We start from the raw sequence: 142,603 nt of genomic DNA, 5'->3' as shown, positions 1-142,603 counted from the left end.
TTCTGGCCCTTTCCCCAAAGCCCTCCGTGTGTGCAGGTGTGGCACACGTGGGCTGCACACCGAGCCCTGAGCCGGGCTCCTCGCTCTGCTGGTGTGTGCCCCTGCTTTGGTCCCAGCCCAGGCAGCAGCAGGGTGGTGTTGGGCTCCCTGGGAGCTGGGACAGGGTCACGGTGTGCCAGCTGAGAGGGCACCTCACTGGGAAAGGCAAAACACCTCCTCATCCAGCGTACTGCTGTACCCAGCCTGGAGGGACTGCCCCACTGCACAGCAGGTCCAAGGGAGAAAGAAAGGCCATTTCCCACCTCAGTGACTTTAAAGAGGCACTGGGATTTCAGGGCTGAAATGCAGATAAAGTGCAGAGGGAAGGGAAAGCACAGCCCAGCGTCTGCCAGCGGTGCCTGAGCCACACTGGCTCAGAGCAGGGAGGTTACCAGAGCAGAGGAGAACTGCTGGGGACACTTACTTCAGCCTGCTGGGGACACACAGCCTGCTGGGGTGGCTGTAACTGTGTTCAAACCCAGGAAAGGAGACTCCAAGGCTAGCACGGTGCCTCTAATGCAGCCTGGCGGACAAGCAAGGCACCAAGCTGGATGTCACAAAAACCTAAGCAGCAGTGTCAACCTCACCATCCTCTCAGCCTTCAGCGCAAGCTGCTCAGAAGGACCCAGCATCATCCCCAGGCTGCCCAGAGCTGCTTTTCTCCAGCCCAGCAGCACTGCAGCTCCAGCTGATGAGTTGATTTAATCGCACAAAAAACTCTGGCCATTCGCACAGCTAAAACTGTTAAATTCCCTCAGGATACATTCCACTCCAGGTGCCTAAATGAACTCTGGTCATCTCCTGCTGAGGGCTGTGCCTACAAACTCCCTCTTACACAGCATGCTGGCACCAGCCCAGGTGCCTGACCTTCCCCAAACCACTCCAAAATTGCGCCTCTTGAGTGAGCAATACCAGATTTTCGCCCTTGCACCCACCAGGAGCAGCGGTGGTGCTGGGTCTGTGCGTGTGCCTGAGCCCCACTGTGAAATTCCCCTTCAACCTGCCGTGTTACCGAAGGTGGGTGGCTGCAAAATGGTCAAACAGTACCATCTGCAGGGAACGGGAGAGGTTGCAGTAGGTGCTGGTGGTCGGGATCACTCTTAATCCAGCCAAAGTGGGCTCTGGTGGGCTCCAGCTCATACCAGCTGCCTTCACTCACTTCAAAACAGATTAACCGGAAGGACATTTAAAAACAAAACAAAAACAAGGACAAAGCAGTCTTTAGAACTTGGGGAAAGGTTTCAGGGGGAAGCCTAGACACACAGAGCAGGGCAGGGCTGTTGCTGGCTGAGCTCACCCTCAGCCTGGGTCATGTAGATACCCCCAGAATTCTGGGGACACATAGGTGATAAAAGCTGTGCTGGGGGTCAGCAAAAAGGAGCACAGAGCCAGGAGAACTGACTGAACATGGCCACAGGGTCTGGAGCATTGTGCCCTGGATAACTACAGGAAAGGAGATTGTTCAGGAGCCCAAGGTGACACGCAGCTCTGACCAGCTCATCTGGGTTGCATTCATAGAGGACTCCCAGGTTTCCTTTAGCTGTTAATTTGTGGTGCTTTCCCTAAAACCACCACCACAGTGAACCTAAATAGCTGCAGCCACAGCATTTCCTGCACATTATGGCATCTGCAAAAGTGCTGACAGGGACAGCTGACAGCAGCTCCACAGTGTAATTCACACCATAGCATCATCTCCCAGGCACTCGGCCTTCTCATTGAAAAATTATGCCATGCCTTTTGGAAACCCAGTGCCAAATTATTGATAAACAGCCTGAACCAAAAAAATGGGACATCCAGCAATTTTGCTTAACTTTTTAATTTATTTTCTTTACCCTGTAAGGTGTGCTTCAACCCACCATGTGTTGTGGTTTAACTGGGCAAGCAGTGAAACAGCCCAGAGCTGCTCCTCACTCCTCCCATTGGGGTAGGGGAGAGAATCAGAATAAACTTGTGGGTTGAGATAAAGGCAGTTTAATAGGATAAGGAAGAGGGGAAAAATTAGAAGAATATATAAACAGGTGCTTCACAGTGCAATTGCTCAGCACTCCCTGACCGATGCTCAGACAGTCCCTGAGCTGGGGCTGCAGCTCCTCAACCACGTCCCCTCAGTTTACAGACTGAGCCACTCTGGCCAGCTGGGGACACTGCCCAGTTTGTGTCCCCTCCCAGGTTCTTGGTGTCTCCCATCCCTTCCCTGTCAGGGCTGCGTGAAATGCTCAAAAATCCTTGACTTAGTGCAAGGACCACTCAGCAACAGCCAAGCCATCAACATTGTTCTCCTGAATCCAAACCCCAGCACTGCACACAGCACTACAAGACAAATTGACTCTCTCCCACTTGAAACCAGGACACCACATTAAAAGTCAATGAATCCTTCTGTAAGCTGTAAGAAATGTGTTTATTTTATCACTCGCCTCTGTCCCCCCAAGGTGAGTAACTCTTTCTCTGTGTAACATTCCTGTGACTCCAGCCTGCTCTCCTTTGGATTTCTGTCCTGAGCAGTTTTATTTGCTAAACCCTACAACAAGCCACAGCAGCAAAAAATTCAAACACTCAATAAACTCTTTTTAGTTTCTTTCACAACATAAAAAACACACCTAGAGGTCAGACCCAAACCGTGATCTACTTCTTTATTGAATAGATCAACACTAGATATTCCTTACATGAAATATTTCACATTATCTACCCTGCAGCCTCTTTGAGCCAGAGGCCATCCAGCTGTAAAACACAAGTGTAATTCCCAGCTAAAGTTCATCAGCACCACTGATTTCCCAATATCAGGTGCTATATAGGATTTGCCACAGCAAATCAGACTCTGCCTCACTAGATTTAAATCCAATACAGGTGACAAAGAAATTCACAATACACATGAAGTATTCAAAGCCTGGGCTCTGCTACCAAGTAGCCAAGACTGGGTTAGTCCCAGTTGCATCTGGCACCTACAATCAAAGAGGCAGGGTCAGGCTCAGGTGCTATAAAGCCACCAGACATCACAGGACACCAGTGCTGCAGCAGCCAGCTTGTGCAGCTGGAAATCCAGTGCTGGGATTGAAGCTGTAAAGCCATAAATAAGAGTGGTCAAAAAGTTATTAGCCAGCTCCATTAAAAAAGAAGAATAAAAATTAAAAATTATCTGTTGCCTTTGTCACCTGGACATGTTTCTCTATGTTATTTGCATAAGGACAAACCTCTCCAGCTCTGTCACTGCTCAGAGAGTTGCAGTACTGAAAAGGCACCACAATCCTCCCTTTGCTCACTGCCCGGGCTGCAGGCCGAGTTTCAGCATGCCATAGGACACCAGAAACCTTGTGGATGGTTGGAACTTCAGGTTGATGGTTTGCTCCTGCCCTGCTCCTCTGTCCAGGGTTGCATCTCATGTCTATAAAGGATAAGGACACAGAGGCTGCCCACGGCTGGCTGGGGGGAGCAGGAGTGTGGATGTGTTGCCTGGGATGGTTCAAAATGCACCCACGGGCTCTGAAACTCAGACTAAACCACAGAGGTGGGCCAAAAGGAGAAGGAAAAAAGCAGCTTATCCTGGGATTCAGTGCAACCTGCCCAGACACTGACCCACCCTGAGTATTCCATCTGTGTTCCCCAGGAGCCTGAACAGTGGGGTCCTGGTCAGACCCAAACCAGTTCACATTTTCTGCTCCTAAACCCCCCAGGAGCAGCAAAGGGCATCTCCTCAGAGCATCCTGCCAGGCTTTATGGGAGTGCTCCCCTTGCTCTTGTCACGGGGACCGGCTCCTTGTGTCCTCTGGGAAATCATGCACCAGAGCCAGGAAACAAAGAAAAATGGATGTTTAATTCACCCACAAATGAATAGATTTCTCCTCCTTCTGCTGATTGGTACCAAAGTCTACTTCAGTGTCAGATTGGATGTACTTAAGTTTAACTCTTTCTGGTGAATGTACATTTTTAATGTCCATAGGAAGGAGATTATCTTAAAATAAGGTTAGTAGATGTTTAGCTACAACTTCAAGTTTTTCTTGTAAAAGAAGGTTTTGAAAAAACAGATAAGGGCATATTTTAAAGCTAGAGATCAAGCCTGATTGCATTTTTTAGAAGCACCTTAAAAAAAAAGAGAGAATTATCGTGTTTAGTTGAGGCTGACTATACATCTCTATTCCCAATGAAAAAGTCAGCCTCATCCTCCAGCCTCAGTGCTCCCTGCCCCTCCAGCTCAGTGATTAAGGCAATCCCAGACCTTTCTGTGTCCTGGTCAGCTCTGTTTTCAGGATCACCCTGATCCCAGCCGGACAGGTGACCAGCAGTGGGGAGGGGAAGGAGAACCCCCTCACCTGGCTTTTTCCAATTACAGAACTGCTCTTTCAGAAGGTTTTAAAATGCTTGGCAAATCTACCTGTGCTCACTTTACAAAAGCAAAGGTAAAAGCAAACAAAAATCTTGCAAAGAGGATGAAAACCGTGATGCAGAACAAGATGGGGGCTTTAATGTTATAAACACACACAAAACCAGAAGTTTGGGCATTTCCTTTGGATGGAGCCAGAGCAGAACTTGTGCTTTGCAATCCGTCACTGCCAGTGAAACCCTCAGCCAGGCCACCTGGGGCTCCCCCAGCCCTTGATCCAGAGCTGCTGAACTCAAATAATGCTCTGGAAAGTGGGCAAGGACCTTCCCCAAACCCACAACCCACCTAGAGCTGCTCCTGGGAAGGAGCATGTGCTCAGTGCTGACTTCTGTGGGTTTGTCTTCAATCAGTTCACATTATTTTGACACAGTTTGCCTCTTGCTGCTGAAAATGACAGCTCCCTATGTTGACACTGCATAGGATATTTATTCTAGTTTAGCACAGTCTCTGGGCCATGGCATTTAAAGCTGCAGCCAGTGTTCAATCTGCATCAGTTTAACATGCCAGCACCATATGGTTTTCTATAATCAGCTGCAGCATTGTACTTCAAACCCACTGCTGCATTTATAATATTATTGTATGCTGCACAAACACCAATATTTAGAAAGAAAAACGTCCTTTTTATTGGACTCCTGCTGATACCCCAGCTGGTAGCCAAAGCACGCAAAGAGTTTCTCTTCTTTTGCTTGCAGAAAAAAAAAACAGAGCCCAAAGGGTTTTCTAGAAGTCTTACATCTGAAAGGTACATTTTGTCCTGCCCCAGTAGGTCTGTGGGACTGAGTTAAAATGTGGGTTTTTATTAGATGAATTGCATCATTAAATTACATTATAAAAACTAAAAATGCACCATTAATTTTCAAAAACAATAGTAAATACATCTCATTTCTGATACACGATTCTGCATTTAATTTTTGCCCTGGGCCACGTTTTTCTAACAGGCTCACTGTCTTCCATTATGCAGACTACACAAATGGAGCTAAATTGCTGGAGTTGGGGGGAAGGAGATATTGGTCAAATGTCTAATGTGAAAATAAATGAATTTCTAATCAGCTGTTGCAAAAAGAAAAATTACTTTTTGATCTCGGCTCAGCCAAGCAAGAACCTACCTAGCCTGAGTAATAATCCAATGGAATTGTCTCGGGTGCAGAGAGAGACAAAAGGCTGGACAGACAGACAGACAGCCACGGCAGTAAATGAGCTTCGTGCAGTCGGTTCTGTGTGAGCAGCATTTCTTAACTTAATGCACACAGGTTCCCCCAGACTGGAGCCTCATTGCTGCAGGGTCCTCACCAGCAATGCAGCTGCTCTGAGCACCCATGGGTGCCCCGGGGAGGGGAGGGAAGGGGAGGGAAGGGAAGGGGAGGGGAGGGGAGGGGAGGGGAGGGGAGGGGAGGGAAGGGAAGGGAAGGGAAGGGAAGGGAAGGGAAGGGAAGGGAAGGGAAGGGAAGGGAAGGGAAGGGAAGGGAAGGGAAGGGAAGGGAAGGGAAGGGAAGGGAAGGGAAGGGAAGGGAAGGGAAGGGAAGGGAAGGGAAGGGAAGGGAAGGGAAGGGAAGGGAAGGGAAGGGAAGGGAAGGGAAGGGAAGGGAAGGGAAGGGAAGGGAAGGGAAGGGAAGGGAAGGGAAGGGAAGGGAAGGGAAGGGAAGGGAAGGGAAGGGAAGGGAAGGGAAGGGAAGGGAAGGGAAGGGAAGGGAAGGGAAGTCTGTCTGCACGGCCATGGGTGAGCAAGGGTGGGAGCAGTGCAGAAACAACCACCCCAAAACTTTCACCTGAGCCACGACCAGTTAAGCCAAACCTTGCAGAAGGTGCCCCAAGCCTGGCAGAGGCCAAGGATGTGCCTGTGCTCGGTGGCTGCAGTTGGCTCTGATGCCACTTTTCTCCCTGCTGGGAAAACTCCCTGTCAGCCAAGCAGGACAGAGCTCCAAACCAACCCACAGCAGAGGGCTATAAACATCTTCTGGCCAAAAGTGTCCCTTGGAATGGGTCCCATGCCCCAAAATGCACCAAATCTGGCACAAGCTACTCCCAAAGCCAGCTGGATGACCCCATCAGCCTCCTGTTCAGGTGGAACTTCAGGAGGTGCTGTCCCCACCCCAAAGTCTGTGTTTGCCTTGCCAGGGAATGCAGGGCAGGGGAGAGGAGCTGGCACCCACAGCAGCCACAGCTCAAGAGTTTTGCTCCAGATTTATTCCTATGGTCTAAATGCCCCTTAGTGGCTGCAGTCATATGCTTGAGGAACATTCCCCATTTCACTTGGTTTTAGAGGAATTTAGGTCAGACACTCAGAGAGATGAAATCAAACCAAAATCGTAGAATCACAGGATAGTTTGGGTTGGAAGAGACCTTGAAGATCATCTAGTTCCAACCCCTCTAAGTGGAGGTAGCCAAGAGTTTTGCTTCAGAAGTTCCTCCCTGATCCAAAGCACACCCCAAATTTAGGGTCACCCAGAAGGCCCCTGGCTGCCAATATCCCTGAGCAACCAAACACAAAGCAGAGATCACTGAAAGTTAGGGGAGATGGAGAATTTAATTCCTTCAGAAGACAGGCAAGGAAGACTTGAGTCCCGGTTTTGAACAGCCAAGTCCATCAGGAGTGTTTCATGAGTCATATTTCTCTGCCTCCACCTACTACTATTAAAAATTACTGTGTTTTTTATGGTAGGAATGAAACCCACCCAGTAAAATTGATAAAAGCTGTGGTGATCAGGACTACAACTGCAGTATTATGGAGCAATATTATAAGATAGTTATGGCTCAGTATCATTTTACACATAAAGAGGTTGAATCCTGCTTTTTGTAGAAAAGGCACAGAATAACTGCACAGAATTAGAGCACTCTATAGTTAACTATTGTAAATAGTTTATGATTTATTCTATTAATACTTGTTATTAAAGTAATGATGAGGATTCAATGCAGAATGAGAAAAAAAATCTTTTTATGGTCTCAACAGAGAGGCCAGGCTGCACAGAGGAGGGAAGGGAGAACATGGATCAAACACCAATGCAGTCCATGGTGTTTCTAACATTTTGTGTTGTTTTTATGGAGCTGGGATAAATAAGAAACTAAGGGAATCCCAAGAAGAGGAAATGAGAATCAGAAACAGAAAAGGAGATAAGAAAAGGGTGTGTATGGAAAATCTAAAGACATCTGCTGCTGCATTTTTTTTTATCTGAATATTTAGTTTTAATAGAAACACATTGTTGCAGAAGTCAGATGTTACTGGGGGAGCTCTGTCTCCTCCATCAGCCAAATGAGCGATGGTTCCTTCCCCTCTTAAGTTAACAACCACCTCCTGCTCTCCATCCCCCCACCATGCCAGGCAGCAGCACCATGCACCACTTTTATAATCTGCTAATGGATGAAAAATATTTACCACATCACCCTCAGGTAACCTTGTCAAACCACGACAGGAGCCACATTGCCCCCCACATCCCCCTTTGGAAACTTCTGAGCCAAATTAATTAACATGCAACAGTTGTACAGAGGGCGGTGGTGGCAGTGGAACAGCACAGAAATGCACCTGCATGCCCTGTGAAAATGTTCACGGTTAAAGGAAAGAAGCCTTTTCTGCACCTGGGTGAGAAAACTTTAGAAAGAAGAAAAAAGCAGCGTGTTACAGCTTCCCAGTCCCAGCAGGCAGGGAGCAGGGAGAGAAGGAGCTGCTGCTACTCAGTCCAGAGAGCCCTGCCCTGGCTGTCAGCTCTATCACTACTTTAACAAATAAATTCGGGATTGTAAATCACGAGCTACTTACTGTAAACTGCAGAGAGGAGTAGAAAGTGGCTGTTTTACCCCAAAACAGTCAATAGCCTCTGACAGCAGAACTCTGGAACAGCCTGCCCTGAGCATCTGCACCTGCCAGACCTCCTGCCCCACGGAGGCTTCTCTGGGTTAAGGCAGAAGCCTAATTCAAGGCAATCCCATGTCCATGAAACCTTCCAGCTGAAGGTATTCCTCAAATTGATACATTCCTGAAAAAAAAAATAATATATATATATTTAAAAAACCCCACAACAAACCCGTTACAAATTATCAGCATTTTCTTCAAACTAGTTTTGACTAAAGTATTTCAGACTCTCTCTGGGGATGAGGGAGGCTGGCAGGCCACCAGAGGTGGCAGGTAGCAACCCAAGAGCTGGGAAATAAAGCAAGGAATTCTGTAGGGAATGAGGAAAAGAGCAGCCAAGGCCATTTCTGTGGGCTACCAAGGTATATATGGGAATTTATACAGCTGCTGCAACAAATCTCTTTCTGAAAAAGACATTCCAAAGTTTCACTTCTAACTAAACTCCCCCCCCGACAACATGAGCAGTTTAAATATTTTCGATCCTGATATCTCTATTATAGCCTTATCTTATTTTTTATGCTCATCATATCCATTTTCAATACAATTTTTTTTCCATCTTTTTGACTTACAGAGGTTTCCATTCCTGTGGCCTTGCTAGACTTTTGTCAATTTGCTCCCTTTTAATTTTTTTTTTTTATTCATAGATGAATTATTCATTAATATTGCCATTTCCCTTTATCCAAACTGATAATAGGTATAATTGTGGATAGACTCTTACTGAAACAAAAAGCAGCTTTTCTTTTCTTGGAATACACAAACGCTTTCTGGCAGGGACATAAAACTGCTGTACAGTCAAAGAACACAAACCCCACTGGGCCAGTGGCCTCTTGCACAGGGCAGGGCCCCTCACTGCAGCCACTGCTTGTCCATGGAAGAATTTGCAGAATCCAGCCCTTCCACCTCACATTGGAACAGATCCCTTCCCAAATTCCTGTGTCACTGTTGCACTTTAGGATGTTTGTTAATGCAATGCTACCAAACACATACAGCTGATTCCACACCCATTTCCTGAGCAGCAGCCTCTAGATCACTGGAGAGATTTTTTTAAAGCAGACTCTCTGGTTTTAGAGTGCATATTAATTACCCTTAAGCAGGTGCAAAATCAACCTGTTCATTACTGTTTCTTTGAATCCTTAATGGTAGTTGCAAGGAGATAAATCCAGTTAATGCAATAAAAGGATTTATTGTCATCTAAATTTATGCCAACAGTTTAATCATAACACCTTTCCATCTGACACACTTCCTCGAGAACAATTTGACCCACAATTTGTCAGCAAGAAAATGGCCTTGTATAAACGCTGGGAGAAAATAAATGCTAATACGTGGCACAGTCTTTCATTCTTCTAATTGCCCAGGGAGTTTAAGGGAGACAGACTTATTTACTCACTGTAGGAAGTGTGCTGTAATAAATTATCACTATTACGAGCCTGAGTTAGTCCCTGACAGTGACAGAAGCAGGGGTGGAAGGGAAGCTCGGGGAGGTGTCGCATCCAGAAAACATCCGTGCTGGGGAGTGGGGGTGTGGGGGCACAAACATCCACTGTGCATCCACACTGGCAGCTCCAGCACCCCGGGATTAATGATCAGGATCCAGGCAGGAGCCCTGGAGGACATTCCTTGCATTTTAAAGGGGTTCTCACAGGCTGTAGGGTGAGCATCCTCCTCCCTGCTTGCTCCCTTGCTGAAGGATTCCCAACCCTTTCCAACCACTGCACCCATCCTGGCAGCCCCCATATCTGGAGAAGAATCCCACTCATTCCCTGTGGCCCAGCCTGGAGCTCTCAGCTCTCAGGGACAAGGGGAATGCCACCCTGTGCCCAGGGTCACCTGCACCAGTGCCCTGTTTGCATCATTTTCCTCCTTTCCCCCAGGGGGAGGCACTGACCACGGGGCACGTCCTTGATGTCAGAGCCACGGAGCTGAGCCTGGCTCTGGGGAGGAGCAGCCCCTCCACAGGAATCCAGGCCCACAGCAGCTTCTCAGCTCTACTAGTGAGTGCCTTGAGAAGTTCATCTGCCCACAGAGAACTTTCAGATGACACCCAGGCCCCAAAAATATCTACAGGTGCCTCGGCAGGCCAGCAGGGAGGTGAGGGAAGAGCAGAAACAAGCAAAGAGAAGCTCAGTGTTCCCATCCCACACCTCCTCCTGGGGTCCCTAATGAATGCCAAGGACCCCAAGCCTGTCCTTGAAATGAGATTTGCCTATTGCCATAACAACAGGCTGGCATTGCCACAACACAGACAAGCTTTAGGTATTCCCCTCTCTTATTATTATTACTTGATTTTCTCGCCTTTTCTTTTCCTTTTTAGTTTTTTTCCCCCCTTCTTTTCCTTGTGTCCCTCCCTCTACAAAGACTCCCTCATTTCTCTGAAACAAATTGCCTGCAGCTTGCTTTCCCATACATCACAGAGTGGGGACCAGGCCTTATCAACGCTGCTCTGCTTTTCCCATCTATTACCCGGTTTGTTTGCACTTTTATCCCATCGTCCTTGCACAAGGGAGAAAACATCCATCATCCATACATCTGCCAGCTGTCACGGGGCTGTCAGCACGGTGACAGCCAACATGACAAAACTGTTGTAACGCTGCACCAGTGCTGGGGCTGAGTTGAGATTAAACAGGCAGAAAAGAGAAAGAAAAAAAAAAAAAAAGGAGGAAAGAAATTTTAAAAGTAGAAAGTAGATTTAGCTACAGAGAGCAAGAGCAAAAGCAAAAGATTAGGAGCTGGACTTTGTGCAAAGAGAAGAGAGGAGTGAGGAGAAAGCAGCAAAGAGGGAGATGAGTGAGTCAGTGAGTAGCAGAGTGAGGTTTCTTTTAAAAGAGGTTTCAGAGAGCTGGTACAACACAGAGAAGCTGGGATGTGTTTGTTATCTGGCTCAGATGAACATTCCTGAAACACAAATTGAGTGCACAGCACTTCACCTTATGCTGTCAGATCTCCTGCAGGAATGTGGCTCACCTCGGGGGTCACCAGACCCCAGGTGACACAGGAGGGACACAGCAAACCACGGGATTGGGGATCTTTGCTGCTGCTTTGGTTTTTCTCTCAGGCACTTTGAACCGAGCTGTAGGTCCTTTTTTCACGGCCATACCCTTCCTCACCATTCACTTGTAGCTGTGCAGAGCTCTTCCCAAACCTCTGAGCCAAGAGTGGCAGGGCTGTGACCCAAACCCCAAGGAGAACTTTTGTCATTGAAGTGTTCAATGCCTTTAACATGACTTCAGACTCAGTGACATGAAAATGCTTTAGAAAGCTGGGGTTAACTCGTTCTCATCAGAGCACAAGTTACAGCAACATAAAACCTTTGGCTAATGCAGCTGTACCCTGAATTTCATAACTACTGTCCAGCCATGCCCTGCTTTGAACTCCTGGAGGGATCAAGACATGCTGAGCACATCTACTCACTCCTCTCTTGGTTTTACCTTTTCCTCACCACCATTCAAAACAGGACATGCTTCACCTCTGTCACCACTTTGGCCACAACAAGGACAGGAACCAATTATAAATCCTCAGGATGCTCTCGTGCTAAAGTGAAGAGAAGAATCCCCATCCATTTGGCCAGGGGCTGATCCTCAGGTTGTTAAAGAAATCTTCCCCTGGAACACTCAAATGGCAACGAGTCAGAGCCACAGGGCAGCTCTGATGTGTTCTGGACAGAGAGAATGCACAGCACTCCTAACACCAGGAGTGCAGAGTCAAAGCCAGTTGGAGTTCAAACCTGCAGATATTTCTTTTCTGGTGATACAAAAATAGAGCTGGAAATCTTGCTCATGTTTATCTTTAATTGATTTATCCTCAATACGCATTCTGAAGTCTGTGGTCTTGGAATATTAATTTAACAAATCGAGGTTTTTAGCTTGCACTTACATTTCAGAGAGCTTTGTTTTGCAACCAAAGCACCATTCCCTCGAGGATGTGTTTTTACTGGTTTCATTTTTTTCAGGACTTCTGAGTGAAAAGTGTTGAATTGAGCTTTAACCCACTCTTGATGCCAATGCAGAAGAGTTGCAATTCCAGCCTCCCAAATCTGCAGCACGGGAAGCCAAGCCCCTTCTGGGAGCAGCACCATGTTCCCTCAGGAAGGTTTTTTTTGTCCAAAATCAGTGATCAACCTGGGCTTCTCCAGCTGGGAACAGGATGGCCAGACAAGACCAGGGCAGGAAACTTTAAGGCAGGTAAAGGGATGGTGACAGAGCCCAGCTCCCTGCAAAGCACAGAGTGGGGCAGCAGGTGAAGGGAGACAAGACAGGATTCTAAAAGCAGGAAAAAGGAGGATTTTTTTCTCCATCACACCACATGTTCCAGAGGAAGTAATGAATGTACATATGTTCAACTCAATAAATTCACAGAGGGAAAAATCCATCAAGGGCCATTAACAAATGTGTTCCCTTTGGCTCATAAGTTTCCCTATGATATATTGCTGGAAGGATATATTGAGGGAAATACGTGCATATACAGTTATACTGTTCCACTTCCAGCCACAGAGGACCACAGGTCTGAGACAGAACAGCCATTTTTATATCAGTTTTCAAATTTCTTATATGTACTATATTAAAAAAAAAAATCTTAGAAACAAAAATTATTCAATTTGATCTCAAACCAATCTTTCTTCCAATTTACAAATCAAATATACAATCCAAGTCTGTTCAGAGCACTTAAATATACTGAAGTGAATAAAAAGGAAAAGCAGAAAAGGAATAGATCATTCAAGACTGCAAAGTCCAAGTCAGAATTGAAGTGAGAACTCATTTCTTAGGCCCTGTCAGATTTACAGTTAAAAAAGCTCTTGTTCAATGTTTCCATCTAACCAAGACCATCTCATCTTCTTTTACTTTCTTATATTCAGGGATACAAAGAGTGGATCAAACTGGACCAAGAAAATCCACTTTTGTTTTGAGAACAAAAATCTTCTTCATTAAAAAAAGTAAATAATTTCTATCATACTTCAACTCAGCGTTGATTTAAGTCATCTGAAACTTTGTGCCAGCAGCAAAACCCTCTCAAAACACCAGTCCAGGTGGTTTAGCCATGGAAACATTGACAAAGGTTATGGATAAGAAGAGAACCTGGGTGATCCCTTTCCCCATGCCCTGGTGGCTCCACTTCCTCAGAACCAGGAGGGTCAAATTCAGCCAAGCACTGCCAACATTCAGCTGAGAATTCAGGGTTTATTTCAATTTCCCTCTGATCTGGGACTACAACTAACCACAGTTTAGCCTGACACTGCAGCTCTGCAGGAAATAAGGATTGTTATGGCTAAGGAAGCATGGAAAAGCTTGTGTGTTCCTTTCCCCAACTACTTTAGTGTTTCTGCTAAATAAAAATCCATTTTTATTCTTAAGGGAGCTGCGTGGAGAGATGTTGTTTTACGTCCTGCTTTTTGCCAGTGATGATGTATGTCCCTTTTACAAACTTATCTCTGGGTTTTTGCTCAGTTTATAAGCTAGGAGCAATCTTTCTTTCCTAAAGCTTCCTTCTCTCACAGTCTGGAGGAACCTTGAGATTTCCTGCTGGTGATTTAAAGGGCTATAATACACACAGGCTAGATTTGTTTTAGTGTCCATAAAACTCAAAAATTTCATAAAACAATTGGCGAAAATAAAATTACCAAAAAATGATGTACTGCCAGCAGACTGTATAATAGTTACGGGGGAAATGGAGAATATGATTCACTGGGGTATAAAAATGACAATGTATTTATTGCAGCGCAGTGACAAGAAACTAATTTGTCCCTTTTATTTTTCAGACAGGACTTGAATTCCGATTTTTCTCCTTCCCCTCTGCTCTGGCACACTGGCTGGAGGGACAGTGACAGCTGTGGCCACAGTGCCAGTTACTGTGTCATTGCAAGAAGAAATGTCGAGAAGGGTTTGCTCTTTAGAAGCAAATACTCATGGAAACTGCTGCGATGTTAACGAGAAACAAACACCTTTGGCTAAAATAGGTAAATGTTCAAGTGTTAACCCAGAAATTGGTCTATTTTTGTGGTTGAAATAGACTTAATTCTCCCAAATCCATTTTCTCTTCTTCTTTAAGTCAAACCTCTCCTGTGGCCCAGATCTTTTCCTCCTTTGGCTTCTCCAGAAGGAAAAACAAGCAGACTTCAAAACACTTAGAATGAAGACACAAGCAGCAAGTGAGGGATTTGTCTTGAGGAGCCACACCTTTTCCTCACCTCAAATTGTGCAATATTTAGCTCCTTCCCACCCTGCAGCCTTTGGACAGTTTGCCCCTTTTTGATCTGGAATGGGGAGTTGGAAAACCTCATTAATACACGGATTCAGAATTAGATCTGGAAACAGGGAAAGGAGGTTTATTCCCTGAAAAAATAAAATTACACAATTGGAAGCATAAAGCAATTTTAAAAAGCATCTGACATTTCCAAACGAAAGATTCTTGGGGGAATGGACACACAATAAAATTCAAACACTGCTACAGAAAACTCAGCACAAGGAAATGGAGATCCCTGGCACAGTCAAGTGAAATGTGCTGTGAGTGTCATCCTCACTCTCCTCTTTTGGTGGGGTCTCTCTGGTTTCAGCTGTGCTGCCTGGTGTAAACTTTAAAGAAATCAAGTCCTGGAGAGCAGAGAAGTTCCCTCAAACCTTGGGCTGCAGGGAGAGGCTCTCCCCATGCCACAGCAAGAGTTATTTATGTCTAAATATCCCTCTCCTATTGATCACAGAGGTGAACACGATGGTTCTGCTCTACATCCCATTGACACCTCAACTCTACATCATAAAGTGCTTCTGCTGGCAGTCCCTGCTCTGGAAAGCCCCAAAGAGAACAGGATTGATTCCAGGACTGCATAAACTGGGTTTTATGAGGCAAGCAAAGCAGCTGAACACATTGCCCAGGTCATTGTCCTAAAATGCACCATAAAAGTGCTCTAAATTCTCTCTGTTTTGGGGATGGAGTGGAAAGCTCACTTCTTTCCCCCCAGCTTGAACAGGTCTCTGAAGTTAATAAGTTTCTGTGGATTATAAAACCCCAGAATTGGATTTCAGCACAATTGCAATTTGTTGTTTCATTTTGTGCTATTAAATATATTTATTTTTATGAACCCCCTTACTCTCCTCAGTCCCCAGAAATGAAGGGCACGTCCTGCAGTTTGCTCCTGGCTCATAACACCTTAACTTTTCTTGGGTCCCTCCAAATCCTGCCAAGAGCTCCTGAGAGGGGCTCTGGGCCAGCTGAATCAGTGGGCTGATTGCAGGCTGATGGTCTGGGGATAACCCCAAATGTGGGACCATAACCCAGGGAATACAGTGAATTTCCAGCAGCACTGCCTCTGGAAAAGGCCCTGCACACACACTGTGCTTAACAAGCATTGCAGGACTCAGCTTTTCCCCAATTTCCATTTAAATCAGCAAGGACAGAAGGAGGGAATCTCCTGGCATCTCACCAAGCAAAGCCAGAGCACTGCACCCACTCCTTTGTCCCCCAAACGGTGAGATTTGGGCTCATGTTGGCCATTCCAGCATTGCCACGGGCAGCAGAGCATTAGAGCCAGCTCCACTGGGGCCAGAGGGGCAGGGAGAGATGGATCACCCACGGGTTGAGAAAACACATCCTTCTGGGCACAGTTTAGGACTATTCAGACAGACAATCTGGTGTTTGACATTTCAAACCAGCTTGGAGTCACAGAATCATTAAGACTGGAAAGGACCTGTTGAGAGCATCAAGTCCAGCCATTCACCCAGCACTGCCAAGTCCACTTGGAAGTGGATTGGGAAGTGAATCCCAACACTGAGAGGCATCACACCTACCCCTGCCAGAGCTTCTCCCCAGTCATTGAAGGACTGCACACATTCCCTCCTCACATTTTCTCCTTAAACAAGAGGTGCCAGATTTTCCTCTCACCAAACTGCTTTGCAGACACGTTTATTCTGTCGCTGTCCTTGAGATTTTATTCATTTACCTGCTAATTTTGATTCTATTTCCCACCATAGTCCTATGAGATGGAAACTTAATTGAGGCTCCTTCCGCAGCTGTAACCTGATCAGAGAGCAGCTCACTCTTGACATGGGTTGCTTTTGCCAAAAGTGACTTTTAAACTGGGGGGAGGCCCACCGTGTTAGCTTGTGTGTGAATTGCCAGCCACGCTGCTAATTACACTTGGTATAAAAATTAGGGAGGAAAAGACACAGTTTTTGTAATCAATTAATTCAGCTGTGATGCACAGAAGGCAAGAGGCAAAAAGCTGACTATTGCCCACAGAAGATGAGTCCAGGTGAAGCTGAAATCCTCCCAGGTACTCTGCAAACACCCCAGAGCAATTTATAAAAGCATTTACTTTCCCTGCAGTGAACCAAGCTTCTGGCCCTCCCAGACTTTCAATCCTGTCATGACAAAATCCTCACCCAGCTAGCAGGCACAGGGGAGCTACTTTGTGACTATTTCTGAGCAAAGGAGAGATTTAGTCACCCATTGGTTTCCTTTTTTCTGTGATGTTTAGATGGTTTTGATTTTGGATTAAGGATTTTGGTTTTGTCATTTACTAAATTACAGATGAATCCAAATAAAACTCCTTGTACAAGAGCATGAGGTTTTTAAACCATTAACATTTTCCTGAGATAAAGCAGTCTGGAGCACTTCAGAGGTAAATTCACTATTCCTCATGGCTGAAAACAAATCAGTCTGTGCTAGCATGTCTTTTGCTCTCCAGAACAATAAAAATTAAAGCCCAGAACAATAAAAATTTAAGTTTAAAGACATTTTCACAATTCTTAGCAAAGCCAGGAGGGCTGGCTTTACATCCAGAGCCAGCACTGGCCTGTGAGGAGGCCTGGCAGGGCAGCAATGTTGGTTCCCCACTCTTCTCAGTCCACACCTGATTCTCTCCCTTCTCTCACTAAAGAAAATTTCAAAATTACATTTGTTCTTTTTTTTTTTTTTTTTTTTTTTTTTTTTTTTTTTTTTTTTTTTTTTGCTCTGCTGGCCAAGGAGAACACTGGTGCACTGGTGCAGAGCCATCAGCACAGGTTGTAGAAATACACAGTCTCTGTATCTCATGGAGGAGTTGATAATTAGTACTAAAGCAACAAAAAGAGGGTTATTACCAAAAATCACAAGTACTCCATGCCTCAGTGAGGTCCAGAATATCTCTCAGTCTGCCACTGTTTTTCTGGAGGTTTTTAGCATTCCCTTGCATGGACTTCTCAAGAAATATTTTGGGGTTACAGACATGCATCCACAGCCCAAGCACACAGGCAGATAACTCAGTGCAAAGGAAATCATTGCAGGGAAATAGGTGAGGGACAAGAGCTGAGTGTGAGCAGCCCCAGGCAGTCCCTGAGCCCTGTGTGACACCAGCAGCCCCTGAGCCCATCTGACCCAACTGCTGAAGGTGATGAGGGCAGACAAAGCAGGAAACATCCCCACTGCCTCCCTCTCACTGTCTCAAACACTCTCCTCTCTGTGCTGGCTCAAAGGGCTGACCCAGAAAATAACCAGCAGGATGTGGTGGGTGCTCTGCACAGAGGGGTGCAGTGATGAAATAAATCCCCCCAGTGCTCCAACACTTGGCTGCCCTTTCCTGCTCCCTCCTCTCCCCTGCAAGAAGTTTCTTTTCAAATGTTATTGTATTTGCACCATTAATGTCACCATCTGAGCTCCTCAACCTGCACACAGCAGCCCCTGGAGCGTGGATTTATTATCCAAATGCCAAGAGTCTTGTTATCACTAATGAACTTTGGGAAGCAGGAGGACTCGTGCATGATGGTCTGGGTTTATTTACCCAGCTGGCATCTTTTAACTACTGAAAAATGTTACCCCTTTAAATCATGCAGGCCCAGATATATGTGTCTGCTTAAGGCCTGGTGACTCTGCTGACAGAACCCGTGGTGACCCTGCCCAAGTACAGCCCATGGCTTTCAGGTATTAAACAGGATCCATTTTCTTTGTCTGGAATCACTTTCATGGCCACAAATCTGGATTTTGCTAGTCCAAAGAAAGGAAATCTGTGAATTTGCACTGCAGATTAATTTCCTGAAAGACCAGGAATACATGCATGTGGACACTGAGATAAGCAAGCCACCCACCTCACTTTGTTAGGAAAATGAACCGTATATTTTGATCAGCTAATGATTTATCCCATTCAAACAACTTGGTTAATTTAACCTCTTTGCAGCAGCAACTCTTGCTACTCCACAGGTCCCAATTCCACAATACATGAGGCAGCTTTGTGATTGAACAGGACACTGGATGTGTCACGTAATAAACATTGGCTTTGCTCAAAAACTGTGAACTTCATACTTTGGTTCACACATGCAAACTATTAGTTTGGGATATGGAACATTGCTGCACACAACCTTAAACTTTATAGAAGAAGAAACTTTCATACCAGCAGGGTTTTATAGTCCCAATTTTCATGGGAAGTACTTGAGAGAGAGGCGTGAACACAGCTGAAACAAATTCACTTAAGATATTACACACTCCCCTCAGATTGCACATGTGTTTAAGGGTTCTGCTGGGCACTGGACCAAAAATCCAGTCATAGAAATCCTTCTTGTTTGCTCTGAAATTTTGTTTTAGTACTTCTGGCCCATCCACACACAGGCTGAAGTTTCTGAGAGAGGTCTGCAAAAGCAGAGTTAATGTTCACCACAGAATTCTCCCATTTACATGGTAGGGCAAGGCCAGCTGCTAGAGAACAGATAAAAGGTGGTGGGAAATGTCCCATTCCAGAAATACCCCCCAAGTTCAGCCTGTTTCTCTTTAGAAACCAAAAACTTCAGAGATCAAAACTTGTTCTGGAGAGATGGCAGGTACCACAGCTTTCTCACCAAGTGAGAGGGGATAACAACACCTCTGTAAACAGAAAGTTCACAGACATTTCTGTGAACAATTAACGGCACCAATTCTGTTTTCTTCACAAGAATTTCCAGTCCAGTAGGCTACTCTGACACACAGCAAGTCTTCAGCTGCCTCTGACTGTCCATACAAAGTGGAACATGGTTGCCAAAAACAAAAACAACAGAGACAGAAAAATTAATTTATACCATTTTCATACCTGAAAGAAAACAAACAAACCCCAAAATCAGCACTGTTAGGACTTTCTGGACAATAACACTTTTTTTGACCACAATCATCATCCAAGCACCTCTATATTCAAACCACTCAAGGTGTCATCATTTCTTGCTCATCCCTTTAGATCCCAAGGTGCACTTGCTTAATCCCAGTAGCAAAAGTTCCTACAGCCACTTCCAACTGGACATGAATTCACCATGAAAAGTCATTCCCAAGCCCAGCATTCAGCTGCTTTGGCTTGCATTGGATGTGGAGCAAGTGAAGCAGCACAAGAGGAGAGCAGTTTCAAATTTTTTTGTTGGAGTTGATGGTAGCTGCTTGCCAATTCTTTACATTACACACAGTTTTCCAAATGAAAAAGGAAAATAGAACACCTCCATATATATACTGGTGTATGTAGACATGTGTTGTGAGTATATTGTCCGCACTCAAAAAAAAAAAAAAAGTAGCTCAAAAATTGAGTTGTTGTGCTTTTTTTAACTTAGGTTTTTATTTGTTTTCTAGTCCCTGCATCTTTACAATGGAGCCAGATCACCTTTTAAAGCCATTCTCACAAACCACAAGTACTAGAAATGCTTAAAACAAAAGCCAAGATTCTCTTGAAGTCCTTTGCCCCCAGGATCTGGGGTAATAAACACAAGCCCAAATATCCCAAGACTCAGTAAAAGCACAGGACCAAGCAACACTGTCTCCATTTCAGTGCTAAAAAGCATTAAAAGCTCTGGTCACTAAACCAAACACTACAGGATCTGTGACTGGGGATCCTATTACTCGAATGGGTTTGTGCAGATTTAATTTTATAGATAAAACTGGAAAAATTACTATGTCCTGCAGAGTGTTACTGGTAATTCCCCAGGGCCAGGGACCCTCACAGATGGGCAGGGGCAGATCTGCCAGCTGGGTGTGAGCTCCAGAGGCTCAGCTTCCCTTTGGGGTAGATCCAGGCTGGTCCTTTGTTGGACTTCACTGGCCAACTTCTACAACTCTGGTTGGTTTTCTTCCAACTGCTCAACTTCTCTTGAGAAACAAGAAAAAAATAAAAGGAAACAGAGGGAAAGAAATTGAGGGAGGATTTAGAACAAGATGGGTATCTGGGAAGAGTTTAAAAGCCTCAGCTAAATGCAATGGGAGTTGGCACACTCGGGTGTTATCATCAGTTTTACCTTCACATAAAGTTTTAGGGCTGCAGATGACCCAGCCAGCTGCCCTGTGCCTCTTGCCATGGCTGTGCAGGAGGTGACCTGCCCACTCTGCTCCCACAGCTCCTGCCTCCCCACGGGTGAGTGTGGACCTAACCCAGGGCTGGGGTTAAATCCTCGTGTCAGTCCACTGTAAGAGAAGAGCAGGGCAGCAGGGATGAGGATTTCCCCCTCTGGGGTGTGCATTAGGGCTAAACTCTATACCCTGGTGTGACAGACATCAGGCCCTGAGCATCACTTCACAACCAGGGACATGCCAGCACCCGAAGGGACTGTCCCCACTCCTGTCATGTTGTTACTGACTGACCCCTGTGCCCACCTGGCAGAAGTGGAATTGTCTTGGACCAACTGCCTCTAATGATTGACTTCACTAGAGGATCTCCAAGACCTCTGCCACCATGAATGCCTTTTAATTCTCCACCCCACTTTAAAAGGAGCGAACACAAGTTAGGAGGAGGCCAAGGCGGGGAAGGGAAGACAAGAGCTCTGACTCCCAGCTCTGAGCTGCAGGTCAGAGTTTCTGAGGTTCAGCTGCTGGCATTGGAAATGAACATCCAGCCATCCAGCCTGGGTCACCCCCTGAGTATCCTCAAAGTGCTAAAAATAAATCTGAAAAATAAAAGCTCCTGCCAGGCGCACCAAAACACAACAGGCATCAAATTGCATTAGAATGTTTATATTGAGGAAAATTGCATCCTGCAAACTTAAATTATCTCTCTCCTCCCTCTCCCCTCCCACCTGCCACAGCCCATTTCCTATTATATTTTTCTAACAAACCAATAGATGCTTGAAATCATGGAAAGCCATAAAGAATTGGAATCAAATTAAGTCTACATTCTAACTGCATTAGGTGCTGTCAAGCATAGTTTACTCACTCTTCACAGTTCTATCTAGAGGCTAAACAATTTTGTACCCTTTCTCTACTAATCAAAACTGATTACTCTGATAATGGACCCCTGACGCTGAACACTTTATGAAGGTAAATTATGCTATATCGAACAGGAAGGGGAATGGAAAAATCACCCAGAGATAAATAGGCCTAAAGATGCATATATTGATCTCCCCCTCATTGCTGCTCTCTCTCTCAATGTCTCTATGGCTAAAGGTTCAATCAATACTTCCAGTGCTGTAATGCCATCTTTTACAATCCCATCATAATTGGCCGTTACCATCGTGTGCCCTGGGATTGGCTCGAGCTGGGGCCTTTTAGAGCTGAGATCTTTTGTTTCTTTCCTTCCCAGATCAAGTAGCTCAAGGGGCAGGTTAAACCTGGCCCCAGAGGTCACTGAACCAGGACCTGCCTGCACGTCAGGGCAAGGGGAGGGCAGGGATGCTCAGCCACAAGCTGGAATGGCTGGGAAATTCAGCCAACAACCTTCCAACTCACTCACCACGGAATGCTCAAGTACAAGCAGATCTTATGCTTAAGCACGTTGATTTTTGATTGTGAGAGACAATACACCTTCATTCTAACAGAGCTTCAAAACCCTTCCTGTCCCCAGGGGAAAGGTTGGCTTTGCTTTACAAGGTTTAGCAGTTAACAGAACAAGCTGCTCAAGGGAAAGAAATGCTCTTTTGATGCCTACCCACCATGAATTTCAATAATCCTGGACTATTCTGTCAGAGGACAAAGAACAGAACTGCTTCCCAACCCTGCCCAAGCAAATCCCCAGCACAGTGCCTGAGAGGCCCCCCTGGGGTGGATTTGTGGCTCTCAGAGATGAGGGTGGCACAGGGAGCACAGTGCACACCTGCAGAGGGGAGGGAGGCAGGGAAGGGTCTGTGGGGGGTTTGTTGGTTTGTTTTCACAGTGGAAAACCTGTACTGGGTCACACTGGCTTTGGCTGTACTGGTTTCCAAACACCCTCCAAAGCTTCTGCCTGAGATACCACCAGAACAAAGTTGTGTTACCCTGGGGCAGGAACCCCTCTGGTTTTGATCCAAGCCCAGCATCTTCCCTCTCATCCAACTGTTTATTCACTGTAAGAAGCGAATAAACATCTTTATTCTGTGTTTTAATAAACTGCTTTCACAGAAACCAAGTGCATCCCAGAGGGTGGCACCTCAGCTGCTGGTTTCTCTGCTGCCTCCTTGGGGCAGGGTCACAGGAGCTGGACTCTCTTGCAGAGGCCTCACCTCGCTGAACACAGCTCTGATCAACAGTGGAAGCCTCTCTGCCAGAACAGCCCAAGATCCCCCACAGCCACAGAGGGCAATATAAGCATGAAATTCTCCATAATCACAGGTTAGGGCATGATATGAGCTCGTGCAGAGGGCAAGAAAGCTCTTCTTGGGAATCAGGTGGCAAAAATAATAGCTAGAAAAATAAAAACAAAACAGAAAAACTGCATAAAAGCATGTTTTTGTGTTTCACAGAAGAAAAATGAGCCTTGATAAAATTCCTGAATTGCATCTAAAAGTATCCCATGGAATTCCTTCACTGTACTATAAATACTGCATCTGTAACTCACGTGTGAGACAAGAGCCAGGTTATAAGTTTTGGAGCTCTTTTGGTCCAAGTTGTTTAAGTATCACATAAAACAAGGGAAAGATTTGTGGCATCACCTACAAATTCTACTAGAGAAGGCACAAACTGTTCTTTGCTACCTGGATGTGGCCAAAGAATTACACACACACACACACACACACTCCCCTTACTGATTCAGGAATTTAGACTTGTTGCAGTTGTTTAAAGAAATCACAATGAGCTTGATCAAACACAAATAAAACACCTCAATTAACAAAAGTTTAGATGAACTGATACTGGGCTAAATCTCCTCTTTTGACCCATCCAGATTTGTCATTTGTGTGTTTCTCAATGAAGTAGGAATTATTCAGAAAATGTCCTGTCCTCTCCCCACCCTTCTAAATCTCCAGGAGGTCAAAACATTTACATTTCACTAGGACAGGATCCCTGACCCCAAATTACACCACAGGAGAGCACAGGGAGGATCCTCTGGGGGTCAGCAGGACCATTCTGGGAACCTCTGGATCAAGTGGAAAAAAATAAGCAAGCAATGCTCTCAGAAGGCAGGTTACTACACACACACATACAAAATAAAAAAGATGCATCAGGGTTCAATTTCCCACTGTAATTATTCCCAGCCTACACAAGATCATGGAATATCCTAACAAAACCATGGTGCCTCAAGGGCAGGTGTGCTTTACTGCAGCCACCAATGGAAGGGTTGTTACAGAGCTACACCTGCTGCTTGGGTAAAGATTTCTGCCCTGAAAAATCCAGAATTATCTTTGGCTCCAAGAAATGGAAGTTATTGTTTCAAACAGTTTGATTGGTTAAACTAACTCTTGGAGCAATCAGGAGATTTTGCTTATTAAAAATCTCGATCATTGCTCTGGACTTAGGAAATCTGGTTGAAAGAAAATATCTGAAAACATCAAAAGAAGCACAATTGTACCTTTGTGAAGGGACAGAGGTTCAAAGGATTGCAGTAGGGTTATTCTCTTTTTCCCACTACATGTTCAAACCTGTAAAGCTGGAAGACTCAACAGCAAAAGAAAATCCCAAAACAGGATACCAGTTCTATCATGTGAAGGGATGGGGAAATGGGGAGAGGAAGAAATTAATCATTTTCTAAACCTTTGCAAAAGTATTTCATGAACAAAAATTGTTCCATTTTATACCCTGCAAATGTAATCAATTTTTCCCTCCAAAGTTCTTACTTAAGATTTTATTATGAGGCTTAGCAATCACATATTGATTTAATTAAATTAATCTCTCTTTGCTGGCTGACCTGACCTCGGTGTCTATAAAATGGTCAATGTCCCAGTTAAATTTTGGAAGCATTTCCAATGGTAACCCCATCCATTAAAAAAAAAAAAAACAACAACAAAAAAAAAAAAAAAAAACCAAACACAACTAAATAAATAAATAAATAAATAAAAATAAAATAACACTCTTCTGCGTTTAGGGTCTCCAAACAGGAATTTAAGGTGAGGTTGTTTCTACTGTCATAGAAACCTGATGAATCCAGCAATTCCTTTTACCCCTATTCCCTACAGCTGAGCTACATAAATCCCTTCTCCTCTGTCAGCTTCCTGTGTGGACTCTCCTCTTCCCCCAAAACCACCTCTGGGGGACCTGCCAGTTCCTGTGCTGAGGTTCTTACAGCACACGTGCTGTCAGGGCACTACATCATCACCCCAACCTTCAATATTGATTCCATCTTCCTCCCCTGCTTTGCTCCACAAGGGAGAGAGGCAAAAGCCAGAGGAAAGACAGGAGCCAGGGGAAGTTATCTTTCATAAAAAAATACTAACAAAAGGGTGGAGTTTTTCCTTTTCTTTCCCAAGTAGCTTTGTTTTCCCAGAATTCAACCACAATAAAAGCAGGTAAAAGTGCACAAAGATAAAAGTTCATGGAACAGAAAATGGTGCAAATGCTGGGATAACTAAAATAGCTCAATAAAATAACCTAGACAGACCCTCCCTGTTGTTTCTGACTAGTGACACTGCCCTTCCTAGACAAGCTAAGAACTGGAATAAAAGGACATTTCAGCATTGAAGAGGTCAGGCAGAACATTTGGTTCCTAACTCACCTATTTCCTAAAGCGTGTGAAACAGCAAAGATTTTGCTAGAAGATAAAAACAGTAAATAAAAGGGGCTGTTCTAATGTACTGGGTTTTCACTGCACAGATGCACATATCTAAGAATTATTCACTCAAAATCCACACACCTGCAAGGGACTGCTGGGCCTGGGTCAAATCTTTAAATTAGGCATTTCCCAGCAGAGAACAACCACTCAGGAACCTCACCCACTAAAACAGGGGAGGTGAAAAAGCTCTCATGATCCCTTTAATTCCAAGAGGAGAGGGGCGTTCTTCTTGTTTAACATGCAACATCAAGACCCAAAAATAAAGTTATTCCATTCCTCCCTGTAGCCAACCACACAGCCTCATCCATCTCTTCTGGTGCCTTATTCAGGCAACACTTTTAAACAAATTTAAGCACACCTCTTTGCAACTCCTTAGTTCTCTACTTTCACGCTGTCCTCTCACCATAAAAAGTCTTTTTGAAGTGTCTTGGAGTTGAAACATTTGGGCAGTTCCCAACACACAGCAGTGCCCAAACACCCCCTTATCCAGCCCTGGGGCAAGTTTTAGTTCATGAGATGGTCAGGGAGAGCTGCAGGTTGTGCCTACACCCACACAACGAGCTGACCTGAGCTTATTTCAAACAAGAAATGAGAGCATCAAACACTCCAGGCACAATTTTGGGCATTTCAAGGGGGAGGAGGCAGGGAATAAACTTCTGTTAATTTAATTCTTGTTCCTATTTGAAATGCCTGTGTCCTGGCAGAGGCCTGTCCTCGCCTGCCTCCCTCAGTTAGAGAAAACCAAGGAGCACAAATCACCAGATCTTCCCTGTGAGAGCTGAGTCAAGGCTTGTGCTCTGAGGGTGTTGGGGCAGATGTGCACAGGTGTCACCAGGGGTGCACAGGTGTCACCAGACTGACCCCATGTAAGGCTTGGGCCATAACCCAAAGCTCAGGTGGCTTCTGCAGGTGTCCTGGCAGAGCTGCTGTCCCTTCCTGGCATCACAGGCTCCTTTTTTTCCTCTCTGTAAAAAATCCACCCAACTTTCAAATAGCACAGCAAACCTCCTGCCTCTCCTCCGTGCCTCCCAACAAAGCTGCTTTGTCTCCTTTGCACTTAACAAGACAAAGAAGATGGTTAACAAGAACTTTTGCAGATATGTTTTATTTTTATTTTTAAGACCTTCGGAAGCCAACTCATCTGCTCTCATGGGCTTCTTGCTGATACATCTCACTTTATTAGTGACTTTGGCCTTGAGTGTCTCAGCTGTTTGATCAATACTGCAGGGGGTCAGTGATATTTTCTCACTTTTAGTGTCTCACTGCCTTTAACTTTGTCACCTGATGAACAGCACTACCCCTGGAACGCTTATCTCGTATCGATTTTCTCCGGGCTCCTGCTGCATTTCCAGCTGTCCCACCATTTCCCTCCCTGTCACCACATGCCCATTTAATGTTAACTTATCCCCTTTCGCCCAGGCTTTTCATTCTTACAGGGTCTTTTGCCTCCTCTCCCCCCCGCTCTCCCAACAGCAGATTGTCAAAAAAACAATTTCCTTTTTTTCACCTGACTCATTGTTATCCTTCAGCCGTTCATTGTTTGTCAGCGGGTGCCCGTGGCTGGGCTCAGAGAGGGGCTGAGGTGAAGCAGATGTTTGAAATCCTCCTGCCCCCAGCCACAGCACCCAGCTTGGTGATTTACCAGATTTGCCACAGAAAGTTTCTCTCCCTCACCAATAGAACTTCTCCTCTCAGCTCCGTGGCTCAGAAAGCAAAACAAAATTATTTGTGCGTGATGAGGTAGAACAAACAGCACTGTTTAAATACCTTCTAAACTCTATCAATTTAAAGACTAAAGCTGGTTTTGGGAACACTGGAAAGCAGAGCCCTCCTTAGGGCAGGGAGTATTTAATTCCACTGTACCTGGCCACAGGATGAAGAGACCTCTCCAGTCACACCTCTGGAAGCAGGGAACCGTTCTCAAAACTAGCAAGGTGCTGCCTGAAAAAAAAATCAGCTCATTTAGTTCCAAACATCTGAGAAATTTACCCATGAAGAACCATTCCTGCAAACAGGCTCATTTCCAGGACTCTGGGCTTTCTGCCCTGTGCACTTCACATTTAATAAGGGCAGAGTACTGTTCCCATCTTCAGATGAGACCAAGAGAATAATTTCTAGTGAGAGAACCTTAGAAATGTACCCCAATTCAGAAATATCTAAAATCAAACCAAAGTAATTAATCTAGAATTTAAAATAAATAATAAGATCTACACCAGTATTCCTAATTCTACATTCCAACAGAAAAATAAAAAGCAAAATAAGTTTCACCTGATACTTGACATGTAAAAGTTCAGTTTCTGAAGGGAAAAAAAAAAACCAACAATTATTTTCATAGCTTATTTTCAGTCACATGAGTGGGGGTCCGTTGGTTTCAGCAGAGCAGATCTAGCAGGTTTCCATGTTGTTTCCCTGTTACCAGCTCTAATCTTCTGCCTTTCAAAGTCCTGAGCTCAGGGCTGGAGAGATGGTGAAAGGCAATTGCTTGCCTTATTCTACTTTTCATGTATGGAATTGGCTTGAACTGCTTCATTTTTAGGCCAATAGTACAGTAAATCTCAGGGAAAGTATTCCACTACCTGAATAAACATAGGAGCTGTCCTCTGCAGTACTTAGCCCAACATTTTCCTGATTTATACCATTTGAAATGTATGTTTTCAATGAACACACCAGCCTTTAAGAGTTGAGTACCACAGGTTCAAATGCTGCCAAGGAAATCTGGGGCACTAAGTGGGACTGGATCATTCCCACCCCCAAGAACTGACCCGAAGGGAGGATTTATCTGCAGCCTCCCCAGGTGAAGCATCCCTGAGGCAGCTGGGGATCCAGCTGAAGGAGGTGATACCGTGTGGGTGAAGCAGCAGGACTGCCCAGAACGTGCACGAGAGCCAGGGAACAATTTTTTACCAGTGAAGCTTCTTTCGCAGAAGCTTGTTTCCCCGCTGGGACTGTGGGGAAGGAACCACAGGCACAGGGCACGCTGTGCCCAGCAGGACAAGCACAGTCCCAGGGGATGGAAGAAGAGAGCAATGGTGAGCGCTGCTGCCATCCCCTCCCACAGATCCCAACTGCCCTCTGCACCAAAGGAAATCACGGGCAGGCCTCACCCTGCCCTTGTCTCCCGCGGTGGGGGAGAACAGCGCACACCCTCAGCGCTCTGGGGCACTCTGTCCCTGTCCTGCCCATGAGGAGCTTCCAAACCCCTGGTGCCTTCCCCCGAGCCATCCCAGAGCATGGAGCTGCAGCGCTGAGGGGCCACAGGGCTGAGCAGCTTTCCCCCGTGCCACCAGACCCCGAGTTAAGGTCCAGTGCTCTACCATTCACCTGAGGAGCCCATTCCTGTGCCGGGCGCAGGCCCAGGCCGGGGCTCAGCGCCGGGACTGGGGAGAGCATTTACTGCCTCCGGGGGCTGTCCGTGCGGCAGCTCCCGGCCGGGGCAGCGCTCCCGGGGCTGTCCCTGTGCCAGCTCCCGGGGCTGTCCCTGCGGCAGTTCCCGGGGCTGTCCGTGCGGCAGCTCCCGGCCGGGGCAGCGCTCCCGGGGCTGTCCCTGTGCCAGCTCCCGGGGCTGTCCCTGCGGCAGTTCCCGGGGCTGTCCCTGCGGCAGCTCCCGGGGCTGTGCCTGTGGCAGCTCCCGGCCGGGGCAGCGCTCCCGGGGCTGTCCCTGTGGCAGCTCCCGGGGCTGTCCGTGCGGCAGCTCCCGGCCGGGGCAGCGCTCCCGGGGCTGTCCCTGTGGCAGCTCCCGGGGCTGTGTGTGTGGCAGCTCCCGGGGCTGTCCCTGTGGCAGCTCCCGGGGCTGTGTGTGTGGCAGCTCCCGGGGCTGTCCGTGCGGCAGCTCCCGGGGCTGTCCCTGTGGCAGCTCCCCTCCGGCCGGCTCTCTCTCCCGAGCAGGAGGATCCCGCTCACAGCGGGCCTGCATTGCCCTCCCGCGGCCGGCACCCGGCTCCCGGAGCCCGCACATTAATCATAGCAGCGGGAGTGTAAAATTCAATTTTACCTCTCCATTCATTCTGAGATGAGTTGAAGGCCGGCCTTGTACATATAAACCACACTTTACTTCATCAGAGCCCCGGTAACAAATGGAGTGTCTTCTTCGGGGAGTTTAACCATCAAAAAACACCGCGCCGTTTAATTCCACGTGTGCCGAGGGTCAGAGAAGGAGCTCTTGGCATCAGCAAATGCTTCAGCCCTCAGCTGTGCAGTAAACTATGTTTTAGAGATTGTTCCTCAATACGAAATGATCAGTCCATTTATCTGCTAAAGCAGCCTGTCTCTTTGTTCAGTCTCCCAATATTTTTTCCGCTGACCTGATCTGGACAATAAACCAAAGTCATCTTAAGATATTCACTGTTCAATTTGTTACTTGAGCGCCTCCGGGCCCGGCTGGCCCTGCTGTCAGCAGCCCGGGCTCCCCAGCCTTCAGCGTTAACCCCAGGGCCTGCGGCAGGCGCCCCTGGCCCTGGCCTGTCCCAAACCCAGCCAGGTATTCTGCCAGCATCCCTGACACCAAACACACCACAGCATCCCAAACACACCACAGCACTTGCAGAGGGATTTGGGGCCCTCTGTGAAGCTGTTTTTTCACAGTCTTTCCGCAGGGTGCTGTGGTGCTGGTTCCCTTTGAGGAGCTGATCTGAGCTCAGGGGGTGCCCAGGTCCCTCTTTGCACCCTGATCCCTCTCCTGGAGCCGGTGGGTGCCTCCACGTGCTGCTGAGGGCTTGGAAGTCCCACTGCAGTTTGAGTGAAGGCACCTGAGCCAACAGGCAGGGCAGGAATCTCTCAATTATCTCCTCCTATAGCTGGAATTTCAACTGTCTTCCTGCAGTGGGTGCAGGAACTCACCATCCTGACACTTCTTTGCACACTTACTGGCAAAGGCCAATGCAATGGACTGTGTCCCTTTCCCTCAGAAGGGGCTGTAGCTCCTGCACAGGTAAATCGCTGCTGACCATCAGCTCCTCACTGGTGTCTGAGTCCTGGGCTTCCAGTTTTAGGACTGGTTTACCTCTCTACATCACTTTATGGGAGGCTTTTAGGAACTCAGTTCCACCAGAGGTTTCACAGTACCTCAAAGAGCTGAGCTGGCACTGGCACTACCACCTCAAACTCACTTTTCTCTGGCTATCTCAGGTATCTCAGTGAGCAAACTGGGTGCCATGCACCTTATCCTCTGGCATCAGCAGTCCCTTTGCACTGCATGGCAGATCAGACACCCACACAAGGCTGTGGTGCCCACTGCAGGAGCCAGACACCCCAAAGTCAGCCCTCACAGCTCCCTGACTCACGCCCAGAGCCCTTTCATGCCTGTAGCTGTAAATAACTAACACAAGTTTACACTACAGTGATGAGGGATTTAATCCTTAAAGATGTTAAAAGAGCTCCCAAACCACCCAACCATCCTGGCTGCACAGACGGGACACTGCCTGGAAAAGCTGTTCCTCATAATCATTAATTTTGGTTCACTTGCCATTCTTCATGACGTGTTTGCCCCGTGTTGCTCCATGAGGAGCTCCATATCATCTGTTCAGCAAGATTTTAACAGCAGCCTGCTGACTGCAGCTTTCTCAGTGCTTCCCACCTTGGCTGTGCCACACCAACCCTTCAGCCAAACAACATCAGCCTGCAGAAGGAAATGAGAGATGCTGGAAGTCTCTACAAGGACGTTTTCACTTCACTGCAATGGCCCAGCGAGTTGCACTGTTGTGTGTGTGTGTGCAAAGCACAGCTTGGAGACACACCTCAACAGCTGGGCAGTGGCAGACAGTGCCATAATCTTAATTTGTGGGGTTTTTTCACTGAAAACTTTCATTAAAAACATTTTTGAACTTTTTTTCCCAAGGAAGATTCTAACCCCTTTATCCATGTTTTGAAGTTTTACCCTGCTTCTTTCACAGCTTTTTGAACACAAAGGGAAGGGAAACAAGCTTCCTTTGTGTGGCTGCATCTTTCTGCAATGGAAAAGCACAGCGAGGAGAGGGACCTGGCAAAATACTTTCTGCCACTCAGCCAGAGAGAGTGAAGTGAGGAAAAAAGTGCAACCAAAATCAGGCACAGCATTTAAGGATCAGTCAGCACTGAGAAATATCAGATGTCAGCAATCTGCTCCTTCCAGTTTTAGAGAGAAGAGTTTTCTCTCAAACCCTCTCAGCCAGTTTTGGCGACAAAATTCCAAACACGTAAACCCGCTTGCCAAAACCATTTTTGCCTTCCAGAAAGCTTCATGTTTGTGGGTGTCAATAAATCTGACAGACACTGCAGGCTCCTACTGCTCTAGGAGATAAAATTTCACCCGTATTTACACTTCAGTAAAATGAACTACAAGTGGATTTACCCAGAGAGAGACAAAGTCAACAGCAAAATTTGCATGTTCCAGTCCCTTGTTTCCAACCAAAAATCATTCCAGAATAACATCTGGAGGGAGGAGGTGAATATTCAATGTTTATCTACTAAGTTTGGTAAAAATACACCAAGCACCCTGCTCCCAAGTGGTCAATAGTGCCTCTGGAGTCCTTGAAGGTGTTTTTCCCTGGACAACCCACCTTGGAAAAAGCTGTGGAGGTGAGAGGCACTGTGCCTGCCTCCGTGGCTGTGCCCTGGGCAAAGCTCTGTCAGGCTCAGCTGCACTCTCCTCTCACTGCACCTGATGCAGGAATTCTGGCAAAGCCTAAAACTCCTGTCTTGCCAGAAGTTATTGCTCGCTTAGGTACAAGGGCTCCTGGAAAGTTTCCAAACCCTAATGGGAACTTCACTCAAATGACTGAGTAGCGGGTTCCCACATATTTCAGCCTCCTCAGACCCTGAGATTTCCTTCTACAATACATCTTCCGTCTGTATTCCACCCCTAACACTCACAAGACAACACTTAAACAGACTCAAGGGGACGTTGTGACAAAGGGACAAGAGTTAGGAGGTGTCTGTGAAAAGCTTTTGGATGGAGAGCAGCAGGAGGACATTGAGCAGATCCAGAGCAGCAGCTGCTCTTACCAACATGTACCAACCCCTGCTGCCTTCATTCCCTGTTTAATGATGAGTGCTTCCCGCTTGGATCTCCTCACTCATCTTCACAAGCCTTCCTTGTGCTGCAGCACATCCTCAGGGGGCCTCCAAATGGGGCTGAAACTGAAAGGTGCAACAAAAAAATTCACCAAGGGCAGAAATACCCCCAGAGTAACCTGCACAGAGTGGGTGACACACAGCACAAACACCCCCAGAGTAACCTGCAGAGTGGGTCACACACTGCACAAACATTCACAGGATAACCTACACAGAGTGAGTTACACACTGCACGAACACCACCAGAGTAACCTGCACAGAGTGGGTCACACACTGCATAAACACCCCCAGAGTATCCTGCACAGAGTTACACACTGCACAAACACCACCAGAGTAACCTGCACAGAGTTACACACTGCACAAACACCCACAGGATAACCTGCTCAGAGTGGGTCACACACTGCTCAGCTGCTGCAAATCCTGCCCACAAAATGGCCCCAATGGGGACATTCTGAGCAGGGCTTCATGAGGTTTGAATGAGGCCATTTGCATTTATAGAATTCACTTAAAATTATCCTTCTCCATATATATTTTGGGGACAGGATGAGAAACAGAGCATAACCTGATTCTTGACAGCTGCTTGCAAAATCAGTGCCAGGGGATGTGGACACCTTACCAGCATCACCATGTGGGGACCCTTGGCCAGAACAGGGGACAGTGACAGCCTGGTGATCTCAGCACAGCAAGGCAGATGTGCCCTGCTGCCAACAAGAAGCACACACACACCACCAAAACTGCCTCCTTCTGTCCATGGAGAGCCCTCCAAGGCAGATCAGATGTCCAAGCCCTGCACTGACTCCCTGCCATGATGATGCTCACACAGGCAAAGCTCTGAGGGCAGGGTTTGTAACAGAGCCAGGAGTGATCTCTGGAAATGCTCCAGTGCAGCAGGTCCCCTGCACACAGCTGCAGGAGGAATCACCTTCTGCTTCTCTTGCTAAACCAAGAGGCTTGAAGGCTTCTCTCATCCATCCCTCACCACTGTGGCACACTGCTCTCCCACCTGTGTGGTGCCAAGGGTTAAATCAGCAGTAGCTGCAATTTCCAAAAAGACAGATTTTGAATAAGACAAGCCTTTTTCAACACTGCTGCAGTTCTGACACAGCCCCCCTCCATGTGCCAGGCTGCCCAGCATCCCCAGGGAGCTGCAAAGAGCCTTCCTGGTGTCCTGGCTGCTCTGACAGCTCCTAATGGCCATCACTATTTCACAGTGTCCCAGGCTGTATTTACATCCAGAGCTGCCTCTGTGATGGATGCCTCCCTCCAGCACTGCCCCAGCCTGTGCCAGCACAGCAGCAGGGCCAGGCAGATCCTGCTCCCTGGGGCAGAACTGAACACCATCCTGCCTCTTCCAGGTCCCAGCACTTTCCAGAGTGTTCCTTCCCTGCTCTGGCTGCAGCAGGGTCTTTGCACAGCTCATGAAACCCTGGTATGTCCCCAGACACCAAAGGGAGATGCAGCAGGAGTTCCATAAAACCTGGCTCATGGAAGATGTTTCCCTGCCTGATGGGATCCTCTCTCTGCCAACAGGCATCTGCAATAAACAATCGATTTCTTGGCTGAAGGGAACCAAGAAGCTGCTGTGATTTGTTGCTCTCTGTCCTGTTCTCTCCAGTAAGTTTTGACTTTTCCAAGGAGTACAGGATGGAAAGTCTGCCAGGATCTGGTGGGTGATCCCTGCTCAGCTGGGAGGCCTAGAAGGGAGCCTTGTAGGCAGAGGCTGCATGAGCAAAGCAGGACTCACTGCAGGGACACCCACCCACGTCCAGGCATCTGTGGGAGGACGTCAGAAACAGCCCAAGGACAGGAAACATCCTCCTCTGACTGCTTCTACCCAGCTTTTCTCCCCTTCTGCCTCTGCCTGCAGGACCCAGCCTGGGAGGAGAGCACAGGGAGGACCCCTGGACCTGGGAAAGCAAGGAAGCAACAAGGGTGGGATGTGCAGCTGCAGCCATCCCCTGATCCCACACATCACCAGGGATTGCCTTGAGTGGTGCTCCTGATCCTCTGTGCACTCCAGGAACTGTAAGGGAGAGTACAAATAAATTTGAAAGACAAGTTAAATGCATTTAGTTATCTTAAATTCTAACTATTATACTAGAAAGGAGTAAAGAGGGATTTTTTTTTTCCCCCTCATGCAATTTTTGATAGTTTGTAATTGGCAACACAACCCCTGCATCTCACAGCCTTGTACGTCCACAGCCCTGAAAAAGCAATTTTGGAATGGAGCAGGAAGATGTTCCTGCATCCTCTGAGACAAATCACATCTGCCATGCTGCCACAAACAGAACAAGGGGATTCTTTTTTTTGGTTTGGGGGTTTGGTTTTGGGGTTTTTTTGGTGGTGGTTTTTTTGTTTTGTTTTGTTTTTTGGTTTTTTGGGGGTTTTTTGTTTTTTGTTTTTTTGGGTTTTTTTGGTGAGTTGGTTTGGTTTGGGTTGGGTTTTTTTGGGGTTTTTTTTGGGGGGGGGAGGGTTGGTTTTTTTTTTGTTGTTGTTGTTGGGTTTTTTTCTTGAGGTGGGTTTTTTTTGGCTTTTGGGGGTTTTCTTGGGTTTTGTTTGTTTTGCACTAAACTGTTAATTGTGTTTATTACAATAGTGGCTAGAAGCCAACACAGCTTAAAGATTCCTTTGTAGTGAATGTGAAGTGTGGACAAACTGCCATTTTTTCTGACTCAGGGTGTAAGTGAAAGAACCACTACAGAATGTCCTGGTTGGGAATTTGGGGATTTTTTAAGGCATTTTGTTTGTTGGCTTTTAAGCCAGCAGGACATTCAGCCCTCTGTGCTTTTCACTAATCCCCGCAGCTCAAGTACTGCCTTTACCCCACAACCACTGACACTTTTTCCTTTACCCTTTCTCATCCCACTTACCATTAAACTAATTAAATGTTTAAACTGAAGAATAAGGGAAACTTTTGAAGAATTGGGCAGTTTTTCCACAAGATACTTCTTGAAACCGGTGCCTGCCATCTACTGGCACTTTTCTCAAAATGCAGCCAGTTTTACGCCAGAAACTGGATACAAGAAGAGTTTTTCCACAAGCTACTTACGTTCATCTTGTAACTCGTTTATTCCAAGCCTCAGCAGAGTCACTTACTCTAAATGCTGAGTTGTGGTGTCAACTTCCTTTGCCAATTGTTGACTGTATGGTTATTTAATAAACATGATGAAATTAGAGTAATAAACCTGTTTCCAAGCTGCTTTCAGTAAGATTGCCTGAGCCCAGGGATAATTACCAGCGTCCTGGGGTGGACACAGGTATCCATGGCACCGATGCTCCTGAAAGAAGCAATTTTGAAAGGCTCCCTCCTTCCCTTCAACCAAGGCTCCCAGCTTTTAATTACTTGTCTCTTCCTTCAGATTAAACAGAAAGTGACTGCTTTCCCATTAGTTCATCAGAATTACTTTTAATCCACAAGACGGAAAATGTATTTCAATTAATATTTTCTTGGCTGAATCTTTATTCCAGTTTAACTTCATTTTCTCCTAGAGCTGACAATACTGGAGTCCTGAGTAGAAACACTGACAGAACTTTCTGAGGGGCTTGAGGAATGCACCTTTTTTTTTTTATCCCACAGTCATTTGAAGTTAATGGGTAGTAAATTTACTTTTTAAAACATCTGTCTCCTTGCCAGCTGTGGAATGACTTCTATCCCAAGCAGTATTTTGATTCAACAGGCTGCTATTTTAACCTCATTCTCTAAAAGCCAGGTTGAAACCCTTAAATGTTTCCTAAACTCCTGACAACCATCTTCAAATGACTCCAACCTCCCCCACAGCAGCCTGTTAATGCAGCAAAAAGTCACCACCAAGGCAGTGAGCCACCTCCTTACACAGAACTATTTAAAGCAGAATGCTCTCTACTCATCTAGCAGGGTGATGGAGGCCAAAGCTTTACAAAATAAAGAGATTTTCAGGGTTTCTTCAAGTTTTTTGTCTTCCAACACCTTCCAAGGGCCCACACCACTGATGGGAGCAGTGTGTTCTCTCTAAAGGTGACCTTAGTCTGGATCCTAATAACACTTATTCTTAGCCTGCATCTCTCTAGTGTAAGGTCTGCCTGTTCTGGGTGTGGTGATACCTCAATAGTTTCTAAAACTGCTCAAAAGACAAGTCTCTTTTTTTTTGTCTGTTCGTTTTCATTTTTGTTTATAAAGACCTACTGCACTCATTCTTACACAACTATGATGTTACCCACTGCAAACCAAAGCTTGCACATCCCTGGGTTCTGACCTTAGCAGGAATCACAAACATTCCTAGAGGAATTTTTCTCCAGGTCTCCAGAACCACCCAAAATTCTCAGACCTGGCAAATGCAGTGGCCACCCACTGCCAGCCCAGCCCAATACACCCACCCAGCACCGTGGGAAATCACCCAGAAATCATACCCTTAATCACAACTTAAATAAATTCTGCCTTGCTCAGGCCAAAGTGATGCATTCCCAATCTTCCTCAATTCATCAGTTTTATTTTTCTTAAGAATAATTCCAGAGGACAGAGAAACACAGACAATTGACAACTCTTCATATATTCAGTTCTTTCTCCAATCCTTTAAGAGAAAAAAAACCCTGCAAATTGAATCTTTTCAGTGAGTTCCAACACTGCTCTCAGCTCTGGCTAGGAGACAGTCCCTGCCCCGAGGAGCTTCCAGTCTAAGAGAGAAATACAAAGGTCACAGGGACAACGAGGAGGAAGGTGACAGAGTTTTCATGCTGCTGGTGCCATTCCTGGAGACTGGTACAAGTGTTTGTGCTGGCAGTCAGGACACACACACTGAGGAGACCACACAGTGCACGTGGCACAGCGTGCCCTCTCTGCAGGTATTGGGAAGGGACAAGGTACAGAAGCTCTCAAGAAAGTTTTCAAGGCAGTCCTGTGATGAGGAAGGCATTTGTTTTCTATGTAGAAATTTTCACCTATTTACAACCTTTTTTTCTTTTTTTAAGAAGAAAATAAAAGTTAGTATGCCAAAAAACACATTCATCGAATCAGCTAAATTACAAAAATAAAATTTTCAAGTGATGTCTTTCTAAAATAAATATCAATAGGTAAAAATGGAAAATGAAAATAAATAAATACATGTATCCAAGCTAACTTGTTAAAACACAAACAAGTATAATTCCTTACTGAAAAGTAGCCATGGAATCCTAATTAAAGCAGCAACTGTTCAGAGCATCCTTCTCCTCAGTAACAGAGGAAAACGAGTCCCAAGCAGTAAAGAACAGATTTGTAATAAAAGAAATAGAAAGGACTGTGTTCCTTATAGGAAAGTATATTTCCTTCTTTGCTGATCAATAGAGGCTAAAAAACAGAGTTCCATGATATTCCTCAGATGAAATCTACTGGAATTTCCAACCAGTGGAAGGTGAACATTTTTTTATTTTTTCTCTCATAAGATAAAAAAGAAAATAAAAGCTCTGTCTGTGAACTTGATTGATGGTGAACATACATCTTTAGTCCCCTGATGGAGCAGAAAATTAATCCATCTTTAAAAATACTGAGCTGCTCTTTCTCCCCCTCCCCAAACAGCAACTCCCCTGTGCAGAACCCAGAGATTTCAGTAACCAGGGACTGCTCAGCACAGTGAGCTGGGCCAGCTCAGCCTGGGGCAGGACACTTTTACTGCTTGGGAGCACAAGCTGCACCAGTTTGGGATGGTCCAACAGGAAATCAGTGTTTCCATGGCAGCACCTTGCATTTCCAGGGGTAGCTGATTGCCCTGAGCTCCTGCTGGCAGGAGCCAGGCTCAGTTTGGCCGGTGTAAGTCACAGTGCTCTGGGTGACAAGAGGCAGGGTACCCTACTCCCCACGCTCATAAGGCAGTACCTCTCCAGGAAATCTGTTTCTTTCTTGTAGGTTTCAGTTTGTTGGTTTGTTTTTATTTTTGTTTTCTGGTCCTGTATGTCCTCTTACTTTTAAAGTTGTTTTTTCTACCTATTTAAAAGGAGCAACATGCCCAGATTAACAACAGAGGTCAAGTAGGCAAAGATTAAAATGTCCACAATGCAAGCTCTATGTTGACAATGTACTGGTCATGCATAAACCCCTACAGATCCTGGCAGGCATTTAAACATTTAGGTTGATGGAAGATCAAGTTGCTAATGAACTAGACTGCTGGATGGACTGTAGCCAGCTTGAAATCACTGGTAGGTTCTGTTTCTGATGTCACAACAACTCAAGTCATGTCAGTGGTCATCTACTTTAGCCCTTTTTGCTTTCAAGGAAAGATGCTGCAAGAAAAGAACAGAACAAAAAAAAAAAACCTGCTTAGCAGATACAGCAAAATCAGAAAAAAAATCAATTACAATGCTTTCTATCCTTAATCACATTTAAATAAATTCTAACATAAATATCCACACCCATCCAAGCTCTGCTTGTTACTGACACAACTGAAATAAATTAAATAAAAACCCACATGTACCCCAAAGCGATGTTCTGGGTTGTAATAAGCGATGTTCTGGTTGTAGTTCTTCTGCACTAGCTACAAGCATAAGAATAATTTCCCACTAGAAGTGATTTTCCAGGTGTAAAAAAGCACAGAAAGAAGTGCTCCCAACAATACTTTTGCAAAAATACCAGGAGAATGTACGTGAAGGACAAGATTCTAACAACTGTATTCATCCTGAAGTTGCACTGGATCTTTGAAATCTCTGTGTCCTTAAAAACCTACAAATGTGGAATGAAATATGAAAAGAGTTCTGCAAAACTTGGAATGAGAAATAACTGAGCAAGATCAAGCTATAGAAGAACATCTGTTAACACAGAGTCCTATTCAGTGGTAATTTGTTTTCAATTTGACAAAAGAATAAAACTTTTCCTTCCTAGCACCAAGATGTATCCTCCAGTAGAAAAAGGGTGTGAACATCTATAAATTAACATTAAACCTCTGTAATTTCCAGCAGTTCACTTATTCAAGTTTTACACCTATGACTCAAAGTTTTATACAAAATAAATATTTCTAATTTTCAAACTTTATAAGGACACCCAAGACTTTGGGCTGATATGGATAACTGACCAGGCTGAAAGAGAGAATTTTCCTCAAAACCAGCATCATCCTTGAGAGCTACCATTTATTTTAGGATGAAAGCAATGATTAGGTCATACTGCAAACAGATTTCACTTGATCAAATCAAAAGGATGGCAATGGTAAAAATGAGGTTTTGATGTAATTTCATAGAATATCTTCAGCAGTAGTAGCACTACCCTGAAAAACATGTTCCCTGAGTCAGGTAGGCAGCACAATTCAAGACAAGTTCTCTTTGCCACCACCTACCTAAAGAAAACCTCATCCCAAACTTCAGCCCATGGAGAGGTCACAACAGGATTTTGTGTGGGTGTGGGCTGCTAAATGTAAATTATGTGACAACTGTAAATATGTGAGTCAAAGGACTAATTATTGCAGGAACAGATTTGATACAACATTGGCTCAGCTCCTTTGTACACCATGTCTGCAGATCATCTCCCAGCAGCTGAAGGCTCAGGGCTCTGCCTCACAGGGGTCAGCAGTGCCTTTGTCAAATGTCTTACAGGAAAAAGGCAGAAAATATTCAGCTACTTAGTAAGTCCATTTATAGATGGGAATTGTCTAGGTAATTGAGATGAATTATCCAAGATGAGCATAAAAAACTCCTCTCCCAAGTCAATCACATGAACAGACACCAAACTGTTGGGAACTATAACCACAGAAGTGTCCTAAGGTGCTCCATGCAACACAGGATTCTCCACTTTGACCCCAAGGAAGTGAAAGAAAACAAACATCAGCTTCTCCAAGAAGTCACAGAGTGAAGCAGATGTATAAGTTAGAAACAGACCACCTTTTTCATAGGTCTGATATGCAAATGCAGTTTTTCACTCAGATTTTGGAAATATTTCATTAATTTAAAATATAAAGCTCGGCAGATGTTAATGTCACATGGGAAATTCAAATGCAAGAAAATTTGGTAATCTGTACAGTATTTATAGGCTATGTGGTACCAACAGCTCCAGCTGAGCTAACATTTAGATAATATTTGATACCAATTCAGTTCTCAGAGTGACCAGTGAGTAAGTCTGAATTGACAGAATCACATGGGATAGCCAATAAAGTTTGGTGACAACTACTAGAAGATACTTAAAAATAAAAGGTATCTGTATCACACAAAGCAATTTGCAATAAAGGTTTGCACAAACAGCAGCTGTTCTTTGCCTTTTCACATGTGAACACATCAGAACTGATTTTTCTATAATAAACATAATTACCACTCAAAAAACCAAATATTTGCAAAACATGCAAAGGCTCTCCTAAAATTATTATGCAAAGTGTGACCACTGCCTACCTACAGTGCTCAGGGAAGTGCTACCAAGTATTGAAGTGCAGAATGGCTGAAGGCTTTATTTCCCAAAGTGATATGACGGTAAATGTAACTTTACCAGCAAATGGATCTCATTTTGTAACTCTTGAGATCCACTGGCTGGATAACAGGGAAAAACGCTTCATGCATCAACTTATAACCCCCTTCCTTTATATTAAATCCACTATAATGAACAGAGCAAACTTAATTTCTGTCCCATTAGGCCACAGCAAAACAAAAACCCTCAGAAAGTTCAGACACAAGAGCTGCTGGTGCAGCAATGGTACCGTTTGGCCTTTATGCCGATTCCGTACCGTTCCTTGCTGGTAAAAGTGAGGTGCCAGCTCCAGGAGCCAGGAGGATTCAACAGCTGTCACATCTCTCATGTAGTATTTAGCAGTCTGGATGACTTCATTGTACACTACCCTGGGAGAAAGGAGACAAAAATGAATAGTGTTTGCTGTCAGGCAGTGAGGGAGGGCTGATTTACAGCATATTCACACAGTTTAGCATACATGCTGCCAGAGGTGGCACTTACAGAATAACAAGAGAGTCTTTAGGCTGTAATTCAGCCTCTTGCCTCTTTCCCTCTGGCTAGTCAGAGTTCTCCACATTAAGAAAATCTTTAGACTGACATGAAAACAATCTCACATGCTACCAGACCACACGGGTGCAAGGTATATATGAAAGAATGTTTCTTATAATAGAGTCAAGGGGGACTCACAGCTGATGTTTTGGAAGACAGAATATGAATTACTCTGTGATACCATAAGGGAAGATGTCCAAAGCACCAAAACCCTGCACCCACAACAAGGAGGGCAGCAACCCCAGCATGGCCATCCCTGGCGCCAGTCTGCAGACAAGTGAGATAAGCATCAGAGGAAGGACTCAACTTTAACTCCTGCCAGAACATCTCTGGAAAGAGATTTAGGAACATCCAATGATGTGGGCTCATCCCCACTGCCAGCACAGTCAGGTTGCCAGTGTGGGCAGTCTATTTCTGAGATCACCTTCAGTAGGTAAGGTCATTTTCCCAAGGAAGAACAAACCTTTGCACTGAAGGGGAAGCTACCAAATCCTTAAGTCATTATCTGCCTTCGACACACAGCAGAGCTGCAAACACCTGAGGTTTGTGGTTGCTCATTAATTGGTATTTTGCTCTCAAAAGCAAAGAGGAAAGAGTTTGAAATTCTCTTTGCCAAATGTGTCCTGAGACATGGCAACAACTGACACAACTAAAAATATATCAGAGGAAAACAAACCAGAATGAAAACACATTTCCTATACACCTGCAGCAGAGAGAGAACTGAAGCCCTCAATAGAGGACGGTTGCCCAGGCTGCAGTAGCACTGAAATTTAGGTTACTAAGTTTAACTCCTGTGTGACAAGATGCCATGACACCAGGCCAAGCTTATCCTTCTAAGTCTCAGCAGCAGGCAGTGAAGGATGAAAACCCAAATACTTCAGGCTGATCAGGCTGACCTGAGAGTTTGGCACACATTTCTGTTTGTTATTTGAGGGCTTTGACCTGCCAATGGAATGATCATATCCCAACTAATGGGATGTACAGCCAGTTCTTTCCTCAATCTGCAGGACAGCCCTAAGTGTTCACACCATGCAATTTATGTGTAAGCCCTTCCCTTGCAATCTATTTGCCATTTTTGCAGCAGCTGTTTGACAGGATATTTCCTTAACAGGCTTAATAAAAGTAAATTAACCCTAGCTCTATTTAGGTACAGACTCAGAGAACAATCTGCAGTGCAAGCTGTGGTGCCCACTAAACAGGGTCACCTGGCTCTGCTTTCCAACCTCTGCAGTCTCTTTGACAATTAAATGTTTCCCTCATTTATTTGGATGCTCCCTACAAAATGTTGCAAAGGAAATGTCATTGGGATTCTCCCTGTGGGAACTGTGACCTTCTACATCTATTCCTCCACTGATGAAGAGAAGCAATTCAATTTGGATACTGCAAATCCTTTATAAAATCCCCACAGAAGAGGAAGCAGCTCTAACTCACCAGCGTGGAGGTTTCTCTGCATACAGCACTGAGCTGGGGTGGATGTGAAGCTCATGGTCATCACGGATTGTCCTTGAAAGCAAGACACTATTTCAGACTGTGCCTCTCTTTATTGCTTGACATTTGGTTCCTTTCTGCCCCAGTATGAATGTTTAATAACAGCAAGAATGAAAGGGCTGGAGTAAATTAACAACATTTGCATTTAATGAACAGATGAAACCAGGCTTAAATGCTGGCCAAAGGAATAATCAATAATTTGATGTCCTAAAAGAGTTTTATCTCCATTAAATGAAAAAGTAACATTTCAGGCTTTTACTCAGTGCTCTGGGAGTGCTACAACCCTACTGCACTGCAACTGGACTTGCTTAACTTTAAGCAATCTAATGAATATTAGCAGCAGCTTCCCAGTATCAATAATTTTAGTTATATTTGCCAAAGAGAAGAGATAAACACTGAGGCAGTTTGCAAATATAGAACTTTAAATATTTAGTGTATCAACTGCCACATGGTCCTAATTGCAAATTAAGAGAAACATCTGCTTGTTGATTAAACTTAGATTTATTCTAGAGGAGCTTTCCAACCAAGCACCAGTTATAGTGAAACTGCATAAAGTCACCTGTAAGCTCCTGTGGAGTGGAATTTAGCTGCATTAGCAAAGAATCCAGAAACTATGCACCTCAAAACTGGATCTGGATCACCTGGAAAGAAGAATTTTTCTGTAAGATGAGTCAATGGAATGGCAAAAATCCCTAAAATACCACTTAATCATCTCAAATAACTTTTCAGAGTGCATCAGGCTTTGATAGCAAAGGCAGGAGAGCAGATGAACCCTGCAATTCCTTTTGACTTCAATTTCACAGCAAAGCAAAAACTGCTGCCTAAAAAACGAATGTTGCCACCTGTGTCTCCATGGAGAGTTGCAGTCACTAAAGCAGCCCAAGGTGACAGTTGAGCATTGGAGGCTGACTTTTCAGAGCAGGTAGAGACAAGTGCTAAGAACCAGTCCTGGCACCCATGCACACACAGCACAGCTGGAAATCACATCCCAAAGACTGAACAGCACTTTGAACAAAAATGGCCTTTTTGAAAAGACAAAGAGGGAACAGGGTGACCTATTTATGAGCCTTTCGGAAAATCTGTCCATTAAATAGATAATCAGTGGTTGCAACTTTTGCTGGAAATCTCAATTAATGAAGATTGGATTAAAATTTAATTGTACAAATAGGCTAAAGTGCTCTTCTGAAGCCATTTTTAGGAAAAAAAATCTAGTCCAAATTAAAGTTATTTTGAGACCAGGATAAAAATACTCCAAAGGATACAAGAAAAGCCAGGAGCAGACTGACAGTTTGGAAACTACCTTCACTATGTATTGGACAAGAGCTTAAAAAAAACATCACCTTCACTGGACTTCTTTGGCACTTTAAAGCGGACAAGAAGTTTTTTCAGCTGCTCTCTTACAACAGAAGCTCTCACAAGCCCTTTGTAGTTCAGAAAGTGGTCCTGGCACCACTGGGAGCTCTTGCTGTGCTGTACAGGGAGAAGAGGAAAAAAAAACTCAGTGAGATACCATCAGCAAAGCAAACCCAATCTCTTTTGGACAGCTTTGTTCTGTTTTAATTCTGGCCTCCTACAACACATTTATTGTGGTTTTCCCTGAAAATTACCTATTAACAGAGCAACTAACAAGGGTATGTAACACTAATAACTAAAAAACATGTCTCAAACAACTTGTAAATAGCAGCAGATCAAATGCTATGGGGCATTTTCAAACAGATGTGCTTCATTTCTTCATATGTGGCGAAAAAGAGCATCAGTCATTCCATTCAATTCTCTCAGATCTCTCTCAAGATAAACTCATCTGTTTTCAACCTCAAAATGTAAACAACTTTTTCAGTGCTGTTTTCATTGGTCTTCTCTCTGCAAAGAGCTGCTTCTCCAGAAACCAGCACTCCCTCCAAGAGCTTTTGCATCTGACTGTTTCTAAGAGAATTACACAGATACAAAATGTGAAGGGCAACGTTTCAGTTGGTGCCTGCCTGGCTGCTTTGTGGCTGGGATAAAAAAAGTCATCTTTAACACTTGGGTGGTTATACTGCTTCAATTTCGCACTGCTTGCAAGTATTTTACTACAGAAGTACTTTATACCAGTAAAATATCCTTCTCCCAAATAGGTGTAGCAATTTCAAAACTATTAAAAAGACTTCAGCTTACAGAGCAGTACTAAGGTTGGTGTTAGATCTCAGCATAAAAACATAAGGTCAATGAAAAACATGCTATGATCCTCAATGAATGAACACCAGAAAAAAGACTGTCACATTTAAATGCAGAATATCATCAGTAAAACATGAGAAAATATTAATTTCATTAGAAATTTGGGCATTTGCTTTCCCCAAGCCCCAAGACAAAATCCCTGTCTCCTTGAAAACACAGCTGTCTGCCCATTAGATTTCCATGCTGTACCAGCACAAAATTGTCTTTTACTCCCTCTTCAGAGGAACTGTGGAAGACCCGTGGCAAACAGTGACCAGAGAGTCTTTTAATGTAGAATTACCTCTTGATAGGCTTGATAAGTCCTCAGCTTTGAGGACTTTTGTATCCAGAACTTCCAGATTCAGAAGTGAGAACTTCAAGTTCCTCCCATTCCTGCAAATTCACAGCCATTTGAACTGACTTACCTTTACAAAGGCTTCATAAACATTCAGCATGGTCAGATGATCACCTTCCTCCACAGCAAACTTTCTGTGTTGCCTGGCCTGCAGAACAAGAAATATATCATTTTATAGGCAAACTGATTTTTGCTGAAATCATGTCTGACATGCCCAGTTCCCTTCAGCTCTGTATTTCCTGGGGACTGTTAAAATTCTTACCATCTAGGGCAGCTCCTCTGGGCAACAGCAATACTTTACTAGCCCCCCCTATACTCAGGAACACTTCTAAAACTGAAATTAGAAAAATTAACAGATAAACAATCTCCATTCATTAAAATTAGGCTCCTGCTACCCATTAAGAATTTGCTATATCCTTCCTGTTTTGTTCATCTCAAAAGGAAGTGCGAGATTGGTGTGTGGCAAGGTTTGGGGCATTTGCAAACCCTTACACTGACCAATATTGGTTTATAACCTTTCATGTTTCTGGCCCTCAGAAGGAGGTTTTTAGCACTCTAAGGTTCCCCTGTTATTTGGTTTCTTCTTTTACCTGCAAACAAACAGATACAATTCCAGACCTCATTTTATTTTCACACAAAGTTGCAGTCTGTAATAGGAACCAGTAAAATACTTGCCAGAAGTCCAGAAATGTGGAACCAACAAACAGAAAAGGAGACACAACTGAACTTACAGCCTGGTTTTTTTGATTTGGAGGGATCACAAAGATGTTTTGAATCTGCATCATGGCAGCAATTGTCAAAATCTCTTGGGAGCAGCCAAAATTTCCTGAAGAGTAAATGGAGAAATTCAATAAAGGAAATCTTCCATTCAACTCACTGCCACAGAGAATAAAATGAAAAATAAGTAGAATATGTTTTCACAGTACTTAAAACAAAAATACATAAACTCATGGATTTTTTTAGTATAAGAATGAATGTTTTCAGTGGAAAACTTAAGAGGCATGTTAATGTTAGATTTATTAGGCTGTGAAAGTCTTACACTAATTATTTAATAGGCATTTTAACCAATTCTTTCCACTGCAGACCACACCAAGATGAAGTACAGTTTGAGTTTAGCACCTGTCTAGCAATACAATTACATGACTGTGAAGAAACTGTGATCTTTTTTTCCTCTTACCCGACTCCAGAAGCATCTTTGCAAACATAGGATTCAAAGGAAACTCTGCTATTCTCATCCCAAGAGGCTCTGTTAATCGGCAGTGCATATCCAGACCTGCAGCACATTAAGAAATGCAGCTGAGAAACAGGCAAAATAGCAAAGCTGCTTTTAGACTTAAACTGTACTAAAGGGCAGAATTACAAGCTAAAATATAGCAAATGCACTTTAGAGTTGCTAAATGTACATTACACTAAATTTAGAGGTAATCCATGATACCCATTTACTCTCCCCTGGGTCACCAGAATTATTTTTTTTTCCAAAATATTTGAACACACAAGTTTTTTAATTTTGACCAAGTTTCACTGTTACTGCCAGTAATTAAAAAAACCTGTAGTTCAAATCAATGCCACGGCCAGAGGGGATATTAGCTGTTAGACCTCTGATCCCCTGTTTAAATATTTACTAACATCTTTGTTCATGGGGATGGAAAGCAGATGAGAATGAACACGAGGATAAACATGGAACAGGCATTATTGCAGAAACAGGAAGCACTGCTGACAGTAGGGTGTCATTTTTCTAAGCACATATACTTAGGTCATGGAGAAAAAGAATTTATTATTATCTAAACGAGAGATGAACAGCCGAGGAAGGTTTCCTACAGCTTAGTCTGCCTCATGTACCAACCACTCAACTGCCAGTCATGTTCCAGCTGTAGCCTTTTCCCTGGAGATGGCACAGGAGGGAGCCCTGACAGCTTGATCTGTGATGCCCAGTTCTCCCTGAGCAACCTTGCACATTTTAGAGGTTTGGCTCCCTCCAGTCAAAGCCCTGCAGCAAGGGTGAGCCATGCAAAGCACCAAATTACAACACAGAGGTCTAACTCTGAGCTTTACGCTGAGGTTTCAGGGAAATATTTAAATGGAAAAGCCTTTCCTTTGCAAGAGAATGTCAAATTTAAAAAATATAATACACAGGGAACAATAATAAGAAAAAAAAGCTTGCTAAGAAAGGCAGCAAAGAGTAAAAATTGAAAGAGAAAACTTCAAGCTGTATGAGGTATGATGAAGAGGTAAAGCACAAGAGAAAAGCTACACAAGCACGGTGAGTGAGAGCCCAATTACAGGACTTTGGGGCACTGCAGGTTGCAAAACCAACCACAGCAAAGAGACCTGAGGAAACACAACCGTGGCTCCCACATTATCTAAACATGTTACTTGTTCAGAGTGTGTGCTGGTAACAAAGCCACAGCTGCACTGCAGCTCTGTCTCACAGAGAAAAGCAAAACCACAAATCAGGTCAAGGAATGAGATCTCCTGTAAGTCATGTCAGCATATCTGAACCCACAGATCCCTCCAGCCAGTGTTTATTTTATCATCTGATATGCTATCAACTCATGACAATGTAGTAATTCACTCACACACCCCTACACTGTCCAACAAAACCTACCAGGCCTTTCACATAATGTCACAGTGTTTTCCTCAGAAACAGGTACCAAAGGCAGCTGTGGTGCAATGGTGAACTAATAGACTTAAACACAAAGTCACAGCACCTGCAAAAATTAAGTTATGATAGCTTTCATTTGACTAGTGCCATGTGAGAAGTTTAAGTTCTACCACAACTAATAGCTTAGATAGGTTTTCATCTACAGAAAGACAACTGCATTCCTAAGTAGAAAAAAGGAGAAATTTCCATATATTTATGCACCACTTTCTACAGCTGCATCAAGCCAAAACCTTTTGGCATCTGCTGCATCCAACAAATGCCAATACAATTTTGCATGATCTATATATGGGTTGTGCATTTGTAGTAATAAGCTTGAATATAGCCTGCAATGGATACTAGTTTGGAATAGGTGAAGGTTTCCTTTAAATAATCTTGGAACCAACCACTGAATCCACATATATACAGGAAATTAAAGATCTTAGAAAAAGATATTACAAAGATTTCAATTAAACCTGCCCAGGAGAGATTATTCAAGTACCACGGCACTAAAATGTTTCAAGTAACAACCAACAGTGTGTGACAGGCTGAGGGATTAAAACTGTCCTTTTTAAACTTTGGTAGAGTGGTTGTTTCTGATAGGTGACAACTCACAAACAGATCTTCAACAAAGACCTGAAATAATGCTAAAAATAAAGCCACTTTTTGCCTGCTTATTTACCTCTTAAATTATGCTTAAAACAAATAAACTCCAACTGACAACTCAGACTCTCAAAAGGGAATCAAAGGAGAAGGCTGAGGAGAGATACTCCTGATGTAATCAGTTTTGCACCACTGTAAAAATAATCCCTCTACAAACAGTGATGTGTTTATTCAACACAGCTATCTCAGCCTTAGGAGAATCTGGAGTTGGCACCACACTGGCACAACAGGGGCCTGACCCCAAACTGCCTTTTTGCATGTGACTGCAATGCCAGTGATGAAATTCATGTTCCTACTTGCATAAGAGAAATTTAATCCTCACTGCACCCGCAAATGCTTGGGCAGCTTCACCTCTGCACCATATATAAAATCTTCATAATAAACCACCTAAAACTTAACTTCACCCTAAACTTCAGCACAAACTGAAGAGTGAATCCATGTATCACACACATGCACACACATTTCCCTCCATCTGAAACACCAAGATCAGCACTTCTCTGTTCTGCTACAAAGCTGCGCAGCCAAGAGAATAAGAGCTCTTTGAAGCTACACGAGCAGAACACTTCTGCCAAAACATCACCCAGCTAATCAGTGAGTTTACTGAACTTTCCTCTCAATTTCCCTAAGGTGGTTTTGGCTGTGAATTCATCCTTGCAGCACGTTCCTGAGCCACTGTGAAGGTCCTTGTTCCAATCTTGCAGAGGGTGCCAAGAACCAAGTGCCTTAAACAAAACCCTCCTTGCCTTGGCGAGATGGAGCCGAACCAGCACAGGGCAAAATCCTGGCCAAGCAGAGTTACAGCTCCAGGAGAAGAGAAAGAGAGCAGACCGCCACAAGTTACAGCACAGCATCTGTGAGTGGTCTAAAAACAGCCACAAACCTCTGGAAGCTTCCAAAACTTACACAATCTCCTTTATGCTGCCTCGTGTTTACGTTATGGAGCAAACATTGTCAACTCTGAATTAGCTACAAACAAGGAGCTGAAGTCAAACAGAGCTTAGTTTTGACTGCTTGGCCTCACATCAAGTTTCTGTTTTGTTTAGTTTGTTGCATCCAAAAAGATTAAATAGCTGTCAAAAAAACTCAACAATATAACAGCTATTCCTATAAACAAAATTAGGCAGCAGGCATCCCACTCACCACACAAAAAGGAATTGAAAACTGTGTATAAAAACATATTACTACAGTGTGATGTGAGTGTTAAAAGTACCCAACAGCAGCATAATGAAAAAAACCAGAATGAACACACAGAATCAAAGACTATCTCAAGCTGGAAGGGACCAACCCATGAGGCTCAAGTCCAAGTCCCTGTTCCTCACAGAACCACCTAAAACCATATGCCAACAGTGTTGTTCAGACTCCAATGAACTGGAGAACAAACTGATTAGTGACACAGAGAACAGAATTTTAAAAAATATACTCCTTGAAGTAGCTAAACTGTAGAAAAGTACTTTGAGTTACACTCTCAAGATCTGTCAGACTAATCTTTTCTTTTCATTACACACAAGTTTGTGTTATCTGTTGACTTGTCTATAACTGGCAGGTTCAATACTAAAACTAGAGCAGAGTTTTTGCAAGCAGCAAACATTTCAAAGCATGAAAAGCCAGCAAGCTGTGCATTGAATCACACACACTGCCTTGAGAAACTGAGTTCCAGTTAATCCACGAGAAAATGTGCTGGTTTTAGGGATGATATGGGGTTTTTATTAGTGGTTGTATCCTGTAATCACAGCTAATAGAATCAGGAGAGTTTGACTTGCTGTGGGTTTGAACTTTGCCTCAGCTGCAGAACCAACAGCACAAACAAGAAGAGCATTACACTACAGCACGTGTAGCCTTTCAGCCACAGCCCATCCTGCATCCAGAGCAGACAACAAACTGGAACTCATTTTAAAATTTATAATTAAATTAGCTCTTAATAACTTCTGTCAGTCAAACCTTCAAAATCACAGCAAGGAGGCAGTTTGAAAACTATCACACTCTCTGTGGGGTTTCATGCACAGCCTCCAGGGACTGAGCTCTCCCAAATTCAGGCATCACATTTGACTCATAAGGCTTAGGCAGAGTTCCAGCACACACACAGCAGGATCACATAATGACTGCAATGTGTTAACAGGAAAATTTACATAGACACACTATGCACACCATGCTTTTTAAAGCAACAAAGCTGCAATCAGCAACTTATCAGCCTTGATAAATTATGGGTTATTACAGCGAAACCTTTGCTTACAACTTTTTTTGTTTATATCTGCAAGTGTTACATGTTTCCGTTGCTGGCACAGTAACATGAAATAAAACGCCACCACACCAAGTCTTAGATATGTGACAACTTATCTAAGTAGGTGTAGGTAAATTTAGTGTCTAACTCCTCTACTGGTCTAATTAGTGTCCAAACTCCACTTTTATCTTCATACCACTCTGTAAGGATTGAAGGAACACAAAGAAGATCTGCCAGGGAACAAACAACCTCATCAGCTCAGAGCCTGCTCCTAGCAAAGACAAATAGCTGGTTTCCTCCCATGAAATTGCAAGGAAATACATATAAGATAGATATAAAATACTCATTTACCTAATATAAATAGTTAAATTCTAGTTTAAACTCTATTGCTGCTGTTTGCTTGCTTACCTGTCTGAAATAACAAAAGAAAATAAAGTAAATCCAGAAGAGATTGAGGTACACTCTAAAAACCCATCAACAAAAATTTTCCACCAGTCACAGCAGTGTTTCTCCTTCCTTCTCAGAGCACAGTTCTCAAATGCAAATTTTATTACTGTCTATTCAGTCACCAAATACAAATTATCATTTTTTTTTCACGACTCCTGTAACATAGCTACAGATAAAGTAAAGCATTAAAGTCTCACCTCCTAAAGCATACAGCAACTCTAAAGCTTGCACCATTGACTGTGCAGGGGGTGGCTGTGAAGAGAAAATGTGCATTGATTGAAGTTATCAGCATAGAACATGAGTTCATAGATCTTCTTTTGCAAAATCCTTAACTACCTACTCTCTGCTGCAAATAAAGAGCTCTCACACCCTTCCTTCCTCATAAATCCAGTGCAAAGGGACTGCAGTTACAATTCTACAGAACCTCACAGTTTGTCTTTTGAAGACTTTCCTGACTTCTCAACAATTTTAAAATCAAACTCTGGAATATAAATGGTTGTTTCTAAGCAGTCACACACATTATTTGCACTATGGGTTCCCAAGGAACACGCTTTTCTGCCTGAAGGTGACAAAGCTTTCCAGACCAGCAGGGCAGTGGTGAATGATTCTGTGGGCTGCCAACCAAGTGACCTCCTGATCTCTCCTCAGCCCAAGGAAAGGGGAGAGCCTTTGGGACTCACCGAGAGGAAGGGGAACCTGAGCACGTTGTCAATGCCCAGAGCCTTGAGCTGCAGGATGACAGGGGCCAGGTTACTGCGCTGCATCTCCGGCACCGTGGACTTGGGCAGCTTCTCAAAGTCCTCCTCTGTGGGGGGAGAAACAAACAACTGGGGACCGAGCTTCCACTCCCACTCTGTGCAGTCACCACGGCAGAATCACACCCATTTCAAGTTTAAATCATCACATATGGGTGCATAACAGGTGTTAAAAGATGATCTCTAACCCAAAGATTATCTTTTTCCAGTTACTGTATTTTACGTTACTTTTACTTAAAATAGAAATTCAATGGTTTTGGCTACAGTGCTGATTCTGTAGTTCACCCACCCACATTTCAATTTGAAATGTTATAAATTCTTCACAGAAATCTGGAAATGTTTTGTTTCTCTTCTGCTTAACGTTTTTGTCAGAAAATAAAAGGCAGGGTGCAACACTAGGAAAAAAAGCTATTTTAAAGAGACATGGAGAAGTTCCAAAGCAGCTTGCCTTCAGTACAAGAACACTATTTTTGTAACTACTCAAACAAATGGAGGTTTGAAATATATATTTTAAATAAAGATTAAGGATGGAAAAACAATTTATTTAACAATGCCTTTTTAAAATCACATTCACTATAAAGTCCAAGTCTGGAAAAATACTCTAAGTAAGGATAAAATCTTTGTAACCTTCCACTAACCAACTGTTCTGCAGTAAAAAAGAAAAGGCACATTATTTTCACCCAAACTATTTTCATTTCTACAGAACCCTTTTCTATCTCAAACCATCTCTAGGACAGAGACAGTGCTGTTTCTCTGCTCCTGTTCACACTGTGCACTTTTTTTTTTTTTTTTTCCTCCTTTAAAACACTTTTTAAAGCACTCCCTAGACCAGCTCTTGATCACACAAAATATCTTCAGTGTAGTCATGGTTTCTCCAGTAAAACACTCACGAAGCTATGTAAGCTTGGGATATTGTGTAGCACGTATTGTCTCCTGATTCTTATTGGATACACATAAATTCAGACCATAAATCATGGCTTGGTTTAATGTGGCAACTGCTGGCAAGGACATACAAATTTTAAAGGAAAATGCTTCATCTCCAATGTCTCAGAGCTCCAGTAAAACTGGAGAGGACCTGAAGCCCATCAGCAGTGGGAGTGTCCAGCTGCAAAGCCTTTTTCTCATTAAGCAGCTGAGAACAGACACTGATTGCAGCTCTGGACAGGGCGAGGTGGCAAACAGATTTATTTGTAACAGTAATTTCTGTGCACTGCCAGGGTCATTGATTCAAGGGAAGAATTTGGGGTTGGCAGCTATTCCTAGGAAAAAGAGACACAAAGTTTTCTCTGAGTTACCTAAAGGATTTCCAGAGCCTTTTTGTTAAATGCAAGGTCTCTGAAGACTTCAGTCAGAGAAGAGAGTAAGTATTACAATACTGGTAAGTATTAAAACACTGTATTGAAATAATGGTAAGTATTACAAACTGAAACTGCTCAGAAACCAAAATCCTTACAGAACAAACTTCTTAATAAGTTTTAAGAGCTGCATTAATATTTCATGTTTGCAGCTGCTGACTCTGTCCCATTTGTCCTTCTGACTCACAAAGAGACTCCATTTCTAACACTCAGCACATAAGAACGAGGCATTTCTAAACAAGCCTGAGGAACAACAAAAGGGAAATTCTTTCAAGGAAAGAACACAAGCACAACTTTTTCTCCTTAATCTTCTACTGTAGCCCTGGTTCCATGCCTGACGTGTTCTAGTTTTCTGAAATTCTTTTCCCAAGGAATTTTCTGTAAACGGGAGAAATGTTTTTGTAGCTATACCTATGCCATTCCTAGGAGGGACTTCTTCTTGATGTCTGACCAACATGATTGAAGAAGTTTGCCTTTGTTTCCCCAATCAAATTGGTTTGGGTAAAACAGTATAAAAACAAAACACATCCCAAAAATAAAGGAGTCATTTTCAGCCTTCTAAATCTCAGACTCTGTGTTGTTTCTCCAGGCAGCAACTGACAGAACGAGAGGACACAGTCTCAGGCTGCATCAGGGGAAATATAGGCTGGATATCAGGAAGAAGTTTTTCATTGAAGGAGTGATTAAATACTGAAATAGTCTGCCCAGGGAGGAGGTGGTGGAGTCACCATCCCTGGATGTGTTTAAAGCAGACTGGATGTGGCACTCAATGCCACAATCTAGCTGAGGTGTTAGGGCTGGGTTGGACTAGATGATCTTGAAGGTCTCTTCTGACCTACACACTCTGACTGTGTGTGTTTCAGCTGTGGAGCCAAGAGCTCCATCCCAGCCCAGGCACGCGGCAGCGCTCTGACCTGTGTAGAGGCGGTAGCACTTCCCGGAGCGGCTGCGGCCGGCGCGCCCTGCCCGCTGGTTGGCAGAGGCCTTGGACACCGGCACCACCACCAGGCACTCGATGGCTGTTTTGGGGTTGTAGGCCCGCAGCTTCACAAAGCCACAGTCGATGACAAACGAGATGCCGTGCACCGTGATGGAGGTCTCGGCAATGTTGGTGGCAACGATCACCTGCAGCCCGGGCACAGAGAGGATCCCGTGAGCTCCCCGCTCTCACTGACCCCAGCAGCCAAACACCAGCTCTTGGAGTTTGGATTTATATTTCCAAACAAGAGGGTGGGACTGCTGGGAGATGTTCCTCGAGCTTTTACTGCAACATCAGCCTCAGCACAGGGTAAGACCATTGAAAGATGGCAACAGCTCACATCCTGCCAACAGCAGCCAAAGTTCTCTTTGTTACAAGGCCTTTTAAAGTTTTCTAACCAATAGCAACTTGTTAAGAGCATACAGACATCTGCAGAAACCAATCATTAAAACTACATGTATACCTTATATCTAACCTTATATCTAACAATTCCTTGCTATTCAGAAACTTTTTATACTCTATAAACAAAGCACAGAGCTTCATTATTAAACTTTCCTATTATCTTGCTTGACATATTTTTGTGCTTGCTAAGGCCTACCTCTACACAGCACAGAAACAGAGTTTTATTATTGTATGTCCTTGTTCCTGTATCTTTCTATCTCTAGGCCTGCATCTACACAGCTCTGAGGGTGTTCTGCTTTTTCTGGTTCCCACAAGCAGCCAGTGAGACATCTCAGCCATGACAGGCCCAGGACACACTCAGGAGCAAAAAAGATACAGTACAAGCAGCAGAAGGAGCTGTCAGCTTGCAAGAAGCCCGGTTTGCACAGCAGTTCTCACAGCTTCACAATCATTTTCTTATTCAAATTTATTCTCTCTTCATAAAAGAAAAGCTTGGCAGTGTTTGCAGAGAAAAAATCATTGGCAGCATTTGCAGAGAAAAAGATTAACTGACTATAAATCAAGTGTTCTTATGAAGCAAACAAAGAATATTTTCTTTCTGCTTCTCAGTTACACTGAGCTATTCTTTGGACACTGGAAGGAGGTCGGGGATAGGAGAGGAACAGAGTTGATTAAGAGTTCCACATGCAGCATTCCTGCAGAGATTCACTTATCTAAAATATCTAAAAATTTGTTCCAGGACAACAGTGAGAAATCTAATGCTTATTTCCCCTGAAATTAAAAAGTAAATTTTGGAAGTTAACTGACTAATGTAATATCCCAGGGAGAAGTATTTATATGAAATGTTCTTCAATGCCAGATGAACAATTCCGCTTGTCAAGCTCCAGCAGGTACAAGAATTACATGACACCTTGGTGTAGTTTTGTCAGCCTATTTCAGCCCCAACACAGGCTCTGCATAAGCAGAAAGCACTAATCACATCCAATTATATACTTCTGTGACATTAAATGTCCAAACAAGACTTGCAGAAGCCAAAACAAAGCTTTTTTTCCACTAAAATCAAGTAAATTTGAACTTGTTCCTTAGATGAAAATACAGCTCTTACTCACTCTGTCACTAATTTTTCCACCACTGGTGGAAAACAGCCATGGAAATTTAGATCACAAAAAGAAAGGAAAAGGTAAAAGCAGAGGAGTTCAGAGTGTAAGAAGCTGCAACTGGATGAAGACAAAGACAAAGCTGTACGGAGACACTTAAAAATTGCAGAGTTGGTGAGGCAGACAGGAGAGTTGGAACTGACATGTCTAGGAGTGATCAAAGAAGAAAAGGGAAGCCAGGGAATGTGTTCTTGGCTCCCAGTTTAAAAGCAGACAGGCACTGCTGGGAGATGCAGGAAGCCTCCCTCAAAGCAGCATTTGCAATAGTCCCGTGATGTGAACCTGATAAATGCCCCCTGTGTGCTGCAGAAATCCTACTGGGCGGTGGAGATTGAGACAGACAGGAGAGCTCACCTTCCTGACAGTGTGAGGGACTCTCTCAAACACTTTCAGCTGCTCAGGGGAGGGCAGCCCAGCATACATGGGGAGAACACGGAGGTGCTTCTTCATCCCGCTGCGAGCGAGGGCCCGAGCCTGTTCTATGAGCATGGAAACAACAGTCTCCACTTCCTCCTGCAGCCAGAGCAGCACAGGGCACACAGTGAGAGAGCTGCACTTTAACAGCACAGTCCTGTCACCTACACACAAGAACTGCACCAAATAATGTCATTGTAACTGTCCAAGCTCCTGGACTTTGACTAGCTCACTCCATGCTGCAATATTCTTAAGAGAAATTGCTATTAATAATAAAGCTTTATATACATCTTTGTGCTCACTGTTATTTGAGTCAATGTCATACCACAAATACATGAGCAAAATCACAGGGGTAGGACTGAATCAAGCTCGAGAGGAAGCAGGTTAATTTTCCTGTCTATCTCAACTGGTAAGAGTAAAATGGGAGGCCAAAATATTTTGGCAGTGTAGAATGCTGTGGGTCTGCATCAGGAATGGCACAGGAACAGCATTCACATCTCTTGCTCAACTTCATGTTTAATCTCAGCTGCGGCATCTCACTCTTGAAGACAGAAAGCAAAAGGTCCAAACATTGCCTCATGAAATACCAAATTCATTATTCCAAAGTTAAATCAATTAAGGGGAGGAGGAATTGCTTTTGAAAATATGCAAGATGTTATTGAAGCTCCTCAAGGTAGCTCCTCACTGGAGAAATGAGTTGCCTCCCATTTGCTCTTCCCAGCTGCAAAGTGAGCTGACAAGCATAAATAGAGCAGAAGAGACCAGTACATTTTGATCTCAGAGCAATTTGTTTTTCTGTCAAACACTTCGGATGTTCAGCCTAACAAATGGAAATTCCATTTCTCTTAACTATTAATGATGATTCACTGTCAATTTAACAGCCGGGTATGTGTGACTTGCACCGGCAAACCACACAATATTCCACTCATTAACAAGGCTGAGAAAGAACAGCATTAAATGACAAAAACTATCATCCACTACTAGCTTTGATAAATTCAGGCCATATATTGTCTTCACATCTTTGGGAATGGCCTAATTTTGCTCCCATCAATACAGAAATGTTTGTCATCTTTACTGAGAATAAAGTAAGCACAACTATGGAAAATCTCAGGAGACTGAGGCAGCTTTGCAAAGTTCACAATACAGCACTGTAAAGCAAAAAAAAAAACCTGTTTATGTCTATACCTGGCCAGTTAAAAATGCCAGTATATCACCATCATTCTCCATCTGGTGAATCTTCATTGTAGTTTCCACAGTTGATTTTATGTAGTCAGGAACAGGGCTATGGGGAGAGAAAACAGCAGAGACATGAGCAGAAAAATAGGTACAGACTTCTTCCCTCCAGCAGGGACAAACAGAGCAGCTTTGGGACACCAGAGCTCTAACCCAGACAAACTGATAGCACAGTTGCACAGTCTCACTGCTGCCAAAAGCAGACAGGAACATACCTCTGTAGGTAAAAGATGTCCACTGGAAACGTCCTCCCCTCAACAGTAAGGATCACACTGGTGTCTTTGCTGGGGTCACCGGTATCGTTTTGATTAAAGAAATCCCTGAATTTCTACATTAAAATAAAAACAAACACTTTGAGTTTGACATTTCAACGTATGGAGAGAAAAACCTAAAGACACAAAGAAGTTAAATTACCACTTGGATGTCTACTTAATCAATTTGACAGTGCCAATTTAAAAATGTGAAAGTTTGATTTTGTTGCCTTCTGTTCTGTCTGGGGTTCAGGCATGCAGCACAAATAGCATTGCATGTTTATTATTTTGAGAAGTAAAAATTGGAAAGGGAAATAAAATTAATTATATCAGCTGATACATTTGGAAAAAGAAGATAAAGAAACTTTTAACTAAATCTATCACACTAGCAAAGTGAAAGCTAAGAAGAACTTAGAAATAATTGGTGCAAAAAGGTTTGTGTAGGGCCTGCATATTCTCATCCAGTTGTGGATGAGTGAGTAAATTTTACAGCCCTTACTGAACAGCAGGATCTCGCTTTGTAAAAGCAGAGTTAGACATGATGTATGAGAATTTTTGATTTATGCATTGTGAGACATGTTCATAAATTTAGATTTATTGTCATGAAGTATTTTCAATAAATAACAGCCAAAGATGGAACTTAAGAACCCATATAATTAATCTCAACTTTTATGAGCATTGTAGAGATAACCATCAACTCTTTGTATTAAAAAAATGTTTATGTAGTCACACCAATCATTTTGCTCATATAAACTCATTTTAGATTAACTGTCATCTATTTGAAATGTGGTTTCTGGCAGTTAAAATTTTGTACTGTAACATACAGAACATACAGCAGTGCAAACACTACCAAAGCTCAGCACACTACCAACGTTCATGGCATATTTGTCACTAAAGGAAATCTCTGTGTGCCCACATCTCCAGTGCCAGGTGCAAACTCTCACCACCACATCTTATTAAAGACAGAGCAGTTAGGAAAAGGGGAGGAGAGGAATGAACATGATACAGGAGATGGAACAGTTGCCATATGAGGAGAGACTGAAAAGGCTGTCCTAGGGGAGCATAAGGTTGAGAAGACACAGCTCAGGTTTACAGAATCAAAGGTGACAACATAAATGTAAAACTGTTTTTGAGGGTTGTTTTTTTTAAAATACAAATCCCCAGTGCAAGAACTGGGAGAACCCTGATGAAACTAACAGGTTTGAAACAATTAGACTGAATAGTTCATTATATAGCAGGTGGCAAACTCCTGAAAATTACTCATAGTGTTCTGGAGTCTTGCAGATTCAAAAACAAATTACCAAACAGCAGGTCCATAAACACACAATAGAGGGAAACAGCAGGAAGGTGCAGACTAATACCTGTACTACAACTACTGCGGATGCTGAGGCAGCTCAGGCAGAACAGACCCACAGCAGGTGCACAGGCTCACGTGCTCTCCCTAAACAGCATCTCCTGTTGCGGCTGCTACAAGCAGGATATAGGGCTGGGTGAAATATTGCTTGGCTCTAAGAGAGTTCCCTTTCTGTTTCTACTCAAAATTAAATTAATGATGTTTTTATTAAGTTTACATAGGTGTCCACAGGCCATGAGTCAAACAGGAATCTAATAAGATCTCACTGAAATTAAAACTATTTATTTATCACTTGTTTTTACTTGTCTATAGTTGCCTCAGATAATTTCTATCAGCAAAGCGGAGCTAAATCAATGCTTCTTAATAAATTAAGCCAAGAGAACATATTTTCATAAAGAATACAAATAAGGAGAAAAAAGGCATCAATACATAAAAAGCAGATTCATATTTTAAATTCACATCCAAACCAGTTTGCCAATAGAACATGAAAACAAAACAGAGCAACTGAACTACGGCAAATTTTTTCTGCCACCACTCAGGCAGCAGCAATTTCTCCCAAGCAGCACAGAGGATAAGCTACACATAAACAGCAGTGGAGCTGCCAGCTAATGTCACTGCATTCCAGCCCCAGTCTGTGAGCTGTACCTCTGCATCCAAGGTGGCTGAAGCCACGATCAGGCGAAGATCCCCACGCTTCTTCTGAACCTGGCGGAGAGACCAACAGCATCCAGGGTTAAAACTCTTTTCTGAAATACAGGACTAGAACCAAGATTTAGAGAATGCAGATTACCAGAAAGCTCTGTAAAATTACTTTAAACTACAAGACAGATGATAAATGAAGCAGCCATACCACCCTGAGGCTAGGCACCCGATCACTGTTTGGAGTTTTATGGATTTTTTTTTAAGGGCATTCAGTCAGTTATTTTAATCTACTCTTAATTTCTGGTGGGATCAGGTCTTTAGTAGGTTGGAAGTCAGCAACCAGCCCCTATCAGATCGCTTCACATGATCAGCAGCAGCAGAATCAACAGTGTATTTTTGGTACTATCAGCTAAGGAGAGATTTCAGCATCGGGGGGAAGAAACAGAGGATCCTGAATGTCAGATGACCAAAGTAAATAGCTGGGTATGAAGAACAGGCTGCAGGATAAATGAGGAAGCAGCAATCACACTCCCTAAATGAGGAAGCAGCAATCACACTCCCTCAATTACCAGCCATCAGGATCAGAGGTTGAATGAAAAGGATGGAAATTAAAACAGCTACAGAGAACTGTATTAAAATGACCAAATTAAAATCACAGAATTACAGTGAATTAAAAAAGAATTACCTTTTTTAGTAAGCCAATGGCAATGTCTGTATAAAGAGTCCTTTCATGAGCTTCATCTAGCATGAGGACACTGTGAAAAAAGCACAAAGGTAAGGCTTCAGAAGTTACTTGACTTACACTAGAGTCAGTGTCTCCCGGCCTCCTAGAACACCATTATGTGAAATCTGCTGCTGGACTGTTACTGTTCACAGCCACTTACAGAACTGGGGAAGATAAAAAAATTTGCAGCAATGGAGCAGGGAGAAAAATGTATCAGAAATCACATAGGACATACACACTGTTCTCTCTTCAGGCTAGTTTTTGGAATGGGGTAGAAGAAAACAAGTCGACGTTTACTGTATTGCAGAGGTTTTCTGGATATCAGAAAAGCCTGTTTGCTGTTGATTTTTTTATTAGTATAAGGAAGAAAAAATAATTATAAATTAGGAAATGAAACAATTCAGACCTCATACGGCCCTCTTAGCTTTTTTCTCAAAAATACAGCATCAAATCCTGTTGGTTTTGGTGTTGCAATGATCAGCTAACAACAATATATTGTTGCTAAAAACAGTGTTGTTTTTATGACATAAAGAAGTCAGATTTCTACAATAATTTTCATCTTTTTGGTATTTAATTTTTAATAGCCACTAATAATTTATTGAAGCTACTAACCAAATTGCACTTCAGCCAGCACTCATCTCATGTTTTCTTACCTGTATCTTGTTAATAAAGGATCAGCCATCATCTCCCTCACCAGCATACCATCAGTTAGAAACTAGAAGTGAATGAAAAGAAAAAAAAAGTTTTAAAATCCTTACCATATAGTCTCAACTAACTGTGATTTTTGAGATGATTTTCTAGGCTTCTGCCTGAATGTTTCCTTTCATTTAATTTTCTGTCTATCAAATTACACTGTGATTGCAAATGTGGTCTTGAACTAAGCAAGAATTGATGGCAAAAACCTCCATATTTCCAATTTTAAATGAATCATTCTCATGCTTAAAAAAATTAAATTCAGCTCTATTTAATGAACAAACATATCCATTTCTTTCACTGTAAAAGGAACACCAGCCCCTGAAAAAAAAAATCACAAAGCAAATTGTCTCATCCATCATCACTGCTATTCCAGCACAACTAAAGCAAATCCTTTTCTGCAGGAACACGAGCAACACTAACATTGCTCACAGCACTGAAGAACAGCTGCAAAGTTGCTATTTAATCCACCAAATTATCTCTCAGCCTACTCATTTGGATTTTATCTGTGCTTTTAATCAAAATCTATTTTCAGTGGAAGATACTTTAAATCTGTGATTCACTGCAGCCTTTCCCTATGACTTTGAGTGACACCCAGGTCACACCAGTGCTATACCAACAGCTGGCCATACCTTGAAATTGTCCTCTAGGTTTAAAATGGTGCTTGTCAAATTATCAGAATAGAACAGGTATTCATTTTATTAAGGTTTGGATTGCCAAAGCCATTTCAAGCACAATTTCGGGGTACCCACCTGGGAAACTGAAATGTTACCTATTCTCTTGACTGGGCATCACAAGGTTCTCATTAATTTTGCAAAAATACTTGAAGAGTTCCAGCTAATCCCTTCAGAGTAACCAACCACACACTGTTGGTGTTTCACCTTAATTCTTGTAGCCTGTGGGTCTGTGCAGTCGTCAAAGCGGATACAATAGCCAACCTCGTGTCCCAGCACTGCACCTCTTTCGTCAGCAACCCGCCCTGCAACCTGAGAAAAGAGACCCTCATGAGCCACAAATACCTCAGCCCACCTCAGCCCACAAACTGCAAAGCCATCTAAAGACATTATATAACTCCACAATACATAACCTAATCACTGTAGAATTCCAACAAGTCACTGTCAGTCACTTGAGTGACACTCTAACCCATAGCCACAGGCAGTGAATTCATGATTTCAGTTGGAATCTTATCACTCCATCACTTTCAGCCCAAGAATTCAGGAAAATTGGATTCAGAATTTTTGGATAATGCAAGCAGAAGTTCAGAAATTTCTAAACTATGTCTTATATCTTTGCAACTACCTATCTTTATTTCTAACAACTCCCATGGCTCTAGATGGGAGAGCAGATAAGTCAGCCATTAAAATAAAATATCATTTTCAGTTCAAGACAAAGCAATAAATCATCAGTTATATTTCTCATCTCTTGCAACAGCCACAGTCCAGCAGTCTGCAAGAACAGCCTCAAAGAAAAACCCTGCTGTCTCCATGTACTAAGCCTGAATGGAATAATCTTTCTATTTTAGGCTTAAAAATGACGCATTGAGACATGAAAGGGAAAAGAGCAGTGAGTTTGCTGTGAGAAATCATTGCAGCACTCACAACATCTCCTGTAGAACTTGTGCTCTGTCAGCTGGATGCCCTGTGAAGGAGAAAAGGGAGGACACTGCAGGCAGACTGCCCAAAGTACAAGATGCAGAGCACTGCTAGAGACTGTTCCCTTAACCAAACTGGATCTGGTCAGAGGATACTGGATTCTACAGTTTTACCCAGGTAGGTGCTGGTACGTTGTAGAAACATTTACTATATTATAGAGAACAGGAAAAATTAGGGTTATAAAATGGCACCTCAGCTCTCTGTATAAAAAGAATGCTGCAGCAGAAACTTCACCCAAGTCAGTGCCCGGCAGCAGCTGTGAAGACAAAGCAGCACTGGGTGCTTTCTGTGCATGCTGCTACCAGACAGGAGAAGTCGTTGCCCTCAGCATCTCCCTCTCCCCCTCACAGCACTTCTAGATGACATTATGCTCTCCAAGACATCACAGGTATATGCAAAAGTTTCCCACAATAAAACTGTTTCTTCTTCTGCCTGACATCTTTACAAGGGGAAACCAAAATCCCACACCCCATAACAAACACAGAAAAAAAATTAACAACCTAGTTATGAATCACTAGAAAGAGGTACACAACCTCTTGTTTCTTCCACTATAGTTATGGCTGCAGAACTATACACGAAGGTACATCGTTTCACCTTGTGAAAGAAGTTGAAGGTCACACAAGCACAGTTCTAGTCCTGAGTCAATCACAGTTCAGCCCTAACTTCCATACACAGTTCTGCTGACATCAGTCAATTTTACTTCAAAGCTTCTACATCTGCAATGCTGGAACATTTGGTCAGACCCACTAATCAGGTTGAATTCAGTGCGTAACACCAGAAGCTCTTAGAGAAAGATAAGCAGAAGCATCTATTCATTCAGGAGCTCGTGCAGATTCCTGCTGTTCAGCTGATCAGCTGGAGGTTATAATGCCAACAGACTGGGAAGATGGGGACACTCACTGAAACAGCAGCGACCCGACGAGGCTGTGTCACCCCAACGACTCTTCCTTCGGCTGTCCAGCCAGCTTCTGCCAGGTACTGCAAACAACAGTGGGGATAACAGAGACACTGGTCAGGCTGTGCTTACACCAACTGTGAGCCCCTCACACTTTGTGGTTGTACCTCGTTCTGCTCAATATTCCATGTAGAACCCCCTGAGGGATCTACACCTGATTTTACCAACATAACCAGACACTCACTTGTGGAATCTGCGTTGATTTCCCACATCCTGTTTCCCCAATAATCACCAGAGTCTGGTAGTTCTCCACTAGGTAAAGGATGTGATTTCTTAGCTGAAAAAGATGACATTTAGACATAAAAAATAGATTGTACAAAAATAAGAAAGCAATTAAAATTACAATATTTACATATCTGGCAGAAACAGTAACTTCTTGTTACATGGTGTTCACTGCCAAAAGCTAAACAGTCCTTTAAAATGATTAAATGACATGTACAACATGTAGTAAACAACATACATCAACAAAGCCCTTAGAACTGTCAGTTACAGCTGTCAAACAAGATAATAAATTCCAGTAAATAGAGAGCAAAGTCATAAAATCATTATTTATGTTGCAAAGTGATTTTATACTGCTCTTTCAAAAAAAAAAAAAAAAAGAGGGGCAAAGAACCAGACATCATACAACACACTTAATATATCAAAAAGAACTTGTGTACCTTAAAAACAGGCAGCTTTTGCCTTTGCTGCTCAATGGAGAGGGAAGCATAAGGGTTGTAGATGACAGTCACAGCGCTGCTCTCAGCAGGGCTCTGCCTCTCCTCTGAGACACTGACACCAGGACCTTCTGAGCCTACACAACAGCACTGAATTTTAACTGGAACAATGCACTTCTGCACGGTGTATCACCAAAATAAATATGTTTCATACAAGCAGAAATCATGGGTGGCAGCATATTAAAAAAAAAGCAAACAAGCCTCCTGTGATAGCAATTGAAATATTACCTAACAGTAAACACGGGATATGCCCTTCACTTCAGCTCTGAACTTACCTCAGGAACTGAAACTTGATTTATTCCTGCCACAAATTATCCCAAAACTACTGGCAACTGAAACTGTGCAATCATGCAAGTGGACTAGAAACAAAGAATCATCTCAATAACATAATGAAACTAGAAACAAAGAATCATCTCAATAGCAGATTCAACTGGGAAAGTCTGAGAGCAAAGAGGAGGATACTTCTGTTTTGTAGGATTTCCTTGCTTGCACTTCTCCCACTGTTAAAAAGTTAGTCCTTTTCAGAACTGCCAAGCAGTTCTACCACAAATCAACAACTACTGTTACAACTATTGTTTCCACGGTGCTTCTCCACTGAGCTGCTCTCCCTGGTGTTAACCATAGTGACTCCCACCCATGGCCAGAATTTTTCTCCTCCCTGAGAACTCCTTGGGAATCCCCTGTGCACTTCATATCCCCCGGAGACCCCTGCAAAAGGCAACACTCCCACCCCACAAACCACCCGCTCCATCCCTTCCCCTGCCACCCCACACCGGGCAGCACCTAGCTGGAGCCACAAACACCCCCTGTGCCTCGGCAGTGAGGGCACAGCCATCTCCCCACTGTCCTCACTCAATCAGCAAGGTTGGAAAACACCTCTCAAGATCATCCAGTCCAGCCATCGACCCTGCACCACCACTGTAACCCCTAAAGCTCAACACCCAGCACCAGATTCAGATGCCTCTTGAAAACCCTCAAGGATGGGGACTTCACCACCTCCCCGGGCAAATTATTAAAATGCCTGACCACCCGAAGAGTGAAATAAAAAATTATAACAGCTAATCGGAATCTACAGTGTCTCAGTTCAAGGCCATTCCCCCCGGTTCTCCCACGGCAGAACACACCGGCTCCCACTCCTGGCAGGGAGTTGTAGGGAGCGAGGAGGTCACCCCTAAGCCTCCTCTCCTGGAGACTGACAGAGCCAGCTCCCCGCGCCGCTCCTCACAACGCCTGTCCTCGAATCCTTCCAGAGCCTTGTTGCCCTTCACTGTAAATGCTCCAGCGAGCCCAAAGAGCCGAGGGAGGCAGCGCGCCGGCTTTCGCCGCACCCCTCACCACGGCCGGGCAGCTCGGAGCTCTGTCCCCCACACCCCTCACCACGGCCAGCAGGCCTCCCTTCCCCGCAGCCCTGAGCGCGGCCAGCCCGCGGCGGGGCTCCATCCCCCACATCCCGCACCCCCACACGCCTCACCCGGCTTCCAAAACTTCACCGGCCCCACGGGCGCCGCCATCTTGGGGTGAGAGGGCGGCCGGAAGCGGCGCGCGGCGCCCACGTGACGCGGCCGCGTTGCCATGGAGACCGCGCCCCGCGCGGGTTTCCCGCCAGGGCCGGGTCCGCCCCCGTCCCCTCAGGGCGCGGGCTGTGGGCGGGGCACGGCCGGGCTGCGGGCTTCCTCACGAACGGCCGTGCCCGAGGAAAAGTGGGAATGAGGTACAAATTTGGGTCAGGTGAGGTCCTGGCACAGAGAGGCTGTGGCTGCCCCTGGATCCCTGACAGTGTCCAAGCTTGGAGCAGCCTGGGACAGTGGAAGGTGTCCCTGTCCATGGCAGGGGGTGGGATGAGATGGGCTTTATTTAAGGTCTTTTCCAACCCAACCCGTTCTGTGGTCGCCTAGGGGAGCCACATAGCATTTAACGAGGTCAAAGGATCACTGTCCCAAAGTCCCTGCTCGTTAATTAATTAGAGCCGATTCCTTCTCCAGTGAAGGATGCCTCCGCATCACAGCTGCTGCACTTCACACCAGGCAGCTGAAGGGCAAGAAAGAAAATTGTCACACTAATAGTGAATGGCCTGTGCCCCACCACAGGCTACTTACAGCCTGTTTAAACCACAAACAGACCCATGAAAGCCCATGGAAGTTATTATTGAATCAAACTTAATGTAGGCTTTAATTAAGTAGAAGCTAAAGGAAACAAAAAAGAGAAAGCCCAAACTGCTTCTAATAAATTTAGTAATACTCTCATATATTCATGCTTACGGGAAAATAAAAATCTAATCACATCTTATATTCTTATAACTTCCCACGCTAGCAGTGCAGTTATGGTGATTAACACAAACTGCACCTCACAACACTCTGCCTCTATGGTCATTTGTTATGCTGAGTAACCACATGTAAAAGAGGTTTTTAAGTTACAGTTATGATGTTTTTAAACTTCCAAGTATATGCTTCAATATACTTTGATATTAAATCCACACCATCAAAAATAAACACAGCTCGCAGTATTTTATATCATCAATATATTAGTAATTGTTGAGAAAAAAATCCCACGCAGAAAGAGCTACCTATTAAAGTAATGAGATGAATAACAAAGTGGAAAATGCTTGAGAAAATATATACAGATAATTATTATGAAAATAAGATTGCACAAAAGGTATTTTGCATAGAATCCAACACTGTATGGAGTTTGCCTTTATGGAAAATATAGCTAAGAATAAAAATACATATTTCAAGCTTCTTTACATCTGGATGGAAGTTAATAGTGCAAAGCTATAAACTATTGAATATTTACAGATTAGGAGAGCCAGAATGATTACATTTCCATGACTGGAAGTGCAGAAGAAAGAGGGCCCAGATTAGCTGCATACTAATCAGTACATTTTTGCAATGTCCATTCTGTAAGATCCATCTGTCCACTTTAATGTTACCTTGCTGCTGCTCAGCTAAAACCCATGTGAAATTCCCCTGCCAAGTTTTAACCTTCACCTCTGAAGCCCAGAACACACATGACACTCACACAAGCACATTCCCGAGTATTTTGCAGTGGAAGTGCCACAGGAACAATTGAGAAATGGTAAACCTTTGTTTTGACTAATGAGTATCTGCATTGGCAGGCTGCTGGAACTTCAGTACCTCAATGTGCAGCTGTTTGGGAGAATAGCTTACTCATTTGAGGGTGTTTTGGTTTTTCTTCCCTGCAGAAATGAACGGGTTTAAAAAATAATAATAAAAGATTGAGCTTCCAAGAGACCTTAATAATGGTTCTGTGGTGGCTTCTGTGTCATTGCATTTCTGGTGGAATTAGGAATTTTGTGAAGAGGCAGCAGCTTCACAGATTTCAGATCTACTCAGCTTTTCCCACAGGGTCGGACTGCAGCAGCAGCCGCAAAGACAACAAAAAGTCTGTCTGGAAATGCCAAGGAATTGGTCTCATTTGGCTCTCCTACAAACACAATGGGTCCTTTAGAATATTATCACTTGCACACATTTATTGCATGATGTCCAGCAATCCAAACAGTCTAACATAAAGGCCATTGGAAATTCAGCCACTGCTGAAGCCTTGTTTGCTGACACATCAGCTCCTCCTGCCTGCCAGCACAGCTTTGTATGAAGAAAATACAACATTTGAGGAGGAGTAGTGTGGCACTGACCTACTGGTTTCTAGATTAGAGTTACTTCTGTTCTGTACATGAACCAGTGGGTGGAGAATTTGTACAACACAAGACCAAGGCTGATTTCAGAGCCTGCTTTCATCTTGGAACAAACTTTGAAGCAATATTACTTTCAATACCTAGATTTCTTTTTAAAAAAGGGTTGAGCTACTGAGCTATGATGCTGCCAACCCATCAGCTTAAAACATGCATGAACAGGTTGAGAAATGAAAATGTAACAGAATAGTAGAAGTCAATAATGGCTTTATAGTACTCTTCAAACAAAACCACAATTCAGTTTCACTTTCTCTCAGTTTGAGGTTTCTTTCTCAGCTGCCCTCACAAACACACTGCAAGGCAGTGCTGGACAGAGGTGGTTCCTGAGGTTCTGCTTCTTGCTCTGCAGGGACACTCAGTTCATCTCTCTATGATCCAGTGTGGCCTCATAACCAAGGAGCCATTCCTCTTAGTCACTGGGGGAGAGGTGTGCATCGTGTTGTTTGGGCTGTACATGGCCTCCCTGGAGGCGTGCAGCCAGCTCCTCTTCCTCTTCAGATCTCCTACAAATGCTCTCAGATACAGAAATTCCATTCGCAGGAAGTGTTCCCTGGTCACGTCTCTGGAGGCCACGGTGATCCTGAACAGCTGGTCCCACACCCTGTTCTTGCAGCTGGAAAACTCTTTGAGGTTGATAGGCTTTGACCGTGAATGAAGAATCCGAAATTCCAGGTCAAAGTGCGCAACTGCGGGGCCTGACAGGATCAAAATGTTACTGCTGTTCAGCTTCCCGTCTGTCCACGTAAAACTAGCAAAGGGAGAGTGAGGAAATCGTGAGTTAATTCAAAATAATCAGTCAAGAAAATATTCACTGAAAATTCTCCTTCATCGCATTTTTTTACGTTGTTCTTTCAACCCACCTGATGGACAGTGGGCTCTTTAAAGGATAAATGTTGGTCATAAAATCTGATAAGGAAAGCAGTTCTGCAGCGTTGCTGGTTTTATTTCCCATGGAGGGAAATCATGTAAAGCGAGAGAAAGAAGTTGGCACTTGCCTGTAGGAGCCTGTTGTCACTCTAATGCCATCAATTAACATGAACTTTTCACGGACTTTTCCAATGATTTTGGCGCCCGACCTGGTGCAGTACGTGCTCCCCGTGATAATCCGAACCCTCATCAGCTGTTAAAGACACAGCAACAGTCAGGTGGGCTGCAAACGTCAGTGACTGCATTTAAAATATTAACACAGCAATAACCAGCCCTGGTGAACTGCACAAGAGTCACCCACTAGGAACCAAGTGAGGATTTTTGTCTTGTCTTTGTAGGGAATAGGGAAATAGGGAAACCCATAAACTGACTGTGCAGAATGTGACTGTGAAAATTCCTGTCACCTAATCATCAGGATCCAAATTCCACAGACTCCTGAGAACCTGCTTCTCCCTCAGCCTTCAAAGTCTTGGTGAGCCCAAGCAATTTCAGTCATGCTTTAGGAACTGGACACTCCTCCTGCATTTCCTTGAACATTGAATTAGTATTTGTGCTCAGAAAGCAGCTGTAACACCCAATTACAAAGGTTTCAGGTTTTCTATTAATTGTTGTCTTACATAAGAATTGTTAAATCTTCTAAGATAGGGCTGGAGCTACTTAACACCCACTTTAAGTTGTGGCAGCAGGTGTCTTCTTTTGAAAGCTCTAAGATTTTGACAGCTCAAAGACACTCATAAGAGGATCAGTTCCCTACCCCTTTAAAGATGACAAGGCTCACCTTTTCCTGCTCAAGGTCAACTCCCAGATCCTTGCACATTTTTAGAAAGTGGGAAAATGAAGATTGATCTAGAAGGATATACACTTTAACTTGCCGTTTGCTACATGCTTCGAGGAGGTCTGTGAAGATATCAGTGTCTGTGAAGGAATCCATAACCAGGGCAATCATCTGCAAGGAGTTTCAGAAGAAACTATTAGGCTGTTGAAAATTTACTTTCAAATTAAATATCCCCCCCCTGCCTTTTTTCCAGGTGGTTATGGAACATGGTACAGTCTTCGGTGATACAGTGTACTCTTCCTTACCCTGAGATAAAACTAGACCCCTGTTTTTGCCTATGTAAGGCAAAATTGATCTCTTGCTAAGCAAGAGGGTTTTTTTTTTCCCTTGAGAACAGATGTATTTTCCTCAAAAGCATTGCCAGAAGAAAAAGGTGAGCTTACTTCCAATGCTACAGTTCTCCAGTCTTTCAACTTTTCAAACATGAAAAGAAACAGTAAGAAAACCCCAAACCACCAATGTCTGACTGCTCTTTACATCTCACCTCTCTGTTTAAGATAAAAGTCAGGTTCATCTTCACCTTATTATTCAGATTCTCATATTTGAAGTCAAGCTCTGAGTAAAACATCCCTTGAGAACCAGCTCCTACCCTCGCAGATCTTCCCCATGAGTTGAACCTCAAGGTTTGCCGTGGATCCTCGGCAGGATGGGGAAGCAACAGTTGTTTTAAAGAGCCGGGAAAGGGCACGCTGGGGATGGATCGCTCACAGTGCCAACTCCCTGGGGGAACTTAGCGGCGCCCAGAGAGCCCGGACTCAGCTTTCAGCAGTATGGGGGGAGAAAGCTGGGAAAGAATGAACCTGCTTTAAAAATAACTACAAAAGATGGTGGGAAAGGCATAAAGTAATACAAAACAGCAGAGTAATTAAAAACGGGAGGTTCTGAAAGAGTAAGCGCAGCGGGGAAGGATGAGTGGGCCCGGGAGCCGCGCAGGAATGATCCCCGGGCACTCACTCACCTGCCGGGCGGAGCGGATCTGCCGCCGCACCGCCTCCTTGCAGCCGTAGATGCTGTCCCCGCAGCCGGGCTGGAAATGCGCCTCTACCCGCGTCAGCCCGCGGAAGGCGCCGCTGGCGAAGCCCGGCCAGCCCAGCTCCAGCGCCGGCGGCTCCAGGTCCGAGCGCTCGGGGAAGTAGGTGAGCGACGAGGCGTCCAGCGAGGCGCCGGCCGCCGGCTCGGCCGCCGGCTCCGGGCCCGCGGCGGGCGGCAGCGCGGCCCGAGCGATGTCCTGCACCTCGGGCTCCGACAGGAAGGGCGGCAGCTGCTCCCGCCGCAGGAAAGCCCGCAGCGCCTCGGGGCCGCCCGCCACCAGCTCCTCCAGCGCCAGGCGCTGCGCCTCGCTGTACGGCCCGGCCGGCGGCGGCCAGCGCCCCGAGCCCTCCTCCAGACACTGCGACGCGTTGGCCATGGCCGGAGCGTGCCACCCAGCCCCGGCTCTTTATAGCGCTGCGCGGGCTCCTCCGCACCTCCCGCCCGGCTCCGCTCCTCCCGGCCGCTCGCCCACGGGACAGTCACGGGTGGCACAGCCCGCAGCCTTCCCCACGCCCAGGGAAGCGCCCGCAGAAGCGCCAGCCTCTAAGGAGGAATGATCAGCTCAGCCTTGGACCTGCTGCCCAGCCCAGCTCTGGACCTACTGCCCAGCCCGGCTCAAAAGGCTGTTTCTATCGTTGGAGAGGCCAAATGGCCCCAGCAGGAAAGCACCGAGCGCCGATGAAGTGACTTAGTCACCCCGATTTAAAATGCCAGATAAACAGAAAAAGCTCAGCCATGATCAGGTGAAAACCCCATGGAAGAAAGGAGTTTATTTCTAAACTGTTTCTTGTTCCTGTTAGAGTACCTAAACAGCTGCACAGTATAATAAAGTTAAAAAGCACATAGAACAAACAATGTAATTTTATGTATATTCAAGAACTGCAGGACTTGACATCTTAAAAACACAACTCGATATTGGCTTTGAATGTGCAATCCTGGCTCCTTCCCTGCAACTTGGTTTGCTGCCAGTGTTCCAGATCCACGAATCAAGCAATAAAGTACCTTATCATTTTGAACAAGTGCAGACAGAACTTTTTTCCCTGCCTCCAGCTTTAGTGAAGGAGTGGCTGCTTTGAAATCCAAGTAATAAAAGTAGCTAAACCTCTTTGTCCATAGAGATTTCAGACAGGAATGCCAAAGTTAGTTGCTCTCAACATTTGCACCCTTTTTGAGTTATGGATATTTTTATTCATTCATTCAAGCCAACAGCTGAAATGTGCCATCTACTGGACACACATGCCCCTAAATAAAAAAACGCATAACCCAGACTCTGATTTGATTTGGCAGAATTAGTGTGGTTGGTCTAAGTACTGAGATGCAGGTCTAAAGAAAACCAGTACAGATCAGATCTCAGGGAAAGACTGCACACACTGCTCAGGTAAGAGACCCAGCAAGCACAGACATGCACAGAAAACTGCACACAGTCAGATAAAGGCTTTGCAAAGCAATCAAACCTCAGGTCCACTCAATATTGGAAGTATCTTCAAAAACTAGGGTGGCACTTCAGCTCCCCAAACCAAATTAGTAGCGGAAAAATGATAGAGCAGGAAATAGTATTTCAGGCAGCACAGTTAAAAAGAGAAAAAGGTTTAACTCCTACAGTTACTTGTAAATTAACATTACCCAACATAACCCATAACATTCTGTAGTGCATTTGTCAGTTTACTTTTGAACAGAGGCTTTGTCACATGCCCCCAGTGATTGTCTCGCCTTGGAGTTCACTGCAAAGAAGGAAGCACATACACATATATAAATATCTCTAAAGAGAGATATATAAAAAGCACGATATAACTAAAGGGCTAGTTAGCTCATTCTGTTTCAGAAGGCTTAAACAATGGAAAAAGAACAGTTGAAGATAACCTGCAACTGTTTCAACTGACTCTTTGCAACTTTAGTGTAAGAGTAACATATCACAGAAGTCAGAATAAAATCAGCTTTATGACTCTTGGTTAAAGATGATTACTCTCCTGTTAAAATAGAAATAAAATCCAATATCGGAAAGAGAGATTTAGAATTCCTTGATATAAGATAGATCTCCAAAGCCACTCTGAGCAAGTTCAGTGTGACTCAGATTTTTTCAAGTTTACATAAATTAAAACTAGAGCATAGCACGCCCAGTAAGCAGTAACAAGTTCAGTTTTGAGGTCAAATACTCAGAATTAAAATGATCTTCACCACTAATGTATACAAGAGGTACCTGTAAGTAGTTACTATCCAATATTTGGTTTCCATCTCTTACATTGCCTAGTATAAAACAAAGTGCTGGAGAGTGGCATACACGTGCATGAAAAAAGTGAAAGTGCTGGACGGAAGTGAAAGAATCTTTAGGTACAAAGTGACAGCAACTTGAGACTGGGTTTTTTTGTGTGGCTTTTTGCTTTCTCCTGCCCTGTAGTCAGGGCAGGAATCATTTATTCAGGGAAAAGAGCGAGGCGTCGCGGAGGCTGCGCAGGCTGGCGCTCATGTCCCGCCTCTGCCTGAGGCTGCTCCTGCCGGGGTACTGGGGCATGTAGCTCACAGGGACACGGCTCCGCCGGGACAGGACATCCACCATGTGGCTCAGCTTCGACCTGATGGTGGAGTAGTGACATTGCCTCTCTTTGTGCAGTTTCTGGAAATATTGTGCCCTGTGACTACTGGAGTATTCAAAGGACCGGATAGAGGATATTGAACCTGTGGAGCTTGCAAGAGAGCACTGGGACGATGATGAAGACAATGACTGCAGACTAGAACTGGATACAGCCTTTCCAGACAGAAAATACTCTTCCTTTGACAACTTTCTGGGAAGGAGGGGTGTTTCTGTGCCCTCCTCTTCCTTTGTCTGTGTCACTGCAGTCTTCAGCAAAATTGATGTCTGAGTGCCTGTCACTCTGGCCGTGACAGACGCCTGAGTGCTAGTGTCTGCTGTGGCAGGGCTGGCCTGAGTGGCTGCATTACATTTGGTCACAGCTGCCATCTTGTCCCATGGGCCAGTTTGAGTTGATGCACTTTTCTGTTCCACTGGGGCCACTTCATTGCTGAACGACTCCTCTTCACACAGGCAAGAATGCCCCAGGTTACAAAGCTTTCCTGCAGGAGTATATTCAGTCTGATCTGGTTTTTCCAGCAATTTCTTTGGAGTGCTAGCCAGTCTGGCAAATTCTGCTCTCAAGTTGCCTTCCACAGTATATTCTTTAGAGGATTCTGTTCTGGTCAGCAGGTGATCAAACATGCCACTGTTCCTGCAGCTGGACGGTCGCTTTGGGCTGATGGGCAGTGACTGGGCATAAAGAATCCTAAACTGGAGGTCAAAGTTTTCAACCACTTGACCTGACAACACCAACAAGTTGCTGCTGTTCAGCTTCCCATCAGACCATGTGAAACTGTTGAAAACAAACCAAGACTCAGAGTTAATCGCCAGTGCATTTCAACAGTACAGCTACAGACAGCAAGATTCAGCTTAAAAATTAAGGTAAGGTAATGTAAGAAGTCACCAGACTTCATTTCTGCAGGAAGAACTCTATCTAGCCATGGCCAAGCTCTCTGCTAGCAACAAGTTGTATAAACCAGCTTTCCAAAGATGTTTTCAGATTTGTGTCAGCCCCACTTTTGACTCAGCTAGTCCATGTGTCATTGGCACTCATTAACAGCAGGCAAACAGCAAAGTTAATACATCCTTTTGCAGCAAATCCCCACTTCTGCAGTTTCACTGGGCACCAGCAGACCCCAATACTTGCCTGTAGGAGCCTGTTGCCACTCTAATGCCATCAATTAACATGAACTTCTCCTTGGCTTTCCCAACAATTTTGGCACCTGACCTCATGTAGTATGTGCTCCCTGTGAGAGTTCGAACTCTCATCATCTGGTTCAGAAAAGAAAAAAGTAACATCGAATTTCAGTTAACTTCCAAAAACTTTTGATCAGCAATGCTACTTAAAAGCAGCTACACACAGTATGGAAGATAGGAAAGAAATTAACTTTTTTATATATACAGTCTGTATATGAGTGGTTTTAGTCACATAGTGTTAAATTGCTGTTAAATTAGGTGAGAAGAGTCTGTTCCAATTAATTGCTGCCCAGGAAGGCAGGAGTGTTTTTCCCTCTCTAGACACACTTTTACTGCAGTGAACAGAAGCCCATCCAAGCCAAGCCGTAACACAGCCATGTCCATTTATATTCACAGCAGCTAAACAAATCACCTGGTTCACATCATCCAAACTCTTTAAAAGAAAGTATTAAGAAAGAAAGCAGATGATACCAGAGCTGTACCACCCTTTATCTTCCCACGTTTCTGTTTTCCTTAGCAAGCAGTTCCTTGAGCCAAAGAATAAAGCTATTTAAATATTGCACAGTTAGATCCCTGAAAATTGCTGCACCCTCAGGACAGGGATCGCACTGCACACTGAACATGAAGGTGGTGCACATCGTGGATGTAGCTCCTACATATGGGCAACAGACAGCTTGCTTTAGCCTTTCAAGACAGTCTGATGCTTTGTAGAAAGGTTTCTTTATATGCATAAACTGTACCACAAAAATAAAAATCACACTGACTCAAATTTAGTACTTACACTTTCCTGCTCGGGACAAACTCCCAAATTATTGCACATTTCCAAGAAATGGGGCACAAAGTCCTGGTCCAGAAGGATGTAGACAGGGACTTGGCGGTTGTTATAGGCATCCTGAAGGTCAGTGAAGATGTCAATGTCTGTGAAGGAATCCATCACCAGGGCAATCACCTGCAAGGAAAGTCACAACATTTACTCAGGCGATTTATTTTACATAAGGCCACTGTCTCCCTCAGTCATTTCTCCTGCTGCTATCATCAGGGCCTCATGCACATTTCCTTGTCCTGCTGCACAGGCCTTGGCAAGTTCTAAGAGATTTCTATATTCCCACAGCACTCCTGTAAATTCATTGTGCCCCAGCATGCAAAGCATAGGCCTGAAGAGGTTTTTCCTCTGTTTGCTGCTTTCATACACTTTGACATCCTCCTTTCCTACACAACCCCCTGTGCCATGGCCAAACTGGCGAATCTGTCACAGCCGAATCTGGACTCCAGACAAACCATCTCCACACCTGTTCTCCCAAAGTTTCAAGCAGCTACAGGAGAATTAGCTCCAGTGGCCTCCTTGCAGTCAGATCTCACAAACCTCAGCTGATTTCCAGACTCTTCCTGGTTTCTATATTCTTACTGAGCCACCTCACACACTGATTTGATGCTAGAGTTCTCACCCTTCAAAACCACTTCTGTGGAAGGACACAAAGGCATAAGGGATTCAGCTTTATGACTCAATTTTCCACTTTTCAATTAAACCAGCATAAAGAACAATGATAATACAACTGCAGTGGGCACCTGGCACCTGCCCTTATCAGATGGAGGCTGCTGGAGCACACCCAAGGTGCATAAGCACGCAACACAACTGCTCTGTGTGTGGCATGGCCTGTACTCACGGGAAACCTTTCCCACAGGAACAGGCTGAGCTTTGCATTCCCACCTCTGTCCTGCTCCCTAAGGGACTGCTGCTGTTTGGTTGAGTTCTGACACATAACATGCACAAGCACATGGGTATTTCTAGATAAAGTTACTTTGTGTCAGTGCCTCTTGCATGTGTCCTGAGCTTCTTGCCACCCAATCACTTATATAAGTGTTGAAGATTAAAAAATCAGTAAGATGCTTTGGACAAGACCAGACAAGTAAGAAAACTACCCTGAAAACAAAACAATTCACACTAAATCCTTGGGAACACTGATGCCTTCATATGACAACTCATTTTATAGCACGTTTGTGTTGTAGTCCCAGAACTAGAAGCTGAAAATGAAACAGTTTTCCCTAAAATATTAGAGGAAAGAGAGGAAACCCTTTTGTCTACTCATCCATTCAGAACAGCAAGGGCAAGATCACAGCAGTCACTTGAACTGCATCTGAGGGCATTAGTTAAAGAAATGCAGCATGTGAAGTTTTCCCAGTCTTCACATTAACTTGAGGAATTCAGAAATGACTGAGAAATAGCACACAGAATCTGACATTCAGGAAATTTTAGGGTGTCAAAAACATCTGTTTATGTCCACAAAAACACCCCCTGGATCAGGCACAGCCACAAATGGGGCAGGATCAGCTTGCCTTGCTCAGTGTGAGGGAAGGGGTTTGGCAGGGTGCTGCAAGCGACAATATAACAAACAAGTACAGCTTTTGGGGGGAATAAATGTCTTTATGGTGTTCACTCGAGTTACCAGACTGGTCTCATATACCTGCAGGGAAGGTTTGAGAACTGAGCTTCTTCTGTGACCGTTTCTGGCAAGGAGCCCGTCGTTCATGTCATTCTCACACACTCCCTAAGCTTCTGCCCTCGGAAGGGAGTAGACACTAAGCTCGGTTGCTGATTCAGGGTGTGCCGTACACGTTACACAAAGAGACAGGGGTTGCTTCATCTGGCCACCCAAAAAGGAAGGTAGACATTTAAATTTTAGCTGAGCCAATGGAATGGCGGCTAAGGAGAAGGGTGGTTCCCGGCTGGCGATTACAGTTGGAGGCTGTAAACTCCGGGAATGCAATGAGTTACAGGAACAGTTACAAGTTACTACGCCACGTGATTTTCAAGCCGTACTGCGCATCAGAACAAAAGCGTCCGCTCCTGGAGGAGGAAAGTCCTGTCAAAAGCAGTTCTGTACGTCACTTGGGGGCAATTAGTGAGCTAAAGAAGGGGTATACAATCATGGTGTAATGTCTATAGGTAACCTTTTTGTTATGGAAGAGGCTTTTTCTGTGGCACACCCTTTAAAGGACGCTAGGACGTTCCTGCAAGCGAACTTATCTGGCAGAGCACATCAGCGGGGAACCTTTAATAGGAGACCTTTTGCTCCAAGTGAAAGCAGGAGCGGCTGGACACAGCGGCTGTGCTGGCCACGGCAGCAGCGCTGCGGGACGGGGAGCTCTTGGCGCATCACCCCCAGGGCACTCGGGAAACGGAGGGCTCGCACATGGGGCAAAGAGAGCGCCACTTTTTCGAGCTTGTCGTCCTTAATGGGACACTATCTACTCGAAAAGGGTTTTAAAGCCGCTTGGCTTTGCTCGGCATCCCATGGCGACGCTTATCGGTACCGATTTTTGATGTGTTCGCAGACCCAGGGGAGAGGGGCCCCGGGCAGGGCAGGGAGCGGGGCGCTCCCCGGGCACTCACTCACCTGCCGGGCGGAGCGGATCTGCCGCCGCACCGCCTCCTTGCAGCCGTAGATGCTGTCCCCGCAGCCGGGCTGGAAATGCGCCTCTACCCGCGTCAGCCCGCGGAAGGCGCCGCTGGCGAAGCCCGGCCAGCCCAGCTCCAGCGCCGGCGGCTCCAGGTCCGAGCGCTCGGGGAAGTAGGTGAGCGACGAGGCGTCCAGCGAGGCGCCGGCCGCCGGCTCGGCCGCCGGCTCCGGGCCCGCGGCGGGCGGCAGCGCGGCCCGAGCGATGTCCTGCACCTCGGGCTCCGACAGGAAGGGCGGCAGCTGCTCCCGCCGCAGGAAAGCCCGCAGCGCCTCGGGGCCGCCCGCCACCAGCTCCTCCAGCGCCAGGCGCTGCGCCTCGCTGTACGGCCCGGCCGGCGGCGGCCAGCGCCCCGAGCCCTCCTCCAGACACTGCGACGCGTTGGCCATGGCCGGAGCGTGCCGCCCAGCCCCGGCGAGCGCTTTGCGGCGAGTTCGAATCCAAACTGCGCGGCCGCTGCTGCCGCCTTCCCCGCCCCGCGCCGCCGTTGGCTCCGGCAGGACGGCACCGCCTCCGCCGGGCGGGACCGGGACAGCGCTGCCCGAGACCTGCCCGAGCTCTGCCTGAACCCTGCCGCCTTCAGTGGAGCTCCCCGGCCGGTACAGCGCTGCCCGAGACCTGCCCGAGCCCTGCCCCAGCCCTGCCCCAGCCCTGCCCCAGCCCTGCCCCAGCGCTGCCCCAGCCCTGCCCGAGCCCTGCCGGCCTTCGGAGGACGGGCAGGGTCCGCGGAGTTTTAGCCCTGACCAGAATCACTCCCCTCTGGGAAGGGCGCTCGTTGTGATGCGTGCTAAGAAATGCTGGAGGCTAAAGTCTTGAACATTCCCACGGAAGGCAGGGGCAGCTTTGGCTTTTCCAGCTTGTCTCCAGCTCCAACTGCCGCCGCTTCACAGAATCACGGAATATTTGGTGCTGGAAGGGATCCCCAAGATTCAAAGTTTCCGGCCATGCACAGGACAGCACCAAGAATCCCACCATGTCCCCGAGAGCATCGTCCAAACACTTACTTGCATTTGAAACAAAAAGTTACACCCATCCACTGTCTAGATTTCCTCTTCTAGACATTCCCTGGCTGTAGACAGCTGAGAGGCAAAGATATTTAACTGAGTGACACAACCTAAAACAATTTTAAAAAACCAGTGGCATTTCTGTATTATTAAAAGAAATTTAATATAATCTTTAAATTAAAAAATTCAATCTCTCTATTAAAGACACTGAGTCAGGTGCTAATACTGTCAAACACGCTTTTGGCATGAGTTTTACATAAAGTTTAAGATTTTATGCATTGCTTCAACATGTTAAGAAACCATCTTCATACTTACAGTAGCAATAAAGTCAATTCCATACAATATCAAATATCCTTTTTTAAAAAAAGTTTTAAATATATTAGACTCTGATTGCCAAAATGCCATTTTATACACAAAGCTGCTAATACAATATACAGTTCTTACATTATTTTTTTTTCTTCACATAAAATACATTTCATCAAGTTTTTATTTGTACATCATTTACTACTGATCAGTGGAATTACGAGTTATTGCAGAAGGCTTGCCATCATCTCTCACTGTCCTGTACATGCAGCAGTCCCGCCTGTACCAGGGTTAGCCACACTCCTGCAACCCCACGCTGCAATCTAAAGGCTGAAGACATGGTGGTGGCAATACTAAGGCTGCATCTGCACTGGTTAAAAACCCGTATCTCCCCTCCAGCTGCGGGTGGAGATCATTGCATTGGTGTAGCTTTGGGAACAGGTATCTCCAGCAGAGTCTCCTCTACTACAGCTTCCATGGCTGAAATACAGCAAAATATTCCAGGTCAGAATTGTGCCGTGGCAGATGTTGCCTGGAGAGCCCAGTGGTACTCAAATTGCGAGAGGGAACTGAGAAGTCCATTACCAGTTTGGCCAACATGAAAACAGAATAAAGGTGGAGAACAGCCAGGGAGAATTGTTCTGTCACACAGCCACAGGCAAAACAAAACAAAAAATGTAAATGTGTTCTGGTGTAAGAGGTGAGACCTTGCTACTGCAAGTGTGTTCTGGATTCTGCCTGTAGAGAACTGACACACCAAAGTGGTCAATGTGATTTGTTAAAACACAGTGAAGCCCCTGTGCATTTCCTTTCTCTGTATTTAGAAAGAGAGAAGTGGCAATCGTGAGAGAAATCAAAAGAGCAAATATAATTTAAAATGTCAAAATCTGGCATGGTCTGAACTGTTATCCCCTGGCAAAAGTCTCCAAGTTAAAGATCAGCAAGAAGCATATAGTCACCACAAAACTTCCAGAGACAAGCTACCTTTAGCAAGTATAAGGCACAGAGATAACCCAGGTGTAGGGAGAAACCTTCCAGCAGACAGACAAGAGTTCATCCATGGCTCACTGAGACCAGTGCTGTTGCTTTCTCAGGACATTCCCTTTGCCATGGTAACTGGTTCAGTTTCAGCAGGATGATGTAGGTAATCAGAGCTCCAAGACTGAAGAAAAAAGGACACTAGACAGAAGTTGCAATGCCATTTGGGAGCTTTTAAGGGATTTCAACCCCATGAAGTAAGACCCTGCTCAATAAACTCCAGAATTCACTGTCTCCACTGAGTATTGCACTGAGTCATTATTGCTATTGCCCTGCCATGCTCTTCTCCTTCCCTACCAGGACTTCCTCATCCAGGTGGTTCTTCAACCACACCTCCAAGATGGCACAGAATCACATCAGCTAGAGTCAGTTCTTCCCAAAATTGGGAGGGTTTTAAGATTCAGGAGCACCAAAGAAGTGAATTTAGGTGGGCTGAAATCGCATCATGTGGTATGTGAAACACAGATCCCGGTCTGATTTCAGATAGATCCCAGCAATGGGACTTAAGCCCTTATCTAACATTTCAGTGCTGGGGCTTGCTTGGCTGAGCTCACTCAAGTACAGACATTGTTTTGAAAGACACCTTTTTCTCCATCTAACAAATTTCTTTCAATGTGGAATGTAAAGCTGCTCTCATCAACCACTTAGTTTGCTAGAAACAGTACACATTCAGCACACAGGAAAATGTAAGGAGAAGGGAGGGTTATTCTGGTGCAGCTCTGCCTACAACAGACCTGTCAGTACATTCACGTCCTCAGATCTTTGCACAGACTCCATGAACAACTACAACCTCACTTGGCTCACTGGTAACTGAACTGGGACTCTAATCTCCCCTTGAATCTGTAATTAGATATTTATTGATCTTAAAACCATTCAGTATATCATGAAACCTCAAATGCTCGTCTAATAAACTAAGATATGCCAGTCACAACACGATTTCTATAGCTTTATAGCCATATTAAATCCAATGGAACAGCCAAGTGCCCTTTGCTCTGTACCTCAGAGCTTTCCTCTAGGATGGCCTTTAAAACACACAGATATCAAAACCATACTATTGTTGTAGGGTTTTGTTGTATCACTGTTGAATTTTGCAGTGAAAAGTGTTATTCCTAGAGGTAGGCTGCTACAGTGTCCATGTAAGAGAATCTATGTGGGTTTTATTCCCCAAAAATCCTGGTTTTCTCCACAAAATAATTCACCAGAAGCAGGTTAATTATCCACTTTACATAATCCCTCATCCCAGACCTACAACCAACAGCTCCAGTGCCCCACAGGCAGTGACCATTATATCCCAAGTGTCACCAAACAGAAGCATGAATCCATTCCAGGCCATTCTTCAACAGCCTTCCAGCTCACACCCTGGTGCAACTTCAGCCCACAGTCTGTGGTAGGTAAATACTTAGCAGGGCTGTGAAACACATCCTGCAAGATTTATCCATTACTGCTTCTTACCATTAATAACTCTCCTGTCTGATTAAGAATGGATTACATTTGACCAGGCACCACTAGACTTCACAGCTAGGATGATGAGTTCCCAGAGTTTTACTTTTGTGAAATACCAATGGAAGCCAAAAAACTGTCTAAAATGGGCTGTTTTCCTGCAGTTTTAATGTATTAACAGTTCTCAGTGAAAGCAAGCCTCAAATTACTTTACACTATTGCATTCAGTGATCTCAGTTTCATTTCCTTGGAATTAAGCAGGGTTCAATTCAGTTGCTAGCACGAAGTTGTTCTGAGAAGGAAAAGGGCCCTACTCCTCCTTTGCTGGGAGGGAAGGCAACATCTGGGCCCAAATTTTGCACCATATACAACCTGGTAGATAGCGGCACCAAAATTTGTTAGAGTGAGTTCAGAAATCTCATCAGGATGGATGTGGAGAGACAAACCTCACCACCATGGGAGAAGAGAGGCACCTGAAAGATCATCTCCCCTGTCCTGCAATAGCCAGGCCACACTTGGTGTTATCCCAGAATAGTTTACTCAAGGTAATCAGAAGATGCACTGTTAACCACACACACTGTTAAACACACACAGATGCAGTGAAGTCTTTCCAGCTACCAAATCATCCTCTTACTACTAGAGAATGACTTTAAAAATCCCTTCAGGTCAAGCACAAGAAGTATCTTCTCCTCCTATAATTACCGTATGTTTCAACAATGGAAGGAGCCCAACTTCTCTGAATGCTTCAAACTCTGCCTTTAGAAGAACTGGGATTTTAAGTGAACCAGATCAACTGCCACCACTTTCTAGTTAATTCAAAGCATTAAATTGTCAGCCCGGTATTTCACAGGTCCAAAAGTGTCTCCTGCACAGCGTGGCAGTGGTGGTGACACACAGCCACCACCTCTGCTGCCTTGAGGAGCCCAGAGCCCTGTATGGGAATGCATCCAGCACCAGCAATGGGTGGATTTCATGGGAGGCAGAGGGGAGCACTTAACAGTCACTGGCAGCCTCAGTGAACTTTTTATAGCCTAGAAAACAGTTAAGGCTGTGAGGATCCCCACAGAGGGAGAGTACATGTGAAGGGGAATACTGATGTCTAACAGGTGCCAGATAAAAGGAAGATGGGCAGAAGCTGCATTTGCTGCTGCTGCTTGGCTGAAGCACAACTACATGAGCTGGATTTAATCCACTGATGGCTTACAGAGACCCAAACAGGTTTATGTCTTCAGAGTTTGGAATTTAAGCTGCCCAAGAAGACACATATTCATGCAGGCAAACAGTTACGTGTGTGACAGAGGAGTTAAGGATTTACAGTTACTCCTTAGATACAACTGAAGTGTGGCCAGTTCCTCAGAGCTGTCCCACACTCTCACCTCCCCCAGGGACACAAAGCCTGAACTTGCTGCAAAGGCAGTGCCAAAGCCCCAGGTTACCCCAGTGTTTGCCAGGTGGGCTGTCAGAGCTCACAGAAGCTACACCAAGACACGGTGCTGGCGCTGCAGCTCCTCCACAGCAGACAGGCTTTGTTAAGTCCTGGTGGTGTCAGGCAACTCCCACAGACACAGAGGCATTTAAACCTTCCTCTGCCAGCTGCTGCCCACCGCTGACAGCTTCAGCAAGGGAGCTGGAAAACAGAACAAAACATCTCCTGTCCTGCTGCAGTGTTAGCTACTGCAGCAATGGTTAAAGTTATTCCTCAGCCAAAGACTGCAGGTTAATGTCATCACATCTACGGGATTAGAAATGCTTTCATGGTGTTCCTAGGTTAGTATTGGCAAGCCTTTCCTTCCCATCCCTCCTGAGCCCTGTGGTTCTGGAAATCCAGAAAAAGTCAGAACTCCAAGCATATTGCCCCTAGTATCTGTGTTGAGCGTACAGAGTAAACAAACAGAATCAATAGGAAAGTGAGATCAACAAAAGTCTTTTCAGTTTTAACAAATTAAGTCTAAATAGTACAAATAAGTTTTTTTTAAATTACTTATCCCAATATAGACCTTTGTCAGTATTTTATTGCAGTAAATTCTATTGCCAGGGCCCCTTTATTGCAACATCAGTTTTAAAGCCTATTGAGTGAAGCCTGTTCCAGGAAAAGTTCTGCTTCAAACCTGATGGCAGTCTGCAGTGACAAGCTGACATGAGCAGAACAGGACCCAGCCAGTGCACAGTTTGTGATGGTGAGCTGTCACTGCAAGGAGGTAACACCTTGCAAACTTCCTAAGTGCAGCAGCTATGTTTGCTTGTTGCTCTGGCCCAGGAAGTGCTGGATCCAGCTGTGTGGAAAACAGCTCTGTCCACTCTTGCAAACCTCACGTGGGGGCTGACCTCCCCTCCAGGATATGTGCATCACCCAGGAGTGAAAACACAGGTCTGAACTGTCACCTTCCAGCTGCTCGGTGACTTACAGCAAGAGGCTCAGACACAAAGATTTGAATTTAGATCCTTTCTTTGCTCCAAGGCATCTCACGACTTCCCAAGGATGGGGAGGCAGCACACCATACCTTCTTCCTCAGGGAGCAAGACTAAGGAGACTCTTTTGACATCGTATTGATGTGCATCCCTTCCTCTCCTAAGAGCCTTGTTCCACCTGCATTACTCATCCAGCTGCAATGGAAGCAATTGGCAGGGTAAAGTACAACTTGAGATGAACGAGGCTGCCACAGTCAGGATGTCCATAACCAGATTCTCCCTCTGGAATGCGAACAACCCGGCCACTGCCATAGATCCAACCAGCCCACCCACATCTCCTTTCCTCTGGGGTGAGACACAGGCCAGACTAGGAAATCCTGCAGCACCCGTGCACCTTCTCCTCCATTTCCTCCATGGGAGCTTTGAATTTCAAGAGGGGCGGATCTCCGCTGGACACTGTGTAATACACTGAGGTCCCATTGGAGCTGTAGGGAGAAGTCCTGGATTCGATTAAGTGCGACTTGGCCTCGCCCACGTTCTCAGCCACTGCTGCCATGCCGGTGCTGAAGTGGGTGCTGAGGAAGGGGTGCTGGAGGAGTTTGGCTGCAGCTCGCTGCCGCTTCAGTTCCGACAGCGTTTGGTGGTTGTGCTCCTTGTAGGTGCCCCAGAACTGCGGGGCCTCGGGCAGCCCGGGGCTGCTGTAGGGCAGCACGTGCCCGGGGTTACTGTCGGGGTCGGGGTGCAGGCTCCAGATGTCCCCGTTGGAAAAGCTGTACTGGTAAGGGCTGGCAGAGGCCATCAGTCCGTTCTGCAGCGGGATCTCCGTGTCACACTGCGTGCTTTTGTTCGCCAGCTCCGGCAGGAGGGAGGAGTTCTCCAGCACTGAATTCTGTAACAACAAGACATGAAAGGGCATTTTCCCCCATTCCCCACAGCGGGGTTCAAATCCCTGTGACAACCTCCTCAGTCTGCTCACATTCAGCCTTTCTACCAGACAGGTGCTGCAGCACAAACATTGAATTCTCCCACTAATGCTGTGAGCCCCATCCAGGAACTGTTTCCCAAACAGGACATGGAACCTTAACTCCAAAGGCCTCGCACACACACACACACAAAAAAAATATGCTTATCTATAGAACACGACAACAACTTAATTAAAAACCAGTAACTGCAAAGCAAGCTTGCAATTCTTTTGTGCTTACCAGTTTGTGAGCTTTAGAATGAAAGACACACACTATATTTTTTGGAGCATCCTGGTTCATTTTCATCTCAAAACTACATATGCAGCTGTCAATCCAAAATAGGCTTTCCACTTCAGTGGGACATCCCAGTTTCTTTTGCTTACACCTGGTGGATGAGGTCTACAAATTTTTCAGCCACCTTCCACCCACTGCTACTGAACCCACACCAGCAGCCCTCCTCAGTGACTCCCATGAAAGAGAAGAAGAGATTCCTTACAGGGTCTGTATTCTCCTGGTCAGACCGAGTCTCCCCAATTTCTCCAACGAGACCTGAGTTTCTTCCTTCTTCTGCTGCCCCCAGTTGCTGCCACACCATGGCCTCCTTCTCACACTCCTTTCTGTAAAGGTTTGTCCTGTCCGAAAGGCTGGCCCTCCTCACCACCTTCCTGTGGGACAGGGACAAGGGGCATCAAAGCTGTGAGCAGGACATGACATTTCCTCTTAGCCTGTAGCTCTTCTCACCTCCTCCTCCTCCTCCTCACACTTCACAGCCTCTCCCCCTGGACTGGAACGTGGATTCAGCTTCCTGGCACCCACGCAGAGCCAAGGCACTGGATGGATAATGAAGGTGGGAGGAATTTTAAGGAGCTCTAAACTGGCACTGCAAACCTGTGTTAGAGCTCGTGCAGGTCACCTTATGGACCTATTCTGCAACCAGTGGAGTAAATGTAGAGGGGAAAGGCCCATAGGCTGTTTAAAGAGCTTTGTGGTGTGCAGGACTGCTTTAGTGTCTAGTAAACATAAATCATCTGCAAACTGTGCCTCAGCACTGCATCCTGGCCATGTGACATACTACTGAAAAGCTCAAGTTATTCCACTTGAAGCACTGATTTTCCAGCACCAGTTTCAGTGGTTTAACAGGGTAAATTCTCACCATGTGGTCCTGTGCTCAGCGCAGTTCTTAAACCACACCAGCACAAAACCATTTCTCTCCCCTAAGAATTGGCACCTCTTCCTAGTGAAAAAGCCACTCTTCAAAGGAGCTCTGCTTTCAGCAACCAAAGTGAGCTACTGTCTTTCAGGAGTTCATTGGGAAAGGACAGATGGGCTGTTCACACCGACCTTAGGGTGCCCTGCAGCCACACCTGGGTGGCCAGGCCAGTGCCCAGTGACCTGCAGGGAACGGCACAACTCACCCCCGGCTGCCCGTGCTCGAGGTCCTGCGGCTCAGCGAGGATTTGTGCCTCATCTGGGACTTCATGATCACATCGTGTTTGTGCTTCAGCTCCAGCAGCAGCACTTTGAACTCCTCCTCTTCGCACAGATCTGTGGCACACACAGAGCAAGCCCTTTGTCAGACGGTTCTCATTAACACCTTGTTACTAATTGTGTCTTCCTAGTTGGACCTTCCTAGTTAGACAGCCAGGTCTTAGGGCTGCACACAACATCCCAAGCTCAATGGATAACATAGAAAACACACAGCAGGAAGAATTGGTGCTTGGGAAATGGCTTCTTTCTTCTTTTTATGAGTAGAAAGAAGTATTTTCTGTAGTAAAGTAGGTGCTAAAAAACTTCAGTCCCAGTTAAAGAAACTTCAACTTTGATTCTATAAAGATACCAAAAAAATTACATTAATGCTTCTGAAAGCACCAAGTGAGGACTCCAGCCATTTCTTAGCCATTTTATTTCTTTAAGCTTCATAAACTCACCTATTGGCATCTCATCCAAAGATGTCCTGGCACTCAGACTAGCCCCATGGGACACGAGCAGTTCAGCCATCTGCATCTAAAGAATGGAAAGAAAGCCAAGTTGATAGAGGTATTTTAGGCCATTTAGGCTTTCCTCCCTAAAGCTGAAAGGTTGGCATAAGGTGAGAGCAATGGCACACAGGTTCAACTCTCCTCAAATTATTTTTTTTTTGGTGTGTGTGATGTTAAACACTGTTCCCACCATCCACCTGCATAGGCATACTCTGCCTGAAATTTCTCAGCAATCAGCTCTTTTTGGAGCCCAGGGGATCTCCTCTGATGCTGTCCAAACAGCCCAGTCCCAGCAGAGATTTATTCCATTTGCAGAGTACTCCTCAGTTTGTCCAGGCAGAAAGAGATGCCACCCTCACACATGACACAGTGATATCCTTACCTGTCCCCAGAAAGCAGCAGCATGCAGAGGTTCCCAGCCATCCCAGTCCTTAACATCCAGGCTTGCCCCCTGGTCGAGAAGCACTTCAGCTGCATGCAGATAACCATTGGCTGCAGCTATATGCAGCTAGGAGATAAGGAACAGAGCATGAGCCACCTGCAAGGACCACGAATGGTTTCATACACTGAGTTTCCGAGGATTTTCTGGGCTAAGGTTGGAGCCTAGAGCTGGACAGGCAGCACGTTTCACACTGGGCAGATGGTGCCAGGTCAAAAGCAGGTCGTTCCTGTTGCTAAAGCTCAGTATTGCCTGCATCTAATTCTGTTTGGAGAGGAAATTGCTTAACACTTCTTAGAATAGCTTAGATATATGGATGAGAAAAATAATGTATTCACATTTTAAATCAAGGGCTTTTAAGTGCTTCCCAGTCTGTAGGGAAAGCACCATCAAAACACGAGCCTGCAATGCAAAACATCATCCACTGGAAGTTCTGCATTCCTCATGCCAGAAGAACATCTCCTGTTTAGTGGGGAACACTAAAGTGCTGTGGATGTGATTTTTTGAATCAAATTTACAGCCTGCTTTAGTCAGGACTCTCTCCATGCAATTGCACTTCCAATCACATTGTAATTATTTTCCCCATTTGAAAGTCAAAAACATTTTAAACCTTGGCTACTTTAACTCAAGGGAATATGGTTTTTCAGATATTGGCTTCCAGCTACAGCCACCACTTTGGAGACAATCAGTAATGGTCTCTTTTAATCCCCCAGCTTCATGTCTCTGAAGATTTTCATAATTGCAGTCTGCTGTTGCATCTCTGAGCAAAACAATGACCCATGCACTGCTCTGAAGGGATTAACTCCACTCAGAGCTCCTCCTACTTCAGTTGTGGTAAAGGGGAGAACCAAAGCTTCTTTTCAAAAAAAATTTCATGAGGATGCCACCACACAGAGTTAAAACTTCATCTGGAAATAAATTCTGATGCTTTCTGGCAACTCAGTTAATTTCTACATAAATTTTATGCCACTTTCTAGAGGCCATGTGAATTAATAAGGAATAAGTGGGGGATGATACAATAGCGGGAGCCAAGAGGTCTGCTTAAATGTAGGTATAGAATCTTTGTTAAATGGAAAAATGTGTTAAAAAAAAAGCTGCAATAAAAATTTTGATCATCCAAGCTTACCTTTGAGGGAGCTTACCCTCCCCTTACACTTCTGGTGTATGCTACAGGTGACATTTAGATGAAGAAATTGGAATGCACTGCCATGGCCTGTACATCAGTTATGTCTGGACCCAATGACCGTGGTTGTATGAAATTCCCAGCACATACAACCTCCTTACTGAACTTTCCCTAAGCTGGGACTGCTGTAAAAACACGATTTAGGAGACACATTTGTGGGATAAAAAGAACTAGGGTTGTTCAGCCTTCTCAGTCCCTGTCCAGACAAATCAGATGCCAGCTGCTCTGTGCTGGACCTGTCCTGGGTGCCCACCTCTGCCCAGGGGCAGGGGCCACCCACTGTGAAAAACACAGCAGCCACTGACTCTGTGTGAGGCAGATCCCACACAGAGCAGGAGCCAGGAAGTCCCCAGGGTTCTCAGCACTGCATCCTGCTCCTGTGAAAACCAGAGGGCTCTCACATCTCCTCCACAGGACTTCAACAGTCCACAAGAAGCAAGAGGTTACTGGGAGGTCCTCCAGGCCCAGTTCCCTGCAGGTCAGCAGATGTCTTATTTTCTGTGGGATTTCTCCTCTCAGGGACTTGCACCTGTTCATTTTGTATAACTCCTGCTCCAGGGCAGGTTTCATAACCTCTGGGGTGAAGGAAAGCAAAACTGAAGCTGCTGCAGTTTCACTCACCAGCGTAGCACCTTGGGCATCAGTCCTGTTCAGGTCCTGTCCAGTTGCAAGTATGTCATGAATGTCACAGATCATGACCTGCTCCGGGGCAGCTCGCATCTCATTGATCCTTTCCTGGGTAATCCCTGTTAAAATTCCAGTCAGAAACAGGACAGTTGGAAGGGTTGAGAAAAACTCTCCACTGGCTGAGGAAAATATGACAGGATCCTGGCTGATATGACCCCACATCCTTCACCCTCATGATCTTTAGGAATCAGAATAACCAAACAGAGTCAAGTCCCAAGAAATTATGCCAGGAGCAGCTCTCTGCTTTTCTCCAGAGGCAAATCAAGAGCTGGGAAACAGGATAATTTTTAGTACCACATTGACCCATTTCTGTATTTTACATAAACTCAATCTCCTTACCTTGATAGGCCATGCAAGTCTCAATGACATCCAGGGTTGGCTCATCTTCACAGAGGTCATATGGCATGTTGCCATCTGCATTGACTGCCAACAGGTCTGCTCCACTGCAAGGGGAACACTGAGTTACACCAGGAGGGACCTCAGACATCCCAGAGCAAACAGTGCCAAACACTGGGATAAATGCTTAGGAAAAACTAACCGGGATTTGGCAGTTTCCCAAACACCACCAAGACACATATGAGATAAGAAAGACTTGAAGCAAAGCTGTGGAGCTATGAATGGAGGAGATTAATTCCAGAAGTGGATGAAAGGCAGCCCACTCTACCTCCTTCCTGAGTCAGTAATGCCCCGTGTCCCACATCCGCTCCATTTTTATAACACTCATCCAAAAATTTCCCCACCCAAGTGGGAACATCCTCCAAGGGATGCTTGACTGCATCCTCCCCTTCATTATACAGTCAAAGAAGAGCCAAGTTTTCAATGCTCATCTCCCAGATGACAGCACTGCAGGGAGAAGTCTCCCTCCCTGAGGAAGAAGCAGCAGGCTGGGCTGTGCAAGGCAGCAGGTTAACACTCCCAAAGCACCAGAGCTCTGGGGAAGGGAGGAGACACAGACACAGGCAGAACTATCTGCTCCAGGCAGGCTTCACCACAGGTGCTCATGAAACAGCTCAAAACACATCTGGTTTGCTCCTCCTTGCTGGCAAGTCTAGAAAAACTTGAGCTTTAGGGACTTGGTCAAGAACCCCACAGTGTCACCACTGGGGATCAAACACTGCAGGGAGTTTGCTGATCACTAATTAAGACCCAGTGAGACAGGTCACAGAGTTCACCCAGGTGTCTGAGTTGCACAAACACACTGCTGCCCTCCTGCACTAGTGTCTGCTTGGCAGGGGCTGGAAATTCTGAAGTGGTGTTTAGGAGCTTGAGGGTGAATCCTACTGCCTGCTCCTGTTTCTACCCCTCAGAGACCACAGCTCCACAGGCACACACGGACACACCAGAAAACAGGCAAAAATAGGGAAATTTTGGCCCAGTTTCCAGAAGCTTCAAGAAACTGAACCTAGTCATCTAGGGTTTTATTGTCTCCTCAGCCTTTCTGCTCTTCTCCTTCACCCCCTTCTCCCCCAAGCGGGAAGGACCCCCAGGAGCAGCCTGAAAGCAGGGAATAACCACCACTGCTGCAATCTCCCATGGTACTAAGCAGCCTCAGTTTCCACCTACAGGAGCTGTGGGTAGAACCAGACCCGCAGAAAGGACTGACACAAAGAGCCACCTACTGCTGGATGAGGATCTTCACCAGGTTGATGTGACCACAGGTGGCTGCTGCATGCAGTGGAGTCCACAGCTCGTTGTCCTTGGCATTGACATTGGCCCCGTGGCTGAGGAGCAGCTTGACTATGTCCTCATAGTTGTCTATGCAGCACTGGGGAGGAAGAAATGCAGACAGATTGTTGTTTTTTTATTTTTTTTAAACTCTGGGAAAACTGAGGGTTCATACCTGCTCAGCTGTAAAATAATAAAAGGCACCTGGACATGGAGAGCTACTTTATCCTGCACTGCTTGGCAAGGAGAGTCTCCAGCAGAGTTTAACACCAAACTGAGCACCAGGAGGTCAAAAAGGCAGAGCACCTACACTGGACAGACCAAAGGGTCACTGGGGTTTTCCAGGGCCCTCTGGTGTGGGGGCAGAGCCAGCAGGGAATAACAGCAAACATGCTCACAGCTTCTGTTCCACTGGGTCTTCCATATTCAAGAGCAAACACAGCAGAAATTCAATGTAACCAGTATAACCACATACCAAGGGATGAGCTGACAAGCTGACATTCCCTTTTCTTAGGGAAAATCCCACACACTGGCATGTGATGAGCAAAAGCCTTCTCAGGAGCTAAGGCTACCTACCACAGTTATCTGGAGAGGCACAGATTGGAATCCCAGAATTATGAGGTACTTTGCAGGGCACTTTTCATTTCCTGAAAAAAAAAAAAGCAGCTTCCTTCCTGCATTTAGAGCATAGCCCAGCAGGCCAGAAGGGCCTCGACCTCTTTCCTTTGGTGAAGGTGGAATTTGCTCTTTGATCCACCTCTTGTTCACCTCTAGACATGAATGTGCATGTGATAAAGACATTAAAATAAGATTTATTCTTATGCAAGAAGCCTTTTTGTGGTGTGTGCATTGCTGCAGACCCACACAGCTCAGCACACAGCACGGGCTGTTAATGGGGCTGAATTCCAACACATGACAAGCATTTCAGCAGCTGAGTGACAAGGACCTTTCAGATATCTCTATTTGGTTCACTATTTGTACATGGAAGTGGGGTTAAAGCCATGCCTGTCACACAGCCAAGTTATCAGGGAAGTGGAAGGAAGTCACAATCACTGGAAGGAATGCTAATGTGCCCACTGAGGGGCTTCTCTGTGCTCAGGGCTTCAGTTCATTCCACTGGATACAAAGCTCCCATCAGAACCCCCAAATGCACCTTTACAACCTCTCACTGGGCAAGGTGGGATTCTCCAGGCTTTAGAGCCTGGCTGGCAAAGCAAGGGGGCTGTCAGTGTTTCTCTGAGTGCAGGATAACATCTCTTTGGAGAGGTGAAGGTGGTGGGGACCTTTTGTTCCTCCAGGAGCCAGTTTGCATTTTCAAACAAACATTCACCCAGCTTTGAAGAGAGCAGGCAACTGGCAAAAGAATCCAAAATCCCAAGTCAATGGGAGCATTGAGAGCAGGGAGTTATGGCCAGAAAGCCCCGAGTGCTCGTGTGACAACCACGCCACTGTTGTTGGAGGCAGTGGAGGCGGCAGCTGCCAGGCACGGCCAGTCCCACGTGCCTCAGAAAGAATAGAACAACCCTTGTGGAAACAGCACAGAGGCTCCAGGGAAGGCCACAGACCTACACACCACTAGAGCAAGTCTGTATTTCACTGGTGATCAGCTGCTGCCATGTCATACAGCCTTTGGAAGGCCCTGAGCCTACAAGGAGCAGCAGCGGATTCTTCAAGCATCTTGAGCATCATCAAAACTCATGGATGGCCAAGGCCTCTAAATTTCAGTTCATCAGCTGTAAGAGTTTAGAGCCCTACAAAAATTAAAGGGTGGAGGAAATGCTGTTCACATGTGAAGTCCAGCCCAGACTCCTGAGCTCTCACTATCACTGAATAAAGTCTGGGATACAGCAAGGAAAGGATTTGATCTCAGCTTGCTCCCCAAGAAACCAGATCGCCGGCACAACGTGGTGACGTTTCACTGCTTTAACTGAGAACAAAATAAAAGAAATCCAAGAGGTGTCCCTGTTTCAGGTGGGCAGGTTGGCTCAGTGGGCAGCAGGAGGACACAGGCTGGGAGCTCCTGTCACACCTCACCTGATGCAGCGCTGTCAGTCCGTCTTCATTGCACAGGTCGGGGCTGATGTTGCTCTTCAGCAAGTAACACACTGCAAGGCAAGGACAGAGCAGAGTCAGAGCGGCCACCCTGCCACGTCCCGTGCTCTCAGCCAGCCCTGGACAGGTCAAGGCAGGGCAATTCACACCATCCCTGAGGGCAGAGCTGCGGGAGCCACAAGCCCAGCACTGCCTTGTCACCGCAGTGAGAGCAGAGCCTTCCTGGGTTTATCCAGCAGAGAGCACCAGCACACAATTTTCCCCCAACTTGCTTCCAAAGGAGATTCTTTCATACAGTTAAATTTTTCATTCAGTCGTGCTGGAACAGTCTCCATTTTTGCCGTGTGCTTCACAATGGCTGAGTGCAACCTCTGCACTCTGTGGCCCAGGAGAGCCCAAAGGGGATTTTGGGGTCCCAAGTAACAACCATGAGAGAGATCCCTCCTACAATGAGAGGGGTGAGGCCCTGCCTCAAGAAATAATCCACCCATGATGAGAAACCAAATACATTCAGGGCCCTGCCACATCTAACTACACCAGGGTTGCTTTGGACACTTCACTTGAGCTGTTGGGTGGTTGGAGAAAGCTTCCCAGAGGCTTTAGTTTTTAATCTCTGCTTTGGAGGGAAAAGGTAACATTTATTCCATTAAAATGCAAATTCCTGAAACATATGAAAAGTCATTAGCCCCTAGGTGAAAAACTTGCACAGGCCAATAGCAACAAGGTTGGCAGAGGGCATAAATTATTAGCAACACCAGAAACTCTTCAAATTCAACACTGCTGACAGATCTTGATGATCCATGCCCATTTTCTGTTGTTTTCTTGCTCATTCCCTGTTTTTTCTCCAGAGATTTCACTACCTAACGCTTTTCCTACCTCAAATGTCACTGACAGCACAAGCACAAGCCAGAGGTTCATAATCATCTCCCCAGGGCCAGAGCAGCAACAGATATTCACGTCACATCTTATTTGATGGCAGGCATGCGAGCACTGAGTGAAACCAGAGCTGCACAATGAGGAACACGGACAGAGCTAAAAGGGCAATAGCCATCCTCAGAGCTGGCAATCAAAAACACTGCAAGGCTGCTCCCCCCAAAGCATCCTGCAGCCTCTGATCCCTGTCCTGCTGTCAGAGGGAGCTCTTTCCCCAGCGCATCCACTGGGAAAACCATCTGCAGGGCTGTCCCCAGGGACAGAGCACTTCTGGCACGCCAAACAGAACATGGAAAACACACCCACCATGACATCAGTGATGATTTATGAGGCTTTGTTTAAAAGATCTGGAAAACGCACTTGCAAGAAAGGCAAATCGAAAGCAAAGTGGAATTTTGATTGGAAACCTCTGCCCTGACGTTATCACAAAGGAAGGCAAAACCAGGCAGAAGTGAAATAAAACACATCACAGAGTTGTTCCATCCAACTCAAAATGAATGCCTGCATTTACTTTTGCTGGAAATAATTTCAAGGCATTGACACCTGCTCGAGGAAACTGCTGCAAAAAAGCAGAATACAGCAAAGACAAAACCTCACCCAGCACCACAGTGAATCCAAAGCCTCTGGGGTTTTTCCAGCTCAAAGGCCAGTGCAGGAAGCCCACGCCTACACTGGACTCACAGCCCCAACACTTGCATGCTTAACAGTAATAAGAGCACTGAACGTCAGCCAGTATATCCAATTTAATGACTCTGCTTCTACTGTTTCTGGCCAGCCCTGAGCTCTCCTAATCCAAGGAGTGATAGACTGTCGTTCACCAGTGGGCCTGCTTGTCTCTTATTTGCATTGGATGCTCTGCCATTAGGGTTTTAATTCAATCTCAAGTCAGTTAAGTGCCATTGTGTACTAATGACATGCAGCTCCATAATCATGTTTGGCCTGATTATGGAGATTTGGACAAGTAGATGCTGGCAAATTAACCTTGTAAGTGCTGTCTCTCCGTGGGAAGAGGCAGCAGCATAAATCCCAGCTTGTTACGGGGTTTTGTGTCAAAGGCACTGTGATCATGGCTTGGCAGAGCTTGTAAGAGGCCCTGAAGGGTTAAGATTCAGAGAAGTTTTAATCTTACCCTAAAGAAGCTTTGAATTCTTCTCTAACCCCTGCAGCAGCGCTCGTGTTCCCAGTGCACCTCCCCTTGGCTCCCTTCTGCCCTCAGGACAAGCTCACCTTATTTCCCAGTATCTCCCAACACACTGAAGACTGACAGCCACAAGACTGTCAGTCAGAAAAGGGCTCAGAAAAGTCAGAAAATGAAGCTAGGTGTGGATGTGGTACCACTGAGTCCAGGCAAACAAGGCACAAAGAAGACATCAGGCTGCTTTCTGTCCTGTCCTGGACCAGAGATGGCATTTCAGGGCTCGGCAGGGGAGCACAGGGTCAGGCAGCAATGAGCCTTCATTCCTGCCCAGCAGCCCAATCCAGAGCAGAGCACAGCCCCATTCCTGCTCACAGCCCAGGATCCCAGCAGAGCACAGCCCCATTCCTGCCCACAGCCCAGGATCCCAGCAGAGCACAGCCCCATTCCTGCTCACAGCCCAGGATCCCAGCAGTGCACAGCCCCATTCCTGCCCACAGCCCAGGATCCCAGCAGAGCACAGCCCCATTCCTGCTCACAGCCCAGGATCCCAGCAGAGCACAGCCCCATTCCTGCTCACAGCCCAGGATCCCAGCAGAGCACAGCCCCATTCCTGCTCACAGCCCAGGATCCCAGCAGAGCACAGCCCCATTCCTGCTCACAGCCCAGGATCCCAGCAGAGCACAGCCCCATTCCTGCTCACAGCCCAGGATCCCAGCAGAGCACAGCCCCATTCCTGCTCACAGCCCAGGATCCCAGCAGAGCACAGCCCCATTCCTGCTCACAGCCCAGGATCCCAGCAGAGCACAGCCCCATTCCTGCTCACAGCCCAGCAGCAGGGCATGGAGTGGCAAAGAGCAGCTCCATCAGCCCTCTCCCTGTGAGCTGCAGAGGCACATGGAGGGAGGACAAGGACACCTTCTGCATGCCCAGGAACAGCTCTTCCCAAACAGCCAGGAAGAACAAGTCCTCCTTTCTGATGAACTTCAGGAGAAAATGTACATTTGTGAGTTATCCAGTGCCCTAAGAATAGGAAAGAGAGGGCACATCTGTGATGCTTTGCAGTGCTGGAAGCTGGACCCTCACCTGAGGCAGTGCCACTGCCCTGCTGTGCTGTTTCACACACAAAAGAAGTTACAGCGACCTGAGCCTGCAAAACGCTTCTCTCTTCAAGCCCTGCCAGTGTCACAGGCTTCTCTGCAGAGCCCAACACCTTCTCCCCCACCTCCAGGCATGGCTGATGCTGCACAGGTAGGAAGCAAACACTTCAGCTCCCAAGGACACAGATTAATCACCCGGCGCTGGCTGATCTCCTTCTGTCGGCTCAAGCCTCAGCCTCTGCTGGTGGAAGGACAATCCCCCCATATGCCCATGAACAGCACAGAAAATGAGCCCTCTGCAAGCCCCTGAGCCCGACAGAAGGGGCTCTTTGGGGTCATATCAGCGTGCTCAGCAGCATCAGGCTCCACACTAACACCACGATTAACTTCTTAGAGAGCTCAGTGCCCAAAAGGCTGAGCTCTGTCAGATGTGAGCGGGGCACGTAGGCGGAGGCAGGTGGGGAGCCGGGGCTGGGTGTGTGGAGATCCTTCAGTACGTGTGCAGCAGGAGTTGTGGGAAGCAGCTCCGAAGGCATAGCAAATGAAGGAATGAAAACCATCACAATAAGAGCTGGGTGAACAAATTGTTGTGAATAATTCATTGCAAATTATATTAACCGAGCGATCGCTCAAATGTATTTTCCATTATTCTCTTTGCTCTGCCTATAATTGAACCTCTCACACACCAAGATGGTGCACATTAATCTTCAATTTCTATTTTATCATTCACATCTGTGCTGTATTAAAAAGAAAAAGCTCCCACAACAGCTGTGAAAATAGAGCCTCGGTTTTGAGCCGCCCTCCATCAGATGTCCTGGGGCAGCCTCAGAAAGTTTCTCCTCCCCAAACACAGCAAACCACTTCTCAGGAGTTCCTTGTCCTCTCAGCCTCACTTATTCTCCCCAAAAACTAAAAAGCAGGGGGAAGGCAAAAACAACACTGCAAAGGTCCTAAGGAAAATTCAACATGGAGTAATCGAGCCTCCCGCCTGAAGAGATGTTACAGTGCTATCATTTTTATTGGTGTGACTTCCCACTGAGTTTACACTAGAAGCAGCTTTTCCAGAAAAGCTCCTAAACCAGATGAAGAAAAAAAAAAAAAACAACAAAACCCTTTGTTAGTGCAGTTTCTCCTAAGTCAATAAGCTACACCATAAAATCCTGGATACTGTTACACTCCCATCTATAGCAAGCACTTGCATACCTCAAGCATTAAAAACTCATAAGAGAAAAAGCCAACTGGAACTGATATGGATACCATGGAGGGATAAAAAAAACCCCAACAGACACCTTCCTGATAGGAGGTCCTGATTCCTCCCAAAATATATAATGGCAAACTGCCCCTACTGGCAAGCAGGCTTACCTGTGTGCTCCAAGTTTACACACACACAGGCCATTACTTTTTAAAAATCCAGGTGTGTCTCAGTCTTTTTTACTCAACAATTTCTCTTTGAAATCATCCAATCTCTCCAAGTTCACCTTTTGGTGAACCAGGCACTTTCAGGCCACCTTTAAAAGCCGGAGTCTCTATGACAGTACAATAATTTCTGTATGTTCACACGTGATTTCACTGCATAAAATCAAGTTTCACTTGGGTTAATAAAACATTTTTTACACACTGCTCCAAGTCCCTTTCACCCGAATGCAGCTTTATTCAGAGACCCAGTGTAGCAGAAGCAGCTCCTTCCAGCATTATTTGTAGTGACATACACACAGGGGTGTTGGCAAATGTCTGCAAAGACTGATCCCTGCCTGCCAGGCATGGGGCTGTGGATGGGCTCAGCTACTTCAAAGCTGCATGTTTACTGCTGTGGTTTTGCAGGGATATTTATTACACAGGAGAAACAATGCCAGGAAAACAGCACTGAAGCTGTGAGCGCTCCGCCAGCTTCCTAGCCCAGCATACAATGATACTCACATTTTACAGCGTATCTAAACTCTGAGCAATAACAGGATGAACTCACTCAGCCTTATCCTCCACTCCCTGCAATGTACAACTGATAGCCCATGCTGGTCCATTGATAAACTCCACAGCTCCCTAAAGCTTTCTGAAAGACAGAAAAACCCCACAGAAAGCGAAATGCTGCACTCAGACAGCTTCAACCACATAGTACACCTAAAAATAACTATGGCCCAGTTTGCCTGCTGAGCCAGCCACAGAGACAGCCCCTCCTGATTGATCACTGAGCTTTCTTGGGAAGGTTCAAAGCCTGTTAAACACTTCCCACCCAGTGTATAGCCAGGCACACACGTTGCTTCTAATATCCCCACAAAATCTGGGAAGGCTGGAGAGAGGCCAGCAGAGTCCCATCTGCTTCGTGCCACACGCACAGGGCAGGGACACTGCACGCAGCCACACTCAGCCCAGGTGCTGCTGCTCTCAAGGAAAATCTATTTCTGACTTTGAGGCTTCTTCCTGAAGAGGACACGGCCCTCCTCAGCCCCGAGGAGCATGTTTTTCACAGCAGGCTCCTCCTGCAAGGTTGGGGACCTGGCTTTTACAAGTTTTATTCTGACAACAGCAAGTCAACAAATCATATATTTATTTAATGCATAGAGTCCAATTCTTTCTCCCCCTGTTTGTGCATATTTCAATCCATTTTTGCTGTTTGCTTTGCTCCTTATCCATCACTGCAGCAGCACAGCAACAAGAGCAAAGGGACCACCTCCTACAGCCGCTTCTTGGATGGATGGGCCACACTTGCTCCCCACACCCCTCTGCATCCCACATTCTTCTTCTGTGCAGGACTTCAAGCTCTGATAATCCACTTAGTGCCAGTGATGATAAAGCATCTTTCTTTAATGGCTGCCATCCACCTGGATTAGTGGGATAAGAAAATGTGCAAGTTCCCCATCTGCAGCCACAGTGCTTGAACGGCATAGCAGAAACAAAGCCAAATTTATTTCAGTTGGGAAAAGAAAAATTAGAGGATGCTGCTGTCTGACACGCCTGTCTAAGGATGTAGTGTCATGTTCAAAAGTATCCTGATCTTCTTCTCACGTCAGACTAACAGTGAAATTGGTCCACACTGGAAATGTTAAATACATAAAGCAAAATGAAAGTCAAAGATTACTTCCCTGGTTTCCCATTTGTCATCTGGTATTGGAAGAATAAATAAATCATTTCGGGATGGTTTTTAAACAGATGATGGGATTTGAAAGGGATGAGTGTTTTATATAACCTTTGGGCTCAGCTGCCTGCAGCAGGATTGCTGTGGGCAGGGAGCCAGGAAAGCAGATTCCCCAATATCACTGTGACAGAAACACCTGGGCTGCCACAGAGCCTCTTCTCTCTTTACGAGGCCTTTCAGAGGAGTTATTTGAACGGTCCTGATTTAAAGAGTACTAAAAAAAATATATTAACTCAGACTCTGAGAGGCATGGACCAAGCAACCCAAGGCCAAGTTTCCCAAGGATGACTCAGGAGTTTGGCACCAGCAGAGCAGTGGTGGCTTTTAGGGTGTGAGAGCTCACAAAGGGAATGGTCCTGCTGTGGCCTGGGCAGGGGACAACAACACAAAGAGAGGGATGATGGACAGCCACATTCTCCAGCAGCAGCTCCAGCGGCACCAGGGGCACCTGCATCCCCCATCTCCTGAGTTCACACCTGAATTTTGGGTTTGGTGGGCCCCAGCAGGTGAGGACACAACTCATTTTATTTTGAGCTTCAGGCAGAGTGAGACAGGGCACCCACGGAGTCAGTAACTCAGCCTGGACCTCCTGTTCTACTCCTCTGGCCACTTCCAGCTCTCTTCCTACAAGAAGCACTTCTTGGAAGTCAAGACAGCACATGCAAATCCATTCAGACAACACAAAATCAACACAACATGTGCCTTTTATCTGAACAGCACAGAGGATCTCACTTCTATACGTGTTCAGAAACAACTTTTGATGTGTTGGACCAAGATCCATCTACTGAGACGTGGAGCACTCAGCGCCTGTCTGCACGAAGCTTGTTAGAAATTAAGTCTTTCAGGGTACCAAAAAGGAAATGCATCATAAAAATTAATTGGCTTTAATAGAAATGACAGCCTGAGAAGTGTTCAGATAAAAGGGAGCCATGGTGTCAGGAGGGAAACTTCTGCAGCTGTCTGAGTCTGTGAAGAGCTTCCCCAGCTACATAAACACAATAACCCAACAGGTGATCAGAGGAGCAGAATTGCAAAGGCCCCCTCCACACAGAGCCAGACTGTCAGGATTTGCAAGAGGATACTCTGATGTGCTCTGTGTAGCAGGAAATAGTTCCTACTGCCATTTGAAAGTGCTCTTAGGTTCCAGAGCCAACAGCCTCTGCCCCAGCTCGTGTTTCAGGCATCCTATGGCTCCAGCTAAGCAGCTGTATGGTGACCTGAACCACATGAATGTTTTTAAGAGCTTCAATTATAAAACAGGAAACTTTCTACTTAGAGTAACGGAAAAGAGGTCGTGGTGGAGGGTGGGGAAACACAGATCTGCTTTTCAGGCTGCCCTGAGTTCATACTGAAGGATTCCCGGCAGTGACAGCCTGCTGACCACATCCCAGGAGCTCGGGGCAGGCTGGGCTCTCCTCCTCTGCCCCACTTCAGAGACTCTTGTTCTGTGTCCTCCTCTAACCACACCCTGGTCTGCAGAGACCCTGGTCTGTTCTCTCCATCTGCTCTGGCTGCTCCACTCTGACCTCAATCCACACCGCTTATTGGGCTGGTTTTTTTTCTCCCCACCTCCAAATTTGTCTCTTTTTGGTTTAGGACGAGCGCACTGGGGCTGGAGATCTTTCAGAGCTGCAGATCCAGGTCAGGATGAGCTCCCATGGATGGTCTGCTCCCATGGGTGGCTGCAGTGCTGCCCCAGGCCATGGTGTGAGCCCTGCAAGGGCAGAGCTCAGCGTGCCAGGACAGGCACCAGGAGCAGCCCAGCTCTGTGTGACAGTGCCACAGCTGCCAGCCCCCGTGAGTGCCACACCGTTTCCCACCTGGGACACCACCAGGGACACGCCAGCACTTAAAGGGTGATCTGCTAAAACCTCACCCTCTGCTCCTCAGCACGGGTTCTAACTGCAGATGCCATACTGCTGTGCAGTGCAGGAAGGGAAACGTCTATAAAAGTAGAAAATCACCCCCACACCCCCCTTTTTAATATCAGATGAACACAGAATATGGTTTCATTTTCAAACACAAACATTACAGAAAAAAACTGTCATGCAAGTTTAGCAGCAACTGAACTGATTGCCAGAGAAGCACCGGCAATCCTCAGCAACCCTTTTGCTTTTGCAACCTGCAATTATTCAGCAGGAAATTTCACACATTTCAGAGATTTGAATTTCAGCAGCACCTTCCATCCAGAGATCTCCCCAAGTGCAGCTGCTGTTAGTGGAGCGAGCTCCAGGCTCTCTCCTGGGATTTTACAATCAGTTTTTGCCTCGTTTCACAGCTGTGACATCTCAGCCCAAGTTAGACCAAGGCTCTGGAGGCTCAGGGACTTTTCTTTGCCAAGGTCACAGTGACAGTCCTGTGGCACAGCTGTGACACTGCCCTTGAGCCCAGGTCCCAGCTCTGCCCTTTAAGCACAAGAACACTTTACTCTCCCCCATCCTTTCTGTTGTTCAACCAAGAGCAATTGGGCAAAGCAGCTGAAGCCTCAGTGCTAACAGCCATCTTTTATCCCTACTCTCACATGCCCAAGTCCCAGAAGTTTGCAGTTTTTAAGGGCTGATCAAATCTCACTATTCCCCCAGACTTTCCATCCATTGCTCTTTCAACATTCATTTCAGCTCCTGTCACACAGACAAATCACACAGCCCACAATTTATTCTTTGTATTGCCAAAGCAATGCATTCAAATTTGCTCTCCAGGTGAAACTCCTCCAATCCCAAAGCAACCCCCAAAGTCCAGTGACCCTTGGTTACCAACAAACCCTTGTCAGAGAAGTCAGTTTTATCTGTGCACATCATCACCCGAGGTGTTCAGCACTGCATGGAAACCAGCTCATCCATGGCAGAGTGGAATCAAAAGCTAGCACCTGAGCTTGGCAGAAATGCAGGTTTTTCACAGCTGCAGTGGTGCTTACACTAAAGGAGACAGAGACTGCAAAAAGGCCTTCAGATTTGGTCAGTCATACCAAATCATACAACCTGGCTTGGTCTGTTGAGTGCTGTGCACACAGATCACCTTCATTTGATAATTATCTCATCTATTCCATCACACAAAGTTGAAAACTCTCTCAAACAACTTCTACCATAAGCTCCACATGATTTCTGCTTGCCAGCACTTCAAGAAGTGGAAGGATGATGCAATACAGCTCTGTGACTGCTGGGAGGCCCACGGGGAGGCAGCCCCAGAGCTTGACAGGTCATTTAAACCTTAGAAAGGCAAAAAAAAGCCCAACTGGCTGTCTTTACCCATCCCTGCCCTGTGCACAGACACCAAAGTGCAGCCTCAATGTCAACTCAGGACAGGTTTTGCTGCCAGCTTTCCTCTGCTGAGCTTCCAGCACTTTGATGCAGAAAAGAAAGGAACTGAGGATGGGGTTGGCAGCACTTTCCTTTTTCACCTCACTTTCAAAAGCCATCTCCATCAGCTTCAATCTTTCATCTGCACAATACAGCCTGAACTCAGCAATCCCCTTCAGATTAGTGATGGGCAGAGAGAGAAAAGCTCTCAATTTCCTGCCAGGGCAACAAGGCTGCTCCCTCCAGGAGGGCGAGGTTTGGGGTCCAGCCCTACAGCAGCTCAGACTGCAGCTCTGAGAGCCTTTTACTTAACATAAGGAGGAAAAGAACTGAAAGTCTCCTCCAGAAAGGGCTTTGCCTTAATGCTTCAGGCCAGGTCACTGATGTGAGACACACACTTCGGTCTCTGTGCATACACTGATTTATTTTTAATTTGTTGCCTTGCGTTTACACACTAAGCTTTTTATAATTATACGTATTATGTGTAATATGAATATATTATTGTAATATATATTAACAAAATTCATAGTTCAAACCACTAGATTAAAAAATATGTCACCCCTGCAGCTCTTCCATAGGTTTAAAGCACCCCATTTATCAGAGCAGTATCTCTTGAAGCCACAGCTCCTTGATGCTGGGAACACGGAGGTACAGGCAACAGCAGGGAGCAGAGAGAGCACAGTACATCCCACCTAGAATCATAGAATTGCTAAGGTTGGAAAAGACTTTTAAGATCATCAAGTCCAACCATCTGTTGACTTCTCTCCCTTCATCCCTGTGAGAGGACCCTTATCCTGGGATGAAGGACCAAGTCTCCACGTCAGAATTGCAAGTGAAAAGCCTCCCCCAGCCTCTGCAGCAAGAGGCAGCTCAGAGGAGTTCTAGTTTTCCTTTCTGCACCAGTGGAGAACAGCTTCAGTTTGCCAAAGTATATCACATTTCCCAATAAAATGGCAGTTTGCAAAATAATTAACAGCCATTAAAATTCCCCATTAAGTTTTGCCACTAGCAACAGCAGGACCATTCTCCTCCCAGCAGCAGTGAAAACTCTGCTTATTTCTGTAGTAAACCCAGTGTTGTTAATGAGCCATTTTATCCCATCAGTTTGTTTCTGAAAGCTCCCTCACCAGCAGATCCCTCTTATCGGGGATTTTTTCATTACATATTTAACACTCCAGGAGCCTGAGAGCCATGGACCACCTTGGAGCTGTCACAGAGCAGGAATGGGGACATCCATCTTCTGGGCTTGAACAGCAGACTGCCATGTGCTCACTGCCCCCCTTACACCAAGGAGTAAAGGGAGAGAGACTCCTTACTCTCACCTGCCGTGCTGCTTGAGGAGAACAGACTACAGGATCAAATTAACTAGATATTATATATATAAAACCAATATTTACATATTATATTATATATATATATAAAATTTTATATAGTTTTAATAGAAAACAAATATAAAAATTTTATAAATAGAATAAGTAAAACATATAGTATAATTTTAATAATAATAATATATATTCATGATATATTAAATAACCCCGAATTGAAGATTCCTCTTGAAGACAAGAGGAAAGCCAGGCTCCAGCTTTGCATCATCCCCCATCAATCCTGCAGTCTAATATTTTGACTTGAACATTTAGAGGAACAACAAAATGCTTTAGTAGCTCAACCCAACTTGATAAGTTCATTAAAGTAATTAATGCTGAAGTGGCTGCTTACACTGCTCTGCTGACAGCACTGATTACAGGCTGCAGAGGTGGATCCCAGTGACAGCAAAGGGGACCAGGAGCTGGCTGGGAATGCACAGGAATGGGCAGATGTGCAGCCCTGTGCCATCCCTGGGGCTGGACCCAGCACTGCCCTGGCTCCTCCTGCTCCTCATCCAAACATTCAGCATCTCCAGCACAGAGTAAAACTGAGCAACTCCAGCAGCTTCTGCTGTTTTTCTGCAGACCAACACCCAGCAGAAGAGACCTGGAGCATCCTCCTAAACACCTTTTTTCAGAGCAAGCCCTTCATTAACAGGAGTAGGGCTGGCTAGCCAAGGTGCCAGGGCCCTTAGAGATCCTCATGAGGACAGCAATCCAAGTGTTCTGGTTCCTGGACACACCATGGACCATTAATCTCCCGTGAAATGAAGTAGGAGGGTTGTACTGTCCCTCACTAAACCCTCCTCACACACGGACTGCTGTCCTGAAGGCATGGGCAGAGATCCCCCACATGCTCAGTGTGACTTGTGCCAAGAGCACCTGGGTCTGTTTTGGGAGATGCAGGAGAACTGAGCCTCATTGCCAGATCTGTGATCAAGCACAAGATCCCTCCCCAGCTGCTTTTGGTTCACCTTTGTCTGGCAAATACACAGGCTTAAAGAAAATTATTATTTTTCCAGTCAGTTGTTTGTAAAAAAATGCTTTTGATATGTTTCCCACATTTCACAGGCTGAGGCAATCCTACTGCAACCCTCCATCAGCACCCAATTTGTGCTACAAGAGAATTCCTGTTTCTTTGTGCCCATCTGATGGCAAAGCAGCATTCCCAGGGAAAGGAGCCCACCCCACCAGGAGCACCCAAGGAGGTCTGGATCTGACACGAGCAGCTGCAACCAGTTCAGTTGTGTAATGGAGACCTGACCTACAAACCCTGAACCAAATTCTAGCTGTTCCCCTTTGAGAAGTGAGCACGTGAGGGCTGCACACATCTCCTGCCCTGGCTGCTGCCACCTCCCACAGCTGTAATCCCAGCCTGGCTCCACATCCCAGCAGGACTGCTGCCTCTCCTGCAGCCAGCAGAGCGGGGAGGAAGAGAACCACCAGCAAAAAGTGACTTAAAATGGGCCCTGGTTGCATAAATTGCAATAACCTACAACTCAAGGATGGAGATGTTTTGGTGGCCATGTTCTCCACATATCACCACCCACTTCTGGCTTGAAGGACACACAAGGACCACCAAAACAGGGCACCAGCAGGCCTGGAGCAAGGGACCATTCCCCAGCACACACATCCCTGGTGGAGCAGGCAGCCTGCTCTGGGGACAGAACGGCTGTGTGGGCTCAGAGGACCAGGGTGACAACCAGGTGACACAGAGATTTGGGACAGACAGCTTTAAGCTCTTTGCTGCTGGAGCCTTGCTCTCCAGTGCAACCCCAGCTCCTCAGGAGGGCTCTTTCTCTGCACAGAGCCAACAAACCAGATTGGTTTGAGGTGCTTTGTGCCTGTGATGCACAGCAGCATCAAAGACATTAATAGGAAGAATATATTGCACCAGAGAGTCTAACAAATCAAGCACCCATAAAAGCAAAGATGAAAGCTCAGCACATACAGGCAAATCACAGCAGCTGGGAACTGCAGTCACCCTGGGAAGGGGACAAGAGGCAAAGCAAAGCCATCTCCTCCTCCACCCCAACCAGGACAGCCCCAAATTTGGACAGACCTGAGCCCCAGAGCAGCTCAGCAAGATGCACAAACCTTCCCTTGGGTTTCTGTTCTGCAGTAAAATTCCAAAAAGCATTAAAAGGAGGTTCTTCAAGGGACTGTAAAAGGAACAGGAGCCCTCATAACGAGTCCTTACACTGTCAGCATTTCTGAGATGCTTTGCAACCATCTGATCCCTCCTTCCCCAAGCAGCATATTTAAACCAAGGAGTTTCTTCAGAGTGGACTAGGTTTGAATGACAAGCTCCTTGGCTGGAAATCCCTTCTATTCCTACAGTCCTGCTGGAAATGAGGAGAGATGTGCTGTTGATGAAGCACATTCCCAGCAGTGATGGACAGAGGCCAGGCTGTACTGACCCACTGACCAGTGCTGCTTGGCCACACTCCTGGGCCAAGCTCCCACGTGTCCATGCCACACAGGGCACAGCACCTCCCTCACACATGGCACTGCCCTCTCACAAGAAAAAAACCTGGAGAAAAACTGTCCTGTTGGATTTATCTCAAGAGAAAAACCAGCCCAGTCTGCAGTGGAGAAGGGGCTGCATGAGCCAGTTGGGAAGATGTTGGAACCTTGGAGGCTGAGAATTTCAGACTTTCTGTGCTGACAGGCACTGACCCTCAAGAGAACACTGCATTTGACCTGAGGCTGTGGAAAAGGCTTCCAAAATTGACTGATAGCACTGGGATTGTGGGTGTGGAGCTGGAATAGAAGTGTGTGATATCACACGGTGGAAAAACTTAGAGTTTAAGGTTTTAGAATATAGTAATATATATATAAAGCAAGATGGAGGATTTAGAGCATAGACAAGGTTCTTCTTTCACCTTCTTCTTCACAGTTTTGGGTGATGTTTAGTAACTGGGTGAAAAGGTCTGCATTGCAGACCACGGGTAGTTGGTTATTGGGTTAAAAGTATAAATAATATAGGTGTCATCTGGTTATTGGTAATTAGTGCTTAAAAGACCTTGGAGAGAGATAGAGACAGAGCAAATTTCTACCTTGTTGGCTGGAACTCACAATTTGTGAGACTATGCTATAGATAAAAATAAATAAACAACCGAGTCAGAACACGAAACTGCACCTCCTGTGCTTTAATCCCAGCTCTACCAGAAGAAAAGAAGATAAAAAACCCACAAGAAGATGCTCCTTTCTCCCACCTGCCTTTCCCAGCGGGCAGTCTGAGCATGTTACAGACAGTAGGAGCACAGTGAGAGAGGTTTTAGCCATCACATGTAAGCACAGTGGATAATAACTCACTAAACACCTGATTTACTTAATGACTGTAGCAGCAGCCTGGCACAACGCGGGTGATTCCAGAGGCAGTCAGGGCTTTGCTGCTGCTCCCAGCCACAGGAAGGGCAGCCAGGCCCCACAGCAAGGCTGCAACACTGAGATTTCCCCCAGCTGCTCTTATCTTGTCTCACAGCATTGAAAACTGGGACTATTGAGAGCAAACAAACAAGCCATGGCATTCACTGAACTCCGCAGTAAATCACGTGCAGGGGCAGGCTCTTCATGCAGAAGTGACAAGGAAGATGTGTCTGCAATGGTTTTATGGCACATCAGCATAGAAAATGGTTTTATGTCCCTAAAAGCTGGTGATTAAAACCCCAAAATGTCACAGATTTTAATCCTGAGCTAATTTTCTCCTCTCTCCTATGCTGTATCATACATCACTGCTATCAAGAGAGCAGAACTCTCAAAAATCAGATGTCCTGAAGCTAGAGTACAAGAAAATTATGTTTTCTACAGCAAATCAGTTCAACAGAGGCTCAATAAAACATGATTGATAATTAGTGTTTTCTTTCTGGCAGCTAGTAGCAATTGTCTTCTCCTTAAGCCTGGTGCATTTGCCAATTTAAAAATAATCTGCCCAAAAATGAAACAAAACATCTGCCAAAAAAATTCCCAGTGAGTATTGGTTAAGATTTACAAAGTTCTACAGCAGAGTGTCACCTGCTACAGCATCAGACAACTCAACAGTAATTAGGGTAGAGCTGAGACAGCCTTGTGGAAAGAGCCATCAGGCAAATGGAAAATGGATGGGAATAGCTAAATCAGTTTAGATTTCCTTAACAGAGGTAGATCAAAAGAAAACTAACCCGATTAGGAGGGAGAGAGACACTGATCCAGATTCATGGAGCAAAGCAGAACAGCTGTAAAGTGATATTTATGCCTGTTTTCCTTTCCAGGGCTGCAGAAAGCATCAGCATGTACCAGTAGATCTGGCCCAGATTTATGGGCTAAGGGTAGACCCTTTTAGACAAGGACAGCTTCTCTTCTCCAGTTTACTTTCCCAGTTAAGCAACTGTCTTTAAAAAAAAAAAAAAAATTAAAATAGGCCATAAAAAAAAGCCTCCCAAATTCAATTAAATAGAGTAGGTGATAGTCAGTGCCTGCTGGCAGTGCCATCCTCCCTGCTCGGGGCACCTTGTCCTGCTTGCAGCAGGGCAGGGATGCATGGCCAGAGCCTGGCTTTTGGCACAGCCCATTTCACACAGCACCACATCTGCTGCCAGCACTGGCTGTGGCCGTGCTCAGCTCTCTGAGCAGCCAGGCCAGAGTGGCTCCCTGGGCCCTGACAGCACATCAGGGCTGCTGCTGGGATGCTGCAGCACTGAACTCTGCAGGATACAACACACAGCCCCAAGGGAAGGCTGACACAGACCCTGCTCCCTGCACCAGCCGTCACCTCCTGCCTTTGAGAAGAGCCCAGTGCTACCCAGAGCAGCCAGCACTGCTGTCCTGTCCTGTCCTGTCCACGGGCTCCTTCCAGCTGAATGCAGCTGCCCAGTGACTTTCTGGGCTCCTCATCAGCCACCCTGTGCCATGCCCAGCACAGCCACTGCCTCCTCCTTATCCCCAGGGTAAGTGCCTTTGCAGCAACAGGCACCGTGCTGCCAGGGGAAAGAGCTCCAGAGAACACTCCTGCTGTCCCCAAACCCCAGGGGAACGACTCAGTGCCCAGGGATAATGTCAGCACAAAAGCTCCCTGCCACCAGCAGTCTCACAGAAGGCCACCCTGGCTGTGTCCCCACATGCTCTTGGCAGCCCTGCTGCTTTCCAGAGCTGAGCATGTCCCAGGGGATGCCTGAGCACAGGTACACGGCTTTTTCCAAAGCAAACACACTCCCGAGCCTGTGACGCTTTTGTTCAGGTGAAACACCTATGCTCCCAGGGCAGCGTTTACACCATCGCTCTACACCACGAACTGTGCCCAATCCAGAGAGGTTTTTGCTGTCCCAGAGGCAGACAGGCTGCACCACTCACCCTGCTCCTGCAGTGTGCATCCTGCTCTGGCACTGACAGCTCCAGCCTCCCTTTCATCTACTCCATGAGCATTTCCACCAGCAAACCCTCTCACAGCTCCATGTCTCCTGGCTTCTAGCTGGACAATTCAGACATCCCAACAAGAGCAAAGGAGTGCCCATGATAAAAGAGCCCAAAGTCCTCTCATATTTTAGTGAGAGATAAACACAGCCGACACTTTGCACGAGTCCCACCAAACCTCCACGTTCCTGCATGTGTCACATCCCACCTGACACCTCCCAGGGAGCTGATATTGTGTTGGATGTTATCAGGATCTAACCCAGAAGCTGTTTTGGGACAGGGCAAAACCAACTTTGCCCATTGCAGTGCCAGTGAACACCGATCCTGTGTCCTGCATTCCCAGGATCCCTGGGTGACCAAGCTGTCATTTTCATGTCCCAGTCACACAGGAGCCAGTGCTGGGCTCCAGCCCATGGCTCAGCCTGTGAGGTTCTGAATGTGTCTCCAGCTGGGACACCTCAGGAGTCCCCACAGGACACTCCAAGAGGAGCTCTCAGCAGAGGGTCCAGCAGAAACAGGACATGGCAAACCAGGCCACAGCCATGGGCTTGAACCAGATGTGGGCAGCTCAGGGGGTAGGTAAACAGGATCCCCACTTCTTTCCTGTTCCACGGCTGGAAAACCCACAGGCCCTTCCTGCAGGAAGGGAAGGAGCAGGGTGGGGAGCCCACAGCACTGGGGTCAGCTTCCAAAACTGGGGACTGGCTGTTCCAGGGAGCCACTCCTCCCCATGGCACACACAGGGTGTTTGCACTGCTGCTGGGAATGCTGCTTCTGCCCAGGGTGATCCCTAAAGGGCTCAAAATGCCACGTCAATAAATTTTAACACCATGGGGCAGTGATGAATGGGGTGGTCTGTACAGCAACACCCAGCAGGAAGGAGCTGAGTGTTCTTCACGTGGACTCTGTATCCTACAGTGCTTTAGGTGACCAAATCCAACTGCAGTGAAGGCAAAATACCCAAATATCTCTAGAGCTCTGTGCCAAAATGCTCAGGGATCCACAGCAAGGCCCCAGTCAGTGGTAGCTGAAGGTGCTCCTATCAGAGCTTGGCCCAGGACAGCTGAGTGAGCCACATTTGTGGAAGCTTTGAGCCCCATGAGAATGGCACGAGGATCAAGCAAAGGCAGATGGCCACACCTCTGGGCACAGCTCCTTCCACCTCTACCTGCAACCCAAGCTGGCAATCCCACCTCACAGGGGAAAAATCAGCCAACAAATATTGCCCTTGAGCTACAAGACAAGCCTCTGGATGTAAGCAAAGCAAGAAATATTTCCTGTTCACTTGTTCCCTGTAGGGTAACTCACAGGCCAACGCTTCAAACATTCTCATTACTGAACACGTGGCAAATCCTAGAGCACTGATTGAGACAGTGCAATGATGACCCAAGTCTGGAATTAATGCCACAGATGCAGTGCTGACCTGCAGTCAGATGACAGCCTTCCTGGCTCTGAAGAGTGATAGAAAATTGCCACAAATGAGAGTAATTTGGGCCAGGGGGCAGAGCAGCAGCTTTTTTGTAGCTATTTCACAGCTGCATGATTGAAGTTATAAGAAATAAATCTCCCATGAAAGCACAAGGAATCGTGCTTAGGTGCCCTTTCAGATGAGGTTTTAAACTCAGTTGTCCTTCTAATAAAAGCAAAATGGACTTCCAGCACCTCTCCACGACCCAGTGTCACCTCCCAAACCAGACGTGCTGTGGTTTTGGCACAGCACCCAGCAGCAGGCTGGTTACAGCCTAGACTGGAACTTCCTATCACACTCAGGCCTTACATCACTGTTGTGACAGCATCAGCTTCAGGAGGAAAGAAACCCCTGTGGTAAGTGCCTGACAGGCAGGAGGATGTCACTGCAGATCCACGGGGACTGTCCTCCTTCACTGGAGCTCTGGCTCTTTCTAACACCTGCTATTTCAGGCTGTTACACCAAAATTTTAATTAAAACAAGAGGCCCATTTAAGCTCCCATGGAGCCCTGCTCTAGCCTTGCTAATTAAAGACAAACTGATAGGATCTGAAATGATAAAATAAACCAGGTCTGAAAAGTTGGAGAGGCACAGGACGAGTCTGGGCTCTAAGTAGGTTGAAACTTGTTCTCAGAGTGGCAGCCCTGTGTGCTGCCCAGCCCCAGGCTCCTAAGGGAGGTGCTGGTCCCTGTGGAGCTCTCCAGAGGGTTAATCACAGCAGCCCAGGTCAGACCTCCCCTGTCCTCTCTGACAGCAGGTAAAATGTGATCCCAGTGTGGGCAGACAGATCCAGGAGATCTCTCCACACCCCTAAGTGGAGTGGCTGTTCTGCACTGCAGGGTCACTGCTCCCTTCCAGCCCCAAGAGGCTGTGAGCTGGGATGGATTTCCAGGTGAATTCCTTGTCGTGGGGAATGGATTTCTAGGGAATTCTCAAAGCCTGACAGGAGGCTCACGTAGTGTGTATCTGTGTGCAAACTCTGAGATAAAGTGTGCTGACAAAGAAATGCCATGGAATAGGACAGTCACTGTTGAGAGAGAGATGGAACTAGAAACAAGTTTCAAAGGATGGCCCTGCAAATAGACCAGATACTTCAGAGAAATAGAACAATGAAAGGTGCACTGTAGTAGGTCCCACGAGGGGTGATTTTAGATGATTGGCTTAAAAGCATTTAAGCCTTTTGTGGCAAAAGCTGACAGGCCAAAAACCATTTATAATGTATTGTAATTAGGAAATAGTTTGGCTTCTGATCGTGATGGTGTGAATTGTAACATCTGTACTGTCTCATTCTTCATATGAGACTGAAAATGGAATAAAAGTCTTTAAACTCTTCTCAGGAGCCCCATCTCTGGGTCAGAAACTGGGATAATCCAGTCCCAGGTCATTGGGCAAACCACACACACCCTGCAGCAATGAAACCTTGGTGCAGCAGAGCTGCTCATTCCTGTCCAAGGCCTTTGTATTTTTCATTCAATATTGTTGAATTGGGTAAAAAAATCCTGTTATTGATAAGGATGGGTTTGACACAGAGAATCCTTCAGATCAAATAATTTAAAAGACCATGAACACACCAAGCCATTGTGTCTCAGTCCTTTTCACTGCAACCAGAACCATGGAAGTGTCAGCACCTCACCTCTAACCCTTGCTGCTCCAAATGGAAATACTTTGAAGGTGCCACAATCTTCCTCACCCACTCAAATGATGGATATGTCCAGGTGTAACACGGGACAAAACAGAAGCTGTGTGCAGGTAACTCTGCCTTGGGCACCATCAGCTGCCAACCAGGCTAAACCAGGGCTGGTGCAAGCAAGGAGAATGGTGTGACAGTGACTGAGAGGTTCATTCCTGCTCTAGTCACCATTTTTTAGAGATGAACTCTATAGCAGTAGCCCTTAGGACTAAAAAAAATGTGAGTGTTGTTTTTTTTGGTGGGTGAGTAGCTTGGGGTTTTATTATGGAGGACTGTAGGGTTTTTTTAACAAATAGGATTTCTCTTGTCAGCCAGGTAAAGGCAGACAAAGATAAATGAGACTTTGGAAGTTCCTCATTATATTTCAGGGCTTGATGCTCTTGCACTCAAGGCAGGGACCTTTTTGCCACTTTAAAAGCAAAGCCCAGCACAGCAGACAAGACCACCAGGGAAATGTGAATTAAGGCTTAGCTTGAAAACCTTGGCCAAACTGAGAAATGCTGCAAACTGTTATAAAAACGTACTGAGAGCAGGAGAAACACCCCAGAGTAACTGGAGCCCATTTCCCACATGAGTGGCACTTGCAGCCAGCCTACCTCACCCTACCCAGGGACTCCAGAGGCCAAATCCAGCAACAAAGAGTTGCAAATTGCAGGGACCTCAGTGGAAACTGCATGTGAGCTCAGAGCTGCACATGGGCTCTTGTTCCCTGAATTAAAAGGGAGTGCAAGGTGCTTGATTGCATCTTGGCTCTTGATTACAAATGCACCAGCAGCCAGAATTAAACAGTCGGCTTCCTGGCCTATTTAGCATCCTTTAGTGCTGGGTTAGAGGGTGGGCAAGGCTTAGGGATTTTTCATATATCAGCATCTGATTTTTTTTTTTTTAATTTTATTTTTTTCTCAAGACATTTCCAGTGAATGATAACGTTTCACAAAGATCTGGCCAAGCTCCAGAGGAAAAAAAACAAGCAGTGGAAGTGTCTGTAGAAGCAGCTCTGCACTAGGCTATAAGGCACTGCCTGAACCAGCTGCCATAGCAACTGCTATTAAAGAAAGAATTAGAGCATTCTTCACGGAAGTAGGAAACCTCCCAGTCAATAAGTGTAAGGATGAGATGCAAAGCAAAATAAAAAAGGAGGATAAATATAAGCAAGTAGGAAAAATAGGCACAACTGAATGAGAAGCAGGGCTACTTGCACAGGTAGATAGGCTCTGCTGTTCTGGAGATGCCTATAAATACACCAAGATACCTAACTCCACCCTCATTAGCAAGCATTTTAGATACAGTTGATCCTGCCTTGGGGCAGGAGGTGGATTACATGACCTCCTGAGGCCCTCTCAACCTCTATTTTCCATGATTCTAGGAGGGAGAAATCTACACCAGCTGAGCTGAGCTGGCCTCACTCCAGAAAGGCAGGAATTTAAATCTGGAAAAAAAATAGATTTAATCCACTTTTCAAGTTCTCCTTGACCAGGAGAAAGGGGCAGAAAGCAGAGCCTGCAACCACGGCTTACAGGCAAGTTCTTGATGAAAAACACATTTTCAGTTGTACCAGGGGTAAAGCAGCAACATCAGCTTTCACCCTGCAAGAAGGATTCACCCCCAAAAGTATTCATTTCTCCACCAACATTCATTTGCAAGGATCAGTCAGATGCATGGCTGCAGACCTGTGCTTTTGGTTGTGGGCTGTTCTGCAGGGGGCTGTTTTACAAAACACTCTTGATAACAGAATGATGCTGCAAAAAGCCAGCGAGCTCTCAGGAGCAATCAGGCTCATGCCCTACATCCTGGATTAAACCCCACAGTGCAGCCCCACAGCAGGACAGAGCCTTGGCTCTCAGAGCTCACAGCCAGGGAGAGAAAGCAGACCAAATTTCACTCTGGGCTGTGCTGTTCATTACACAGAAGACACCAGAGGGCCCCGAGGGAGCTGCTGTTTACACTCTCCGACTCCTCGCTCCTGCAGTGGGACAAACCACAGGGTGAATCGGAGCACAGGCAACAACACTCACCTGGAAGGCAGCCAAGCAGGCAAGGAAAAAACCCCCATGTCCCAACTCCTAGGGCAAGGTTCTGGCTGGGCTGTAGCACGAGCCCTTCCAGCTGTCATCCCAGTGAGCAGGAGCCAGATGTGCTGCTCCCAGTGCTCCATCCACCCACAGCTATGCCTTGGCCCCGTCCTGGACACAGCAGGCAGTGGTGCCCTCAGCAGAAAACACAAGCACAACCAAGCTGGGCAGTTACAGGCTAGAAAGAGCCACTGACATATCAGTAAGTAGTACCAGGCTTGGACATTTGGCAGCTCTGTAGACACCAGGACACAAGCAGGCGTGCAGGGCTGCCTCCACGTCACAGCAAACAGAGCAGCCAGGACAGGGAAGGGAAAGGTTAAATGCCACTGATTTAGCACCTGTAGGCAGGGCCATCTCCAGGCACCTGGTTGAATTAAGGTCCCATTGATAATCTGCCTTGGGCTCACAAAAGTCTGACGTTCCCAGCACAGGCGGCTGCTGCAGCCTGAGCCCTCCCCGCCGTGATTTGGCCGGGCAGGGCTGGAGAGCAGATGGTGACCTGACATATCCTACCTACTGCACCTTGCAGGCACAACCTGAGGAGCTCCAGCCTCTCCTCCCTCTTGCCCAGATCTCCTTTGGAGGCAGGAGCCTTCCTCACGCATTAACAGCAGCAATAAACCAAGGAAATGTCCAGTTGGCATTTAGGTGCACATGCAACCAAGGAGACACTGAGTTTCTCCTCCAAAACACACTGTAGCCAAATGTTAGGAGATGATTAAGTGATTTAAGCTACCTCTTGTAAGAAACAAAATCTTGACAACAGTGATTGGCCAATCCCGGTTTGATTAAAAACACTTTAAACCCAAACAGACCATTCTTACAGGCAGGACAAGCAGTTTGAATCCAATGTTTATTCATTACTCTGTAATCCTATTACAAAACACACCAGAAATATTTTCAGTGGTATCAGAAATGGTGGGAGGCAGCACAAGTGTAAAAGCCAGAAAATGAAATGATGTGGAAATGATCAACTTTTGAGAAATAAAGAAAAGAATTTCTGAACAGACTTGTTTGTTTAAAAAAAAAAAAAAAAGGTCAAATGAATTGTTGAAGTTGACTGCAGATTTGGGGAGGGCAAGGGCCTCGTCCCAGGAAAACCTTACGTGGACTTCCAGTGTTAATTTTGAGACAGGAAAGTTGGCATTTGAAGCTCTTATGGATATAGTTTCCCCACTTGATTGAATTTCAGAGAATAGGGGAGAAAAAAAATTAAAAATATTTGCTTGTTATGACAACAGAGAAAGTTGCTGATTCAATATTGCTCATGTTCCCAGATGCCTCTAGTTAGCTGCCATATGCAAATCACCCCGTGTTGGCACCACATCCAAACTGCATGAAAAAGCCAAGTTAAAATGTGCCCAAATCCGTGAATCTGCTTTTGGAAGACTCACCAAGCCTCATTAACAAAATTAACAAAATCCATCATTGCCGAGGGCTCCCACAGGCAGCTTCCTAAAGAGGACAGCTCTCCATTTCCACACCCAGTGAGTTTAAAACTCAAGAAATGCCTTTGTTGTTGAAAAGAAACTTTTAATTCCTGTCTCAAGCCATTCCCAAATACTCAGATATACTCTCAGACTGGTGGTGATAAGAGATCTTTTCTTTTCAGAGCCCTTCAAAGGGCACAAAACCCAGGGGAAAAATCTTCTCAGACAGATAAATGCACTTACTTAACAGACCTGGACACAGGAACCCCATGAAAAAAAAAAGCTTCAGGAGATTAATAATGTGGGTGGAAAATTAAGGCACCTCATAAAGGGTTTGAAGTAACAAGGGAACAGATCACATCAGCTTGGAAAGGTTAAAGAAAGCCATTTATAGACACTAATTAGGGCCTCTTTTAAAAGTGCCTTTGCAAATGACAAGGTTGGGTCGATTCCAGAGAGGTGCAAAGGGAGTGTGGTCGGAGCTGCTCCGGGATGCTCCTGGAAAGGTGCATGAGCCATGCTGGGCATCACAGCACAGGAACAGGAGCTTTGAGGGGTGGCACAAGGAGAAGCAGGGACATGTGTTTATAGGAATGAGTTGCTTTCTCCCAAGGGGAATCCTCCCCACACACTGAGCTCCAAGCTCAGAGCCTTCTGCTCTGTCACTGGGAACTGTTTCGCCGAATGCCAAGTCCAAGGTCACCAAACCCGAGTTCTCCTTCACTTTCAGGCTCACCAGCCACAAGGATCTGCATGGTTAAACTCCTGCAGAAGCGCTGCTTTATGCAACACTCCGGCTCTGATAAAGTTTTGCAGGATGAAGTGCCAGGAGGTGGGAGCTGAAGGACTCTGCAGCGATGCCATCGCCGGCGGGTGCCTGTGGGAGGCAGCTCTCATCCCAGAGCAGGAGAAACCAGGGCACCTCTGGCACTGCTGGAAGGTGAATCAACCCTTGGGCTCTCTGCTTCTCTGCTGGCTCCTCCAAGGAGCCCAGCTCACCCTGAAGCCAATGCCAGCAACCTGCAGTTTGTGGCATTCAGGCAGGAGTTCCCACTGCAAACAGCCCAGGTGTGCAAAGGGACTTCCAGACAGCAAATGCCACACGTCTGTACATGCAGCCACTTTACCCACCTCTGGGATCTGTTTTTCAGTTTACAGAACACCAGCTTGTCTCCCCATGCTCTTTTAGAAAAGCTCAGTGATGTAGAAAGACCTGGACATGACAGCCCTGGCTGCTTTTGGGGACGAGGTGCTGCCCTGGGAATGGCAGGACCAGCCTCCTCTCCGTGCTTTCGGTCCATCACCTCACAGAACAGCCTCAAAGGGCCACAGCCCTCAGCAATTTCTTATCTTCTGAAATCCTTTGCAATCAGTGGAATAGCTCATAAAGCATTCCTTTACTGCATTATAAAGCAACTCCTTCGCAGCCATCGGAACAGCCCAGAGGCTGCATCCAGCACCACGCTCCCTGCAAGCTCTGTGTGGGCTGGGGCCCTCCCTTTTGCACCATCCCTTTGAAACCAGCTCAGATGGAGCCCAGAGCTGGGTGAGGGCTCGAGCATATTTCCACTTGAAATGGTGATGGTGTGTGGTGCCTCTGCCCAGCATTTATTCCCTCAGAGGAGCACGGACCAGGTCCAGCCTGGCAGCTGGTTGTGCTCTGCTCTCCCACCTCAGGGCTCACCCATGAGCTGCCTGGAGTTTTCCCAGTTTGCTAAACGGAAGGTCCAGACAGCAGCCTGCAGCCCAGGGCATGGCTGCCCTCAGTCTGGGGTCACTGCCTGTCCCCTCGCTGTCCCCAGTGTGACTGTCCGCTCACATCTGCCGCCAGCATGTTTGCAGTGTGCTCCCTACCCTGCTTCTGTCAGCAGAGATCCAAAGGAGCTTTTAATAGCAGCTTGTTTGTAAAAACTGGGATGTTTTGACAGATCTGTTGCAGAAGATGTGAGGAGCCAGCAGACAGGAGCCATCACCCCTTCACAGCTCCTGCCCACGCTGGGGCTGAGGGTCTCCAGGAGCCCCTGCCTTCAGTCCTGCCTGGACTGAGGCCATGGAACCACAGAACAATTTTGGGCTGGAAAAGCCCTCCAGGATCATCAAGCCCAGCCATTCTCCCAGCACTGCCAAGGCCACCACTAAACCATGTCCCCAGGTGCCACATGGAGGCCTCTTTTAAATCCCTCCAGGGATGGTTATTCAACCACTGCACTGGGCAGCCTGTGTCAGGGCCAGACAATGCTTTTGGTGAAGAAATCTTTCCTAATAACCAATCTAAACCCGGGGTGCAACTTAAGGCCATTTCTTCTTGCCTCTCACATGTCACCAGGCACACAGGAGCTCTCTCAAATACACCTGGGCAAGAGGCAGGCAAAGGACAGTGAAAGCAGCATGTCCAGGACCTCAGGACCCCTGAAGAGGAGGGTTGGGTTCTGCATCCACCAGCTCCATCCTACAGCATTTAACTACCACCTCAGGAGGTGGTTACACACCCCACGGCCTCAGACATCATGTGGACAAAGAGTCAACTCAGTACCCAACTCCACTATCTCCTCCCTGATTTCACTGCACAGCAGCTACCACCATCCCCTCTCCCACTCTGGGGGTGAGGATGACACAAACAAACAGCAGGGTCCCAAGGAGCGGTGATGGCACAGCCACCAGAGGCAACTCGGAGGTGACACGTGCCAGCTGCGCCCCCAGCTCCAACCTTCCTCACACTGACTTATCCACTTCTTAATCATTGATATTTCACCTCCCCCTCCACATCCCACATGGAAACAAAAGATGATTCACAGATCAAAATAATCACCTGGGACCTCTGAAAGCCCACGAGTTCCTGCACTTCCCTGATAAGGAATTTTGCCAGTTTGGCACCTGGGTTTGGCTGTCCCCTCCTCCCTTTATCCTGGTCCCACATCACAGAGGGGGCAGAGCAGGCACAGAACCTGCCCACACACCACTTTTAATACTTAAATTAATTGAGCACAAAGCAAATTCACTGTAAATACTTCAGGCATCCGAAAAATCCAGCTACTTGGGAAGAACCTATGCCCAGGGAATACTGTCCCTTGTCCTCTCCAGAGGATGGGGAGATTGATTTTCTGTCAGCAGGGAAGTGGCTTTGTAACATTTGGGTTTTATCACCAGCATCACATTGGAAAGAGCAGCTGCTAGTTCAAGCCCACAACCTGGGCTTGCCCACAGAAAGAGGTCAACAGGGTTATGGTGCCAAAAGAGACCTGAGTGATGGATTTTCCCTCACAGGAGGAAAAGAGTGACGCTGGGAGCTGAAAGCTTGACTCTGCAGCTTCAGCAGTGAAGTATCCATGTCCACACAGTGGTACCACTGTCCACAGGAGCCTGCCACCAGAGCACTGGTGTCACAGCCTGGGCACACACCAGCCCTGCCTGCTCACTGCCCTCAGGGAGCACAGCCATCCTTCACCAGGGCCCTGACCACCAACAGCTCCAGCCTTCCTGCATCCTCAAAAATGAGAAGGCATCTGTAGGACAGTCAGGAGCTTTCCTCTTTCCAAATGGCCCAGATCCCAAACTAGAAAGAGCTGAAAGCAAAACTATGAGGTTGGGCCTCTTGCAGACCCATCACAGCCCCAGCCACAGCGCTGAGCAGAGGCACCAGCACCACACAAACATCTCATCACAGTCCCAGCACTGTGACTGCCACTGGCAGCTGAACAGCTGGGTGTGAAACCCCAACCACAACCTGCCAATACCTGCCAGCACAGGCAGAGGTGACACAAGTCACAAACCTGCCCACTCAGGCAACGCCAGCAGCCACAACCTCACAGCTGGCTTCACTGCTGGGGCCCTCTGAGAAGACCACAGTGAGAAACACGGGGCTACTGCAGCAGAGAGATGGAGTGAGCTATGAAACCTCCAAAGCAAGGAAGGAACAAATCAAACCCTGCAGTTCCAGGGCATTATCCCAGGTCTGCTGTCCCAGGGAGGTCACAAATGCACAAAGAACCTGAACCATGATAGGGCTTGGCAAATGCAGGACACTGCCCAGGCAGGGTCACCACTGTCCACACTCTGTTTCCAAACAGGAGCAAAACACACACACAGGGACAAGTCACAGTGCAGAAAAGGCTTGATCAGAAACAGGGATATGACTTTGGGGAGATTCTTCACAAGACAAGGTCCTTGCCTTGCACCCACACACCAGGCAAGGATACACTGCCTCTTGTACAGGGTGCTGGAAACTAGAGCAACATTCTTTAGCAGAGATGCTCCACTGGCCAGGTTTCCTAAGCACCCTCCTCTGCCATGCCAAGGCATCAGGAAGATCACACCATTTCACCACCTTGCAGAGCACCAAGCCCAAAGGCTGCTACAGCTCTCCTGCAAGAGATATTTTTACTCCTCTGCAGAGAAGCACTCTCTGGCTCCCCAGAGCTCACAGGTTTTCCCCCGTGCTGTGCTGAGGCTAATGGTTATTGACTTTTAGACGCATTTTTCCCTCCTCCCTTCAGATTTGGTAGCAGAAGCAAAGCACTTTCATCCACTTTGAAATTGAGCAATTAAACCAATTTCAGAACGATTTGCAGTTCTGTTCTTCAGGAAGCACTAAGCAAAGCCACGCTTCCCAGTATTCTGGGGAAAAAATTTATGTATTCAGAATCCATGCCCTCGAGCAGGGAAGCTGAAGAGATTTACACCGACATGTAAATCCCTGCGACAGACTTCTATAAAACCACCGAGAGGCACACCCAGAAGGCAAGGAAGTGTTTCACACCTCCTGTAAGTAGGAAGTGTGAGAAGGAAAGAGATGAAAACTGCCTTCTTTCACCCAAACCTCAGTCACAGTTCCTGCCCCATCCTGGCACTCAGGCACCCACTCCTGATGCCAACCAAGGTAACGCTGGTGTCACACGGGGCCTCGAGGACCTCAGAGCTGTATCAGGGATGGAAACACTTTAAAGCCCAACAGCACACCAAGGGCAGTCCATGGATGGCAGCACAGATGCCTCTACACACCACATGCAGCTCACAGACAAAACCTGCCAGGCACCAGAGCCATACCTTCCTCCACGTCATTCCTCAGAGAAGCCTCCAGCAGAGCAACGCTGGCCTCAAAAGACACTTTCTTTCTGCTCACAGCATTCCTCTTCTTTTCGTGCTTCCTCTTCTTGTGCTGCATCTCCTTCTCATACTGGGCCCATTTCTTCAGCTGCTGAGCCCTGCGTTTCTGGGCTGCCCTCAGCCTCTCCAGCGTGGGCACCTTGTCCAGCAGCTGCAGCTCGGTCAGGAGGTCCACGTGGGCATCCATGGCTCCTGCTGACAGAGGGGAGGGCGAGGATGTCCCAGTGGGAAGGGGTGTCCCACCACAGGTCCTCTGGATGACAGCCACCTGCTGCTATTCCAGCATCCTGAGGCTGAGCTGGGGAGGGCCCATGGCAGGGAATGGGGATGTGGTGGGAACCTGGAATGAGGAGAAAAGCAGGAGAGGTCAGATATCATCCAGCACTGCGAGTTCAGCCTGCTGGAAAACACAACAGTAATATCTACCACCTCAAAAGGCAGCTGAGTTAACTGGGCTTTAATTGCTCTAATTGCTTTAATTGTTCTCACCGGCCTTGGTGATTTCCCCCTTCCCTCACTCCAAACATCCCAGCAAAACCCTCCTGATTAAGCAGGAGTTCCACTGTGCATCTCCTTCACGTCTATTGCTCACATCAACCCTCTCCTAGGAGCGGAATAAAGTCTTAATGAGCAGAGATCTTCCACGTGTCTGCTACCCTTTGTCAAACAACTTGGGAGCAGTTTGAGTACTGAGACCCCCATCCTCCCCTGGGCTGGTGTTCCCAGCAGTCCAGCTCTGATGCACACCAGCAGCCACCTCCCTGAGGCAGTTCAGTCAGAGGGGACTCACAGACACCAGACGAGGACATTCCAGCACAAATAACCCAGAAGCCAGAGGCTGGAGATATCAGGGCTATCCCTCTGGTGCCCGAGGCCAGGCAGGTTTTCCTGGGGGAATTCCACCCACCAGGAGCATCATCTGGGCTGTTCAGCCTCATCCACCCAGCCCCAGCTGAGGACAGATGGATGGGCCTGGCTCGCAGGTATTAATAACACTTAAACCACCTCAGCTCTCAAAAACACGGGGCTTGTGTTCATTTCTCTCTTCCTGCAGGTTTTCTCTTCACCACACACTAAATCACTCTGGTTTTGCTGTTCAGGACCCACAAGCACAGCAGTGAGAGCAGCCAGTTCACAGCTCCTGACCCTCGGTGTGACCACAACACAAACCTCTGGGCAGGGCTGAGTGACCAGCCAGGGACACAAGGGCAGCTGTCCAGTCACCTGCTGCAGGGGAGGAGGAAACACGCCCCAGATTTCAGATGTACAACAGGTGCATTTGAAATAAAGCCAACATCACAATGAAATTGAAATAATGCTTTCCAAACAGACCTGTGCAAAGCTCTTTGGATGGCTTGTGCAAAACCCATGTAAGCAGCAAATACCCAGGTATGAGAAGAGAGCTTGTGAGGTTCAGCCAGCTTGGAGGGGACAGAGAAAAAAGAAAAAGAAAGTGCTGGTGGGAAAGGGCGACTGAAGAACTTAAATATTCACAAGCAACTGAGAAAACCTCAATGAGGCAGCTAAAGCTCAACTCTGCTGCTGCAGAAGAGAGGAAGCAACAGCCTTGTAAGCACTGGATGCAGAGAATCTGTGGGAAAAGTAGCAGAAGAGAGGCAGCCAGACCCAGCTGAGAGCCATGGTGAGGACACCAAACCTTACCCACCCAGGTGAGGCAGGAAAAGCCACAGCTCATCCCTCTCAGAGGGTGAAGCTGCCCATAGAGGAGAGTCTGAGGGGCTGCAGGGCAGTGTCCACACCACACAGCACATCCCAGAGAATCCCACAAGGCTGAGGCATCCACACCACTAAACCCTGCTACAGACCTTCCACAGGGGGTTGACCTTACCTATAAATATCTGGGCAGACTGAGAGCAAGACATGCCATTTCCTCCAACAGATAATTGAAAACAAACTCAGCCAGAGCACACAGGCAGGTCCAGGAAGCTGCTTTATTCAGCAAATGGCCAAGGACAGCTTCAGCAGCACCTGCAAACCTTATTTTGGGGACTTCAGGATAGACCTGAACAGGAAAAAAAAAAACAACAAAACAACCCTGTTTAAGCCCATAAGAACTTAAGAGTGACAAAAAATGCTTTAGTTCTGCAAAGGAACAAACCCAAATACTTGCAAAGTTTGTCGTAAGGGTGCTACTAACTCAAAATTCAAATTCAATTCACTTGCTTTAGATGGAAAATACCAACTTGTGGCTTCAGCACGGCACTGGAAAGCAAGGGAAGGGTGCCAAGGCTCCTCCACAGCACAAGAGTCACTCACAGCTCTCCTGCCCACTGTCCCCAAGGGCTGGGACTCACCACAGTCCCCAGAAACCCCACAGAATAATGCACGAATGCCCTTCCCAAAAAGCTTCTCTTTTGGGACAGACGCATTTCCCGAGCGCAGGCGCTGGGCTGGAAAGCTCTTCAGCACCTCCCGTGAACTCAGCTCCTGCCCCTGGCAAGCATTCCTGGGAAGTATCTTTGTTGGCAATCTCAGTCTCTGCTGCAGCAGCACAGCCTGCAGATCTGAAGCCCCAGTTACAATACCTCGAAGGAGGGGAGATAAGGGCAGGAAATGCCTCTCGGAATACCGCACAGGCACTCCCACCTCGCTCCTTTTCCAGGCCACTTCTGCCATTGTTTGCTCAAAGATGAACAAATATTTTCCAAAACACACCTGGAGTTGAAATGAGGACCTAATTCTGCAGGATTATTAAAGCAGGAAACTTTATTTCAGCTTTTCACAAGACAGGCTGGAAGTTTTTTCTTGTGGGTTTAGGACTGCACCCTGGAAAGAGCAACAGGATGTTGATTTAGAAGTAGAGGACAAATGCGGCTTGGCTTGCCCATATTTCAACTCTCCTGCATGCTCCTCGTCCCCCAGCAGCTCCTCTGCTCTCACAACAGAAGAAATGGGAGATTCAGGTGGTCTGCAAAGGGCAGTGAAATGCAGAGGGGAGATTCATGGATATCAAGACATCTCTGGAAGTACCAAACACCAGTATGTCCTCAATCCAACCAGCAAATGAACCTCTAAAGGAGCTAAAAGGTCACCCTGAGAGCACCTCCTGAAGTGCACAACAGCTCACCTTCTCCCAGACATAATTTCTTACCATTCTCACAGACCCCAGAGCCCCAAAAATTACTTTGGCCCCACTGCTCTGGCTGCCTGTTTTCCAGTGACCTGGTTCCTTCCCTGTACCTCAAGAAATGGCACATTGACTTCTGGCACAAACAGGTCAGGCTATCTATAGCACGGGTTGAGGCCCCAGCTTTTTTTTACCTGCAAAGTGACACAGAAGTGGCAGTGTGGGTGTCTGTGGCTTGCAAGGCATCCCATTTTGGTTTCCGTTTTATTTAAAGAGAAGAGAGGGCAGAAGAAAAAAGCACCTTCCTCGTGTTGGAGCAAGCTGAGCAGTTTCCATGAGCTCAGCAGATGTGCTGAGCACATCCTGCCACACACACACAGCCCCTGGCCCTGCAGGGACACTGGGGATATTTCAGGGGCCAAAAGGAAGGCAAGGCACCCGTGCCATCCCCTCCTCCCAGCACTGTGGCAGGGAAAGGCTCACTCTGACCAGGTCAAAGATTGGTTCCTGCAAAGGCAGCACAAGTGTAGCCAACACCATCGTGGGGCTTTTTTGTAAATTTGCATTTCCTGTGTGTTTTTTCCCACCTGACTAAGCTCAAAAGAGCCTTCCAGGCAAGGTTACTCACTGACAGCACAAGAAGAGACAGTTCCACGAAGTGAGAGTTGACTGACTCAGGGGTTGCAGCTTGTGCCACACAACCCTGTCTCCCACACACACACTCCTTCCCATTTCACACTCTGAGGTTGACACCTGCCTCCCTCAAAGGTGGAAACCAAAGGTGCTCATTTTCCTCCACCAGCACACACTCAGAGCTGCCCCCTGACATTCAAAGCATTCAACTTGCAGAGTTTGCCATAACAGTGCTGAGGCTGGAGCTGGCTCTGTTAAAGCAGCCATGCTGCTGAGTGAGGCTGGAGTCTCCTCATCTCCCCATCTGATGATGAAGCTGGAGCTGAGACCTGCAAATCCTCTGTCACATCTTCCCAAGGCAGCAGTTAAAGCACAGCATGACACTGATACAGAACACAAACACTCACAGAAGTCCTTCACTTAAGTGTCATCAACTGATTTCAGTTTTATTCCACTTAAAATAAAAAAACCAAACAAACACAAACCATGGAAGAGCAACCCTTGAGCGAGATACCTCTAAGTGAAGGACTGGAGATTTCTTAAGGCTTTCAAAGGGAAAACAGGAAGGCACAGAGTAGCCACTTCTGAAGTTAAGGAGATCATTTCCAGCCACTGGATTGCTCATGGTGAGACACCTGCAGGACTGGGCTGGATGATCAGGTGAGGTGTGTGCAGCACAAAGTCAAGTCAGTGTCATGAGGACACAGAAATAGCCCTCTCCTCCCCACGCCAAGCTAATCTCCCCACTGGAATTGGAAACCAAGCACGAAAGCCTGCAGCAGGGATCTGAGTGCATAAGCAGCCAGCAGAGGAGCTGGTGCCTGATTTATTTATTTCATTAACATCCACTCCTGCCCCATGGCAAGGTGGGGAGTTGCCAAATTCACCTCTTCTGCTCCCTGTGAGGGCCAAGGCCAATCTGTGTGTTCCTGTGCCGTGAAATGCAAGGTGACCAGCCCACTGCAGCCCTTCTGCTGGACCCATCCCCTGGCAACAGGCACCAAGCAGGAACTCCCAGGCTTTTCCTTTGGGAAAACTGTACCTTCAGCACTGGCCCTGCTTAGGGATGCAGAGAGCCAAAGATGCGTGTTCTGCACGGGTGCTCCTGCTGCTGGCCAAGATCTTCCCAGGGTGTGCAGAAAGCAGCAGAGCAGCTCTTCATCTCTTGGTCCCCAATGTGACAAGAGCCTCACTTGACCCCAAAAGCCAAAAACACCGTTCCCAGGCAGCCACAAAGCCACTGAGAGGAGGAGGTGACAGCCCCAGGGTCAGGCAGGAACAGCAGGGAAAGGCAGGCACAGGGGTTCAGCCACCCCCAAGGGAGGACAAGGTGGGGGCCCAGGGGATGTGCCCCGGGGCTGACCCCACACCAGGAGCTGAGGTCCTCTCCCTCCCCCTGCAGCCCGGGCTGGGTGGGAAAGGCAGCAGCATCCCCCTCCCACCCCTCCCAGAGGAACATGCTCCAAAAGTCATTTCCTAAGCCCTGTCCCTGCAGAGCACGAGCAGCTCTGCCAAGGCTCTCCCCACCCTGCCACTGACACGTGAGCTGCTCTCATCTGCAGCACCTTCAGCAAGATGGGAAACAAACCCCTCTCCTGTCCTGCTGATGGGAACAGGAGCCCTGTGCTGGATAGCAGCTCCTGGGATTTCTGTGGTTGGTTTGTTTAATTAGTCAAGAGTGCATCCAATCAAGAGGGTCCTTCATGCTTAGACCACCACGGCCTAAAGCTGTTTTCTTATAAAACTGCCTCTGTCACTTCCTGCCTTTTGGGAAAACATTTCATCAGTAGTAAGGACACTGAGCCCCACTTGTAGGGTCACACACCTACAACAGGGGACCTGGCCACTGGGTTTTCAAACAAAGACACCCAGAGGGGTGGACATCAACAGTGAGCACATGGCAAACTGAGAAGGGGACTTCAAATCACAAGAGCTATTCCTCCACAGAATCACAGCCCAAAACCACTCATTTTCACTTGCAGTGCTCCAGGACACAGTCCCATTTCCTACAGAGCAGCATTTCCAGCCTTCTAAAGTATTTTCTTTTTTTCCTGAAGCCTAAACTTTTATTTCTCCAGTACTGCCCTGCCACACAGATTGTACTATCTCCCTTGTGTGGGTCCCTGTGCATGGACTGTGACACAGGTGGGCACTGACCACCATCTCCTCTGGACACCAGGATTCTGCCTTCAGCCTCACCACCAGCCCTGAACACAGCCCAAGGCAGCACATCAAACAACAGCTGGACACACACCTCAGCCACTGCCCTCACAATAACCTGCAACAAACCCTTCTCCAGAGCTCAAGAGCATCCACAGGAGAGCAGATGAACACAGAACAATGTCACTGGCATTTCCCTGGGCAGTAAACTCACCTCAGGATTGTTATTTCTAGTCCTGTGCTCCTGCCACAAGGTGCTGGTGGAACTTCCTGGTCCCTCAGTGCTACTCTGAGAGCTCTTGCTATTGCTTCTGGTGGCAAAATCTTCTTGCACACACCGTGTGACTCTGTGTTGTGCTGTGAGCCCCACAGCACCCACAGGTTAACCACACAGAGCAGTGAAAACTATGAAAATTGCTGCTGCCTGATTTAATTTCACTGGTATCTTAGAAGTAAACAGCTCCTTTCCTCACTCAGGGCTTCAGCTACACTTTAAGCATCAGATGCTCAGCACTACTAGAAGAATGGTTCCTCCTGAAGGAATGACAGGGAAAGTGGCAGCAAACATCACTTAGAAAACTATTATATATATATATATGTATTTCAGCCAGGACCCCTTAGGGAACACAACTCCTACATCTGCCCTGGAGTGCTGGTGTGGAAGCGCAGCTACAGAAATATTCTGGGTGAAAGATCTCATCAGAAATTGGGAGATTCAGGAGAGATTCTTGGCTTTCCCACAGGTTTCTTGCATGCAAAGTAAGTAACTTAATCTGTGCCCCAATTACCTTCTTAAAGTGAAGATACTGTCTTACCATCCGCAGCAAAGAAACTTTCGTTGCTGCCTGCTGCAAAGGTGGTGAAGGTGCATCATTGTAAATTATTTTTCTAGCTTGATGGAAAGCTCAAAATTCCAAGCTAAATTCTTCTCCAGAGAATTAAAAACATTTTGGTTTGTCTGTTTTATCTCTAAGTCCAGATAATCTCTCTGTCTTCAATGAGCTCCTTCCCAGCAGAAGGAATAAAATACAAACAAGAAGAAAAAAGGTGAAGCAGAAAGTTAAAAAAAAAAAATCTCTTTAGAGCCAACAGAAAATTTAAATGCCTCTTTCTTTTCTCCTCTCAACTGTTCTACTTTTAACAAAACTGGCAGTTTCTGGAAAGCCCCTCAGTATTTTCACTATATATTTCCTGTAAACACCCAACACAGCACAATATACATTCTTTTTCCGATCAATATTTCAACGTGATCTTCCTTAAGAAAATAATAATAAAAAAAAATTTAAAAATCCCCTTCTGTGCTAAGCAGTCCTCCCCCACATCAGTGTGCAGCGAGGAGTGACAGAAACCTGGTGGTGGTCCCCAGACAGAAAGGGCTGGCGAGCTCAGTCTCGGGGCTCAGCAGGGAAGGGCTTTGAGCACAGCTCTCACGCATGATTTAGGAGCAAGCCAGAGCATTAGAGCTCAATAAACCAGCTCAGATCTCGCTTCCCTCCACGTGGCTCCTGTGCAAAGCTGCTCCTGGAGCCGCGTTCCCAGCGCAGGCAGCAGGACCTGGAGGCGTTGAACAAACCTTCCTCCAAAAGCTCTGCAGAGCAAATGCACCTTTATGTTCCTGCTCCAACACAGCACCCCAGAGCTGCCACCTTTCTGCATCAAACTGCCCTTGCCTGGGGAAATTTTCGGATCTAGAACTTCCATGTGGATGGTTCTCCTCCTCACAAATACTTGGAGGTTTCTTCTCCCCTCTCTATTTTGATTCCTTATCATCTTCCTCACCAGCCAAGCTCCACTCTCGCTGCCTCTTCCTCCACACCCATGGGCAGAATGGGCAGTTCCAGCTCCAGTCTGAGGTGTAGCTCTAGACCAGGCACTGGGAACAACTTGAAGGATGTGCTGGAGCTGTAAAAACTTTGCCAAGGGAGAGCCTTGGGTTCCCCTCTGCTTTCAGGTTGATCAGTGAATCAGTAAAAACAGACATCCTGGGCTCTTGGCCATGATCTTCCACAGGGAGAAGGGAGAGGGGCATGGCATTTCTGCCAGCTTGGACATGGAAACTTAAAGTTAAAAATCAGAAAGTGAGTTCAGGGCTCAATTTCAAACTACACCAGAACGAGGCATTCTCCTTTAACCCAGTGCCATAGAGAAACCTCAGTCAACAGCGTGTGAAGCTGCAGACAGCACTCACTAATTGTCCTGGTTCCTTTTTCCCTGAGCTGAGGGCTGAGCACACGGGACCAGGAGCAGAGCTCTCCCCTCTCACTGTGCCCCAGACAGCACAGATGGCTCCAGGGAAGATGATGCTCCAAGACAAGGGAATTTTATTCCTTCAAGAATCCAGCACGCACCACTCCCCTCTCCCCTTTGCTCCCCTTAGCAGAAAAGTGTCTGCAAACAAAATTTATCTCTGGCATCAGAGGAGCAGCAGGATCCCTGCCCTTAGGCAAAGAAAGAAGGATCAGAATGGGATTTCTGTGCAAACACAAAGCGAATCCCAACTTCCCTCGCACGAGAGCAGCCCCATCCTCTGAGCCAGGCAGTTAAATATTGAAGGAAAGGCATGCAGCAGCTCCGATTATGTGGAACAAAAATTAATTGAGGGCATAAGTCTCCAATTGGGCTCTCCATTTATTTTTTCCACAGCACATTATATGGCAGTGGGGGTTGCAATGCAGACACCTGCAGGGAAAGCAGCCCGACCCATCTGTGACAGTGATATTACCTCTTTTTATTTGTTTTTCTGGTTAGAGCTTCCATTTTTTATCAACCCTGCCACAGACAGATGTGTGCAGGCTTCCAAAACTGCATCCCTCTTCCTGACACTTTCAGCTACACATGGAGAGACGCGTAATTTGGAAAACAATTTTTTGGAAAACAATTTTCCCTCAAAACAGGCTTTAAAATAAGACATGGGAGAAAAATAAATTAAAAAAAGAAAAGCAAGCCTCTAGCTAATTTCCAACAGAATCTCAAAAAACACCACTGGAAGAGCCCACACCCTTCCCTCAAGACATAAATTAAAGCCCTATTCGCACCCCACTCTTTTTAACAGAAATCCTTCCATTGTTTAAAGCCATTTATTTTGGCCCACGGGGGAAAAAAAAAAAAAAAAAATCCTGGGAACAGCCCTCTTCTGGCATAGGAACAAGCTAGATAAGTGCCTGGATTTTCCATTTGCAGCTCCTGGGCACCTCGGGCTGTACCAGTGTGGCTTGTGCAGGGCTCACAGAGGCTCCCAGCTCTGGACAGGGATGTGCCTTTCCCAGGGAATCCCCACGCCGAGCATCCCACCTGCCTCATACAGCTGTGCCCCCCGGGGCTGTGCCTTCTAACAGGGAGTTACAGGCAGGACGACATTCCTCAATTTTTATCTGTTTTCTGGGGGTTTTGCCACCAGAAGAAATGTCCTGCCTCGCTGGTCTCCATCCAAGGCAAAGGTGTGATTCTGTCAGCTTTATGGCACCGTGGTGACAAAGCCAGTGATTGGCAGAATTTAAAAGCGTTTGCTACACACCTGACAGGAGGAATATTGATTTTGTGGGAGATTTATGAGAGGATTCTCTTCCCAACCATCTGATCCATCCATTTTAAACAGCGGTTGCATTTAATTACAGCTAACAAAATGCTTTCAGCTCTAAAGCTTATGGACATTATCGAGCGTATCTATAACAATTCCAATAATCCTCAAAAGGTCTTAACAAAATAACATAAAAAGACGCCCTCTGACCCATCCTGCATCAATCAGGGAGCCTGCACAGATACTCAGGATAGCGTCACCCTCGTGCGTCTGCTGTGCAGGGACCAGCAGGCTGCCCACAGGCTCTGCTGGGAGAGTAAAGAGGAGAAACTTCAGGAAAAATTAATTATCCACGCCACAGTGCCCGATGCTTTGTTCCAGACAGCTCAAACATCTCGATTTGTTGTCTAGGGTTTAGCCCCTATACCTTGGTGAACTCCCTGATGACTTATTGACCTGCTAAACCACGCACATGTCACCAAAAAAATTCATCCTCCGGTTCCCCCAGATTCTGCAGGTCAAGGTTAGCCAGCAGCATGCGAGAAGGGGGCCCTGAGGCTGCTGATGCAGCACTTACAGAGCGGGTCAGGCATTTGCAGCACCCTATAGCTGCTGTAGGGTACCAGGGTCAGCCCACTCACAGCAGCAGCCACGATCAGCAAGCCCCGATCACGGCAATCCAGGCTGTTTTCCCTGGAAGCCTGCAGGGACATCACAAGAGCATCTTCTAGCAAGTGGAACCACAGCACTGGAAGAGGACAAAGGCTCCTTAAGATGCAGATGAGCAGAAAGGCTGCACGGGAAAAGCAGCACTGCCTCTCACTTCCACCTCTGCCCGCGCCCCGCTCCAGAGGAACCCGCCTTATCTCAGATGCAAGCCACGAGATTGAAACGAAATGTTTTGCTAACAGAATGCTAACAAAACCTTAGCACAGCTCTCTGCGGCGCCAACATCGCCAGTTTCAGTCTGAAATCAGACTCTGGGAGCAGCTTGCCACTGCCTTGCTTGCGAGGCAGATTTTCTGTTTCTGAAGATCCTTATTTTTAGGCGCAGCTATCAACCCGCACGTCACCACACATGCCCTACTTTCTGTGTTTTCTGCATCTCCTCTTGGCCACAGTCGGGGTGGTTGTTGGCTTGACTTGCTGCTCTGACAATACAATTGCTCTGACATCCAGTTTAATCAAATATTTACCACTTACTAGCTTGAAAATAGGGTTTTGGAGGCTTTAGGTTAACTTGACTTACGAGCATGGAACCAGAATGCTGCTACAGCTCTCCTCCTCACCAGTCCAGTTCTTACTTTGCTTCTGCCATTTCTGGGATTACCAGCACAAGGCCTCTGCTGCCACAGGCCAAGGAGATCCAAAGAAAACCTTGGAAAACCTCAGCTACTCATGAGCCCAGCGTTCAGCCATTCTTCTCTGCTTTCCCAATGTGCAGTCAGACCTGTCCAGGAGAGACTCTTCCTAAAGATATCAAGATTTAAGGGCCAGAACTCAGCTGGGAAGAATGCCTGCTCTTGGAGAAGACTTTCTGGAGGGCTTCCTGGGGAGAGATGCCAACTCTGCCACTCAGTAGGTACCTCACTTGAATGTTTGTTCTGAGAAGTATTATTTGAGTGGCAGAAAAACCAGTGTAGAAGTCAAATTCAGGTATCAGGGGCACCTTAAAGCCTGAATTCTGATCTGATCCAGCAGATGGTGGGGATGGCCCTTCTGCATCCCACTGACAGCCCTACAGCACTGCTCCCACCCACTGCTTTGGGGGTTAAGCAGGGCAGAAAACAAAGCCCCCCCAGCACAAACCCACTTAACTTCACATACCAGATGAACTCTTGCTCAAGACCTCATTAATAAAAAGCCAAGTCCCACAGAAATCCCTAAATCTCAGCACTATCAAGGAGAGAAAACGAAGGTATTACTGGACACCTCACAGCCAGCACGGGGCTCTCCTGCCTTCCTTGTTCTTTCTCCTTGGATGGGTATTTGACCTCGGAGCTGCTGTGCCAGTCATCAAGCAGAACCTGTGCCCATGAAATGCTGCCAAACTCCATCACCACCACATGGAGCCACCTAAGAGCAAAGCCTCAGACTTGGGGTTTTCCCATATGGATCATTAAGGCTATGCCACACATCACATGGAGCAGCCGGGACAAAATTAAGCCAACTGGTTCTGATGATTGAAGGTGTGCACCTCCATCCTTCCCTCCTAGGCTCTCCTCCCTTCCCAAAATACCCAACCTGCAACTCCTGCCCCTGCCAGCCCAAGGGCAGAGCATCAAGACCTGGCAGACCCTCACCTACAAAGCAGGGGCAAGAGCAAACTCACCAGGAAGGTCTCTTGGCAACTCAGGGTGAGAGAAAAGGAGGGGGGAATTGCTGCCAGCTTGTTTGTGTGCACTCAGGGTGGCATTTCCAACCCTGTAATTGTTGCATAATGAATTTAGCAATGGAGTTCAAGAGCTGTGAATCATTCAGGCCAAGAAAGCATGAGTCAGCCCCCGAAGAATCAGGAGATGTTAAAATTACATACATTTAACTTGAGCTTGACAAATCCAGAGGAGCAATGTCTCAGCACATCTGTAACCATCATGCCAACATCCCCAGTGCTCCTCCTGACAGATACAAGACCAGAGCAGAGCCTTTGGCCACTGCAAATAATTTACACCTGCAACCCCTGTCCAGCCCAAGTTATCAGCTCCAAAAAACCACTTGTTGCTGCCTCTTGTAGCTGGTGCTCACACTGACTCACCGAGGAAGGTGGTGAGGCCCCAGCCAGGCTGAGAAAAGCTCGTTGTGCAATCCTGACATGGACTGAGCACTCAGGATGCTCATCTCACTGTGTGTGACCTGCTCAGGAGCTGCACGGGGACAGGGGAGGACAGCAGAGGTGGCTGTGGGAGCTGTCAGGGTGTTGGAGCAGAGCACGGAGCTGGGGTGGGAAAGGAGCTCAGATCTCTGCAGGGATCAAGCATGAAACAGGGCAGATCCATGACAGGGAAGGATGCCTGAGTTAAGGAGGGTGTGTGGATGCAGAGAAGACTTCAGGAAAAAGAAGGTGTTTTCCTGGGTCTGTTGAGGACCCTGCTTAAGCCATGCTCTGTATTTTTTGCATTCACAGGGCCTGCACATATGGAAAGAAAGTTATTTTGAAGTGAGATAGGGCGCAAATTCAAAGCAGAACAACTATTCTGGGTTAACTCCCCAGGTGGCTTCTTATTCTAGAGTGGCAGTACCTTTTTCTAGTTTAATTCACTGTAAAAATAGATTAGGCCAGTGGTTCGCATCTGCAAGGCCATGGTAACTGGCCTGCTGCTTTTAGAGCATCTTAATTGGGGCCTGGCTATGGGGACACGGGCGGCTCCAGGATACAGATGTGGAAGCCTCAATTTGGGAACATCACATGAACTTAAACCAGGAAAACAACAACGGCCTGCAGGAGGGTCTGCAGAGCCCCAGGGCTGTCCCTCAGCAGGTGCAGGGGACACACACGGGCAGGGACAGACCCTGCAGTGCTCTCTGCCCACCACAACCAAGCAGCCCTACACCAGAGCCACAGCCTGCCCTTTACACACACCCCAAGGCCTCCGTGGAAAGCCATTTTTTGTTTGAGGCTCCTTTGAATTTACCATTTATCAAGCTTCCATTTAGCCCCGTTAATCACAGCCTATCAAGCTCTTTCAAATGCAAACACGTTAATGTACCCAGCAACTGCACTTCTCCCTTTTTTCCTTCTCCTGCTGGAATCATGGAGGGCTACAAAGCAGGAATGCCAACCCACCTGTCTCATGCTTTTCAACCTCTTCCCAAGGGATGAAATCAGCTGATTATTCTGGAAAAAAACCAGACTGATCTCGTTCCCTGCCAGCCAGCAACATTCAAGGAGAGCAAACAATGTGTTGTGCAGGAGAAAGAGCATCCCTGTGAAAGTCAAGGGGAGAGGCAGATGGGCGGCTCCAGCACCTGCATCAGCACATGGATGCTGTCTCTGGAAGCAGGGACAGCCAAGCCACCTTTGTCAAAGGCTGTGTAGCTCCTAGCTGAGCCTCTAGAGCCAGAAATCTCACCGCTCACTTAATCCTCGTCAAACGATACACCATTTTTTTTTTTCTTTGTTTGGGTATTAAGGCTTAGCCTTCCTCAAGCTATTCATTCTTTTTCCTCAGTGCCTACGTGGCTGTTAACCCCAGTGCTGGCATGCTCCTGAGAGCTGCAAGGAAAAGCTCTGTCAGGAAGAGCCACATCACCCTGCAGGTGTCTTTGCCCCAGACAGCAGTGCCGAGTTCTGACTCAGTCCCGTGTCAGCAGCTCCACTGACAAACCCTTTCCCACCTCGCCGTGAGACCCGGGGTGTTGCATTCATTCCTGTCACCTCCCAAAGTCTGACAGCTTTTCTGCTGCTCTTGGCTCAAGCCAAGTCCAGCACCGGCAAAGCAGGAACTACCCTGCTGCCAGGGGTGAGGTGAGGTGATTCCCAGCCCCATCACCCACCCCTGGTGCTGCTGCAGGTGGCCAAGCACCCCATGCTCCACGCTGAGCAGGACCTGACCTAGGAGTGGGCTTCGCCTTCATCAGAGCTGGACTCAGCTTGCTGCACCCTGCACCTCCACCCAGCCAGCAAAGCACCCCGGCTCCTCAGTCCTTTCAGCAGCGTCACCTTAAAGAAAACCTTTAAAAATGTAGTATCTCTCTATATTTAAAGAAAAAAAACCCATGTTGGACAGTAAAAAAGTGTCAGTCCCCAAGTGTGCATGGCCTCCAGAAGGCTCTGGCCAGCAGCAGTGCAGCAGAGTGGGGCTGTGCAGACGCATGTGCAGGGCAGCGCTGGGGAAGGAGACAAGGAGAGACAAGCAGATTAATAGAAGGCGACAGATTTCCAGTAAGATTGTGATAAGCCTCTTGAAACTCCCCTAAAGGATGAGCCAGCTGGCAAGACCATCCTAGGAGGTGGTATAAGTCGACTAACTGCCTTGTAAAAAGCCACCAGCTGACCCCTTTCACACGTCCCAGCTCACTCCTGCAGCTCCGTAAGCAAGGAAAGCTGAACAGGCCACAGCTGGATGCTTCTACCCTGGCACTCAGCTCTCCATGCAGGGAAGCCCCAGGGCCTGAACTGTTTTGGACAAGCAGCGAGGTGGGGCTGACCCCAGCACGGGCAGAGATCAGTGTCCTGCTCTCCCCAGCTGCCCACCCAGCACGAGGGACTAACCTTGACCCTTGTCCCCAGGGTGGAGCCACAAAGCTGCCAGGCATCTCCGGGAAGTGGCACCTGGCTCCTGGGAAGGGCTTTGCCAAAGCAAGCATGGGAATGAGAAGGTGATGAGTGGGGCCCCTGCATAACGCTTCCCCTTCTTTCCTAAATTCAGCTCTGCTGGGATCCCCCCAGAGCCATGTCCTCCAAAACCACCACACCGCAGTGAGCAGTTTTACCCTCTGAGGAGGAAGAGGAGAGGGCTATCCACAGGGGAAGGCAAGCTTGAAGTGTAAAGATTTTTATCCTTCAAAGGACAATACCTTCAACACCTGCTGGAGGTGGAGTGGACACCACACCCAGGTGTGGCCAAAAGAAGGAGCTCACTGTGTCCCTTTGCCAGGGCCACAACAAAACCCTGTCACCGCTTGAAACTGGAGGTTTCACCTGGAGCATCTTCTTCAGGGTAATGAACAGCAGCAGCCAGTTTATTTGATATCGGGCAAGTTTTTCTTCTTAGGCCAATTAGCTGCTGATATAATTTGCCCACTGAGGTCACTGAATCATCATTTAGCAGTTTCAAAGGAGATGAGATGAACTGCAGGCCAATTTCCCCCCTCCAGCTCAATGAGTGATTCAAAATGCAGTTAATGATAATGGCTCATAAGTATCTGGCAGAGGATTTGAGAGAGCAATTTATTGCCCAAAAAGAGGCTGATCTCTTTGAGCCAAAGCAGCTCAGCTGGTGAAGATGTAGGATCTGATTTTGCCATCTTACTTGACAGTTGTTAGATACTCAAGAGCTGCTAAACTTAAATCAGACACAGGTAAAAGGAGAAGACGACTCAAAATCAGGGTAAGGATGATCACAGTTAAAACCCACTTTGTCACCAGCGGGTAAGAGACCTTTTTAAGGATGAGGAAAAGAACAGAGTAATAACCAACAAGACTTTCAGCACAAATCCTGCATTTTTGAGAGTTTATATAAGATAAAAATGAGACACCCCCTCATCCACAAAAGCTTCATTATTTGTCAACCTCAGGCTCTGTAACCAGTAAACACTGGTTGATGTTTTTCTTCTTGCTGGATGAAATGCGCCTAGAGGCAACAGGCATTTTATAAATTATTAAACCAAGGGAAAATAAGGTTCCAACAAAGTGACTGCAGAAGCCACGCAGCAGCACCAAGGAGCTGGTACAATTGGTACCAGCACATTCACACAGAGTCATTTTTTTCCAGCAACAACTGACTCAACAACAAGACATTGTTAGAAATGCACATCCTGGACACGTGGTCTTGATGGCAAAAAGAAGATGTGATATCTCGGCATTTCATCACATCCATCACACGTATCTACAGTTCAACTCTTTAAACCTTATTTTTCTTATGAAATAGTCACTTAGGTTTTCCAGTCAGAGGGAAAATTAGCTTTTTTTTAAAAAAAATCCAACCTCACGAGAGCTCTCAAGACATGAAGCAAACCCCATGAAAATACTGTAATAAGAGTACTTTAATATCATGCACAGTTTGTGATTCAACCCATAGCATTGAGAAGGAAAGGAAGGAAAAAAAACATGAATGAAAAAGTATCCTTCACTTTCAGAATTTAATACACTACATCTTTCACAACAAACACAATCCACCTCCAGACTAAGTTCTGCTCCAGCCAGAAAAAACCCCTTCTACTTTCTGCCATAACAGCACTTGGCCCTTCCATCTGTGAAAAACCACTTAACAGTAATGGCAGGGCTCAGGACAGCGGGTCAAGGTGACAGCGAGGGCACCCCAGGGTCCCTGAGGGTTTGTCAGGGACCAGGAGGGCTCAGAGATGGATTTTGGGGTTTTATTTCCACGTTTGTGAACCCTCTCCTTCCCCGACAATTTGTGAAAAGCCACTTTTGCTGCTACTGCTCTACTGCAGCTTGAAGCATCTTCCTCCTCCTCCTCCTCCTCGAGGGGTTTTCACCGTGCGGAAAAGATCTTTTCACGATAAGCAAGCAGAAAGAGAAACCAGAATTTGGTGGCTTGTCAGTCAGCCGAAAGCATCTCTGCCATCGGTGACACCTCGGGCCCCACAGCTGGAGAAGGGGCCGAAGTTCAGGCTGAAGTTCCCGGCGTCTGAAGGAGCCCGTCCCCAGGAGCCCTCCACTCACTCCCTCACTCACACACAGAAACCGCCACCGGCAGCCCCACGTCAGGAATTACGGTGCCTCGTATTTGCGCTACCTCGAGTAAACCCCTCCCGTGCCAGAAGGGAGAGGAATTCGACACGCACCGAGCAGAACCCAGGCACGGACAGCCGCAAACATCCCCGTCCCCAGCCCCGCACGGCGCCCGGCCGGCAGCGCCCACAGCCCCGCCGAGGCAGCAGCGCCCTGCGCGGGGCAGGAGCCGCGTCCTCAGCCGTGCGCCGGGCTGCGCGGGGAGAGCCGCGGCTGCACAGCCCGGCCCGGGGCTGGAGTCACCGCAACTCCGCGGGGACTGCGGGGGGACCGCGCCCGCCCCGGCCAGCCCCGCAGCATCCCGCACCGAGCCGAGCCGAGCCGAGCCGAGCCGAGCCGAGCCGGGCCGGGCCGGGCCCCAGCCCCGCCGCTCGCCCCCCGCCCGGCCCCGGCCCGCACTCACCGCGGCAGCTCCGCACGGCCCCGGCCCCGCGCTGCCGCCGCAGGAGCGGGCGGAGGGAAGCGGAGGGAAGCCGAGGGAAGCCGAGGGAGGCAGCGGCGCCGCGCAGCCCCGCTCGCCGCCCGCCTCCGGCCCCGCTTGCGGCCGCAGCTCCGCCCCGAGGAGGGGCCGGGGCCGGAGGCGGGCGGGGAGCGGCGCCCGCCCCGCAGGTGAAGGCGAGGGGCATCCCCGGGGATGCTGCGGGAGCGGCCGCTGCGGGATACGGGCGGCCAGGGCTCGTCCGCATGGGCCGGGCTGTTTGTGTCGCCGGCAGGGGTAATTGAGATCAATTAACAAAGAAATATTTTTATGAAACCCAACTCATTGAATTTCTGTGGAAGATCGCACCCCTGCCTGCCCTCCCGCCCAGCTGCCCGTGGACAAGATTTACCCCGACGTCTGGCTAGGCACGAGGTGAGGGATGCTGCTGCCCCCACCGAGGCTGGAAGGTGGAGATGTGGTTTAGAAACTGCTTTGCCAGGGGGGTTTGGCATAAATACCCGAGCCTGGCAGCAGGTCCCTATTTGCCACAGAGTAATCTTGTGTGAGGGATGGGGTCCCAGAGAATTTTTTAGGAGGAACCAAAATCCCTCCAGTACAGTGTAACATCACATCAGGCTTTTAAACACAGTGACAGATACCAAAACTAAATGCAATTCCTGAAGTGTGACTTATGCCAATTTTATAGGCAGATAAGAGCCCTTGCCAGGAGCCAAACCAGTCACTGGAGCTGGGAGAGAAGCCAAGAAGCCTTCTGGGCCAGGGAGTGGCACTGGGGAGCCCACACTCACCCACTGGGAGCAGAGCAGATTCCTCATGCTGCTGTCAGGTATCGTGCCTGAGGTCAGTTGCCTTTTCCAGGGTGAAATGGGTTTCAGAAGGTTTGGAGGATTAATCACCATGGACTCTATTTCTCCTTGGGAAAGAGCCTCCCCCCAGACTGAACAGACCCACGGGGAGCAGCTTTGACACTGAGCTGGGGGATTACACTGAAACCCTTCCAGCTCAAGAGAGGCCTTTAAGTTCAAAATGTGACTCACTCCTCAAAACAGGACAAGGTGTAGGTAAGTGTTCACAGGTAATAAACCTGTATCTTTGCAGTTGTACAGGAGTGTGAGAGACCATCCAGAGGGTGAAGGACTGACTAAGGTGGGAGCTTACTCTGACAAGTGATTGAGAGCTCTGTCCAGAATTCACTTATTACTACTGCAACATGGCAGAACCACAACTTAAGAGTCAGCAAGTGACCCACAGAGACATGGCTTAACTCTAAAACTTACCCTATTGCTGCCTCTGTATGTGCAAAAATCTGAAAACAAAGCTGGTGAGAAGGAAGCACATCTATGTTCTCCTCCTCACTGGATCCACGGTGCAGGATGGCTGGAATGGGGAAAGCTTTAGCCACGTTAGAGGTTAATTACAGCTCTGGGACTAGACTTAGATCAGCAGCCAGGACCTTGGCAGCCCTGGGCTGCGCAGGGTGGAGGCGGCTTTCCAAAGCCCGAGTCTGGCAGCAGGAGCCTTAGCCCAGGGCACTGGAGAGCTCAGCAACTTTACATCAGTCTCTGAAGTCCATAATTCAGTTGTCTGTTTATTGAAATTGTGTTGTAAGCACAGCTGCTTTCTGAGGCACGTATGGAAATGAAGGGGGAGTCTCATAAATACCCTGGCTCTGTGCCAGACCAGTGAGTCAGCGTAAAGAGCTGAAATGCAGCTTAACAGCTACAAGAGAAAAAAAAACCCTAAAATATCCCCAAAGATGCTCCCCCAGCCCCACCACCCCCCCCTTCTGTTCAAATTTGGGTATCAGCATTGTGGCTGGGAAGATAAGGACAGCTACAGCCTCAGCAGGATTTGCAGTGCCCAGAGCCTGGGACTGGAGAAGGTGGAGACCTTCAGGGCTGAGCTCATCTGAGAGCCCGCAGGCATCTGCATCACCCTTATTTTTGCTGGCAAATCAAAGCCTTTGCTTTAGTTGCCGCTGCAAAGATCTGGAGCTAGAAGAGAAATAAAATGTTTGTTTACAAATGCGGTGAAAATTCACTGCATCAAGTTTTTTTTTTTTAGTTTTTGGTGGGGTTTTGGGTTTTTTTTTTTGTTGGTTTGGTTTGTTTTGCCCACTACAAATAAAATTTTGCAGAGACCTAAGTTAAGAGAAAAAAAAAAAATAAGACACTTCAAAGGTGAACTTGTATGAAAAAGCACCGCTAAAGCATCCAGCAGTTTCAAAGCCCAAGTTCCTAGATTCCTCTTCCTCATCCAGCCTTCAATCCAATTTCACCCGTAGCTTTGGATGCACAAATCCCTTTCTTCAGGAAGCCCACTATTTGCTGGAAAGATTTCACCCAGGCCTAAGAAGGGGATTTTTCTCTTGTGCTTTTATAATCCCTAAGTCGCTCAGCAGTCAGGTGAGCTCCTGGATTAAACAAACAGGTGGAAAGCTGCAGTGCCTGAAGGACACTGAGCGGTCCCCGTGCCTTGGATGCACAGAAGGAGCTGCCTGGGCCGTGCTGGGAGTGTAAAGTGAAGGAGTGAGGTGACAGCAGAACTCCTGCCCTGCCCTGGAGGCATGCAGGACATGTGTGGTCTCTGCTCCAGCGGGCAGTGCTGCTGTCAGCCTGTCAAACACACAGCTGGGAACAGCTGGGCTGCAGCCCCGCACAGGGCTGAGGGTGCTGCTGTGTTTTCCTCTCCCCTCGTTCAATTCATGCTTCCAATCTCTGCAGTTTTAGCACCCTGGCAAAGTTCTCTTTCCGTGGTGTTTCAAGGTCTCCAGGTGTATTTATGTGACTCCAGCTCGGGGCTGCTGTCTGATGGAGAGCGAGCAGATCATGTCCTCGCTTCAACCTGCTGCAAATCAGCAAGAGCCTCTGCAGAGCACAGGAACACGTCTCTCCCTGCCTGCACATCCAAACAGCTCCGGGAATGCCCATGGGCAGCACAGCGAGCGCTGGGGAGGAGAAGCAAGTCATGAGACAACAAATGAAGGCAGAAGTTGGTCACAGTTGGTGCCCACGGGCTGCTCCGAGCGCTGGGGCTCACCCAGGGCAGGAGGTGAAGCTGGGCAAGGGAGGCACAGAAAGCACTGGCAGGACACTGGAAAGGAAGGTGGGTAAAACAGAGAGGGGGAAACAGAAGGAAATGGGCAAAGTTGCAGGTGAGGGCGGGTTTTGAACGGAGACAGTGGGAGGAAATCGGTGGTGCAGCACAAGAGGAACTGCAGGGTGGTGGGAGGAGTGATCCAGCTGTGGGGTGTGGGCTCTCCAGAAGGCAACAGCCGGGGACAAGAAAAGGAAATGATGCTCAGACCAGGCGGTTGCCAGTGTTGAAACGATATCTTAGAGAAAGGTTCATGTGTAAGAACACTGACATTGATTATTGTAAAACAAACAAACAATAGATTCAAGGGCTTGAAAAGTGCTGATGTCATGGGAAGGCTCTCAAATGTCTTACACGTGGAATAACCAGAGTCTGACTTAAAAAGGCAAATTAGATGAAGGAAATCAGTTAGAAAATAGAGGACACTGGAGGACACCAAGGGAAAGGTGAAAGTAGCAGCAGAACTGAGGGACTAAAAGAGACAGAGGAGTAGATCTGGGATATTTATGCTGATTTCAGTAGAAGGTCAAGAGAGGATATCAGAGATTAGCTGAAGAATAAGCCAGGATGCAAAACCAAGGTACATGCATCTGGTACAGCTGAATTAAAAAGTGTTCTAGGAAGAAAAGTAAAAAGTAGCTGATATTTCATGCTCCAGCTTCAGATCAGTAAAAAGCTTCGCAAAGGCTGGTGGGAGGGGCTGTGACCTTGAGGACATCACTCCACCTGCACCAGGAAAGTCCACACCAAACTGGCACAAGGAATTCCCAACAGACCAACAAGCTCTCCAAGTGTATCCTCACCACTGCAGAAAAGTCATGACATGGGATGGTGCCAGTGGCAGTTTGTACCCGGTAAACAGACCAAAAGAAGAAAAAAGATTAATTGATCATTCCCCAA

General features: G+C 46.5%; 4 protein-coding genes across 5 annotated transcripts; all 4 read right to left on the bottom strand.

Moving 5' to 3' along the window:
• Positions 1-36,604: 36,604 nt before the first annotated feature.
• DHX35 (DEAH-box helicase 35) lies at positions 36,605-65,873 on the bottom strand. Of its 2 annotated transcripts, none has more exons than XM_066330578.1 (22): positions 65,824-65,873; positions 64,296-64,429; positions 63,821-63,913; positions 63,582-63,659; positions 61,911-62,015; positions 60,990-61,051; positions 60,298-60,367; positions 59,616-59,675; positions 57,581-57,693; positions 57,318-57,414; positions 56,073-56,231; positions 54,095-54,305; positions 51,751-51,875; positions 51,268-51,322; positions 46,282-46,377; positions 45,836-45,930; positions 45,175-45,252; positions 43,897-44,026; positions 43,116-43,197; positions 42,500-42,571; positions 40,770-40,908; positions 36,605-38,382 (listed from the first exon to the last, which is right to left on the bottom strand). In XM_066330578.1, exons 1-22 carry the CDS (start codon positions 65,861-65,863, stop codon positions 38,338-38,340), a joined length of 2,139 nt encoding a protein of 712 aa, XP_066186675.1. In that variant the 5' UTR covers positions 65,864-65,873; the 3' UTR covers positions 36,605-38,337. The 2 variants fall into 2 exon arrangements, with proteins under 2 accessions (XP_066186675.1, XP_066186676.1); XM_066330579.1 differs by having other exon boundaries at positions 40,797-40,908.
• A 1,713-nt stretch (positions 65,874-67,586) lies between these two features.
• Positions 67,587-71,228, bottom strand: LOC136368284 (protein FAM83D-B-like). The gene is made up of 4 exons (XM_066330420.1): positions 70,779-71,228; positions 69,764-69,931; positions 69,054-69,178; positions 67,587-68,806 (listed from the first exon to the last, which is right to left on the bottom strand). Exons 1-4 carry the CDS (start codon positions 71,226-71,228, stop codon positions 68,419-68,421), a joined length of 1,131 nt encoding a protein of 376 aa, XP_066186517.1. The 3' UTR covers positions 67,587-68,418.
• Positions 71,229-71,591: 363 nt separating this feature from the next.
• Positions 71,592-78,463, bottom strand: LOC136368396 (protein FAM83D-B-like). The gene is made up of 4 exons (XM_066330577.1): positions 78,014-78,463; positions 75,400-75,567; positions 74,569-74,693; positions 71,592-74,214 (listed from the first exon to the last, which is right to left on the bottom strand). Exons 1-4 carry the CDS (start codon positions 78,461-78,463, stop codon positions 73,260-73,262), a joined length of 1,698 nt encoding a protein of 565 aa, XP_066186674.1. The 3' UTR covers positions 71,592-73,259.
• A 3,977-nt stretch (positions 78,464-82,440) lies between these two features.
• PPP1R16B (protein phosphatase 1 regulatory subunit 16B) lies at positions 82,441-123,366 on the bottom strand. The gene is made up of 11 exons (XM_066330576.1): positions 123,200-123,366; positions 121,291-121,690; positions 93,218-93,288; positions 91,138-91,283; positions 89,858-89,961; positions 89,453-89,577; positions 87,592-87,717; positions 87,159-87,234; positions 86,646-86,775; positions 85,727-85,895; positions 82,441-85,157 (listed from the first exon to the last, which is right to left on the bottom strand). The coding sequence occupies exons 2-11, from the start codon at positions 121,535-121,537 to the stop codon at positions 84,636-84,638; spliced, it is 1,716 nt and encodes a 571-aa protein (XP_066186673.1). The 5' UTR covers positions 121,538-121,690; positions 123,200-123,366; the 3' UTR covers positions 82,441-84,635.
• Between the last annotated feature and the right edge of the window lie 19,237 nt (positions 123,367-142,603).

Source organism: Sylvia atricapilla, chromosome 16 (genome assembly GCF_009819655.1).
Source record: "Sylvia atricapilla isolate bSylAtr1 chromosome 16, bSylAtr1.pri, whole genome shotgun sequence".
Classification (NCBI taxonomy): Eukaryota; Metazoa; Chordata; class Aves; order Passeriformes; family Sylviidae; genus Sylvia; species Sylvia atricapilla.
The sequence above is the reverse complement of the archived record's forward strand: the minus strand, read 5'-3'. Positions and strand labels throughout refer to the sequence as shown.

What these genes read in the sequence shown, in the direction of transcription:
- LOC136368284 (XM_066330420.1), bottom strand. Translation starts at nt 71,228, where the DNA reads ATGGCCAACGCGTCGCAGTGTCTGGAGGAGGGCTCGGGGCGCTGGCCG. An exon ending in TTGACCTTGAGCAGGAAAAG is followed by an intron (nt 69,179 to 69,763) that starts GTGAGCCTTGTC and finishes TGTCTTTAACAG; the next exon opens with CTGATGAGGGTTCGGATTAT. An exon ending in GTGACAACAGGCTCCTACAG is followed by an intron (nt 68,807 to 69,053) that starts GCAAGTGCCAAC and finishes TCCCTTTGCTAG; the next exon opens with TTTTACGTGGACAGACGGGA.
- DHX35 (XM_066330578.1), bottom strand. Translation starts at nt 65,863, where the DNA reads ATGGCGGCGCCCGTGGGGCCGGTGAAGTTTTGGAAGCCGG. An exon ending in TCCCTCACACTGTCAGGAAG is followed by an intron (nt 54,306 to 56,072) that starts GTGAGCTCTCCT and finishes CCCGGGCTGCAG; the next exon opens with GTGATCGTTGCCACCAACAT. An exon ending in TCAGGTTCCCCTTCCTCTCG is followed by an intron (nt 51,323 to 51,750) that starts GTGAGTCCCAAA and finishes TTCTCTTCACAG; the next exon opens with CCACCCCCTGCACAGTCAAT.
- LOC136368396 (XM_066330577.1), bottom strand. Translation starts at nt 78,463, where the DNA reads ATGGCCAACGCGTCGCAGTGTCTGGAGGAGGGCTCGGGGCGCTGGCCG. An exon ending in TTTGTCCCGAGCAGGAAAGT is followed by an intron (nt 74,694 to 75,399) that starts GTAAGTACTAAA and finishes TTTCTGAACCAG; the next exon opens with ATGATGAGAGTTCGAACTCT. An exon ending in GTGGCAACAGGCTCCTACAG is followed by an intron (nt 74,215 to 74,568) that starts GCAAGTATTGGG and finishes TGTTTTCAACAG; the next exon opens with TTTCACATGGTCTGATGGGA.
- PPP1R16B (XM_066330576.1), bottom strand. Translation starts at nt 121,537, where the DNA reads ATGGATGCCCACGTGGACCTCCTGACCGAGCTGCAGCTGCTGGACAAG. An exon ending in GACTTGCATGGCCTATCAAG is followed by an intron (nt 89,578 to 89,857) that starts GTAAGGAGATTG and finishes GAATTTTAACAG; the next exon opens with GGATTACCCAGGAAAGGATC. An exon ending in TCGAGCACGGGCAGCCGGGG is followed by an intron (nt 85,896 to 86,645) that starts GTGAGTTGTGCC and finishes CCTGTCCCACAG; the next exon opens with GAAGGTGGTGAGGAGGGCCA.